The sequence below is a fragment of the Mastigoproctus giganteus genome, chromosome 1, assembly GCF_048544385.1.
Source record: "Mastigoproctus giganteus isolate SK-2022 chromosome 1, ASM4854438v1, whole genome shotgun sequence".
Taxonomy (NCBI): Eukaryota; Metazoa; Arthropoda; class Arachnida; order Uropygi; family Thelyphonidae; genus Mastigoproctus; species Mastigoproctus giganteus.
In genome coordinates this window covers 108,832,589-108,976,767 of record NC_143575.1, presented here as the reverse complement: position 1 = coordinate 108,976,767, position 144,179 = coordinate 108,832,589, and the positions used below count along the sequence as shown (strand labels likewise).

Here is a 144,179-nt window from a genome sequence, read left to right as displayed (position 1 = left end):
GAACAGAAAATATCCTCTCAATGGCACTCCTGTGGTAGAAAATCGCTTGTTGATGAGAGAGGTCAGAGGAGGATAGCTAGAATTGTGCAAGCAAACAGACGGGCCACAATATCGTTTGAATAAATTTAAACGAGTGGACAAATTATTAGTCGAGATTAGCAAACGAAGTAGCGTGTGTATTTGTGTTTTGCTGATTCTGTAGAAGCTTTACTTTTCTGCAATACTAATACTAAATAACATTTTAAATTTAATTCCAGGACCAGGGAACTCTAAACTCTGGATACAACCCGAACCTTTACTCTTTGCGCAGACCGATATTCTAGCGCAGTGGTTTTCGACCTTTTTTTTTTTAATAACAGCACCCCTAAGTAATTTATTTTGTGGCACCCGTACTCAATTTTCTGCCTCTTAGATCCGATTCTCTCTCTGTATATAATATTAAAAAAATATTCTATATGATAGTTATTGTAATAATATAAGTTATATAACTATAAACAAAATTACAATTCATAATACGAATTATATATACTTAAATAATAATTTTATTCTTTATATAGAGGTACTAAAAAAACATCAACTAGGAGTACCCCTTGCGAAAATTTAATAATTGGTAGCAGAGTTTTTCTCTAGCTGTTTTAATGAAATGTAGTGCGTGTTAGGTCGTGAGCTGGTAAGCCAGTACGCGTCGAATCCTTTCTCATTTCTGTAAAATAAAACTGTTTTTTCTTTTAAGGTAGGCAGCGCTAGCAGAGAAAATTGGCCCGCTCTGTAAAATAAAACTATTCAGATTTTTTACTATTCGGAATTTTTTTATTTTCCCACGTTTCTGCAAACCTAGGAAGAAATATCTTCAATCACCCCAGGGGCTCTCATCTGGCGAGTATGGGCTTGGCACATCCAGGGTCCTGAGCTGGATATCATCATTCTTCTCTTTCTTGGTGATTCCTCTCTCCTCCCTCTCAGGGTAACTTCTGGAATTTTTTTTTTTTTTTTTTGGCTGGTACAGCATAAGCCTCAGGCTTCCTTGCGCCATATGGCTAATAATAATAATAATAATTTGAGCCCAAATCACTTAGGCCTATCGTACACAATGGCTACAGCTAGTTGTACCCGCTGCGAAAATTTCGCAATTGGTAGCAGAGTTTTTCTCTAACTGTCCTAAAGAAATATAGTATCCATGTAGTATTAATATATGTGTAATGCATCCATGTAGTATCAATATATGTGTAAATGTATTCAGGATCTGTCTTTCAAAACGTTCCTGAATACATTTGCAGAAACACGAAAAGGCGTGTTTCTCCTTTGCCGCAAGGTACGTTCAACACCACCAGTCAGAGTAGCATTTTGACTGTGACATACTTCTAAATCCTTAAATTAGTTACCTTAAATAACCTCAAAACAAATAAACTGGAAGTTTATAACGATAACGATAAAATGATGAGTTCTGAACGAATTATACGTAACGAATGACAATAGATGTATGAGCTCGGTGCGCAACGTGGGGACATTTGGTGAGCTGTGATGGAATCCTAATGATTACTTATTTCTTTTAAGGTAGACAGCGATAGTAAGAGAATTTCACAATTAGTAGCAGAGTTTTATTATTATTATTTTTTTTTTTGGAACAAAAATCACGATTGTGCGAACGTGCAACTTGTTAATCAGAAAAGAGAAAAAATTATCAACTTAGACTACTGTTTGTTTAACAGTTAACGTCTTCCTGTGGCTCCATCTATGAAGTGAATGTTGAACTATTCTCGTTTGTAGTACAAATCAAATGGCCCGTTCCATAAAATAAAACTATTCAGAATTTTTAAATTTTAACAACTTTGTGCACACCTAGGAAGGAATATCTTCAAACGCCGTCCGTATTAAATATACAGATTATAGATCACCACAAATTTGAAAAGATACCGTACAGTGGATACCGTACACCTTTTTACAATGAAATAAATATATAAATTTAAAAAAAATAAGTTTAAGTAATAACTTTAAGTTATTACTTAAACTTGGGTTTAAGTAATAACTTAAACCCAAATTACGTGGCACCCTTAGATGCCATGGCACCCCGGTTGAAAACCACTGTTCTAGCGTATGGGAGATTTAATATGTTCAATCTAAGAATAAAGACATGTAAATAAAGAAACAAGTATAAAGTGTATAGAGATATTATACGTATACAGATTATGAACTAGGGTCACTGCATTTAAACCTACAATCTTGGGCACTTTTTCTAAAGCCAGCCACAGAGACTAAGAGAAAAAGCAGTGATATGTGGATCATCCATTTCTTAATAATTAATATGCAGTTATAACCAGTCTAAAGGCAGAGTCATTCTTTCTAGGGCTTGCTTGCTGTTGAGATGGAGTTTTGGCGAAGATCGGAAAGAAAATCTAGGACGGAAAAAGTTAGAAATGACGTGATAAGGAATAAAATTAACGTCCAATAAACCATCATTGATAAAACAGAGGAGAAAATATTGGAGAGGTTTGGCTGTGAAGAGAATGGAATATGACAGATTGCTCAGAGGAAACATGGAATGGATGCTCTGGAGAAGGAAAAAGAGAGGAAGACCAAGAAGGACGTGGATAGAGGGTTGAGAGCAGCTATGAATAGAGAAAGACTGGTGGCCGAAGATTGGGAAGATAGAAGAAAATGGAAAAAAAGAATAAAGGAATGACTTTTCGGCGTTAGGTTGAGGAGAACCGTTGTAATAACGGAATAAATCCTAAGAAGAAGAAGATTACAAGAAAAAACATACACTAAAAACTATTGAATAAAACAATTATAAGAAGGATAATTGTTTTATTCATAAGAATGAGCCGATAAAAATATATGGATGGATTATTTCAGTGATGCATTTGATATTACTATGAAGAAAACTGAAAACCAAATATCCAAACTACAGTTCATTCTGCGTAAAATTTAACAGAGTATATCAGAATATAATAATAATAGTTAACTGCGATAACTGGCCTACTTGCTAATGTCGAATTTAAAGAAAAATATAGGATTATTCTTAATGACCTAATAACAAATTAGAGATCTATTCCTGTTAATTTGCCTTCCCTGTAAGAGATATCGCAATTTTAGTAACCTGAAACCATAACCACTGATGTTGCTTTCAATCAATTCAATATTACAATCTTGAAAATGGATGGTTTTATTTATCGCTGATCGATAGCAAGTTACTCCCACCAGTGCACCTCGTAAAGTGAGGAGGTGAAGCGTTATTATTTTACTTCGGGTGGCGTTGCTACTATTTGACTTAGTTACTTCAAATAATTAAATACTGATCACGTAGAAGGAATTTAGAGAATTTAAAGCTAATAGCTATTTTAATGTGTTTATTTAATATATTAAATTATAGATTAAATTGTTTCCATTAAATTTAAATGGAAACAATTTAAATCAAGTAACCCAAATTATAGATCTAAGCATAACATTTTCACATAAATTTTAATTTTTATACGATGTCAACTATAACATTTATTATATTTTTATATATCAACAATTAATAACTTGCTAAAGGAACTATGGTCCTCTATTTCCAGTCAATAAAGTTACAGTTAAACAAGGCTGTTAATATTGTATTGAAAGCATACAGAAGAGTGGGATTTGTAAAGCGTTTGCAGCTTCATTAAATAATGTAATTTAAACCTTACCAGTAGTATACTAATTTACATAATTCTCTCAATTTTAGAATTCTCGTACCTGGGATAGAATCAAAATGCTATCACTCTCAAAAAAAAAAAAAAAAAAAAAAAAAAAAAATACGAGTAATAAAGTACGCGTTACAACAGGGCCGAATTTATACTTATAAAATCAATCTTTATTTCACACTGTCTTTTCTCCATTAGTTCCCCTCTTCAGTTGAAAGGGATTCAGTGACGAGTATTTACAGCAAGGCCGTACAAAAGGAGGAGCACTGAATGCCACTTACTCGGTCCGTGACATGGAAGGGGGACCCCAACCATTTCTTAAATGCTTATAACATAGTTTAACTGAAGAAAGAGGCCTCCTGATACCATTGCACGGTCCTGATGTACAGAGAAAACAGAAAGTAAAGAACACATCACCTTATAATTAGAACAAGTAGAACCGTTTTTTGTCTAAAAACAAAAGTTAAATACATGTATTAGATTATTCATTGTTTGATAATTCATTCTAAATTTAAGTTTCTCATCTTGGTTTAGGTGCATTATAATTGGTATTAGCCATATAGTGCAAGGAAGCCAGGGGATTTTTCTGCATCAGCAAATTAAAAAAATATATATATAAAACATTAAATAAAAATAATAATCAATAAATGTAACAAAAGAATCGTAATCAGTGATGAAAACTAGCATTTAGAAATATCAGCTGTAATGTTTCTTTAAGTATCTAAAAAGATTAGTTGTAATTACCTTAAATATTATCCTTAAATTAAACTCCAGGGGCTCACATTTGGTGAGTATGGGCTTGGCAAACCCAGGGTCCTGAGCTGGATATCATCATTCTTCTCTTTCTTGGTGATTCCTCTCTCTCTCTCTCAGGGTAACTCGGGAATTTTTTTTTTTTTTTTTTTTGGCTGGTGCAGCATAAGCCTCAGGCTTTCTTGTACCATATGGCTGATAATTATAATAATAATAGTAATAATAAATTCGTAAAGACAACAAAAGACTCCCACAACAAAGATAATTAAAATTTTAACAAATTTACGAAATGATAAAACTCCACAATAGACTTATTTAACCACTGGAAAGCTAATTTAAAAGTTAATACTACAGTAAAGTGGGGCCACAGTAAAAGGGAATGTCTAAACGGAACCTCCCAAAGATAAAATATACTTTGCACAGGCAGTGGCGTATCAAACGATTGTGGCAGTCCCTATCGTTAATTTTATCGGTTTTTATAAGAATGTCAGGGGCGTTTAGTGCTACATCGGTTCGCTACATGTCAGTGAGCACAGAAGTTTAATCCAACGAACTTGGAACGCGTGTAATGTGTAATTTAATGCTTTACACAACTTTATGAACAGCGTGGGTATCAACATTTTGCAACAAAAATATAGACAACTGATTAAGAACGAAGCACTGTGAAGGCTAGTGTAACTGACGATGGAGACAGCACGATAATTGCTGTGCGTTAAGTACAGTATACGATTATATGAGCTTAACTTCTGTTCCAGGAAAATTAATGGAGGCACTGGTTAAAGAAGCACTGCAGGATCATTTAGACAAGACTTCAGTTATAGCTCAGACACAGCATGGTTTTCTTAAGGGGAAGTCTTGCCTGACCAACTTGATTGGATACTATGATGCAGTCACAAAAGAACTGGATGCAGGGAATAACTTTGATATTATATACTTGGATCTTAGAAAGGCTTTTGATACTGTTGCACATGGAAGACTGCTACACAAATTGGAGCAGTGTGACATTGGAGGCAAATTGCTGCTATGGATAAAGGGGTGGTTGAGGGGGAGAAGACAGAGTGGTAATCAATGGACACTGCTCATCGTGGACTAATGTTATTAGTGGAGTCCCTCAGGGCTCAGTGTTGGGTCCATTATTGTTTTCTGTATTTATAAATGATATTGATGATGGTATATCAAGCTTAATGTCCAAGTTTGCAGATGATACAAAGGTTGGCAGGGTTGTCAAGGACACTACTGACACTATGCTGCTGCAACAGGATCTGGAAAGGTTGAGCAGATGGGCTGAGAGGTGGCAAATGAAGTTTAACATTGACAAATGTAAAGTACTACACATGGGAAACAGCAACCCCAGAGCAACGTATCAACTCTGTGGTACTACACTGACAGTGGTAGAGAATGAAAGGGACTTGGGGGTGATTGTGCAGGCAGATATGAAGTTCTCTGAGCAGTGCAGACGGGCTGCAAGAGTAGCTCATGGAGTATTGTCAATGATATACAGGAATTTTTCCAGCAGGGATAAGGAGGTGATTATTCCATTGTATAAGGCAATGGTCAGGCCACACCTAGAGTACTGTATACAGGTCTGGAGGCCTCATTTCAAGAAGAATGTAGAGCTGCTGGAACGAGTACAGAGAAGGGCAACAAGATTAGTGAATGGAACAAAGGGGTGCTCTTACGAAGAAAGGCTTAAGTTTTGCAAATTACAGTGTCTGGAGACTAGGCACCAGCGAGGTGATCTGATAGAGGTGTATAAAGTCTTGAATGGTTTAAGCATGCTCAATGCTGATGGGATTCTTCCTCTAGCTCAGAAAAATCACCTGAGGGCATAAATTCAAATTGAGGAAAGACAGATGTAGGATAGACGTGCGGAAATTTGCCTTTAGCCAGCGGGTGGTTGGTTGGTGGAACAGACTGCCATCCCTTGTGGTGGAGGTTGATAGCCTAAATAAGTTTAAGGCTCAGCTGGACAGGTATTTTGAACGAACAGAGGGGTGAAGTGGAAGTGGGTTTTTTTTTTTTTTTTTTTGGCTGATGCTGCATAAGCTTGCTTTCTTGCATCAAATGCCTCTACTAATGCTAATGCTAATATAAAAGAAAAAGAAAAAAGGGAGAGACTTCATGATGGAAAAGAATGCACTTAATGTTAAAGTTCGACATTTTTGTTTAATTAATAATTAGTTATTTATGGTAAAATATAAATTAAACGTTTTATCAAAAAGTACGGACTTAAAAATGGGCGTTTATAATTTAGAAATCTGTCGAGAGCTACAAGTTACAATCTTCTTATTTATCATTCACTTTCTTCAACAGTATTGGCACTACTAAAATTAGCAACGGTCAAACTGTAAGCTTCTAATTCGCACATCTTCTTTGTTTTCTCAACGTGACCGACAATTTTTCCGCTGTTCATATTTACTTTTAACAGATTCATGCACTGGCAGATCCAGATAGTTTTTCTATGTGGGAGGGATATATAACAATGATAAGCTATTGATTAGTAAATAAGCTCGAAGTGTTTGCTCTGATTTGCTCATGCTCTAGGGAATCACCCTGATCCCCCCCCCTGGTCCGCCACTGGGTTCACGAGCATGTTGTTGTTTCATTTTGTCAAGTTTTAATGTTCAGTTTTCTGCAGCCGTGTCCTTTTGATGAGATAACAGTTACGAGGGGACATAACTTTGACTTCACCACCTACCTGCTCGATAGGATTCATAGCAATGATACAAAGGGAAGGAAGACTTATACTTATACATTATGGCATTAGCCATTATAGAATCGATTTTTTGAAAAGTTAATATTTTTATTTAACAGAATTAAATCCGAAATTTCAACTTTTACGTTACGAGCATGCCAGCCTAGTCCTTTCCGACTTAACCGAGATTGAATCTTGCATTTTTATCATGACTGCGTTAGGATATTGTTAAATATTTTATGAAATGGTTGAGCGTATCATATTAGCGTGCTTCTTATTTATCCGAGTTACGTCCAAGTACAGCGTGAATGCTTCTCTTCTCGGCTGTTTAATAAGCTTTTTTATTTCTTCTCCGAATTGCGATTCCTACGCAATCTATTACTGCAATGTATCGATGTTCTTAGCCGAGTGCTTAAATGAGCCTGCACAACACGCAAAATCGGCCTGTGAACAGATGCTTCTACAATATAATGGAAATACGGTTATGAGCGTACGTTAATACCAATATTTATTTTTATATATTGAAACCGTGTGGATGACCGCAAATTTTTCTAATAAGAGATATTTATTGTGATTTTTTTTTCTCATGTAACCGAATATCCAGAGCCTGATTATGGATCAAATAGACCCCCGAGAATAATTAAATCTGAGGCCCCTTCCCCAGCTATATTTAAATTTGAGGCTCCTTTAATATATATATAAAATATTGCACATAACATATAAATACAAATACTACATATGTTTTTATATTATTATTATTATTAGCCATATGGTGCAAGGAAGCCTGAGGCTTATGCTGCACCAGCCAAAAAAAAAAAAAAATTCTGAATTACCCTAAGAGAGAGAGAGAGAAAGAGAGAAAGCAAGAGTCAGAAGTATGATATCCAGCTCAGGACCCTGAGCTGGATATCATACTTCTAAAAATTGTGAATAATAATTCCTTGATAAAAATGTAAAATAAGAGGTCAAAAATATTTTGTTTTTTGACTTGAAAAATAAAGTAATAATAAAAAAAAATTAATAGAAACTTTTAAACTTATTTATTGTACAATAAAAAGGTATAAGAATAAAATTTAAACACTTAACAAATTAAGTTTGCTTTTATATTACAGATTTTCTTGGTTTATTATTATTAGAAAATTTTATCACTACTTTAGAAAATATTTACACTGAAAATGAGGCCCCTCTTTGGGTGAGACCCCTGGCCATGGCCGATTTGGCTGTAGCGTTAACGCAGCCCTGCGAATATCCTTAAAAATTTCTATGCATACACCTATATGCTTAACTGAACATATTTAAATTAATCCTAAAAATATATGGTATTAATTTTTGGGGGGAGGATGGGAGAGAAGTTGATAAGGCTTTTACACACTAATACATACTCAGAACTATTCCTAGAGTTATATACAAACGGATAAATTTAAAAATGCGCTCTTTTATTGCAAAAGGTTTCTTATTACCAAAGTTAAGTTTGCTGCCTTTCTGGATATCTGCCTGCATGATCATGCAATCTCTTACTGAACAGTCGTATAAACACCTTGCCGATTTTGTCACCGGGCTGCTATTATCATTCTTTCGAAGAGCAAATCTTGATTTTTGTTTAACCTATTTCATGCCTCTAATCGTACTTCTTGAATTCTCTCAATAAATATTACTTTTGCACACTGATATAAAATATTTACATAATCTTCTTTTTTTTTTTTTTTTTTTTAATTATTCTCACGGGAATCCGTAAGGCAAACCTGCCTTACGGATCAGCAGTCTGCTATTTCCGGTGTCGATCAACACGAAATCAAATGCAGTTTACTGAGCACAGCGTACGTACTATAATATTTCAATCACATAAAGTATTACATTTTAAAAATATTATAAACCCCGTTGACTATAGACATTTTGATTATTAAAAGCCTCCGAAATTTAGAATAGAGAATGATTTTAAATTCTCTTTGAGCGTTATATCTAAAGACGTTCAACAGCTGTGTTCAGTTAATCAAATTGCAAAAAGTTCCTACCTTGTGATTTCCAGTATTTTTCAACTGTAAGAAATTCCTTACCCGTTGTCCTGTGAAAAAATATTGCTTTCTACATTACCGTGTTGAAAGAGTAAAGTTTCAGTGAAGATATTTGAATCAGAAAGGCGCTATATTTACTAAATACCACATTTCTTTTGACTTACAAAACGTTACTGAGAGCAGACGATCTGGGTTTCATTGTTTATAAGTACGTAGTTCAATTGCATAAAAATGCCAAATTTCCACAAAGGAAAACTAAATAATCACAAAATTGCATTTCGTAACAAGCATGCAAACTTAATAACATAAATTGTTAGCACACAAAGGTGAAGGCAACTATTAATTTCTCCTTTACTGATATTAAAATTATACTTTCTAACTTGTTTACATCCTGCTGTTGCTAATATATGCTTATTTGTTAGTACTAAACGTAAGAGCACTAGCGCCACAGCAGCCAAAATTTCAGGAACGTATTTAACACATATACAATGTTTTAAAATATCAAGTTTAACGTAAAAAATTGCATTGTGCGTATCGAAAGGAAATATTTTAATATATTATTCACATTTATTTTCTATCACATCTTTTTATATAATATATTATTCTTTTGCTAATATTAAATTAACTATATATTTAAATTTATGCTTAATTACAAAATTACACAATTTTTTATTCAGTGTTTGTTTTTTTCGGTAGACTATGTTGTAGAAATTTTATATTTCTACCACATAGCTGGACAAACATCATCTTAGACATTATCATAAACAACAACACATGCAGGATATTAAATTAAAATATGAAATAAAATTATTATAGCAAATATTTAAACCTACTATATTATAGGGAACACGCACGCACACATTGATGTATTTAAAATTAAATTCAGAACAGAATATGAAAGATTGTCTCCATCAAAACTATTTTAAGCACTAAATGACCTTATAATTTAGATCATTTTATTAATTTTTTATTAAAACCTCAAACATGAAAGGTATTAGAACCTATAGAACTAACCTATTAGAACCAATTAGTACCGTGCATAGGTTGAAGGTTGAGAAGACAGAACATACTTACTGACATCAGACTTGAATTTCTGGAGATTGTAATTTTCGGGAATTTCCTGAGAAGGAAACTTGTTCTAGAAAACAGAAGTTATACAGAAGAGATAAATGAGGAAGAGAAAAGGTTAATTCTGCGAGTTTTAAGTTAGGCAACGAATGGATGCTGACTGACTGCTGCATGGGTTGGAACTGATTTGGAACAGAATGGTGCAATTACAGATGCCAATTCAGAACAGGGATCCATGGAGGTGTATATAGAAAAGCATGCGGCAGAACCTGAACGTTTACAAGACAGAGGGCTGATCGATTTTTAAGAGATAAGTCATTAATTAACCGTACTGATTTTATTTTGAATGGAGTCTAGAAGCTTGAGAGAGGTTTTGGAAACATCACCTTAGATGCGGGAAAATATTCCATGGCAATGCGGATTTGAGATTTGTATAGAGAGAGCAGTTGTTCAGAAGAAAAGTAACACTGAGAGCAAGAAAAAAAAACCAGTTTTTTGGATTCAGAGGAAGAAATATTTATGATGTGCCAAGAGAGAGAGAAGTTAGGATAATTCCTAATAGAGATATGTGATTTTGTCTAGAAAGCTGTCATCGAAGATGGGCGTTTTGAGAAAAATAAGACAGACAGGATTTTACAGGTAATTCTTTTCACAGGTAATTCTCCCCATTGGAGAATTACCTGGAGATCAACATTTAAAGAATTGTTGAGGATATTTAAGAAGTTGAGGCTGTTTGTGCAGAAGAAGGCTTCTCAAATTGGAGGGTGGCATGTAGTGTGCTGTCATCAGCAAAATTGTTGATAGGATTTCTAGTGAAGTAAAGAAAGTTATTAATACACAAGAGGAAAAAATAGGAAAGAGAACTGCACCTTCTTTAACACCAGCAGAACTAAGCAGCAGATTGACATCCTTCCTAAAGTGAAGCCTCCAGACCTGTATACAGTACTCAAGATGTGGCCTAACCATGGCCTTATACAAAGGGATAATCACCTCCTTATCCCTGCCAGCCAAATTTTTGTATATCATTGACAAAATGTCATTGAGCTGTCCTGGCAGCATGTCTACACTGCTCAGAGAATTTCATGTCTGACTGCACAATTACCTCCAGGTCTTTTTCATTCTCCACTAGCCTGAGTGTATAACACAGTTGATAAATTACTCTAGAATTACTGCTACCAATGTGCAGTACTTTGCAATTTTCAATGTTAAACTTCAACTGCCATTTCTCAGCTCATCGACCTAATTTTCCTAGATCTTCTTGCTGTGTCTCACCCTGATGACTGTCGTTAACCACTCTACCAAGCTTTGTATCATCTGCTAACTTAGACAGTAAGCTCGGTATAGTTTCATCCATATCACTGATAAATACTGAAAACAAAAAGTGGACCAAGAACTGAACCCAGGGAAACTCCACTAATAGCATTAGTACATTAAGAGAAGTGCTCTTCTTGTGGATAAAGTGACCATATCCATAGCGGTAACTTGCCCCTAGTTACACATTGTTCAAGTTTGTACAGCAGTCTTTCATGTGCAACAGTATCAAAAGCCTTCTTGAAATCTAAGTATACGATATCAAAATTATTTTTTGCGCCCATTTCCTTGGCCACTGCATCATAGTAATCTATCAGATTGGTTAGACAAGACCGCCCTTTGAAAAATCCATGCAGTGATTGCAGTATAATTGAAGGTCTGTCCAAATGGTCCTGCATTACCGCTTTAACCAGTGATTCCATTATTTTCCTTGGAATGGATGTTAAGCTAACAGATCTGTGTAATTACTCATGTTGCATTTTTAATCGCCCTTTATGAATTGGGGATATATTCGCACTTCTCCAGTCCATAGGGACCTCCCCTGAAACCAAGGATGCTCTCATAATTATAGCTAAGGGTTTGCATACCTTTTTTGCTAACTCCGTCAATATAATTGAATAGATTTCATCCGTCCAGATACCTTTTTTTATGTCCGTCCTCTACAATTTCTCCTCCACTTTCCTTTCAGTCACAAAATCATTTAGCTCCTCGTTAGAGTTTGCTAAACTTTTAGCATCTCCTACCCTAAACAATTTCTCATGTGTGAAGCAAAATTTAATTTGTCAGCAACCTGAGCGGGATCATTAACAGTTACCCTACAAACATCAAGTTGCCCAATGTGATCCAACTCCTTCCTTCTACTGTTAATATAAGCACAGAAGTCTTTTGCTGTTTTTCTTTGCTTCTTTGCCAGAAACTTCTCATAATCTTCCTTAGCTTGCCTAACCTCCTTTGTGACTTGATTTCAGATTAATTTATATCTACCATAGGCTTCTTCACCTGATAATTATCACCTGAATTATCATCTGATAATTTATGTGCATCCCACACACGTTTCTTTCCTGCCACGTGTCTCAGCAGTTCATCTGACATCCATTTAGGTCTCAAACTTGAACAGTATTTCTTTGTTGGTATTATAATTATTATAATTAGCCATATGATGCAAGGAAGTCTGAGGCTTTTGTTGTCCATCCAAAAAAAAATTTGATTTACCCTGTGACCCAGAGAGAAAGAGAGAGAGAGAGAGAGAGAGAGAGAGAGAGAGAGAGAGAGAGAGAGAGAGAGAGAGACGTAGAGGGAAATCACCAAGAAAGAGAAGAATGATGATATCCAGCTCAGATGAAAAGCCTAGTTTGATTACTTCCCTGAATACTTTCATTTTGAATTTACTGTTGGCAACATCATCAGTTGGTCCCACAGCACACAATTTAAAAATTTTCTGAGACCTCTGTAGTCACCTTTATGAAAGCAAAAGCCTTTCCCTTTACTCTTAACAGTAGTTATGTCTTTTAATTAAATTCCACGTGAGTACACTGTGATCGCTGCCACTCAGTGGGGTCTTTTATCTGGAGATTCTTAATGCACGAAGAATCACTTTTGATAACCAGATCAAGAGTATTGCTTCCTCTTGTTGCCTCTCTAACATGCTGCTATAGAAACAGTCATCCAAGAAATCCCCACAAGTCTTGCTAGTGTGCGAGTGACCAAAATCCTCCATTATGAGACATTCTAATTTGCTGTCCCACTCCATTTTCCTGTATAGCTTTTTGGTGTACTCATCACAGTCATTAGGCCTATAGCACACTCCTACTCTCAGTTTTGTTTTTCCAGTGCTTATATCACACAAAACTGACTCAACATTTCACTCATCACCCAAGTCAACTGGATGCACTGCCTTAGATTTAATTTTCTCATTTACTAAGAGCATAGCCCCTACACCTCTCCTGTCCGTCCTATATTTTTACTCCCCATATTCAAATTCAGCATCACTTATGTCTGAGTGATACCATGTCTCCGCTTTTCTTAGAATGTCTGCGTTTGATGACTTAATCAAACGCAGACATTCTAATCCATCCAATTTATTTACAACGGTCCTAGCATTAGTGTACATGCAAGTATATATGCACATGTTCTTATTCTTAGTTACCCTAACACAGCCACGTATTTATTTGTTCCACGATGAGCCACAGCAGGGCCTGAAGTTCTAGACACCTTGCATTCCAGTCTGCTGCATGTAGCAATGCAAGAATTACTTTTATCTTTCCCTGCGGCTCTAGTTAAACTATTATTCAGTTTCCGGCATCCCCTCCCCCCATACTTCTCCTTCAACCCATGCACGGTACTAAGTACTATAGGCTTTGATACCTTTCGTGTTTGGGGTTGTCATAAAAAAAAAAAAAAAAAAAAGTTAAACTATTATTCGGTGTATCTCCCCAAGCCAGCAGTTTTCCGACCCACCTATAACTGCTTCTGCTTTGATAGCATCAGCAAATATTCTTGAATACCTTCTGTTCAAGTATATCCCATCCCTCTAAAAACAGTCTCTCCTGCACAGACCACACTGAGAAAAATTCTACCCCATGAGCGTTGCACATTCCCTCGAGGGCAGAATTGATTGACAAGGCTCTCAACATATACTTCCTCCTCTTGTCTCTGGGCAGAATGGCAGACACTTTCAAATTCAATCGTAACTCGCAACTTTTTTGCCAACATTGCCCTGTGCTTGTTAAGTCCTCTGAACTCTTACTCTTAATATCATTAGTGCCAACGTGTACAACAATATCACCTTTGTGGAGATATTAAAAGATAATATTTGCGCTACAACGTCATCTACTTTTGTCCCTTGCAGACGTACCCCGGTCCCAGTGACGGACTGGTCAGGGTGTCAGCTTGCCCGATGGCAAGTGGGCCCCCTTAAACATTACACAATATGTTAAAAATGTTAATGACCTTTTAGTAGCTTGAAAATATAATTAAGCAAAAATAAATGATAGCCTTATAGTTGTGGGTGGACCCCTTTGTCACCTGGCAACCAATATTTTTTGACCCAGTCTGCCACTGCCTGGTCCTATTCCACTTACCCTTCTTGCACGACTTATTTTCCATTTCCCTGACTTTCTACAACCACTTTAATAACAGCTTTTACAGAAATCTTCCTTCTTTGTTTATATTTAGTAATGACCTTACTGATTTCCAAACAAAAATCCATATAAAAATTTCATGCTTTTAAAATCAAAAGGACAAAATACAAAAACAGAAGGTCCAAATGAATCGAGAAATTTGTTATTTAAAAATAAATAAATACCACGATTCAATTGTCAAATGAATGTCATATTATTACATAAATAGCAAAAACAAAATTAGTATTATTATAATATTTAATAAAAATATCATTTGTAGTTATGAAAAATATATATAATGATAACCCGGTTTAATATAATACAATAAAATATACAATGGCAGAAGCTTTTTGTAAGACTGACGAGTCAGTCTTGAAAGCTTCTGCCATTGTATATTTTATTGTATTATATTAAACTGGGTTATCATTGTATATATTTTTCATAACCATGGATCCCAGTACACCAGGCCCATTCGTTATAAATCATTTGTAGTATTGTGTATGTGTGTATATAAATACGTTCATCATTTGGGATGTTACAATGTGGGATAGATTTGATATGTTTATTGTGTTTCACATGAAAACATTTCTCTAGAAATAATTCACTTTCAGACGGAATTATTATTTGGTTCGAGCGAAACTGAAGGGTCATATTAAGTTGTCATTTCGATTTCTGAGGATCGGATTAAATAAAGTGCCATTTCGAATTTTGACCGCAGTTTGGCAGGTGTATTTTAGAGAGTATTACTTGGCCGATAGCAGTTAACTAGTTCATTTTAAGGGCAATACCTGGCTGAGCGCAAATGGTAATAATCGCTACACTCACGTGCATCAAACAGAAATCTGGCAGGAAATTGCGACCCACACATTAGGCAGCAATGAATGGACATCGCTATATAAAAAGTGGCAACTCCGAATACAAGTTAAATTTTGGATGTATGGGGAAGGGCACCGTATGTCTAATACGGGAGAAGGGCATCAACAAAGAAAAGAGATAAAAAAAAAATCATATCATATCCGTTCAACTAATCTAAGAGCTTTCGCTGAGCTGCCACAATGCAAGTTTTCCTGTTCGGACTACTCATCAGCATCTCGCATCCACTGCAGGAGTCCAAATAGAGACCGCAACGCACAGCGCTTGTCTCCCTCCCCTCTACAGAAAAAATCTAACCCATATTCATTCAAATTGCTAGCTAGTTCACTTCTCACTTCAGTGTCTGTCACCTCCGATACAGCAGCGTCTATGAAAGTCAAAATTAAGTAAAGTCTAAAATATCCAACTTTGACTCATGTCCATCCTTGCAAGCTGTACTAAGCTCTCAAGTCCGTGCAACAAACCATCTCCCATCTCACGCAGCGCGGCATCACCCCATTCTCCACTACAGTTATCCGCTCTCAATTTAAACGAATGCCTCCTTGTGTATTGCTTCACGACTAAGTATAAAGATGCTCTCAGCGTTTAACTTACTCGAGATTTTTAAAAACCTCTACACTTTTACTCTTTTAAAAAACCCTACACCTCGATCAGGTCACCCCACAGGTGTCTCATTTTCGAAAAACTCAAATCTTGCGATAAAAATATTCCTTTATGCTCCTAACCAATCCTGCCACCCAACTTTGCATTCTCTCCAACAGGACCACATCTTTATTATACAGTAGCACAAATTAATTGGCATGCACACTTATAAGTAACACATAGAATACCAGATTAAATAATTAGCAATATGTCTAATGAATTACTTCAAGATGATACTGCTAAATAGCGAAGATAAGTAAAGATAAATTGCTGATACTTAAATATATCTCAGTATCTGAGGTAACTACGGATATTAAGCAGGAGAGTAATGTTCCTTCTCTCCCTACAAATATCGCTTACTTGGGAAAGTGGCACAACATATGACAAATTTCAGCGTTTGACTGGATGATTGTCAAGAACAAAATCCAGAAATTCGATTACACGCTGTAATCGTATGGATATAACCTCAAAGAAAGAAGAAAGAACCTGTACACCCTCACCGACCTGATGTACATGGATGACATCAAGCTCTACGCGACAACCGAGAAGCAACTCCAGCAACTACTCCGGATCACCGAAGAATTCAGCAAGGACATCAGGATGGAATTTGGTCTAGAAAAATGCAAGACCCACACACTGCACCAGAGAAAATTAGTTGACCGAAACTACCAGCTGCTGACTGGTAAAGAGATCGAAGCTATGACAGAAGGAGAGTCCTACAAATACCTAGGGATGATGCAGGCTGAGCAGTTGGAACACAAGGAAATCAAGAAATGCCTGACCGAAAAATATCATCAGCGACTCAGAAGCCTGCTGAAAGCAAAATTGAACGGAGGGAACACAGTTAAAGCCTTATGTAGCTCAAGTAATAACATACACATTCGGGGTTATAGATTGGACTAACACCGAGCTAGAAGATATCATGCGAAAGACAAGGACAATGATGACCAAGAGTCGCCAACACCACCCGAAGTCAGCAGTGGACAGAATAACAATACCTCGGAAAGAGGGAGGAAGGGGCCTGATAGACCTGACAGAACAACAGAAAACAGCGATAGTTAACCTGAAAGATTACTTCGAGAACAACACAGCACCACTCCACCAGGCCATACAAGACCAGGTAATCAACACCATAAACTATAGAAAATACATCTGAAAGGACCCCGAAATGTCAGATGACACATGTTGACGATGCCACCTGGCCTCAGAAAAGATCCAACACATCCGCGGGGTGCAAGGTGATCACCCAGACTGAGTACACTGATAGACACGACCAGGTAGCCAGGATAATACATCAAAAGCTTGCGAGGAAATACCAGTTGACCAAAGAAAGTGTACCATACTACAAGTGCGAACCCGAGGCAGTAATAGGGATGCGAACCCACAAGCCTGCTGGGACCGCGCCATAATAACGGATAAAACGACCCCGCACAACAGACCGGACATAACCCTTGTGGACAAGATGGAAAAGGCTACCTACTTGATTGACATAGCTGTGCCGAACACTAGCAATGTCCAGAAAACCCATGAGGAAAAAATTTAGGAATTGCACGAACCTGAGACATGAGATCAAGGAGATGTGGCTTATGCAAGAAGTATCAATCATCCCAATCAATCGTGTCAACAACCGTATGGTACCAAAGTCTCTACATAGCAGTCTAGCAGCAATAGGTCTCCCAGAGAACACCTACAAGGAACTCCAGAAAGTCGCAACACTGAACACCTGTAGGATAGTCAGAGATTTCCTCGACCGACAGTAACACCAGACATTACAACCACCCTGTGTACTTGGTAGCAGTACCCGTCACGGAGTGGAATCCCCGATTCAGGGAAAAATAATATAAGAGCAACAACAACAACAACAACAATAATAATAATAATAATACAATACAATTTTATCAAGAGAATTTGTTTACAATAAAAGAACTTGTTAAGAAAAGTAAATTTCTTGACAACAAGTTGTAATTCATCATTTACAACACACGATTTATAGAAATTAAATAAACACTGCAATATGGTCCAAGTAGATGATGCGCCTGCGTAGCCAGGTGGGCAGGAGCAGCAGTGCGTAGCACATGCTTCTTGATTAAACCGGCGTTCGAGCCCGTAACCACCGAATGCGAAAAGGTCAGGGAACGACGACCGCATATCCCCGAGCAATATGGCCTTAGTTGCTAATGTTCCTAAATAACAACAACAACAAAACCTGCGCAAACTTATGCAACAATAAAGTTCTCATTAGAAATTTTCAAGTATTGCCGTTTTGTAATATCAATAAAGACTATTTATTAATTTTAATATTAATTTTTTTTTTTTTTAGTTTTTATTTGGCACATGAAAATTGTTATGCTTTGTTTTAGGTTATTTTTGGCATGCATGTTGGAAAAGATTCGCCATCGCTGCTTTAGATACCGTTGTGCATCCTGCAGGGCAGTAGACTAGTGTTTGTGATACTCGTACAAGCAATTCTGATGTTGACTATCATACTGCGATCGGTCGGGAAGTCACTTTGGTCGGGAAGTCATTCGCTAAATTGCACACGCGCACACACTCCTACGGTCATACATAACACTGTCTCCGATGGAGTGATCGGTTCCACGGATATATGGTTGTACTTAATAACCTAGGCATTCAGCATACATAACTGATAACGCTGGAAACATTAGAAACAGGAAAAAAAAAAAAAAAAACATGGAAGTACACTTGAAGTAAAACTTGCTTAAAAAAAAGCTTTAAAATCTCTGCTTTATGATTATCATATAAACTGTAGAAGAAGAACTCTTTATTGTATACCTACGTAAAGCACATCGCTGTATACAACTCTCATTGCGGCTACAAACCAGGGAGTTTACACGAAAAGATGACAGTTCTTAAATTTCTGTTAGTCCAGCGCCCGATGAAAACTTTGCTTAACACCCTAGTAGGCAGCCTGAAAGAGAAGTCCAGGGAATGGACCCATTTTGCCCACATTTCATGTAATATGCGACTCTCCTATGAGCGTTCTTTTAATGCATGTTATGGTTACAATATTGTGAGCTAATATAATTTTTTTTGATCATCGTCTTTCCTTGCCACAGTTTGAGACATACTAATAGAAACAATTTATTTTTTATAGAAAACCTTGCTTTGCATAAACCTGCTTTCCAGAGTTCAGTCTACGAATTAAATAACGTGAAATATACAGCAGATAGAGCGGTAGATGGAAGTCGAAATGTGGATGGTTTTAAAGCTCCTTATTTTGCTCATACAAAAGATGGAGAAGAAGCGGATAAATTTCCCTGGTGGCAGGTAGATCTTGGAGATGACTATGTTGTCACAGGAGTTAAAATACTCAATCGAAGGAAGTGGGGTAAGTAGCAGTAGACATATAAATAAACAATAATGAATCAATCTCATCACTACGTTACTTTTATTTATCATACTCTTTCAAGTTTATCTTTATTGCAGTATATCACATATATTTAGGGTCTTAGTATCTCCTTCTTGTTGTGAGAAAACTTTCATGTGTGTCCCAGTAACTGCGATAGTAGTTGTACTAGTTGAAAAATAGCTGCTCTTAGGGCCGCTTTAGTCAAACAAGTCAAAGGTAGAGATCAGAAAAAGAGAGGCTGTTGTTATTGTTGGTTTTATTGTGCAACAGCACCATAACACTAAAAGTAATGGAGGATGGAGATATATGTATATGTGTACTCATGGATCAATTTGCGTGTTCTGCCCGATGAGAAACTCAAAATAACTCACACGGGAAATGCTAATTCCTCAGCCTGAGATCGGCTAATTAGATCTAGCCTCAATTGAAGAAGTCTTAAGAATTCCTAGTCTCCGACGGAATTCGACCTAAGTCTTTCCAAAGGAGGGAGAACTGATGAAACCAACATACTGTCATTGGTCCTCTAATGTATTATAATAAATGTCACACTAAGGCCACCCGGAATATTCAATCATCTGCTCAAGTATATTATGTTCGTGAATTGCGTGTATTCTCTGGTCTATTTGTCTGTTTGCTGGACGGAAAACCCAAGTTTCCATGAAGAAAAAACCTTGCTATCTATGCCTGAGACCGACTAACTCAGACACAGGGTGAAAAAAAAGCTCATTAAAGTTCCTCTGTCATTGATGGAATTCGAACCAGGGCCTTTTTCACCGGCGTGGGAAGGACGGTGACGATGCGACTGTGCTACCGTGCAGAGTGTCTTTTAAGGCAAGCAGCGTTTCCCAAACTGGGGTCCGCGAAATGTTCAGAAGGGCTATCAAGTAATAAGTGTTTATATACAGGGTGATTCACTACCAGTGCGACAACCTTGCAGGAGGTGTAGGGGGCACAAAGACGAATCGGAATCACATAGCATTGCAGGGTCCGAAATGCCTTCGTCATGCGGTAGAGGACGTTGAACACGAGGTCGCGTGAACAGTGATCCCGCTGGAAGTCAGCATTTGCGAACCGGTTCCCGAGGCAGTAGGATGGACGAGTATTCAAACGTTGAACTGGCCGACATGCACCTCGCGTATGGAGCTGCGGACTGTAACGGGCGCGCCGCTCTGCGCTTGTACCAGGAACGTTTCCCGCACAGGCGTGCTCCTCATCATATGATTTTCGCACGTGTGCACAGAAGGTTTCGTGAGACTGGTTGTTTCACGAGAGGTACCATGAATCGAGAGCGAACGACAAGGACGCCAGACGATGAAGAGAATGTCCTACGTCTTGCAGAAGGCAATCCGAGTACGAGTACTCGAGCGATAGGCCAACGATTGGGTATTTCCCAATCCACTGTATGGTGGATACTGTCAACAAACCAAATGAGTTCATACCATCTGCAACGCGTCCAATCATTGGAGCCTGCGGATTATCCACTCCGGAGCAATTTTGCTACTTGGTTTCTTCAACAGAAACGGTTCGCAAATGCTGACTTCCAGCGCGATCGCTGTTCAAGCGAACTCCCGTTCAACGTACTCTACCGCATGACGAATGCATTTCGGACCCTGCAATGCTATGTGATTCCGATTCGTCTTTGTGCTCCCTACACCTCCTGCAAGTTTGTCACACTGGTAGTGAATCACCCTGTATATATATATATATATATATATATATAGGGGATTAAAGTGGAACAGGTATTCTGTGTGTTATCAGGCACTCAGTCTAAAACACTGATGGATCCAATATCTTTCTATTTCAAAAGATTTAGGAGAAGTCCGGTTGGCCTGCCTCCCTAAAATCCACTCATGCACACCTTCTCGATGGTAAGCCCTGCTAAGTCACTTAGGTGGCAACGAACGTTTCGAGTGGTTCTCTTCAAGACGCCTGGTCAGCGTGAAGAGGAAAAGACCAAACCTTCCAGCACATGACAGCACGACGAAACAAAAGCCCTCAGTCCCCAGCAGCTTTCACTCCCCCATCTTACGGCAGCGAGAGGATCAGAGTGGAAGCAGAGGGTGCTAAGAATCTCTGGGTACAACCAGGCTGCCATGCACGGAAACTGAACTCTGTCTGTTACAACGTAAGATCACTCATCGGTGAAGACAGGATATTAGAGATGGAAAAGGAATTAGAAAATGTGAATTGGAATATCATCGGTTTGTCTGAAACAAGAAGAAATGAATCACTTATGAATTTATCAAGTGTAAATCTTCTGTACACTAATGGAAACAGTGAAAGGAGCGAAGGTGGAGTTGGTTTTCTGTCCATAAAGATGTAAAAACAACATTTTGAAATTCAAAAGTACATCACCAAGTGTGTCAAGACTGCTTCTCAGGATTTCTGAGAGGTACAAACTAAAAGTTATAAAGATTTATACACCAACATCGAGCCATGATGATGAAGAGGTTGAAAAAATGTACACCGAAATTGAGAGTTTTCTAGATGAGCAGAAAACCCACTATACTATCATTATGGGGACTTTAATGCTAAGGTTGGAAAGAGACAAAACAGCGCAGAAAGGGGGAACTATAGAAAATTTTGGAATTGGTGAAAGAAATGAGAGGTGAAAGACTTGTGGCATTTGCAGAATATCGGGGAATGTCAGTAATGAACACTTTTTTCAAGAAAAGAGTGAACAGAAAGTGGACACGAAATAGCCCAAATGGATTAACAACTAATGAAATCGACTTCATCCTCATTAACAGAAGATATATCGTGAATGATGTAACCGTCCTGAACAAGGTAAACGTTTTAAGTGATCACAGAATGGTAAGATGCACACTTAATATAGATGTAAGAAAAGAAAGTAAAAAACTGACTCGAGTAAATAATACGAAGGTCTTTGAGATAACAGAAGAGGAGAAAAAGCAATATGTACTGGAAATTAAGAACAAGTTTGAGCTTCTGTAGACTGCTCAGGACCAAGATATCTACAAGGAATATAACAATAACTTTCTGAAAGTGATAAAGCTAAAGAAACCTATAGGGAAAAAGAAATCCGAAGAAGAAAAAATTAGTCGAGAAAAACTTGTCTTGTTGAACCGAAGACGACAAATGAAGAGCAAGATAAACACTGCCAAGGAGAAAATTGAGTATACTGAGTTAATCAAAGCAATTAGAAAGAGACTCAGAGCTGACATGAGAAGATTTAACACAAGAAAAGTAGAACAAGCATTAAGGGAAAACAAAGGACTTAAATCAGCAGCCATGAGCAGTAATGCAGAAAGACAAATGATACTGAAACTGAAGAATAGCGATGGTGTACCTATAAATAGCAGAAAGAGAAGGCATAATTCAAATAGCAGAAGACTATACTATAGAGAATTATACAAGGAGCGAGGGAATGATGCTAGCAGTGGGGAAGATGGATTGCAAATTAGTAACGGATACGACATACCGATTGGAAATATTCAGGTAGACCGTAAAAATTGACAAAAGAGACTTTAGTTTGCTCAGATACTCAGAAGACTAGTATGAGGATTCTTTCAATCATCATGGATTATTTTTACAGAAAGGAGTTCAGGGGGCCATAGGAACTGATATTAATATAAAAATGATATGTAGGAAACTCCATGGCATTGAATTACGGGAGTGCTGCAGCATACAAACTAATTGCACGCGTTCCCTTACCTGACGCGCATTCCCTTGTAATTGGTCTCTGGAGTGTTGGAAATCTCTGTTATGAAGTGATGAATCAAGGTACACGATTTTCGGATCTGATAGCAATGTTTGGGCTCGCGAATGACCGGGGAACTTTATTTACCATTGTGTGGCGTCCCATCACTTAAATTTGGTGGCGATGCGATCATCACCTAGGGTTGTTTTCTGTGATTGGGCTTAAATCATTGATCGTCGTTCTGTTATTGTTTAAGGGTATCCGCGGTAGCACAGTGGCAGCGTTACACAGTGGTACCGTCCTCACCACACCTGGTGGAAAAGGCCCGGGTTCGAATCCCGTCGATGACGCGGGGAACTTTAATGGGTTTTTTTACTCCGTGGCTGAGTTAGTCGGTCTCAGGCGTAGATAGCAAAGTTTTTGTCCCCAGAATCTGGGGTTTTTTCGTCTAGCAAACAGACAAATCAACCAGAGAACACACGCAATTTACAGACACACAGCACGGCAGATGAATTTAATTATTTTGGGTGGCCAAAATATAATAGTTTGGTTTTTTTTTTTGTTTGTAGTAGGTTTTGGTTTTAGGTTTTAGGCACATCAACAACTTAAACCATATTGCGCCGTATATTATTATCTGTTAATTGCGTGTGTTCAGTCGTCGATTTGCCTGTTTGTTGGACAAAATAACCCGAGTTTCCGATAGAAAAACCAGGCAACCTTCGCCTGAGACCGACATACTCAACCACATTATGAAAAAAGCCCACAAAATTTCCTCACGTCATTGACTAGATTCGAAACCGGACTTTTTACCCCTGGTGCGAGATGGACGGTGCTTATACGCATCTATCAGGGAGGGCGGTACATTTGTATTGGTACATATTTTTTACAGTTCCGTGGGAAGGGCCATTTTCTGTTCCAGCATGACAATGACCATGTCATACTACGTAGCCTATGATCCGCTAGAGGGCTGCCTTACTAGTCGGACGTGCTGATCAACGCTAAAGAAAAATGTGCTTAAATATGCGTTGTAATTATAGTTATTGCCCCAAAAAGTGTTCTCACCTAAAGAAGTCAACTAGTGGACTTCCATGGTAAGACATTTTTCAATTTCAACTCGGAATTTAGCAGGCTATTTGGGTTTTCATCTATACCCTTTGTTTGAGAGACCGCAGTGGTCACCATGTGGCTGGCAGCAAGGATATAGAGAGGCGCCAATATAAAGCGGCGGCCACGTAAATACCCTGCATTTGACTGGGGAGGTGCCCCAACTTGTGCAAAACCCGAGCTGCAAGAGCATTTCATCATCTGTGCTGAATTGCCGTTACTGTGCTAGTGAAACCTGTATTTTATCTTCCCCCTCTGCAATAGGCATACCGTGGACAGAATGGATCTTAGCAAATATACATGTAGTGCAAAAACTGATATCACCACTGTTATCGACGCCAAGAAAAACCCCCAGAGAAAGTAACCCCGTTTTCCTAGGGCCACTTATATACTAGGCTGTTCCTCCCCTCCCCCCCCCGATACTGCCAGTGGGGCAGAGCTCAAATCTTCGCCTGCAGATCACACGGCAACAAATATACCCACGGACTAGTGGTTTATATCCTCCAACAGCTCTCAGAACCCTCAAACAAAATAACGCATCTAGAACTCACTAATCCGGATAACTTCGAAAATCCGAAATGGATACAAACATGGTGGGAGAACCACACGAAAAAGACTGTGACTCTGACTGTGAACAAGTTAACCCTGAATACCAATTCCATACTCAAGAAGTTAAACCGACACAATTGGCTAAAAGAAAAAATCAAAATCAAATAGTCTCTAATTCGGACAGAGCAACTAGAAGCCAAAGAAAACCAAAGGACGCTCATGATGATCCTGGCTCCCTACAACCAGGAAAACAAGTTGAAACCGACTCGTTGAAACCGAAGGATTCCCCTCTGGACCCTGCACTCCCAGAGGGATCCCCCTTGGATCAAGCACGCACTCTCAAGACAGCCCTAGAAGACCTATTTAGGGACCAGAGCAACAGAATCTCTGCAGGCCTCAGAGGCCAAATTGTTACTTTATAGAATAAAATGGAGTCCGTTTTATTCCAAACATACTTAGAATCTTAAATAGCCACAGTTAAACTGGAGGCTTATAAGAAAGGAGGAGCAAAAAATATGCCACAGCGCACTCCCTCCTATGCAGATGCGCTGAGGACACCGGCTCAGTGTGACCACACAGCCACCCAACAAGGACACCGGCTCAGTGTGACCACACAGACCACACAGCCAACCAATACAAGCCAAGGAGAAATCCACCACTCGGCCTTGTAGTGTTGAGACCCCTTAATAAAGAGGACAAACATTCTAGTGAAGGCATTAAGCAGGCAATAATTGATAAACTCTCCGATGACTTAAGGACCACGAAAATAAAATCGGTACGAAAGACAAGGAATCCAGGCGTGGTCATCGAAACAGAGACTACAGAGGAAATAAACGAAATAATAGCCAACCCCAAGATCGCAACCCTGGGGCTCAAAGCTGAACCCCCAAGAAGGAAGGGGCCCTCCATCCTTATATACGACCTAGATAAGGATATCAAACACGAGGAGGTCGCAAGAGAATTGTTTGATAGAAATCAGTCCAAACATTTGCCAGATCAAAATCTAAATGATCATGTGACACCCAAGCACACCATCAAGAACAAGTCTTCGAGCACAGTCAACTGGTCTGTAGAACTGAGCCCGGTAGCTTGGCAAATACTTATAAATCAGACTAGATTTATATACATTGGGGTGGCCACCGATTCCGCGAACATGTGGCTAACATCAAATGCTACAACTGCTGCAAGTTCGGACACACGTCGCATACATGCTCCCAGGCTGTGCGAACCTGCGGCCACTACGCTGGCAAGGGCCACAACTTCACCGACTGCCCAAATAAGAGCACAGACGCCGTTTGTGCTAACTGCAGAAGTCAGAAAATGGATGCCTCCCATTCCCTCAGAGACAGCATGTGTCCCATATACCAAAAATATAAGAGCTTGACCCAATCCAGAACAGATTATGGTACCACACCATAAACAATTCAACACTAAAATAATCAAATTCTTCCAGCTAAACGCTCATAGAATCAGGGCAGTGGCCGACCAGGTCAGGATGAAAGCCGACGACGAAAATATAGATACGCAGCCGCCAATCAAGTAAGGGGATACCCCCTACAATACAAGATCATACAGCCTGAAAATGAAATCCCCTGGGCCGCTATTGTGGTCAGAAACCCAGATATAACAGTTACCAGGATCACTCACCTCTGCATGGCCTGGGCAGTCTGTGCACATCTTATCTCAGCACTGGGAGCCTTCTACGTCGTAGCCCTTTATTGCCGCCCTGGAGAGGACATAACGATGGCTACAAGGTACCTAGAACATGTAACAAATATCCTCCCTGACCAGAAACTAATAATAGGAGCGGACGTGAACTGCAGGTCACCAGCTTGGTACAGCCACACCCCGGACAGACAGTGGACAAGGAATGGGCAGCGCCTGGAGTAATTCCTAGCAACATCAACGATAACAGTGCTAAACCAACCTAATCAACTACCGACTTACTGCAACCTACAATAGGAATCAACCATCGATGTCTCCCTAACCACTAGGAACATTAGCATTAGCATTAGCATTATTAGAGGCATTTAATGCAAGAAAGCAAGCTTATGCAGCATCAGCCAAAAAAAAAAAAAACACTTCCAAAGATAAAAGAAATACCTGTCCAGCTGAGCCTTGAACTTATTTAGGCTATCAACTTCCACGACAAGGGATGGAAGTCTGTTCCACCAACCAACCACCTGCTGGCTAAAAGCAAATTTCCGCACGTCTATCCTACATCTGTCTTTCCTCAATTTGAATTTATGCCCTCTCAGGTGATTATTCTGAGCAACATTGCTGGCAATATAACAGACTGGACGGTTCAGGATGCCTGGGAAACGTCCGACCACAGGGTCCTGACCTTCCAACTCAACAGAGACCATCAGAGACAATATCCTGAGAGAAAAATGCTGCAGAGATATGCGCTGAACACTGCAAACTGGAACCAATTCAGAGACACTCTAATAGCAGAAAAAGATACACAGCAAGCTGCAATTCAAACAAACCAAGACCCTGACAAACTCCAAAAAACAGTCACAGCGATCATTACTAAAGCAGCGAATGCTGCCATAAAACGAAGAAAACCTTCCTCAGGTGCTGTACCATGGTGGAGTCCGGAGCTCCAGAGGCTCCGAAGAGAAGTCCAGGACAAACGAAAAGCATTCCAGAGAGCCAGACGCTCCTGGCTTGCCCCTGAAGTGGATGCACTGCGGGAAATCTACAAGGAGGCCAGAAACCAGTACACCTCGCTCATATGCAGAAGTAAACACCTTTCGTGGGAAAATCTGGTTGCAACCACTGGCAACACTGTCCCCTGGGGCGTAGTCTACAAAGTAACCACTAATAAACTCCCCAGGGAAGAGGTAATTTCAACCACCATAACACCACAGGGAGATGCTACCAATTTTTTGGAGGCATCTGTTAACAATATTTTGGACGCAACCTTCCACCCTCATGTAGACCCACAGACACCCCAACAAATCAAGATGTGCACAGAGAATGACGACTACCGAACAGAAGACAGGGAACCGGATTTCACAATAGAGGAATTACAAGCGGCTGCGCACCTTATTAAAAGTAAGAAATGTCCGAGTCCGGACCTCTTGGAGCCGAAAATCATCAGGAAGTTGGTGGAGATAGCCCCCGATATGCTACTGAATCTCTTCAATCTGTCTCCAAACTGGGACCTATCCGAAGTACTGGAAAAAAGCAAATATTAAACTCATAATTAAAAACTCGACAAAACCACCAGACCAACCGACTTCCTATAGACCAATAGCCCTACTAACAGTCTGCAGTAAACTCTTGGAACGACTCCTGTTAACCAGAATACAGGCTCACTACCTACAGGCAAACCTAATGTCCCCAAACCAGTACGGCTTTAGATCGGGAACGTCGACTGTAGATGCCCTAAAGAACGTCCTTGCACGTGCATCTGCAAAAGAAAACAAATACTTCCTGGCAATCTCTATCGACTTTGCTGAGGCGTTCGACACCCTTTGGTGGCCGAGCATCCTGACCCGGCTCCGGGGGAGTGGGATGCCCGGCAACCTCTATCGAGTAATCCAAAGTTACCTCTCCAGTAGACTCATCATAGTGAATGCTCCATATAAAATACTCACCAGAAAAATCAACAGAGGCTGTCCACAAGGCTCCGTTTTAGGACCTACGTTATGGAACATCGTCTTGGATGAATTCCTAAATACTGATATTGGAGAGGCGTCTTCACAAGCCTTTGCAGACGACCTCATGCTGATGATAGAGGCAAACAGCAGAATCTAGCTGGAAAGAAAGGCAAATCATGCCCTTAAAATCCTACAAGAGTGGACCAATATCCACTTCCTTAGGATCACTGCAACCAAAATGTACTCTATTCTCCTCAAGGGTGCCCTAGATTACAGGAGACCCCCACAGGTTAAGATTAATGGTATCACTACGACTGTCCAAGGAACTTAGATACCTGGGAGTAATACTGGACCCCACTCTCTCCTTCCAGGCACACTTGAAATACATCTGTAAGAAGATACGGGGCTATACAGCCCTTGTTACCAGAGTCGCAAAAAGGGACTGGGGATTGAAAAAGAAGATCCTCAAGCTGTTTTACAAAGCCGCCTTCCTGCTGATAGCTACCTATACTTCCAGAGCATGGTACCCCAAAGTCACCATGGCTGTAAATCGCAGAATCCTCGACTCTATCCATAGAGCCATGTTGCTCGCTATAACCCGGGCCTACAGCACAGTTAGCACCCACGCGCTGCAGGTGCTGGCGGGAACCCTACCTTTACACCTCGAAGTAGCTAAATGTGGAGTATTATATGAACTGTCCAAGGGAAGAGCCTGCACCTTCGCCGGCTTCGACGCAGATCCTACCACAAACTGTTTGACTGAGAAAAAGAGACTTACAAATCACCTCATGCAAACCTGGCAAACTAGATGGGAGAATTCCCCAAAGGGAGAAGTCACCAAACGATTCTTCCCCAACGTTGGAAAACTCTATCCAATGGCTACAGCATGGTTCACGCCGGGACTCCACGCGACCTTCCTGCTAACAGGACATGGTGCCTTTAAGGCTAAACTTACAGCCCTGGGCATTACAGATGACCCTACTTGCTGCTGTGGAGAGCTTGGAGAGCTGGCACCACCTCATGCATGAATGCAAGCTTTATGATGACCTCCGCTGCCAGCTCATCACCCGGATCACCTTTTTGCCCAGAGATAGAGAACAACACCTCCTGGACGGGAGGCAGGAATATATTTCATTCTCAAAGTTCGCTGAAGCCTTGTACAGAAGAAGACGGGACCTGAATGCACACTAGCCACATAATGGCTAGAAGCCAAAATGTGCATAACACCAAAGATGACCTACCAAACAACCATGAAGATAGACAAAAAATCTGAATGAAGGACGAATAGCAGCTGTTCTGGCGGCCTGAGCCAAGCACTAGCCTGGCTCTCCTTTAATACCGCTTCCTGGCAGGAGGACGAGACGACCAGTAGCCTCGCCCCCCCTGCTACCCCATCTTTCCTTCTGGTGAGGCATGGGCATCCCTCACTGACCACCTGGGGGAATCTCTTCTGTGTCCCCCATACTTCTGCCTTTTCCCCCCAACCTTCTTCCTCCCCTCCCCCACTCTATCTACATACGACGCGAACACCCTACACACCAAATTTAATCTTACCCAAAAATAATCTTCACCCAGTGTCGGCCTAATTATCCTTCGCACTGCCCTACTCCATCCATATGAATGCATGCACACATGCTGTATGCAAACATCCAAAGTAATTACGATTGCATGGAAGCGTATATATTATGTATCACTGTTGTGTATATGTGCATATATGTGTATGTTCTTGTATGTGTATGTGTACATAAGGTTTTTTTTTTTTTTTTTAGTTCCTAGCCGCTGAAATCTCAGGAAATTACGCGGCAGGACCTGCCAGAGTAACTTAAGTCTACTGGGTTCCTGGTCTGCCTCCACGGGACGAAGGTGGGGCAACGCTGGGCTCCAGCAGGGTTCCAGCGACTAAATGACCAGATGAACAACGATACACGACATTAAACAGGTATAATACCCACACACTTTTAAGCCTCTGGCGTTCCCAGGAAACGGGTACACCCACAAAGAAAGCAACGCGGAGATGGGGGAAACCCCTGGTGCCGCATGACAACAATATACCTTACACCTTACGTAACCTATCTGCGCGGGTAACACGGTGGTATCGTCACCTTCCTTCCCGCACCGGGTGGAAAAGGCCCGGGTTCGAATCCCGTCGATGACGGAAGGAACATTAGTCGGCTTTTTACATCCCGTGGCTAAGTTAGTCGGTCTCAGGCGTAGATATAAAGAGTTTTTCTTACTCCAGAAACTGGGTTTTTTCGTCCAGCAAAACAGGTAAATCGACCAGAGAACACGCAATTTACAGATAAAAATACGGGTTAATGTATTAAATTACGGGTAACCTTAATATAATAATTTTAATAAAATAAAATACTGTACTATGTAGCCTAGGGATTTAATTTGAAGACATGAAGCTGCGAAAGCATTATTAGCCTGCACAGAGCTCTAATTTGAACCTTTGGTTGGACCAATAGTTCAGGTTGGGATGAACTGCAATATCGGATTCCGATAGAAACTGGGACTCAGATTGCGGCCAGCCCAACATGCTTGCAATCAGTACCTCAATTCACAGCTCCATTCAAGGTGGAATGTACCAAAGCACCACCAACGTTTATCACAAATTGGCTCATTGTCTACCAATGAGTATATAGTGTCTAATTAAGACCATAGGTGGGATAACATGTATTTCAATATTGTATCAATAAAAGGTCCTTTTGAAGCATTCCGGTGTATGGTTGCTTTTGGCAATAGTGCATATACATCCATACAAAAATTATTTGGGTACCATCATGTTTGTAAAATAAAAAATGCTTTAACGAACAAATTAATACGATGTAGGTTTACCTTTTCTTACAATGAGGACATCGGTTCAGCGTGCAGTCCTTTCTGCCCTCTCTAGTAGCATAGTTGGTAGAATCGCCATCCTACCAACACTGAGTGGAAAAAACCTCAGTTCGAATCCCCTCGACGACATGAGGAATTTTTATATATAACCTTTTTACAACGTGGCTGAGTTAGTACATTAGCCATATAGTGCAAGGAACCCACAGGCTTTTGCTGCATCGGCCAAAAAAAAAAAAAGATAAAAGAAATTATGCGCTTTCCTGCTCATGTACGATTTAACTACCCAGTTGATCCATGAATTTTTTTCAAACCGTCAGCCAGCCTCAACTATCTGTGAAGTCAACTTGTTCCAGCAATCAACAACTCACTGGCTAAAAGAAAACTTCCTACAATCTAATCTAAAGTTATTCCCCTGTAATTTGAATTTATAGCCCTTATGTCTGGAATTCTTTATAACAGTGAAAATTCTGCCTTCATTCAATCTGCTAATCCATCTCAGAGCCTTATAAATCTCAATCAGGTCACCTCTAAGGTTACTGGTTGCCAAGTTCTGTAGCCCACATAATTGGAGTCTCTCCTCGTACGGTCGCCCTTTTATCGATCTTGCCATGAGATGTTGCTCATCTTTAAGTTGGTCTCAGGTGAGAGTAACGTGGTTTTTTTTCCCCAGAAACTCGGATTTACCTTACACGAAACAGGCAAATCGACCACAGAATACAAGCAATTTACAGACATTTTATATACTATGCATTACTAAGTCGCTGATAAGTCCAATATAAAAACAATTCTTTCTAACGGTTCCTTGTAGCAGGCAACAATAATTTTTGTTTATTTCTCCATCATTGTAGTTCAGCTATAGAAGCGGAACGCATTGTTCGCCTCGGCATTGCAGTTCATCCGAAAGATAATCCTTACGATTTATGTTAAGAGTCCGGACCGGCCAGGGAGTTGTTGGACTTCGTTTCCTTTAACCCAGGTCTTTGCTCTGCTTGCTATACGGAATGAAGCATTATCATTCAGGAACATGGAGGGGACCCACTTCCATAGAACTGCCACAATGTGATCACCAAAGAATTGTCCTAGATGTCAGGATACAACTCAGAATTGATTGATGTTGGCACGAAAACCAACGATCTGAACTACGAACTACGAGAAGAAATCTTACACCTTGAACCCGTCATATCCCTGCCGAACTTCACTGTGGGAGCAATACACACAATCAATGACTTTCCCAATACATTCTGTACAACCACACTCGAATGACTGATCTGGACACGACACTGCATAACTAGACTCGTTGTTCCATCTTCTTTTCTATGGTCCAGGAATGATGTGCTGGGAAACTTTCCTAGAGACGTCAGGCACTTGTTGGTATGATGTGGGGCTTGCGGCCAGTAGTTCTGTCACGAAAATAATTGTTGAGCAGTTCCCTATGGACTGGGAATTGCACAATTCCCATATGAACATTTCTGTGGATGTCGAGAACGTCAACATAACGAGAGGTGTCCTTGTAAAAGGACATCTCTCATTTCTCTTTCATCACTTTCTCCAGGGTTCTACGATTTAGGTAAAAAAAAAACCCTCAGTGGGTTTTTTTTTACCTACTTACCTGTTTTCTCACACATCGCTGTCATGCTTCCGTCTTTTTACTATTGTTGGCTTTCTTATGGCTGTTGCACACAGTGCGAGCTACTGATATGGCGCCTAACCATTAAGCCTCTTTGAAACATCGCAGAATAAAAAAAATAAAAAAATGTTCTTGTTTATATTCCGGGACGACCACCAGGTCAGTGGAGGTTTACAATAAATCATTCAATACAAATGTTAATCGTATTTAGTAGTCACACGCAGGAACATATTTCTGCGACTTATTCTGCTTGTTTAAGATAACTCTTCTATTCCTTTAGCACTTTAAAACTTATTCCTGCTTTACATACATCTTGGTCACACCGTTCACTGCAATGAGAGAGGGTGTTCTATTACTGTACTTGATATTATATATATATTCTGTATAAACAATTTATTAGAAAGGCTTAAAAACTGATCTGATATTATCACACAGAAAAAATTAATTCAGTTCTTAATTTCCTGTACCCTTTATTGAGGTTGTCTCACTTTGCAGTTCATTATGCACAATATTATTTGCACTTAACAGCAACCATGTAGCACTTCAATTAATAATGCTTTTGTTTTTGTTTTTACGCAGCTCGACGATTGCATGATTTTGAAATTCGTGTAGGAAATACGTCATTAACGTTGGCACACAACAACGTACCCTTCAGAGAAGAACCTCGGTGTGCAGAACATATTGGTGGAGGAATTGGGGATGGACAAAGCATCTATCTTCCATGTCAACCGTGCCCTGTTAAAGGACGCTTCATTAGCGTACAGATTGTTAGACTGTGTGACGATTGCGATGAAAACCATGTGAACGTATTGTCTATAGCCGAAGTAGACGTTCATGGTTTTCAGATATAGAAGAATTAACTGTATTCAGATATAGAAGAATTAACTGTATTCAGATATAGAAGAATTAACTGTATTCAGATATAGAAGAATTAACTGTATTCAGATATAGAAGAATTAACTGTATTCAGATATAGAAGAATTAACTGCAATGCATAACATACGCGAAGGCAGATCAAAAAATATCAAGAAAGAAATACGGAATCCGAAAAGCTAAGATATTTCAAGCGAAACTAAAATATATTATAACCGTTCCAGCCTTGCTGGGTGCACTTCTCAAATTCCATTTTCAGAATAACCAAAAGCTCCTCTATTTTGTTTAATTGTCTCCACACTTTCAAATATTTTGCCTTTCAAGGTTTTTTCAAGTTTTGAGAACAGAAAAAGGTATAGAAAGCCATATCAGATGATATGGACGTTGTCTCTAAAATCAACCCTTTTTAAAGCTAAAATTTATTTTTTGTTTTTGTTCTTCTGTGAGCAGCACTGCAACGAACTTGGCTGTTATGCACCTCACTCCTAATTATTTAGTTAAAATTGTCTAACGTTTTTCAATGTTTTGTGTCATTTCTAACTAAATTGCAAATTACAGATAGCCATTCCTGCTTTCTGCTTGTTGAAAAGTATCCACAACAACTTTTGGGCTTTCAACAGACACCTGTCCCACTTGAAAAGGACAGAACCATTGAAAAATCTTGCACGGCTCATTGAGGCATCTTTTTACTCTTGGAGAATAAAATTAGACGTTTCACAAAAATACTGTGGCCGAAACGCTGAGCACGAACGACTGAAGTACTGAACTATAAACTTGCCTTAATGTACAGTAACATGTCAGTCGACGTTCATAGAAGCAAGGCCCTGTCCGTGCGATTTATCGGAATTATGCATTCGGTCTCGATACTTTTTGATCAGCTCTCATATATCACATGATATTTGAAATAAGTTTGTTAATTGGCATAACTTTAACTGTATTGGTTAACATAGCTGTAGACCAGCAGCACTATTTTAGATCATGTAGAAAGGAAATAATAGTTTTCATTAATAAACTCGTGTATTCATTTAAAAGCACAATGCATTTTTTTTTACAATCATAATAAAGCCAGAGGATAAATGTTTTACAATATGCAACACTCTTGATTTTTCTGAACAACGAAGAAAAAAGTCTGTGTAAATAATTCAAAAACACCTGAACATAGGCATAATCACAAATCACCAGAACAGCATAGGCATAATCACAAATCACCAGTAAACATCATTTGTTCAGTAATAGGAAGAATGCATATTTTGTGCAGATGGATTTTCAAATGAACTGTGAGGAAAAGAGAATCTGGTTCCCTACCCATAGATAGGGCCGATGAGAGGGAAGATACAGTATCAGGATCTGCAGTTCTTTAAGGAATCTGGCCAAGGCTTTAATATTACATTTCGGAAATTAAATTAATGATCAAGAGGTTAATAGTACATTTAAGTAATTAAATTAATTTTTAATAATCGGTAAACAATTGAACAAACTTAAAATAATAAAAATGTGTTTATTTTACTAATATTTTATCTTACATTTTCCGTCATGCAGTATGATTGATGTCTTTGAGGTTACGATGGTATGCTCGAGACGTGCGTAGAAAGAAGAGACGTTGGACCTGTGCAAGCCTGTTGATGATGGTCTTCTTGTCCACACGGAAATTTGGAATTTTAAGGAATCGGCTTGGAGATTTGGAATTTTAAGAGAAATTTATAATCTTGGTGTTAGGGGATCATTCCAAGTTCGTGTGGGATCTGGTCTCTCTCTTTCGACTTTTTCGTCAAGAGGAGGGGGTCTTCCAAGGGTCAGTTCTAAGTGTTACTGTTTTTGCTATCAAAGTGAATTCTATTACTGAACAACTTATTATTATTATTATCTGTTTATTTCTCTTTCGAGAGGAAAAAAAAAACTTCTTTTTTAAAAAAAAAAAAGAATTTAAGAAAAAAAAAAAAAAGAAAAAAAAAACTTCTTCCAACTGAACAGTGCCCTCATCGTTGATAACTTTCGCATCTTTTCAGTTATGCAACATGAGGATTATCGGAAAACAACTGCAGAACACCATTGATCACGTCAACTTGTGGGCAATGACTAATGGTTTCAGGTTCTCTTCTCAGAAAACCGTTTGCGTCCACTTTTGTCGAAAACGGAACCTTCACCCTGAACCAGAATTAAAGCTCGGACAAACATTCATTCCAGTAGCACCCGATACAAATTTCTTGGGACTTGTATTCGATAGTAAGTTGACATTCCTTCCACATATCCGTCAACTGAGGACCAAGTGCACAAGAGGACTGAACCTCCTTCATGTCATTTCATCTCTCATCTAATTGAGGAGCAGACCGACGATCTTTACTCCGCCTCAGTCGTCCAGGGCCGGCCTTAGGCTGATTGAACCCAATCGGGCCCCGCGCTTTTGTGGCCCCGTGCGTGGCATAAAATTTAAATTAAACGAAAAAAAGGAACAAAGAATAGTTTTTTTTTTAAAGTTAAAGAATTGATTTTAAAGCGTATTTAAATCGAACAGGGCTTCTGTGGAACCTGAAACAATGACTTTTTTTTTTTTACATACGTTTAGAAAATGTAAATACACGTTCACAGCCAAATTAAGTGATATTGAAAGGCATCGTAATAAAAACGAAGCATAAGAAAGCCGAAGAGTCCTTTAGTTTTCAGCATTAGAGAGTATTGCATTCAAGAAAATTGGTGATACAGAAGGTGAAAAGGCAGAAAGCAGCATGACATTTTTCATATCTGAGCATTAAGGGTAGTTGATCATTTGAGTGCCATTTGTGAATTTCGTTTTTCAGACAGCAGGGTAAGTAAGGACTTCAAACTGCGAAGAACAAAATGCACTTCAATAATATGCAATGCACCACACACATTTCGTGGATAATTTAAAACCTGATCTAGGAAATAGAAACTTCAGTTTAATTATCGATGAAAGTAACGACATTAGTGTTATAAAAATGTGGGGAATTGTAATAGGGTACTATTCGAATTTCAAAAATCGATTTTTGGTAACTTTTCTTGACATAATTGAACTCAATGAATGCATTGCAGAATTCTTATCGAGTGTGTTTTTATGTCATTCACTCAAACCAGTGGTGTTCCATGCTGTCGATGACTGTCTGCCATGAAACAGATTTTCTTATTGTTCTCACACTCACCTCATCAACAGGCTAAATATCAGAAGCTTTATAGTTTAATGAATGAATGATAGAGTACCTCATTTGATCACTGATAAAGCATAAAATGCGGTTATTTTATATATAAAGTTCGTTGTTCTACAACAAATCCAAGGTGTACTAGGTGGTAGATGACTCTCATCAACCGGTGCAACACCATCACTTTGCTTATTAGAGGCTTGAAGTGGTGGAACCCATGTTTAGTCTCTAGAGCTAAATTCCGGTCAACCCTTTCCTATCTCTTCCATCATGCAGTATGATTGATGACTTTTGAGTTTATGATGAACATCATGGCGAGATCCAATATTCCTTACATTTCTAGGGTACAGCTCTAAAACGGTGTTCGTAGGCCGGCCGCTAGTTAGTACACCGGACCGAATCTATTGGTAACTCGCTAGGAGGCTTCCGGATCAGCTAGTGTATAATCTTGCTACCTCTACTCTGCCAGATAGTGACTGGAGGGAGTCCGAGTATTGTGTATGTGGAGAGCATTGTCGAAGCCACGTTATGTCAAGGATCAGGGTATATTTTCACCATGTGCACGCCAGGTGGTAGATGATTTTCATCAACCAGTGAAATACCACCACTTTGCTTATTCGAGGCTTGAAGTGGTGAAACCCATGTTTAGTCTCTAAAGCAAAGTTTCCGGCATCCCCCCCCCCCATACTTCTCCTTCAACCCATGCACGGTACTAAGTACTATAGGTTTTGATACCTTTCGTGTTTGGGGTTTTCATAAAAAAAAAAAAAAAAAAAAAAGATATCCAAAAATTTCATTACTTCATACAGCATGTCCCACCCACTTTTTCTTACTATTGAATACACCATGAATTGTCAAACTAATAGAGCAAGTTTATCTGCGGAAATAAATATACGTGTCTCAATTCTAATCTTAACGATGTCCATTTCCACTTGCAGTCTGCCAAACACCATGTACTTTTTCTGACAGAATCTCATTATCGGTTGATTCAAATACTACTCATCTCAGATGCCCAAATTATTCGCTGTATGATTGCTTTCGCCTCAGAGGTGGTATTTGTGCATATGGCCGTTCTGATATTCCTTGTCTCTTTGATCTTCTCTGGCTTAAAATCTCTCTACCTCATTGTGTAAAATTCATTTGTTGTCTCTACCGTTCTCCCAACTCCACTAATCACTTGGAGCTTTTTGACTTCCTCTCTTTGCAACTTGACTTTGTCCAGTCCAACTTTCCTAGCAGCGAAGAAATTTTCCTTGGTGATTTTAATGTTCACAACTCCAGCTGGCTTCTGTTTTCTAGTCACACCGACCGAGCTGATCGAGATGCTGAGGCTTATGCAATTACTAATGAACTTACACTGATTGTTCATTTACCTACAAGAATATCGGACAATCCTAAACATACAGCCAAGACGCTTGATCTTTTTCTCACAAACAACCCTTCTAAGTACATGGTCGAAGGAGAGGTCCTTTAGGCACTTCAGATCACAACTTGGTGATTGTCTCTTCCCCAATGGAACCTTTATCTCATGGCTATTCCCAACCTCGTGTTGTTTGGCATTACAAGAATGCAAAATGGGATGACCCGCGAGACTTCTTTTCTTCTTTTCCTTGGTCGGGTTACTGTTTCAAAACTTCTGATGTCAACGTTTCTTCAGATCGTGTCTGTGAAATTATTCTTGCAGGAATGGAATCCTTTATCCCACACTCCACTTTAAAATCTCATCCTTCATTTAAACCTTGGTTTTCTAATAAATGTGCTAAGGCTGTTCAAGAGAATAATGTTGCATATCGTAATTGGCTTGTTTCTAATTCTTCAGTGTCATTTTCTGCCTACACCAAAGCTCGCAACAATTCTAATGCAGTTATTAATCAGTCCAAACTAGAGTTTTAACAGGCTAAGAGTAGAAAACTTGCTTCTTGCCCTAATGGTAGCCGAGCATTCTGGTCTCTTGCCAAAGCTATCGGCCGCCACTTTTGCCCATCTCTGCTCCCACCTCTGTCCAAACCAGATGGTTCTGTTGTCACTCCAGCCAAGGATAAAGCTGACCTGCTAGCATCCCATTTTTCTTCCAACTCATATATTAATGATCTTGGTAAAACACCTCCGACCATTCCCAACACGCTCTATTCAATGCTTCCTGTGGTCTTCTGTCAAAAGGATGTCAGTAGGATTTTGACGAATCTTGATGCCAATAAAGCTCCAGGTCCTGATGGTATTTCTCCACCTGTTCTCAAAACTGTGCTCCTGAACTTACTCCTATTCTTTGCCGCCTTTTTTCACTTTTTATTCCAAAGGTGTTTTTCCTTCTGCTTGGAAATTTGCTCATATCCAGCCAGTTCCTAAAAAGGGGGACAAATCCCTCCCATCCAATTATCGTTCCATTGCAATTACTTCTACTCTGTCTAAAGTAATGGAGAATTCAATTAACCGCCAACTCTTAAACTACCTAGAATCCTTCGGTCTGATCAACGATCGCCAGTATGGATTCCGTCAGTGTCGATCCACTGGTGATGTTCTGGCTTATGTTACCCATTTATGGACTAATTCAATGGAAAGGTTCGGTGAAACACAAGTAGTTCCTCTTGACATCTCAAAGGCTTTCGATCGTGTTCGGCATAAAGGTCTTCTAAACAAGCTTCCATCTTATGGTTTGCCAACTGTTTTTAGTAATTGGTTATCCAGTTTTCTCTCTGATCGCTCACTGAGGGTGATGGTAGATGGCTGTCTTCTAACTTTTCCACTAATGCCGGTGTCCCCCAAGGTTCAGTTCTTTCCCCCACTCTTTTCCTCTTGTATATTAATGACCTTCTACCATTGACTGGAAATCCTATTCATAGTTTTGCCGATGATAGCACATTTCATTCCACTTTCCATTTTGAGAAACCTTGCCCTGTTCAATCAGCTTCAACTTCTCGAAAATTTGCTACCAGTTCCTTAAATGCTGATCTTCAGGTAATTCTCCAGTGGGGCAAAGACAACTTAGTTGATTTCAACCCTTCTAAAACTCAGTCTTGTCTTATATCTCGCAAAAAGGATTCTTCTGCTCCTATGCTTATCTTTAGTGACACTCGGATTTCTAGGCAAAATCATATATCTCTTTTGGGAATTACCCTGACTTCTAATCTCTCTTGGCACAAGCACTTTACAAATATTCCTTCCTCTGCATCTAAAAAACTTGGTTTTCTCTTTCTCTCTCGGCGTTACTTTTCTTCCAAACAGCTGCTCACTCTGTATAAATCGCAAATCCGCCCTGCCATGGAATATTGTTCCCACATCTGGGGTGGTGCCCCCAAAACCTCTCTCAGGCTTCTTGATTCCATTCAGAAGAGGGCAGTTAGATTAATTGATGATTCATCTCTAATAGAGTCTCTCCACTCGCTGTCTCATAGACATACTGTTTCTGCTGCATGCCTGTTCTACAGATACTTCCATGGGCACTGTTCTTCTGAATTGGCTTCTATAATTCCCGCGCTCTCTTTCAAAACAGTCCGAACACGTGCCGCCACCAATCAACATCCATTTACTGTCCAACTTCAAACTCACAGAACCAACTTTTCATCTTCCTCGTTTATTCATTCAACTGCCGTTTTCTGGAACAACCTTCCTTCATACGTATTTTCTGAAAATTACAGTCTACAGAAGTTCAAGTCCAATGTCAACAAATATCTTCTTTCGTCTTCTCAACCTCCAACCCAAGCACGGTACTAAGTACTATGGGTTCTAATACCTCTCGTGTTTGGGGTTTACATAAAAAAAAAAATAAGTTGAAAACAAAACATATAAGAAAATTTTTACTAATCCGTCTGTTGCCTTATAGTTTCTTTTTAGAATGGAAAAAAAAAAAAAAATAAAAGCACACCAAGCGGCTACGCTAAAAGGAAGAGGAAAAGAGAGTCCACAGAAGCACTAGAAAAAGAATCTTTCTAGTGTGAATAAAATCGGCCAGGTATTGTGCTGCTCTTCTTCAGTATACACCCGATATCAGCCATCAGGAACAAATAGAGGGTTTAGTGTCAGACTACGTTAACAACAAAATCATTTTGTAGTAAACGTTTTTGTAATTAACCAAGAAAAAGTCATTCGACATTTTCTTGGTTTGTGCTTATAGCCCAAGCTAACTTGTAAATTACTATAAAAAGATATTTTTATGATATGATATGCATTGTTATTTGTACAAAGTTAAACTAAAGTTGTCTCAAAACAAAAATACAATTTTGTAGTTAACGTTGTCTGACACCAAACCCTCGAAATTTCCATGACAATTAGATACATTTCCGACGGAATGTTGCCCAATGCGCCAGTCGGTGTGTATGAACAGTTCATAAAATTTATCAATATAGAGAGCAGTACAGGAGAAAATTTGTACAATGTGCCGAAACAAGAACTCGAAATATTCGGATTAGACCTAGCTAATATCCGAGGTCATGGTTATAATACTGGAGTTAATATGAGAGGAAAAGTTTCAGGTGTTCGGGCTTCCTCTCGCTCATACCCATTTTCTATATGCCCTCTGCTTACGTCTAAAGGCGATTTTCATGCTCGGATGAAACCACCGCTGGGTTCTCTCGGTAAATCTGACTTGTTTAGATGCACCAATCATGGTCATATATCTCAACTGCTCAGTTAAGGATCGGATTGCCTCTTCAGTAGATAATGGAAACAAATTATTCCAGTTAATGGTGGAGAGGTGGTTGATGACTAACCATTTCAGGTTTCAAGAATTTTGTGGAAGATATCAGTTCAGGGAAGGTATCTGAATTATAATTTCTAATTTGAATTCCTGATGTGGATAGAGAAGGCTCAGGTGAGTAATTTGAAGAGAATGGGAAAGAGTTGGGTAGGTTATTGCAGTTGAGAAAGTTGTGGAAAACAAGCTTTACCTGCTCTCGTCGGCGGTATATGTCTCCTGAGGTCCAAAGAATTCAAGGTTAATGTTAAGTCTTACAGACTTTAGCATGTCTTGGCATTGGCATATTAAAGTCACTTCCCAAAATTGTTTATTGAAGATCAGTGGTTCTTCACTGTGATAACTCTTTCAAATACAGTTAACTCTTGCAAATAACTCTTTCAAATAAGTGCAATGCATTAGGTTCTGTACTCAATAAATTACCGAAATTGGTGAAATGTCATCGTTTTAATTACATCTCATCATGTGAATACCTTCACAACATCGAGTTTCCGTCGACTAGATAATGCTTAAGACTATTGTTACTTATTCTCAGTGCATACCTACCCAGCGGCTTTAGCCTTAAATTTTATTTTAGTCTGTTTCAAATACTTAAATTACAATTAGTTTACTGGATCGCCTTCGCTTCCACACCCTTTTTAGGAGTTAAACGTGTTTACAACTTGTAGTCTTCAGCAGAAAAACTGAATAATCGTGTCGTTTAACAAAATATTAAAGGTAAGGCAAATTAATCCTAACATTTGTTATCAGTGGCTGACTTAGCACAACGTAATTGATTTTTAAAGGTATAGTTAAAAAAAAATCTCAATAACACCGTACGGCTCTCTTCTTCAGCCTAATGTGGAAAAGGCCTGGGTAGGTAATTTGGAATTTAATCTCGGAAATATTGGATGGAGTAGGTTGCTTTAACTTTCTTATTTTCTAATCGTGAACGAGCTAGTCAGACTTGGGTGAAGACTGCATGGCTCGCCTGTCCCTAAACACAATATATTAATGCCCCGTGACTTTTATTAGTTAGCCGTGTTTTTTTTGTTTTTTTTTTTTTGCAGTTCACAATACGAAACTGTTATTGTTGGCATTTAAATTGGACAATGCTTTGAATTTTGCAGAATTTTCAAGATTTTCACGTAGTCCGTATTAGGTATGCTCAGTCTCATGGTCATAGCTCTCAACAAGCATTGCAAATCGCAATTGGGGGGGGGGGGGCGTTTTATCAACCATACCCTCCAGCAGTTCGTTTCAAAACTTGTGAGAAGCCGCAAGTGGATCCTTTTATTTTTATCTAGGGTAACTCAGAGGTCTGAATCTGCTTTGGGATATCTATTTGTAAATTATTGTTCATATTACCGTTCATACAGGGATTAAAACTGAATAAATAATAATGATGTGAAGCATCCTTGCGGGCACCTACAAAAATTTTAACCGAGTAAATCTGATTAGTCACTAAAGCATGCGTCACGAAAGTGACTACGTTATCTGCGGCCTGTGCTAGAGGCACATCCTACGCTCCCATCACTCGTATATGCCGAGCACTCGACGGGGGTGGTAGTGTGATTAGAGCGCGTGACGCATATTTTCGTGACCGGTACGATAGCTCGAATTCCAGTGAACCGATTTACAAAATTCAAACGCCATTCATTTGCATTTCATCGAACTGCATTAGGAAAACACGATAAAACAAATAATTTTCGAAAATAAAATTTGAGTGTTCAACGATGCGTTTTCGAGAGTATCGAGCAAGAATGAAAGCGACAAGATCTAAGAAAATAAAGACGAAGGTAGCTGTAAGTGTGCTACAACGAAAAAAAAGGCTATCGTGATTGCGTAAAAGACAAACAGAAAATCAAGAGTTGGATATAGTGCCTTCAACCAGCAATGCCGCTGCTTCATCTCACAATGATGTATCTGAAGTGACTATTAATTATGTACAACGGAACATTACCCGTGGAAAACTCCTGGCGAAGGTACTTTCACACATTGAGACTAATGCATTCATATGCTCAAATGCTCAAATTTCGTGCATCCCTGAGTATTTTACCTTTACTTGTATTCTAAGATGATATAATTTTATCAAATTGGAAAATAAAAAAAACAAACTATCAGCACTTTGCCATAATGCTAGATCTGCAGAACATGTCCGTCAATTAGAGTAATTCTTCACAGAAGAAAAGGATATGAAAATGCGCACTATAATAAGACGAACTATTAGCAGGATCGTGAACATCAAGATACCTCAGGAAGTCGAACGGTACAGAATGGTACCGTTCAATTTATAGCAATTTATAGTTCTATCCTTGCTTGCCGAGTTTTCCCCTGAAAACTGGAATAAGTACGCTGCAATTCCAATGCCGAAAATTACAAAGCCAACCCCATGGAGCACTATACGCCTATATCTACTGCATTTACCATGTTAAAGTACTGGAGAAAGCTCTACTGCCAAAGTTGTCGAATCAGATACTGGTCGGGCAGCCTCAACAAATTGATTATTCAATAACTACAAGATCAATAATTGCTAACCTCCTCACAGTTCAAGCCGCGATACTAAATGCTTTCCAAGCCGGAAAGGAAATTGCAATAATATATGCTGATTGCTGATATAAAAGCAGCCTTTGATAGTGTGGATGTACATGCCTTACTTCATCTGCTCCAACACGCCTTCCAAATAAAAGGAAATTTGCTGAAGTTCCTACTTCAGCAAATTTCCTCGGTCCATTTATTACAGATCCTAAAACGTCAACTCCATGCAGGATTGCCACAGGGTGGGGTCTTATCTGGACTCTTTACTGCCATGATGATCCCATTATGCACTTATGCAGACGATATTAAGATCCTAACACCCATCCAACAGTCCATGACCAATAGTGCGACCATTGTGTGACCAGATTAATCATAAGCTTCTAAACTTACTCGTGTACTTAAATAAATTTGTCTTGGCTCTAAATGCGCAGAATACTTAATCATGGTGTACTCGCTCAAAAAATCGCCTACGCTGATACTACCCGAAACTAAATGGCAAACCTATCCCAGTTGTTGAGACGCATAGAGATCTGGGAGTAACATTCGATACTAAACTTACGTTCAAGTCGCATATTGACCTGATTGTAAAGAAAATGAACTACTTACGTTGGGCAACAAAATAGCACCTCTTGCACGTGAAACAGACTACAATAACTGCACAATATTTAAGAACCACATTGTATTCGGTCATATTGTATGGCGCCGAATTGCTGGCGTCAGCCACCCCTACCCACATTAAGAGAATATATGCTAGTGAATTCTGGCTGCTGAAGTGAGCAAACCATAAGCACCATCTATCTCAACAATTAAGGACCACGCAGCTTTCTGAAAGCGTAACCTGCAGCGTTTACTAGGCATCATTGCCTGGAAACGATTAATAACCACAATCAAAATGATGACTCGCATGATATCTTCACCATGCTTCTGGCAGCTTTGTGTGTTTTCCGTTCCATTTATTTACACACACAATTTTATGAACATTCTCATGATATAAACAATTTATATACAAGATTATATACAGTTTTTTTAGACATTATCATCTATATATATATATATCCATTCTAAATAATGGTAATCAAGGTACTGTGTGTGTGTGTGTGTGTGTGTGTGTGTGTGTGTGTGTGTGTGTGTGTGTGTGTGTGTGTGTGTGTGTGTGTGTGTGTGTGTGTGTGTGTGTGTGTGTGTGTGTGTGTTTATGTGTGTGTTCTTATATCAGAGTGGCTCCTAGGCCTTACTTAGCCCATCTCCACCTTTGTACTCTGTTATGGTGCAGAAACTCTGCATAACGGGCCTGAAAAGGGTCAGCGTATGTGTGCAATATTAATGTGTGTGTGTGTTTTTTTTTTCCTCCTTGTGTCAGGCTATTATGCCACCAGGGTGCAGCCAACGTATGGGCAGCTGCCGCCTGGTGCCCATCCCTAGCACCAGGCCTGGGTCAACAGTCCTCCTGTACCGGTGTTATTACCACCGAAAATCTCGCACCGGCCAGAGGGAGTGCAATACTGGCGTTGTGAGTGTGTGTGTGTGTGTGTATACTGTGTCAGGGTGGTTCCCAGGCAAAAGCCCATCTCCACCTAAATAGTTTTACAACAGAAAATCTGTAAATTGGACCTGAAAAATAAAAAGATAGCTAAGAAATAAGAAGAGTAAAACCTAATTTTGAAAAGAAAAAGGAGGGAGAAAATTACATTAAGTTTTAATCTGCATTAATCTAGTGCATAATACATAGATTTTCGTATAGGAAAGAATGAAAGTATATATACGAGAGATATGTTTGTGAGTGTAGTATGTTGTTTATGTCAGGTCACTTTGCCATCAGAAAGCAGCTGGACTTTTCAACTACAATCTGATGCCCGTCCCCGGCACGAGGAGCCGGACCTGCTACTAGATTAAAAGCTGGAGCGCCAAAGCGCAATTCAACACTCAACAGAGAAAGTGCAATACTGTTGAGTGCCAGCTGTCCAGACTTGGGCCGCCCAAACCCAAGAACTGAACAAAAAAAAAAAAAAAAAAAAAAAACAACCACTAGAGTGGTACATGCCGAGGAACCCCAGACCCGACCAAAGGCTTCCAGGTCTGAAGTTCCCAAGCCCAGATGCAATCATTGAAGATTCTGGTTGTATACGGCCAGTTCAATGTCTGAAAAGTTTCTTATTATACATCTTCTGGAAAACACAGTATTTGCCAACACCTGTAAGGCCTGAAAGTTGTCCACTCCTTGCACCAATGTATGCACATTATCTTCATCAAAATTAGATATTTGTTCTTTCAAAAGATGCCTTTCTACTTTATAGTAAGGACAAGAAAATAATATGTGTTGCCAAGTCTCTATCGCTCCACAAGAACACCATGGATCTGGCTCCAATCCTCTAGAGTGCAATTTATCCCGGATCGAACCGTGTCCTGTCAGCAGAAAACTGGTATACATAGTGGGGCAAAACCACGACGACACTTGCTTAGAGATAGCAAAATCTGCCACTGGAATAATCTTTCTAGTTATCGCTCCCACCTCGGAAGAACTCCATCTGGCTCTCCATATTCCAACCAAACCAGTCCAAATACGAAGTTTCTCCTCCTTAACTGTAGCCGTCAGATTTAAAGACAACCCTAGATATTGGGCAGGGATACCCTTCCTCATCGCGTACATCATTCCTCGGTATACCACGTATAAATCCAGAGGTAACAAGCCAGCTATCACTTGTAGCGCAGCCGTAGACACAGTCCTTGGCGCATTCAAATAGGTCAGCATCATTGATCGCTGCAGCGACATTAACTTACGTTGAGTCCTGATCTTAAGCACAGCCTCCAGCCACACGCCAGCAGCATAGGCGATAACTGGTAGAAAGATCGTTTTGTAATACAAACTCATAGTTGTTTTGCTGAGTCCCCACTCTCGCCTAGAAATTCTTATAACTGAATATTATTATTATTATAACCGTTACTAATAATAATAATAATAATAATAATAATAATAATAATTAGTATTAGTATTAGTATTAGTATTAGTAACGGCCGCATGGTGGAAGAAAGCCTATGGCTTATGCTGCACCAGCCAAAAAAAAAAAAAAAATCCGAACAAAACAATGATAAAAACAAACAAAAAAATAAAATAAAATAAAATAAATAACTAAATAATAATAATTAAAAAAAAAAAAAAGGAAATTAAACCTATCATCCTATGCGCTTCCCTTACCCGAAAGTACTATCCAGATGACCTTTGAATTTCCCCAAACTGTCGGCCTCTACCACCCACGAAGGCAACTTATTCCAGTAATTTATAACTCGCTGGCTAAAATAAAACTTCCTGCAGTCCAATCTAAACATTTCCCCCCGTAACTTGAATTTATGTCCCCTAGTTCTAGCATCATTTATAATCTTGAAAATTTTGTCCTCATTCATTTTACTGATGCCTCTCAGAGCCTTAAACACCTCAATCAAATCTCCTCTAAGGTGTCTAGTTTCCAAACTCTGCAACCCACATATTCGAAGTCTTTCTTCATAAGGACGCCCTTTTTCCGATCTCACCAGGCGAGTTACCCTTCTTTGCACCCTTTCAAGAAGCTCGATGTCTTTCTTTAGGTGCGGTCTCCATTCTTGAACACAGTATTCCAAGTGTTGTCTAACATAAGCCTTATATAATGGGACTATCACGTCCCTATCTCTACTTGCAAAAGTTCGATAGATCATCGATAGGACACCATGGGCCTTCCTTGCAACCTGTTTACAATGCTCAGAGAATTTCATGTCTGACCGTATCGTAACACCCAAGTCTCTTTCGTCCAGTACTAGGTTATTATAATAATAATAATAATAATAATAATAATAATAATAATAATAATAATAATAATAATAATAAGTAAGCCTTGTATCCAGCAGCGTCAGCAGCGAATAGAGGCTCTTGATGTGGCTGGAGCGAGGTCTCGGTAAGACATAACATCAGCAGTATCGTCACCGTCCTCCCCACACCAGGTGGAAAAGGCCCGGGTTCAAATCCCGTCGATAACGCAAGGAACTTTAGTGGGCTTTTTCACTCTGTGGCTGAGTTATTCAGTCTCAGGCATAGATAGCAAGGTCCCCAGAATCTGGGATTTTTTCATCTAGCAAACAGGCAAATCGACCAGAGAACACATGCAATTTACAGACAAAATAAATATATGGGTAGGTGTAATCATTTGCAAGGAACCTAATATCATAATATCATAATTTTTACACAATGCAGTTGTCACCCCACAGAGGCCAGCCAAACTCAACGGCAGCTCTGTAATGGGTATTCTGTGAAGGTGAACCGTCCTACTCAGGACCAGAAGTTTTCAATTCCAGGAGGGAAAGAAACTCACCCCCCCTCTGAACAAATCATCTATGTAGGCCCACCCGCACTATTTGAGAACGTTACAAGACATCTCAGGGTAAGTTTGCGTTTCTTTCTGAAACTTTCCCCATTTCATGAGGGAATAAACGGCAGCGACGTCCTTCGGAGCGCTGTGCCTTCATAAGCCAGCAACTCTGGCAGAATTTTGACACCTCTTAGTTACATAAGAAAGTGGCACTCCTCTACCTCAGAGTGTGCCCGACAGGTGGCCTAGGTGTTAGACGTCTGTGATTTAGCTCTGGCTTTATAGTAATTTTTAAGTGTTTTTAAATGGCATATTGGTAAAATGTGTGCACCGCTATGTTCCTTAGATGATTAGCTACAGCCTTATCTTGCTTTATCTAGTGGAATATCTAACATCTCGATAATCCGGCCAGACCCGATTATCCACATCCAGCATGAGTGATGTAGAATTTGAAGACATTGCTGTTAACAAAAACCGGCAGCCCATGCCTTCCCCTTCCACACACAAGATGAAAACAAACCAGAATGAGGTAACAGAAGACACGAGGCTTTCTGCCTCTAAGAAAAGAAACCAGAAGTTCTCAGATCGGACAGACACACTAGGAGTACTAATGAGCCTAAGAAGGCTCATCTTAGGAAGCAGATAAAAGAGCACAACTTGAAGATATAGGAAATAGAGCACTTTCCCTAAAGAACTGGGCTAATGAGCACAACCTCCTCATCTGACGTATCTACATAAAAAGATCCGTAACTACACCTCACAGAGTCTCTCGCCGCAACTGGGGATTGAAGAAACGAAGAAACACATACTACAGAGCCATCTTCATACCAATAATCACATGTGCAGCAGTAATCTGATACACGAAGGCCATAACAGCAGTCAACTACAGAAAGCTTGAAACAATACAACGAGCAATGCTACTGACCATAACCAGGGCGTTGTGCACGGTCAGCACCCATGCCATTCAGGTGCTGGCCGGTGTGCTACCCCTGGACCTTGAGGTCATCAGATGCAGGTTGCTATCATTACTTATTTATTTATTTATTATTATTAGTTTTTTTTCTTCATACTTTTATTTTAAATTTTTTATTGTTTTATTTATTTTTTATTTTATATAATTTTACTTCACCTTCTTTTTATTTATTTATTTATTTTGGCTAAGGACATATCTAGTTGTGGCCCACCTCCTCGTGGTGTAGACGGGCACCGGGATCACTTTCCGGGAGATCGCCTGCCCGGTGGCAAAGAGGCAAGAAACAACTAAACAGCACATAATATACACAAATATAACACTACACGTTTCTGGCCGCCCTACAGAGTTTTTTATCATCACAGAGTAACATGGCGGAGATGAACTTATGTTCCTGGAGCCGCTGTACAGAAGATACTACACGTCTACATATCACCTGTCTGCGTGGCTAGCACAGTGGTATTGTCACCGTCCTCCCCACACCGGGTGGAAAAGGCCCGGGTTCGAATCCCGTCCATGACGCGAGAATTTTAATGGGTTTTTCACTCCGTGGCTGAGTTAGTCGGTCTCAGGCGTCGATAGTAAGTTTTTTCCCCCAGAAAAACTGGGATTTTTCGTCCAGCAAAACATGCAAATCGACTAGAGAACACACGCAATTTACAGTCATAATACATATATATGGGTATAGGTAAGAGATTACGGGTGGCCCTAAAATAATAATTTGTATTTGAATTCTACTTAAGATCAGGAGAATAGCTACCGTAGCTTACTTAGGTGATTACATTTATTTTAATTTATAATTTATTTTATTTTTGGTTGATATGTGACATGCATATTAAAATAAACGCATGATTTTTATTAATTATTATTTTTTATTTGTTTATTTATTTTACTTTTATAAATTATGTTCTCGTGGATTAACAAGGAAATAAAAACAATGTGATGTGTTTGTTGCTATGGTCTGTTTTGGTGCTGTTAAAATTGGCTAGGGGTGACGCTTTCGGAACGATGCCGCTATGTCATCACAACATCAGGCGGTTTCCAACATGGAGGCGTTACTGGAAGACTATGTTTCCACGGAGGATCTTAGGGTACGTTTTTTACACTTTTGTTCCTGCTGAATAAAATAAATATTCTCCGAATGTTAGTGACATTCTGGAATCTTTACCAAAGAAGAAGCGTCTTTTACTGTCCATTTTATAATTTGTAGCAGTATACTGTCAGATTTTTGCAGAATCTAGTTATGTTAGATACGAGTATATGAGCTGAAACATTTTTATCGCTGGGAATATTGAGTGCTTATTCGCATTTGTTGTGATGTCTTTCACAAAGATTGTTATCAGTCACCTTGCTAGGGTTGGCTACTATCTTCTAATCAGATTAAGATTTGTACTTGTTTTATTTTTTACCGATATTTAGGAAGTTTCAGGTTACAGTTTTAAGACAATACACAAACGCGAAAGTATTGTTTACTTTATTTCGTGTACAGCAAGTACCCAACTTTACTGAATTACACAGATACTTTTATTATTATTTTATTTAAACAGTTTAGGCACTCCAACTTCCACTGTCATCGGTTAGCATTGGATGTACATAGTTTGATTGTAATATTTTATAATGTATTATAATTATATTACTTAGTGCACTGCCAATTAAGGGTCAGTTTTGTATGACCTATCTGATTGTTAGGTTTTATTGGCGCATTAGCAACTAAGGCTACCTATCTGATTGGATACATGATGCAGTAACAAATGAATGGGATTAAAAAAAAAATAATAATTTTAATATCATATACTTGGATTTCAGGAAAGCTTTTGATATTGTTGCACATAAGATTGCTGTGCAATTTGGAGCTGTGTGGCAAAGGTCAAGTTACTGCTGTGGATAAGGGAATGGTTAAACGTGGCAAGACAGAGTGGTTATTAATGGACACTTTTCTTCATAGACTAATATTATTAGAGGAGTATCATAGGGTTCAGTGCTGGGCCCATTGTCATTTTCTGTTTTTATTATTCAATTTGATGAAGGTATATCAGGCATAAAGTCTAAGTTTGTAGATGATTCAAAGGTTAGCAGGGTCTTTAATGACACTAATCAAGGTGTCTTACTGCAACAAGATGTAGAAAAATTAGCCATCTAAAAAAAATTAGGAAAAAAGATAAGTGCAAAGTGCTATACAGCAGTACTTCTCTTAGTGCGGCTTCAAACAGCACGGGTTTCACTATTACATGGTTTTCAATTAAGTTTAAGTCAAAAATTTACTGTACATATTAAAACTCATTCAATAGCCTAGACAGGTACTATACATATATGCTGCATTGTCGTAGCCAGGTACTATGCATATATGCTGCGGTGCCAACTGTATTGTCTACGATGCACATGTGACAATATCTCCCTTCAGGCAGTCAGCTGTAACATGCAACAGTGTTCAGAGTATTCTTAATTTCATCCTGACGAGATGACATGATAGTTTTTCAAACTTTTCATTTCGAAATTTATTTTTTACCCCTTTAAATACTATCGAAAATATATCTGCATCTTGGATAGAAATCACTGCCAACAACATGCGTTCTGTTTGGCAGCATGTTTTGCCCCATTTGGTAAATAATGATTTCACTGGTCTTGAATCGCAAGTTCAGATAATTTCCGAAGACATTGTGAAGGTCGGAAAACACTTGGGATTCTAAACTTTGGACACTGCCAATGTACGTGACTGCATTGACTCACGTGTGGCTTAGATGATGCAACTCTCCTTGAAATTGACAAGCAAATTGCATATGCAGAAGAGGAAAACAATTCTGAAGTGGATAACACTGAAGTGCCACCAAAACAGTTTTCAACAGAACTGGATAAAGTTTTTTGGGGGGTTGAAATGGCCTGCGAGGCAATTACAAATGGAGATCCGAATGTTGAACGTAGCATCAAGATACGGCAAATTTTACAAGATGGGATTTGATGCTACAAAGACTTGTATGCCCGAGAAAAAGAAGAGAATGGTTTCACCAGACTTCATTATTGAAATACCTAAATAAACAACCGCTTTTTCAAAGCTTTTTTCCCCATCTCTCATGATGTTACCTTTACATTAATAAAAATTTTTCAAATTTTTTTAAAATTTCAAATCCTTTTAATTGGCTATCAAGTGCAAATTGTTTATAGATTTATTATAATTTGTTTATAGACTATTTCTCTGGTATGCATTCAATTAAAACCCATTATAATTATACCTCAATCAGCACAGTTTCACATAACACAGAATAGTTTCAGTACCAATTATCAGTGCTATGTGGGGTATTGCTGCATATGAGTAGCAGTCATACCAACTGAGTGATACTACACTCAATGTAGTGGAAAATAAAAATGACCTGGGGGTAATTGTGCAGGCAGGACAAAGAAAGGGTGGTTTTACCAAGAACGGCTTCAATTCTGCAAATTGCAGCATCTGTGAGGTGATCTGATTGAGGTGTTTAAGAGTTTAAATGAATTGAGCAAGCTCAGTGCTGATGGCATTCTTTCTCTTGATCAGACTACACACGAGTGGGCATAAATTAAAATATTGGAAGGATGGTTGCAAGACAGATGTACAGAGGTTTGCTTTCGGCCAGCAAGTGGTTGATTGTTGGAACAAATTTCCATCCATTGTTGTTGTGGAAGTGGATAAAACTATAAATGCAAGGAAGAACTAGGCAAATTACTGGAGGGATGAAGCAGGTGATGTGGGAAGGTTTTTTTTTTTTTTTTTTTATGTTGGCTGATTCATTATTCATTGATGGCTTGCTTGCTTGCAGCATATGCCACTACTTATACTAATACATATTGGTAGTGCACTGAGACATTTTAATATTCAATAAACTCATGAAGAGAGCAAATTAAGTTTGCTCTCTTAAGTATAAGATGTTATAGTTAACATCTTATACTGTGAATACCTTCATAGGTTGCTTTTCCTTGCACTTTTGAATAAGTAATGCATCACAAATACAGTCCAGTCACAATATTATGACCATCCCTAATGCAGACATCACACATGCCTAGCAAATCATACAGTGCAAGCATATAAGGCTTGATGTTTGGCATCCATGAACACGTTAACAGCCTCTGTCATGGGCAAAGCACGTGACCTATCAAACTTGGAAAAAGGCATGATCATCGGCTATCGGGCCAGGGGTGCCAGCATTTCTGAAACAGCTGACTTTGTGAAATGCTCACATGCTGCAGTTGTTTGTTTGGTTTTTTAGGAGCATTAGCAACTAAGGCCATATTGCTCCGGGAATATGCGGTGGTCATTCCCTGACCTTTCCGCATCCTCCATATTTGGTGGTGACGGGCTCGAACCCCGGTCTAATCAAGAAGCGTGTGCTACGCACTGTTGCTCCTTCCCACCTGGCTACGGAGGCACGACACATGCTGCAGTGGTGAAAGTATATCAAGACTGGACAGTTTTGACGACTCAATGTGCCAATTGTGGAGCCCCATGCGCCATTGATTCCGGAGGTGAACGTTGGCTTAAACGGTTGGTCAGAATCGATTGGTGTGCTACTGTTGCTCAACTGGCCATCGAAATGAATGTGGGTCCACCAGAAAGGTCTCCAGCATGACAGTGCAGCGAACCCTGTGGTGCTTTGGGCTCCGGAGCAGACGCTTGGTGACAACACCCATACCTTCTCCAACGAATCATGTTTTCTGCTCTACCGAGTGGATGGATGGTGGCGTATTAGGCATGATACCTCCGAGAACAGACACCTGGACACGATTGTTGGCAGAAGGCAGGCTGGTGGGGGGGCGGCGTTATGGTCTGGGGAATGTTTTCATGGCATGGCTTTGGTCCACTGATACCTCTGGAGGGCACCCTGAACACAAATGGTTACCTATCGATCGTCGCCGATCAGGTACACCCGTACATGTTGACGTGTTCCCTGGGGGCAATGGTATCCATCAGCAAGACAGTGCGCCATGCCATGTTGCCAGAATTGTCTGTTGGTGGTTTGAGTAGCACGACGACTTCAAGCTACTCCCTTGGCTACCTAATTCCCCTTATCTTAATCCAATTGAAAATCTGTGGGACCACCTTGATTGACACATCAGACAGATGGGTCCTCCACCAAGCAACCTACAGGGGTGCACTGCAGTCTGCATGATCACAGATACCCGTAGCAACCTTCTGCGGACTTAAAGACCCTCCCACAATGGGACTCTAAGTCCGCAGGCTGTGGTGCATGTTGCAAAAGGTGCATATTCTGGATGGTGGTCATAATAATGTGACTGGACCCTGTATATAAGACTAATTATTCTCAGTTTATTGTCACCACCAGAGAGCACTGTTTTTGGGAATGTTTTTCTCCATCTGTGGATAGGTATGCACTGTGAGTATAAGAGCAGGCCACCTATTGGCAAAATACTTTCACAGTATAGGAGATTCCAAAAGGTGTCTAAATTTAACATTATGCATAGTAATTCCTTAAAAAAAAAAGCCACAAATGAATCATGTTATTATAATATAGTATTATTTTGTAAGTGCTATTTTTCATTAGCTTTACTTGTGTTTTGAAATTATACAGTAAGTCAGAACATATACAGTAAGTTCGAAGTTACATAACTCTGGCTTATGCAAGACTTGCATAAGCCCAAGTTATGTGACTTCGGACTTATGTAAATTTTTTTGGTAAAATCTTAAAGATACTTTCTGTATGATTTTCTAAGACTGAAGTCGAATGAAGGAACAATTAGTATAAGTTTTTATTTTCGTTCTCATACACACTATGTTGGATAATAACCTGTGGCTTAACTAGAATCTAGGTAAATAACTAGAGTTAACATTTCATTTTCTGTTTTACAAATTCTGAAGAAATATTCAACGTGTTTGAGACAGGTGAACTACAGTCAGTTCTGCTATAACGTGCATTTTAGTAATGCGAATTTGCTCCAACGCGACTGATATATTAGGGAACAATTCAAGTGTAACGCAATTTTCATGTTGGCTCATGCGTGATTTCATCTGTGGGTAACACTAGGTGAACACAAAACCCAGCACCTACTTGAATGTAGCAACTTGCACAGCAGTATATAAAGTTTATGAAGTTTAAAAAATGTCAAATGTGCGAGAGCTTTATTTCCAATTTACTGTAGTCCTATTGGTCGGAGACACACTGTTGTCATTCGTTGTATTCACAAGATAACAGGTGATACTGTAGGCCGACTCACATTTTCAGGGGCTCACATTTTTCTGTTCGAACAGAAATTTCATGAGATAAGATAGCTTGAGCAGAGGAGCACATTTCTGAAAGTCACTACCATAAAACAATTTGCAGTTCCCGGTTTATTGCCCTTTTCTGTTAGTGCAATCTAATTATAAACATGTAGTAAACTCAATCTTATTTCATTTGCACTAATACCGATAGCTGGAAATCTGGATTTTTATGTTATTATGGTGAAATGTGTTCCCCTTTCCATGAAATCTTCAATCATGTAAAAATCTTAAATCAATTTTCAGAATCTTCTCTTCATTCCAAATTTTTAAGCTTCGTAAACTTTTTACTGCGTATCTCACTTGTGCAATTTGTGCGTTCCGGTTTCATCGTTATTGATTGCTTATCTTTTTTACTGTTTTAAATTTTATAATCCAAAAAAAAAAAAATCAGTTAACGGAAATATCTATTAGAATGTATATATTACAGGCTAAATTTACTGTAATATTTATTTATTTATTAGAAATTTAAGATGTTTAAACCTGTGTTAGCAATTTTATTGGGTTGGCTTCTAACTTTTTTTTAGTGTTTTACTTATCACACTGAACATTTTTTTTTTTTTTTTTTGAGTGCTCTGCCCCTTCCCTATTTTTCCCATAAGCAAGCCCTGTTGTTTTTAATGAGCAAAATACCATAACGCGGAGATTTTTAGGAACACATGTACCACGTTATAGCAGAACTGACTGTACGTCAAAGCACTTCAGAGAAACCCCCCACAACATTCAAGCCTCTTGGACCAATCAGATCCTTCATCTCTATATCCTTTCTTTCCTTTCTTTTTTGAATTGTAGAGCCAGTTCAATTTTCTCAAACGTAAACACTTTGGTTTTGATTCCCTTAGTAGCCCTAGCCCTTATAAAGCCTACACGGCATACAAAATACATATCAATTTTTACAGTACGATAACATCGCAATTTTTTCTTCCTTTTATGTTTTCTTTTCTCATGTGCCACTTCATTACTGTCCCCAGATAAAGTTTTTAATTGTTATGGTATATAATTATTTTTCTTTATTCTTCTGAGGATATTATGTGGTTTTTGTAATTTTGGCATATCAGGGATATAGTAGCAATATTTTATTAGTCATTCCTTAGTTACGTAAAACGTCCTGGAATGTATCCCTCACGTATATTGGGGACAGGCTGTATATCGAAATGTACGTGGCATTTAAGCGCTGGTCCAAGGTATGCGGAAACTATTGAAGCAAATTAGCCATGTAATTTGGATGACATTGTACTAACAAAGGATGAAGTGAAGAAATGTTTAGTTAATGTGATTTGATTAATTTTTTGTTCAACGTTGTGATGTACATACATTACATAACAGTTCAAATATAATCACGTCTTCCTTAAACTAATCGATATAACTTATGTATTATTTTATTTTAACCATATACTGTGTAATACTGGCATGCTCATCAGTCACACCAAGAAAAATATGTACTCATCTTTGAAATTTACATGCAATTAAAATATTCTGTTATTTAAATAATGGGTTGAACTTGACTTAAGATTGAGCTAATTCTTTGCTTATTTAAAAATAAAAATCAGCCATATTGGTCCACTTGATATTTCTGGTAACAGTATCAGTGATACTGAACTATACCATTTTATACTTAGTTAATTCCAAAGAAAATCTATTTTATCCATTTTATACTGTTTTATGTAATATGATTATGTAACAGGAGATCTGAGGATACACATAACAAGTACAGAGCAGTATTGAGAAAAAGACATGAGTTAGAGTTAAATTTGAAAAGCATTGGCAGTTCTGCCAAGACGTGATGGGAGGAGTACACAATGAGTCTTGTCAATCGGTTCGGCCCTGGAGAGATTGTGCAAGGCTTGTGGTGTAGAATTTTTCTCAGCATGGTTTATGCTTGTTAACAGGAGAGACTGCTTCTGTAGGGATGGGATACATTTAAATAGAAGGGGTGCAAGAATATTTCCTGATGCTACCAAGGCAGTGTTAGATGAGTTGAAAAACTGCTAGCCTGTGGGGTGGGGGGGGAACACAGACTAAGACTGATAACAATAATCACAGGCAGAAATCAAAGTGATTCTTGCACTACTTCTATTGGAACATGCAGCGGCCCGACAAGCAAGGTACTGGGGATTCCAAGGTCTTTTGTGGGTCATCATCAAACAATGAAATAATACATGGGGTGTGTTAGAGTGACTAAGAGGTGCATGTATACTAGCAAGTACGCTAATGCTAGGAAAGTATACCAATGCTAGGAGCATAATAAATAAATTTGATGAAATTGAAGTGCTGATAAAATCATCAGATGCAAACATTGTGGGAATATCAGAGATGTGGTGTCACTCAGGTGTAAGGAATGCAGAATTTGATTGTAGGCAGTACATTTGTACAGTGTATACAGAAAGGACAAACAGGACATCAGGAGTTAACATGAGTGGACAATGCCATGTTAGCATTAGCAGAGGCATATGATGCAAGAAAGCAAGCTTATACAGCACCAGTCAAAAAAAAAAAAAAAAACCTTCCCATTTTGCCCATCCATTTGCTCCAGATAGTCTAGTTCTGCCTTGAATTTATTTAAGCTGTCAACTTCTATAACGACAGATGGAAGTTTGTTCCAGCAATCATAGTTTGGCTAAAGGAAAACTTCCACACATCTATTCTACAACTGTCTTTCCTCAATTTGAATTTATGTTTCCTCGGGCGATTAATCTGGGCAAGAGGAAGAATCCCATCAGCATTGAGCATGCTCAAACCATTCAACACCTTATACGCTTCAATCATATCACCTCGAAAGTGGTGCCTAATCTAATCTATTAATTTTTCTCAATTAATTTGTTAATACATGCTATCATTTCCATAAAATTTCTCTCAATTAACAATCTCAACTCTCTCTACAGCTTCAAACACTAAACTAATTCAATTAGCATTAGCATTAGTAGAGGCATATGATGCAAGAAAGCAAGCTTATGCAGCATCAGCCAAAAAAAAAAAAAAATATCTAGAACAATAGAACAAGATCTAGAACATTGAGAAATGTAAGGCAAATGATGAAAGTATAGCATCAGCCAAAAAAAAAAAAAAAAATGCATCACCCCTCAATACCTTTCTAGAATTTGTCTAGTTCTCCATTGAACTTCTTCAATCCATCTACTTCCACAACAACAGATGGAAGCCTGTTCCAACAATCTACCGCCTGCTGGCTGAAGGCAAACTAATGTACATCTATCCTGCAATCATCCTTCCTCAACTTCAGTTATGTCTCTTCACGTGTATAATCTCAGAAAGTGGAAGAATACCATTAACATTCAGCTTACTCAATCCAGTCTTTAAACGGGATCCGGAAAAGTGGCCCCTCACATTCAGCTTACTCAATCCAGTCTTTAAACGGGATCCGGAAAAGTGGCCCCTCACATTTCGCTTCCCACATTTCGCCTCCTGTAGATATTGAGTAGGCTACAGAAATGTAAATGATACACCTAATTTTTTAATAATTCTAATTTATTTTGTTTTAATAGCATAAATGCACATTATTATTGTTTAAAACTCAAAGTTGTATGCAATGCCTCTAAGATAATCAATCACATTATGATTTTGAAAATCTTGGACTATTCTTTTTCTTTTGATTCTAGCAGAAATTGCAGTGTACTTCTTGTTTCTTTGATTGCCTGAATTACCGGCAATTAGTTGTGTAATTTCAAAATTGTGTAGCCCTTATTGTTTCTTTAAAGAATCAATGAATCAGTAAATATTTGGGAATAAAGTAGCACAAGTTTCCTGAAATCCTGTGCCACCCCTCCACGCCGTTGTTGGTACGTTGCTGATCATTCGGTGTTTGTGTGTAAACATTCCACGATTCAATGGCAAAAATGGGTAATTGCCGGCCTTTCCACTGTCTTCTTCCCCCTCCACGCTGTTGTTGGTATGTTGCTGATCATTCAGTGTTCGTGTGTAAACATTCCACAATTCGATGGCAAAAATGTGTAATTGCCGGCCTTTCACTGTCTTCTTCCAATATATGTATCTTCAGAGTAGTTTGCAATCACCATAGCTTCAATGGGGAAGTCATCAGTTTCAACTAAATCTTCAAATGCTTGAATAACGTTAGCAGGAGGAATAAATGCCAATGCCTGAATCATTCGGATCCAACGAGCAAATTCAGGTCTTGTTCGTATCGGGCTTTTAAACCTTCATTCTGTACCTTTCGCCAAACGCTTTGGGAAAGATGAAAAAAACAACCAGTATTTACAAACAGGAAATTCTTGTTGGAAGGCTTGCATGGCACTTTGTTCGAAATCTGTAATAAGTCGCTGGGGTTGGAGACCCAGCTGTAGATTTTTGACTTCTTGAAGCAACTTGACGTATGTGGCACGAGTTTTGTTTGGCAGAAGCGCATAGACCACTGGAATAACTGCATTGAATTGAACCACATGAATTGTATAAAGCTGCTGGAAATGCGTGGGTACTGTGCTAAAAGTTCCATCAGAAAACCACTCCTGGCTACGCACCAATAACTGAAGATTGTTACTAGTGGAAAAAATAAGCATGCGACACAGGAGCAGTTCGTCCTGAGAATCATACATCAAAAGCTGTTGTACATTGCCATCATGATGATTTTGTGGAATTACTAGGTCCTGGAGATTGTTCGGTAAAGCAGGAGTGCCATTGTTGCATCGAGCATGACGAATGGTTCGTTTAAGTGAATCCTTTTTAGGAAGTAATGCCGTGACATTGGCATGAGCCTCTGCAATTACCGATGCAACAATTTGCTGTGGCCATTCGTTCGTGGTTATTGCATGTTGCCGTATTTGACCAATCAATTGCAATGCTTCCGACCTTGCTGCTTGAGCTGCATGGTTATGTTTAGTTACGACTTTCACCACTGGGCCTTCCAAACTCTCTGTCCAAACACGCCCTTTGCAAGTGGAACGTTTTTAATATGCTGATATTGCACTGCCTGCGACACTCAGCTTGTTCACGCGATGCACCGCCGATAATGAGGCGGCGAAAACAGCAAACGCATGCTGTCCACTGCGCCAGGAAATGTGAGGAGAGCCAGATGCAGGAACTTTTATTTGAATTTAGACAAATCAGAACAAGATTCACTTGTTACTGAAAAGACTCCTATAAGATTAGTCACTGTTCCCTCCCCCCATGTCCGTCACTAACCACGTGACTTTCGCCCTCGTGGTCGAGTATGTATTCTTTCCATTGTGAAAAGATTAACAGTTCCAGTTAATCCTTTCACAATGGAAAGAGAACCCTGAAGACATACAAAAGGGGAGAAATTAGTTTAAAGGCTACGTGACAATTTGTACATGAATGTAATTTTGAAAATTTGTTCGGAAAAGTTAAGAGTTATCGGAAGTTCAGTTCGAGTAATCGAGAGAGTTTAACATTGAATTTCCACTAAAGGGAATGGGACTTCAATAAAAATTCAAATTATCGAGAATTGACTCTATTTACATTTTTGTAACTTACTCATTATCTACTGGGAGCGAAATGCAAGGGGCCACTTTTCCGTAAAGCACTTTAAACACCTCAATCAGATTTCTCTGCAGGTGCCTGTCTCAAGACATTGCAATTTTCAGAACTGAAACATTTCTAGGTAAGAGCACCCTTTTGTTCCCTTCACCAATCTAGTTTTCCTTCTCTGCACCATTCAGCAGATGTATATCATTTTTGAAGTGAGGCCTTTAGACCTGTATACAGCATTCAAGGTTGAGGCTTAACCATGGCCTTATACCACCTCTTTATCCCTGCTAGCAAAGTTTCTGTATATCATTGACAAAACTCCATGAGCTGCTCTGGCAACATGTCTGCACTGCTAAGAGAATTTCATACCTGGCAGTTTTACATTGACAAATGCAAGATACTGCACAGGTATCTTGCATTTGTCAATGTAAAACTTCAACTGCCATTTGTCAGCCCATCGACCCAATTTTTCTAGATCTTGTTGCATAGCTCATGTCATTAACCAACTTGCCAAACTTTGTTTCTGCAAACTTAGACATTAAAACTATATACCATAGTCAATATCATTGATAAATAATTAAAACAACAATGAATTCAGAACCCTGGAGAACTCCACTAATAGTATTAGTCCATGAAGAGCAGTTACAGTAAGTTATTACTGCTATGGATAAAGGGAACCAACCCTTTATCCATAGCAGTAACTTGCCTTTAATGCCAAATTGCTCCAGTTTGTACAGCAGTCTTTTATGTGCAACTGTATTAAAAGCCTTCCTGAAATCCAAGCATATGATGTCAAAATTATTTTTTGCATCCAGTTTCTTGGTCACTGCACTATAGTAACCTATCAGATTGGTTAGACAAGACCACTTTAACAAATCCATGCTGTGATTGCAGTATAATTACATGCCTGTCCAAATGATCCTGCATTATTTCCTTAACCAGTGGTTCCATTATTTTTCCTGGTATATATGTTAAGCTAACAGGTTGCCTTTTGATCCTCCTTTATGAATTGGGGATATATTTACACTTCTCCAGTCCATAGGGACCTCCCCTGAATCCAAGGATGCTCTTGTAATTATTGCTGAGGGTTTGCTTACCTCCATTGCTGCCTCTCTTAATATAATTGAACAGATTTCATCCACCCCAGATACCTTTTTATGTCTATCCTCAACAATTTCCCCACTTTCCTTTCAGTTCTCACAAAGTCATTTAGCTCCTTGTTAGTTTGATAAGATTCTAGTATCCCCTACCCTAAAGAATTCCTCATGTGAATGTAGATGCAAAATACCTATTCAATTTGCCTGCAACCTGAGCAGGGTCATCAGCGGTTAACCCATAAACATCGTGGCCCAGTGTGCTTCAACCCTTTCATTCTACTGTTAATATAAGCATAAAAGTCTGTGCATTCTTTGCCAGAGACTTCTCATAATCTTCCTTAGCTTGCTTAACCTCCTTTGTGACTTCATTACAAACTAATTTATATCTACCATTGGCTTCTACATCACCTAATAATTTATGTGCATCCCATGCACTTTTCTTCTCTGTCACGTAGTATCAGTAGTTCATCTGACATCCATTTAGGTCCAAGACTTGAGCAGTATTTTTTTGTTGGTATGAAGAGCCTAGTAGCTTCTTTGATTACTTCCCTGAATACTTCTCATTTAGAATTTGCTGTTGGTAACATCATCAGTTGATCCCACTGCACACGATTTAAAAACTGTCTGAAACCTCTATAGTCACCCTTACGAAAGCAAAAGCTTTCCCCTTTTTCATCCTTTCAAGCTTTCATCCTTGACAGTAATGTCTTTAATTAAATTTCACATTGGTATACTGCAATTGCTGCTACCCAGTGGGTCTTTTACCTGCAGATTCTAAATGCGAGGAATCACTTCTGATAACCAGATCGAGTATTGCTTCCGCTTGTTGCCTTTCTAACAGGTTGCTGTAGAAAACAGCTATCCAAGAAATTCACAAAAGTCTTGCACATGTGTGAGTGACCAATCCACAAATTTATTTCAATATCTGGAAAGTTAATATCCCCCATTGAGACATTCTGATTGGCTGACCCACTCTATTTCCCTGTGTAGCTGTTTGGTATACTCATCACAGTCATTAGGCCTATGACACTCCTACTCTCAATTTTGTTTTCCATGTCCTTATATCACACCAAACTGACTCCACATTGCAGTTGTCACCAAGTCAACCGAATGTACTGCCTTAGTTTTAATATTCTTCTTTACTAAGAGCATAACCCCTCCACCTCTCCTGTCCATTCTGTCCTTCCTGTATACATTGTACTCCCAAAATTCCAATTCAGTATTCCCTATATCTGTGACACAAAGTCTCTGATATCCCAGCAATATCTGCTTTTGATGTCTTGACCAGCACTTCATATTCATCAAATTTACTTACTCTTAGTTGCCCTAACACAGCCCATATATTTACTTGTTCCATGATGACTCCCAGCAGTTCTTGAAATTCCCAGCATATTGCTGTTCAGGCTTCTGCTTATTCCAACAGAAGCATTGCAAGAATCACTTTCACCTCTTCCTGCATCTATCTATTAGTCTGTGAATCCCCACCCCCAGACTAGCAGTTTTCTGACCTACCTAACACCACTTCAATAGCATCAGCAAATATTCTTACACCCTTTCTATTTAAGTGTATCCCATCCCTGTAGAAGCGGTCTCTCCTGTTAGCAAGTACACACCAGGCTGGAAAAAATTCTACCCCGTGAGTCTTGCACAATCAGGGCTGAACTGATTGACAAGGCTCTCGGTATATACTCCTTCCCATCACGTCTGGCAGAATTACAGACACTTTCAAAATCAGTCCTAACTTGCGACTTTTGTGTACAACAATATTACCTTTTGTGCCCTTAAAAGATAACTGCCCTGCAACGTCATCTACTTTTGCCTTAGCAGACATACCATGGTCCTATTCCACCTATCCTTGCACAACATATATCCCTTTCCCTGACAATAATTACCAACCATAACTAGCTCCTGTGAGACTAGCACATTCTGCTTTAAAGATTGCCAGTGTGTTGTCTGATGCACAAGAGTGAGCTCTAGTATTGAGTTCGGCAGCTAAGAGCTTGATGTGTCCCCCCATTTTAATTCCTCTGAGGGCATCTTCCCTACTCTTCCAACTCTCATAAACGCCCATCAGAACAGAGTTGGTGCCTAATTTCTTCAGACTCTGCACCTAGCACACACAAAGACATCCACCTTGGCTGGATCATATCCTGTTCCAGAAAGTCTGCACACATTTCACAAGTTGCACATTTTTTTAAACTGTAATGCTTTGGGGAATGCCCCCAAAGCATTACAGTTTAAAATTTAATTGATTAACAATAAAAATTAATTAATAAATTTAATTGATTAATTGAAAATTCCTACGCTAAGCCAATAGATTCCTAAATGTAGTGATATGTATTACGCTATACTGTAATGATCGCAATGTTAAATTAGTTATGATTAGTAAGTGAGTAACATATGAACTATGTAGTACTACACTGAGGGTATTTGAAAATGAAAAGGACCTAGGAGTAAGTGTGCAGTGAGAGGTGAAGATCTGAGCAGTACAGACAGGCTGCCAGTACAGCTCATAGGGTTTTGTTAATGATATTTAGGAATTTTGCTAGCAGAGATAACGAGATGATTATTCCATTGTATAAGGCACTGGTCAGGCTGCATCCTGAGTACTGCTGAAACAGGTATAGAGAAGGGGAACAAGGTGGGTGCTTTTACGAAAAAGGCTTCAGTTCTGCAAATTACAGCATACTGAGACTAGTCACATGCGGTGTGGTCTGATTGAGGTATTTAATTGTTTTAATGGCTTAAGCAAACTCAGTGCTGATGGGATTCTTCCTCTTGCTCAAACTATGCACAAAGGGGGTCAAAAATTAGAATTGAGGTTGGTTGATTGCAGAATTGATATGTGGAAGTTTGCCATCAGCCAACAGGTGTTGTGGTTGATTGCTCGAACAAACTGCCATCCGTTGTGGAAGTGGATAGTTTAAATAAATTCAAGGAAAAACTAGACAAACTATTGGAAGGGATGGATAGGTGAAATTGGATTTTTTTTGAATGATGCTGTATAAGCTTGCTTCCTTGCATTATTTGCCACTATTAATACTAATGCTCTAGCATACAAAAAAAATAGTTCAGTGATATAAATATTTAAATTTATAAATTTAGATGTGAACATCACATCTTTATGGACAACATTTATGGGCAATTAATTTTTTTTTTCCCAATTAATTGAGCATTACCATTAGTAGAGGCATATGATGATATAAGAAAGCAAGCTTATATAGCATCAGCCAAAATGCAAATTTCCGCACATCTATTCTACAATTGTACAGCAACCCTTTGTTCCACTCACCAATCTCGGTACTCGTTCCAGCAGCTGTATATCTTTCCTAAAATGAGACCTCCAGACCTGTATACAGTACTCAAGGTGTGGCCTGACCATTGCCTTAGAGCAAATGTTGCTATTATTGCATGATAGCAAAATTTCTGTATATCATTGACAAGACACAATGAGGTACTCTTGCAGCATGTCTGCACTGCTCAGTAAACTTCATATCTGACTACACAATTACCCCCAGATCCTTTTCATTCTCAACTACTCAGAGTGTAGTACTGCCCAGTTGTTACTCTGGGGTTCTTCTCTCCATATGCAGTACTTAACATTTATCAATGTTAAACTTCAGTTGCCACCTCTTAGCCCATCTGCTCAACTTCTCCAGATCCTGTTCCAGTAGTGTACTATCATTACTGTCATTAACAACCCTTTGTATCGTCTGCAAACTTAACACATTTACCCTGATATACCTTCATCAATACCATTGATAAATACCGAAAACAGCAATGGGCCGAACACGGAACCCTGGGGAACTCCACTAATAACGTTAGTCCACAAAGAGCAGTGTCCATTGATAACCACTCTGTCTTCTCCCGCTCAACCATCCTTTTATCTGTTGTAGCAACTTGCTGTTAATGCCATACTGTTCCAATTTGTTCAGTACAAATGTGCCACAGTATCAAAAGCTTTCCTAAAATCCAAGTATATGATATCAAAATTATTTTTTCCATCCAGTTCCTTTGTGACCACACCATAGTATCCAGTCAAATTTTTAGACAAGACTTCCCCTTAACAAACCCATGATGTGGAAGTGATGATCCTGCATCGCTTCCTTAACCAGTGACTTCATTATTTTCCCTGGAACAGAAGTTAGACTAACAGATATGTAATTACTCATATCACCCTCTGATCCTCTTTTTTTTTGACATCTCCAGTCCATGGAGACCTCTACTCAGTCCAAGGAAACTTTCATAATTATGGCTAAGGGTTTGCTTACTTCTTTTGCTGCTTCCTTTAATATAACTGGATAGATCTCATCTACTCCAGATGTCTTTCTTATGTTCAATTTCAACAGTTTTGCCTCCGCTTTGCTCTCAGTTATTACAAAATCATTTAGCACCTGGCCGGAGTTTGGTAAGCTTCTTGCGTCCACTTCCCTTCAGACTTCCTCATGTGTGAATGTAGCTGCAAAATACTCAGAGTATCAGCTAGCTCAGCAGGTTCATCAACAATCGAACCGTCAATGTCAAGTGGACCAATGTGATTCATCCCTTTCTTCTAGAGTTTACATAAGTAAAGAAGTCTTTACTGTTTTTCTTTGCATTGTTTGCCAAGGATTTCTCGTAATCTGCCTTTGCTTGCCTAACATCCTTTGTGACTTGATTACAGACTATCTTATATATACCAAAAATAGGCATCTGTGTCTTCTGATAATTTGTATGCATTCCATGCAGTTTTCTTCTCTGCCACGAGTCTCATTAGGTCATCTGACATCCATTTAGGCCTAAACTTTGAACAGTATTTCTTAGTTGGTATGAAAAACTTAGTAGCGTCCAAGATTAATTCCTTGAATGCTTCCCATTTAGAATTTGCTGTTGGTAACACATCAGTTGGTCCTACTGTATAGAATTTATAAAATCTCTGAGATCACTGTTGTCACCCTTACGAATTTTATTTTATATCCCTCACTATGTAAAAGTGATATGAATCTACTTATCAGTGACTTTCTCTTTGACCTTGGGACAGAATGCAGCATTTTTAAAAGTGGATGACTGTCAGGTTTGCCCTCTATAGTGTAATATGAAAAGTGTCTCTGTTGGAAATCAACACGGAAAACTGTTGAAGCATAGTGTTTGGCAGAATGTTATGATTGTATATTCAGAATTTGAAATGCCCAAGGAGTAAATAAATTTCCTTGGTAATAAAACTACTACATTATTTTATTAATTATTTTACGTACAGTAGAATAATAACCATTTCATGTGACATATTGGTATGAGATCTATGTTCCCAATACTGGGATTCTAGTAGATGAACCAAAATTGTTAATAAAATTGATTTTATAGCAATAACTGGCATTGCCAGAAAATTGTTTTTCATATTAAAGCTGAAATGAAAACTGGCAATGCCTTTTCTACACCTGGGTTCTGTTGATAATTAGCAGTTTGTGGTACAAAAAGTTCGTGATATCTTCAGGTATAATGAAATTATGACAAATACAATTTTGTCAATCATTCATTAATACTGTCACAATTCAGTGATGATAACATTAACATTCACATATATTTGAATGAGTGTATCCATTATGCCATTCAGAATGATAAAGAACAACTCCTTTAATATTCACCTAAAAATAAATGATGGTTGAAAAGTATGTCTGGAAATCATAGCTAAAAGAAGCCACTTTTGTGCTGAGCACTAAGTCAGAACAAACCTCAAAATTTTATTGAAAGTTTATTCTTGGTACATGAAGTTAAAAACACAAAAATCTGTACCACGCTATAAACAAAAATGAATCATTGATGTTAATAGCCTAGAGTTCAAACAGTGTGCTGATATAGAGCAGTTGTCAATTTCATGTCTTTACTTTTGCAGAACTTGTTTACAAACCATTAAGTATGCATCATGGTACATCACTCGGTTGCCATTTGATGCTTATATGCATTGACAATGGTGAATGTGTTATCATTACATTTTAGTATTGTTTTTGATCCCCCCCCCCCTTTTTTTTTTTTTAATTTTGTTTTGATCAACAATTACAAACGATACACTAGGATGGGAGCAGAACAGATTAATACATTATGCCAGTTGTGTTAGGAGACACTGTGCCTTTCTCAGTGGTGTAAACTTAGGTTGAAACAGAGTATAGTGGTGCACTGTGGCCAGCGGGTGATGTGTGGGTATCAGCAGAGACATTGTTAGGAAAAGGGATTAGTGTTGCTGATTTCCAATTGGAGTTATTGGGCAGCAGTGTTATTGCTCACCAATGTCTTGGCATGCTGTTTACTCTTTTTCCATGTGTAATTGTCAAATGTGTTTATGTTTTCATCTTTAATTTTCAAAATGCATAATGTAACATTATGCATTTTGAAAATTACAAAAAATGTTTGAAAATTAAGTTCTGCGGCGTTAAAGAACCCTAGGAATATGATGGCGAAATTTGAAGATACAGGATTTCTATTAAATTTCCTATAAGCAAACAAGAATAAAAATACACTGCTATCAATATCATTGAGGGGTTATGCACATCGCCAAATGAAATGGCCGATGCTCCTAGCAGCAATAGTGCTTGGCCTGTAGGGTGACATTTGCATAGTCAAAATGCTAAAGTGCTAAAGAAATGCTTCATTGTTCTTCGTACAAGCTGCATCGTTTGCATCAGCATTTTGGTGATCTGGAAACTTAACTGTTTTTGCACAAAACTTTCCAGTGCAAATAAGTGTGAATGTAAGACCTTAAAATATTCTGTGATATGATGAATCTCACTTCAACTTGAATAGAGCTGTAAATGCCTGCATTTTTAAAATTTAGGCAATAGACAGTTTGTTTAATTCATTAGTGCTTTTGCCCAAAATTGACTATGCTTTGGTTTGAGATTTGAATTTCATTGGTTCAACTTTTTTGAGTAGGTTGATGCAAGTGAGTCTGCAGCAGCATGAATACCACAGGTGAGTGCTGTCAAGTGTTTGTATGATAAGGTCATTACAACAATCTGGATGTGATGATGCACATATTATTTATATATTAGTGTTCAGGTTATTACAAAGAGTGTAAAGGATTTATTATATGCCTACGGATTGGGTAGTAGAGAATGAAAAGAACCGGGGGTAATTGTGCAGTCAGATATATAGTTTTTTCAGCAGTGCGGACAGGCTACAAGAGTCTTGTCAATATACAAAAATTTTGCTAGCAGGAATAAGGAGGTGATTGTCCCCTTGTATAAAGCAATGGTCAGGTCACACCTTGAGTAGTGCATACAGGTCTGGAGGCCTCATTTTAGGAAGGATGTAGAGCTGCTGGAATGAGTACAGAGAAGGGCAGCAAGGTTGGTGAGCGGAACAAAAGGTTGCTGTTACCAAAAAAAAATTTAAAATTGCAGCGTCTGGATACTAGGCACCTGCAAGGTGATCTAATTGAGGTGTATAAGGCCTTGATAGTTGGGACAAACTTCCATTTGTTGTAGTAGAGGTCGAAAACTTAAATAAGTTCAAGGCAGAACTAGACAAGCAACAAGCATTTAGAGTGTATGGATGGGTGAAATGGGAAGGGGGTTTTTTTTTTTTTTTTTTACATATGATGCAAGAAAGCAAGCTATATAAGCTTATTTTCTTGCATGTATGTCTCTGCTAATGGTAATACTAATTGTTCCCCAGTTTGAACTGCAAATTTTGCTTGTGGAGTTACATGAAGGACCAGGACTACCATGCTTATTCCTTGCAGCCCTGAAGAGAAACATCATGCAATGTTTTGCTGATATATTGTTTATAGCTATTGTCCTTTGCTTCCAGCATATTGTTCAGCTGTACTCTGAATTTGAGCAGTAACTTTCTTTGTTTCCCTGGTAGTAAATTTTATTTTGTGAAGACCCTTTTTTCATATTTACGAGTTGCCATGACCTCCACGCACTACCTCGAATAAGTAACGCTTCACCACAGGAGAAGACTATTTTTACTTATTCTCAGTGGATACCATCGCCAATACGGCACTGTTTTGGAGCTTATTGGCTCCTCATCAGTGGGTAGGTAGGTACTCTGGTGTTGCAATGATGACAACCCAGTTGCAAAGTATAAATCCACTGATGAGGAGCCAATAAGCTCTGAAACGGTGCCGTATGGGTGATGGTATCCACTGAGAATAAGCAACAATAGTCTTCTCCTATGGTGAAGCGTTACTTATTCGAGGTAGTGCAATATCATGGCAACTCGTGAAGGTATTCATAATATGAGATATACTTAATAATGTAAATGCACTAACTTGTACATTAGTTAAACTACTGTTTATGTAACCTGAGGCTTCAGCCCCAAACTATACCGTAATCTAAATTACTCCACACCATCACACATCTCTCATATTGTGCATTTATACTTCACAACTGGGTTGTCATCATTGCAACACCAGGGTACCTGCCCACCTACTGATGAGGAGCCAATAAGCTCTGAAACAGTGCCGTATGGGCGATGGTATCCACTGAGAATAAGTAAAAATAGTCTTCTCCTGTGGTGAAGCGTTACTTATTCGAGGTAGTGCATGGAGGTCATGGCAACTCGTAAAGGTATTCACAATATGAGATATACTTAATGATGCAAATGCACTAACTTGTGCATTAGTTAAACTATTTATGTAACCTGAGGCTTCATCCCTAAACTATAGCGTAATTTGAATAGGTCGTAAGGCAACCACAGAATTGAATGGTTGCATATGTAATGTGAATTCATCATAAGGCTTGACAGTTATTTATTATTTTATTTTTTTATTTATTTATTTTTTTAAATTAAAAAAAAATAACTACTTGGTAGTTATTTAAAGATGAAACTATATACAGTAAACCCCCGCTGTTCACCGGGGGTTACGTTCCTGAGAAATGCCGCAAATACCGAAAATGCGAATACTGTATTGAGTTATGGCTCCCATAGTGATAAAGGGGTTCCGTTCCAAAGTATGAAATATATAAGAAAAACTAGTCTAAAATTTTGTCTATGTATGTATTATATGGATCTTCATAATATGACTATGTTACATAGACAGTACATAGTGAAATGCAAGCATATGGCATTGAAATGAAAATAAGAAACAATTTAATATTAAATGTAATATTTATTAGAAATTTCAAACAAATCTTTCAAACCAGCACCTTTGCTAACTAAAAAACTTATCCCGCCAGTGCTATCACCAGTTTCGCTAAAGTGTTGATAAAGGAGTTTTGCCTTTTCACGAATAATGAGTGAACTTAACAGAATTTTATTTTGAGTTCGGTCTTCTATCCACACATTTAAAGCTTTTCCATTTTTTCTAATTTAACATCACGAGTTACAGAGCAAAATTTTTGAAGCAATTAGCACGTTTTCATGGACACTATGGCGGATTTTTTCTTCATTTCTTGATTGATCGTACCGTTGACTCATTGATTTTATAATGTTTTGCCACTGAGAAGACACTTTCACCATTAGAAATTTTGTCTAATAACTCAGTTTTATTCGCCAAGTCATCACCTTCTTTGATCTTTTCACATTCACATTTCCCTTATTATTTGTAGCCATATTTTTGTACGGGTTAGAAAGAACTTGTCCAAATAAAGTCACTTTCTTCCGTTAACACACTCGAAAAAGTCTGTTTTACAGTGCAAAATGGTAATTTATCAATTTTGTAAGCATATCAATTTATAAATTGATAAATTTATTAAATTTTAAAAGCATATAAATTAAAAACAAACGACGAAACCTTCCATGGCAAGCGCATAACACATATCGAACAAGGATTAGCGAGAAACATCCACGCTTGCGATTTTGTCACCCCTCTCCCCCCACCCACTGAGCGCTGTTTTGACCGGGAAAGATAATTTTAGCCACGCCCATGTTTTTTTATGGCGGAAAATGTTCAAGGTGCTTTAAAATTCACATTTTTTTAGGTTTCATTTTATGTTAAATCAGCGACCACGAAACCGCGAATAGCAGCAGTTTACTGTATTTTAATATTACTGTGAAGATAAGCACCAAGATAATTTTAATGCCCCCTGGATTTGTCTTGTCCTGGTTTAGCATATAAAATAGAGAATTTTTTTTGCAAAAAGCAACTGAATAGTGTACATAAAAGTATGTGCTGAGTTGCACATTGTTTTATGTTAATATGCACTGAATGTACTAAATGATGATCATCTGGATTCTTTTCTTTTCTTTTCTTTTTTTTAATCTGGTAACTTTTTTTCTAACTTTTAACTTCCAAATTCACAGAACTTTCGTGAAGATAGTGAAATATGAGAATTATATAAACAAGATAAATTACAATCAAATTCTACATAATTTTTGATACATATAGAAAATTGGCCACTACCAATTAATGTGTATATATGTGGACCATTGAGATAAACAACTGGTTAAAATTATAATTAAATGTGTGCCTTTCAAATTATTTTGCATTTAATTTCAGTCATATTTTCCAGAAATTTGAGCAGAGCTACAATGAACAAATAAAGAAAGGAACTATAACATCTAAAGCTCAATTTGAGTATGCTTGGTGTCTGATCCGCAGTAAATACTCAGCAGATATTAAAAGAGGAGTTGTTCTATTAGAAGGTATGGTTTATTATAATAAAAAAATTTACTGTTTTCAAAGAAGAGAGAGTGTGAAAAAGTAAAGATCATAATTTAATTGAATTTAGCTATAATTTCACTAGAGTGAAATTAACAAAATTACAACTTATGTTATTTTAATTTACATTATTTTAACGTCTCCTCCAGAGGATGTTATCCACTTAGCTACAGGAACATTGAAATAATGAAATAGCTAAGGAGACGTCATAGATCTGGAATCTCTTTGTACTACTTGTTGCCAGCAAAGATTGCTGTCATTGTTGGTGTTCTGTTGGATTTTTGTGATTAAAAATATATAGAATTTTCATTGTGTCCTTTATACATGTGTTGGTTATTGTCAGGGAGACAGGTAATATATTGTGTAAAAAGGATAAGTGGAATAGGACTAGGGCATGTCTGCAGAGGCAAAAGTTGATGATGTTGTAGAACAGATATCACCTTTGAAGGGCACAAAGGGTGATGTTGTATAGATTGGCACTGATGACATTAAGAGTAGGCAATCTGTAGATTTACTTAACAAGTACAGGTCAATACTGAAAAAAAGTCGTGAGTTAAGGTTAAATTTGAAAGTGTCTGCAATTCTGCAGAGGCACAATAGGAGGAGTATATGATGAGAGCCTTGTCAATCAGTTCGGCCCTGGAGGGATTGTGCAAGGCTCATGGGGGTAGAATTTTTTTCAGTGTGGTCTGTGCTTCTTAACAGGAGAGACTCCTTCTGCAGGGATTGCTTATTCTTGAGACTTAGTCCTGTGTGATTTCTTCCCGTTTCCACATCTGAAGAAAGTTCTGAAAGGCAAGTGTTGTGCATCTGGCACAACGGAAGCACTTCTCAGTCTTTCAAAAAATAGCTTGCAAGAAGCATTTAATGCGTGGATATGATGGTGGCAAAAGTGCATAGTGGAAAATGAAAAAGAACTTTGGGTAATTATCATTAGCATTAGTAGCGGCGTATGATGCCAGAAAGCAAGCTTATGCAGCATCAGCCGAAAAAAAAAAAAAAACATTCCCATTTCTCCCCTCCGTTCGTTCGAAATACCTATCCAGCTGAGCCTTAAATTTATTTAGGCTATCAACTTCCACTACAAGGGATGGAAGTCTGTTCCACCAACCAACTACCCGCTGGCTAAAGGCAAATTTCTGCACATCTATCCTACATCTGTCTTTCCTCAATTTGAATTTATGCCCTCTCAAATGATTATTCTGAGCAAGAGGAAGAATTCCATCAGCATTGAGCATGCTCAAACCGTTCAAAGCTTTATACACCTCTATCAGATCACCTCACCAGTGCCTAGTCTCCAGACACTGTAATTTGCAAAACTTAAGCCTTTCTTCGTAAGAGCAACCCTTGGTTCCATTCACTAATCTTGTTGCCCTTCTCTGTACTTGTTCCAGCAGCTCTACATCCTTCTTGAAATGAAGCCTCCAGACCTGTATAGCGTACTCAAAGTGTGGCCTGACCATTGCCTTATACAAGGGAATAATCACCTCCTTATCCCTGCTGGAAAAATTCCTGTATATCATTGACAAGACACCATAAGCTTCTCTTGCAGCTCGTCTGCACTGCTCAGAAAACTTCATATCTACCTGCACAATTACCCCCAGGTCCTTTTCATTCTCTACCACTGTCAGTGTAGTACCACAGAGTTGATATGTTGCTCTGGGGTTACTGTTTCCCATATGTAGTACTTTACATTTGTCAATGTTAAACTTCATTTGCAACCTCTCAGCCCATCTGCTCAACCTTTCCAGATCCTGTTGCAGCAGCATACTGTCAGTAGTGTCATTAACAACCCTGCCAACCTTTGTTTTGTCTGCAAACTTGGACATTAAGCTTGATATACCATCATCAGTATCATTTATAAATACAGAAAACAACAATGGACCCAACACTGAACCCAGAGGGACTCCACTAATAACATTAGTCCACGATGAGCAGTGTCCATTGATTACCACTCTCTGTCTTCTCCTCCTCAACCATCCCTTTATCCATAGTAGCAATTTGCCTTCAATGCCACACTGCTCCAATTTGTGCAGCAGTTTTCCATGTGCAACAGTATCAAAAGCCTTTCTAAGATCCAAATATATAATATCAAAGTTATTCCCTGCATCCAGTTCTTTTGTGACTGCATCATAGTATCCAATCAAATTGGTCAGACAAGACTTTCTCTTAACAAAACCATGCTGTGTCCGAGCTATAACTGAAGTCTTGTCTAGATGATCCTGCAGTGCTTCTTTAACCAATGCCTCCATTAACAGAAGTTAAACTCACAGGTCTATAATTACTTGTGTCAGCCTTTGATCCTCCTTTGTGAATCGGGGTCACATTTGCACATCTCCAGTCTATGGGTACTTCCCCTGAGTCTAAAGAAGCTCTCATAATTATGGCTAAGGGTTTGCTTACTTCCTTTGCTGCCTCCTTTAATATAACTGGATAGATCCCATCCACTCCGGGTGCCTTTTTTGTTTATCTTCAACAATTTCTTCTCCACTTTCCTCTCAGTTATTACAAAATCATCTAGCTCACTGCCAGAGTTTACTTCACCTCTGGCATTCCCTTTCCTGAATAACTCCTCATGTGTGAATGTAGATGCAAAATACCGTATTTTCTGGCTTATAAGACATGTTTTTTTTTTTTCTTTTGCGAAGAAATGCTCGGAAGATCACCCTGCATCTTAAATGGTCAATGTCAGATTAGGCCTAAAGACTACCAGCAATGCATTTTCGTTAATGCAGTGCCGGTAAACTGAGTTCTGAAAACTTCCCTTTGAAATTCACACTAATTTTGCTTAAGATTTATCTGTTGAAATATATTTTTAACAATTATCAGTGGTTACAATCTATGGCAACAATACATACCAGTAATCTTTTTTTTGTGGAAAATTTGTTGAAATCTGCGTGATATGAATCTCACAATCAGACTTAAGTAAAAACTTGTTTCATTTTCCCATGTGTTTGCTTCCTCTATAATATGATATCACGCTTTTATGTTATGGCGGGCTAATTAGACTGGATCGGGAATTTTTCAATTCCAACCGTCTTTTACAAAGAGAAAGTGACACCCGTATTTGTCTTAGGGTGAGTAAGAATTTCTGTTACATTACTTCTGTCAGCTTTTTTCAGAAACAAACATTTCATTATTGGTTGAACATTTACCCAAACGTATACCATTATTTTGAGAAAAATATATTACTGTATTTGATTTTATTATTATTATTTTCTTTATCAATAATTTTTTTATAAATTTCAGGACACCATGTTATGATGGAGTTGTTGAGAAGGCATTGCTACACAATTGCCTTTAAATTACAAGTAATAGAATTTGCAAAGCAATATGGGAACCGTGCTGCTGAAAGACATTTTGGACCACTTCCTACTGAGAAAATGGTACGTGCCTGGTGAAAGCAAGAGGAGCAACTTCGACAAGCAATAAAGTCAAAACACAACCTTCGCAAGCAAAAAGCTAGATGGGAGGAACTGGAGAATGAGATGAAGACGTGGGTTACAGATCAGAGGAGCCAAGGTATTGTGGTAATGACTAAAAATATCATTTCTGAAGCTAAATTGAGGGCAGCTGCAAGAGGGCATGATGACTTTACAGGTGCTATAGATTTATGAAGAGACACGGATTAGCGATGCGAACAAGAACAAAAATAGCACAGAAAATGCCTGAGGAGTACGAAAACAAAATTATTGATTTTCACCAATATATTATCAAAGTCAGAAAAGAAAATTACTTTGAACTTAGTCAAATTTCAAATGTGGATGAAGTTCCATTGACATTTGAAGACTAAAAAGACTAATAAGACAGTTGATTTTAAGGGTGCTAAATTTGCGACCATTAAAACTTCCAGCAATGAGAAATCCCATTTTACAGCAGTGCTGGCATTGTGCTAATGGTACCAAGTTACCACCATTACTAATATTTAAAAGAAAAACAATGCCGAAAGAAAGCATTCCAGCAGGAGTTTTTATTCAAGTTCACCCCAAAGGATGGATGAATGAGCATGGCGTGAGGTTTTGGCTGGAAAAGGTGTGGTCACGCCGTCCTGGTGGACTTTGCAAGAAGCCGTCGCTTCTTGTGTGGGATCAGTTCTGGTCTCACCTAACTAATTGTACTAAGATAAGATTAAAAAGTTTAAACACGCAAATGGCTGTAATTCCTGGAGGGTTAAAGGGTCAGTTGCAACCGCTGGATGTATCAATAAATAAGCCTTTCAAGGACTACATGCGTGAAGAATGGAATAAATGGATGATGCTCCCACAGCATGAACTAACATAAACAGGGCGCATCAAAAGACCTACCATTGTACAGGTTTGCCAGTGAGTCAAAAATGCTTGGAATGAAATTAAAATGGAGACAATAGTACGATCGTTTAAGAAGTGTGGCATAACCAATGCTCTTGACGGCACGGAAGACGACCTTTTGTATGAGGAAACAGATTCATCTGACTCAGAGATCGCTCATAACATGGACAACAGTGACATTGAATATCTTGAATATTATATGATGATTTCAGTAACAGCTTTTTAGGGTTTAAGGATAAATGAAAATGTCAGACTTTTCATAATCTTTAGAACAAATAAATATTTTTTAAAATTTCTTGTGTTTTATGAATTGAATAAAAACTCCATGTTGTAAGTCCGTTTAATAAAAAAAATAAATGTAACTCCATTTAATTTATTTTTAATACCTACCCTGATTACATCCCATATCATGCCATGTCACCATATTTGTTTACATCAGTCGGTAAAAGATCGCTTTTTAGTTTCACCGTAAACAGTATCAAAGGATAATAGAAGGGTTATTATTTTTTCCAAAATATGTGGCCAAAACTAGGGTGCGTCTTGTATGCCCTTGCGTCTTATAAGCCGGAAAATACAGTACTCATTTAGTTTGTTAGCCACCTGAGCGGGATCATCAACAGTTGAACCATCAATATCCAGTGGACCAATATGATTCATCCCTTTCCTTCTAGAGTTTACATAGGTAAAGAATTATTTTCTGTTTTTCTTTGCATCCTTTGCCAAACATTTCTCATAATCTGCCTTTGCCTGCCTAATCTCCTTTGTGACTTGGTTACAGACCAGCTTATATCTATCATAGGCTTCCATGTCACCCATTAATTTATATGTATCCCATGCATTTTTCTTCTCTGCCATATGTCTCATTAGTTCATCTGACATCCATTTAGGCCTAAACCTTGAACAATATTTCTTAGTTGTTATGTAAAGCCCAGTAGCTTCCAAGATGAATTCTTTGAATGCTTCCCATTTTGAATTTTCTGTTGGTAACATCATCAGTTGGTCCCACTGTATAGAATTTAAATACTGTCTCAGACCATCGTAGTTGCCTTTACGAAAGCAAAAACCCTTCCCTTTATCCCTGATAGTAGTTACCTCTTTGAGTAAATCCCACTTCAGTACACTGTGATCACTGCCATCTTGTGGTTCCTTTATCTGCAGATTCTTAATACATGAAGAATCACTACTGATAATCAGATCAAGAGTATTACTCCCTCTAGTTACCTCCCGAACATGCTGATGTAGAAAACAATCATCCCATAAATCCACAAAAGCCTTGCTAGTGTGTGAATGACCAACCCACAAATTCCAGTCAATATCTGGGAAATTAAAATCCCCCATTATAAGACTCTGATTTACTGGCCCACTCTATTTCCCTGTACAGTTTCTTATTATTCTCATCAGAGTCATTAGGCCAGTGGTTTTCAACCTTTTTATAATTGCGGCACCCCTACTCAATTTTCTGCCCGTTAGATCCGATTTTCTCTCTCTCTCTCTCTCTCTCTCTGTGTGTGTGGTGCATTATAGCCAAAGTAGCTTATACACCATGAAACCCCCATAACAACAACAACAATCTTTGTGTGTGTGTATATATACAGTAAACCCCCGCTATTTGCGGGGGTTACGTTCCTGAGAAATGTCGCGAATACTGAATTATGGCTCCCATAGAAATAAAGGGGTTACGTTCCAAAGTATGAAATATATAAGATAAACTAGTCTAAAATTTTGTCTATGTATGTATTATATGTACCTTCATAATATGACTATGTACATAGACAGTACATAATGAAATGCAAGCATATGGCATCGAAATGAAAATAAGAAACAATTTAATATTAAATGTAATATTTATTAGAAATTTCAAACAAATCTTTCAAACCAGCGCCTTTGCTAGCAAAAAAACTTATCCTGCCAGTGCTGTCACCAGTTTCGCTAAAGTTTTGATAAAGGAGTTTTGCCTTTACACGAATGATTAGTGAACTTAACGGAATTTTATTTTGAGTTCGGTCTTCTATCCACAGATTTAAAGCTTTTTCCATTTTTTTCTAATTTAACATCACGAGTTACAGAGCAAATTTTTGAAGCAATTAGCGCGTTTTCACGGACCGTACGGCGGATTTTTTCTTCCGATTTTTTCATTGATCTTACCGTTGACTCATTGATTTTATAATATTTTGCCACTGAGGAGACACTTTCACCATTAGAAATTTTATCTAATAACTCAATTTTATTCGCTAATGTCATCACCTTTGATATTTTTACATTTCTCTTGTTATCCGTAGCCATATTTTTGTAGGGGTTAGAAAGAACTTGTCCACAATAAAGTCACTTTCTTCCGTTAACACACTCGAAAAAGTCTGTTTTACACTGCAAAACAGTAGATTTATCATTTTTGTAAGCATATCAATTTATAAATTGATAAATTTATTCAATTTATAAGCATAGAAATTAAAAGCAAACGACGAAACCTTCCATGACAAGTGCATAACACATACTGAACAAGGATTAGCGAGAAACATCCACGCTCGCGATTTTGTCACTCCTCTCCCCCCAACCACTGAGCGCTGTTTTGACCGGAAAAGATAATTTTAGCCACGCTCATGTTTTTTTTTATGGCGGAAAATATTCACGGGGCTTTAAAATTCACTTTTTTTTTTTTTTTTTTTTTTTAGGTTTCATTTTATATTAAATCGGCGATCGCGAAACCGCGAATAGCGGGGGGGTTTACTGTATATGATATTTATTACGATAATATAATTATAAAAATTACATTTCCTAATACAAATTATATATATACAGTATATAATTTTATTCTTTATATAGAGGTACTAAGTAAACATCAATTATAGATCACCACAAAATTAAAAAATAATAATAAGTTTAAGTAACTTAAACACAAATTATGTGGCACCCCAGGAATGTTGTTGCAGCACCCTAAGGTGCAGCCCGGTTGAAAACCACGGCATTAGGCCCATAGCACACTCCTACTCTCAATTTTGATCTTCCAGTACTTATGTCACACCAAACTGACTCAACACTGCACTCTCCAGCGATGTCGACTGGCTTCACTTCCTTCGATTTTGTGTTTCTTAACTAATAGCATAACCCCTCCTTCCTTCCTATCCTGTCTATCCTTCCTGTACACATTGTACTCCCCAAATTCCAGTCCTGCATTCCTCATATCTGTGTGACACCACGTCTCTGATATCCCAACAATATCTGCCTTTGATGTTTTGAGCAATACCTCAAATTCATCACATTTATTTACCAGACTCCTAGCATTGGTGTACATGCAAGTATACATGCACCTGTTCTTATTCTTAGCTACCCTAACACAACCCATGTGTTTACTTGTGCCGCAATGACTCCCAGCACCCTGCATCCTGCTTTCCAGGCTGCTGCTCATTCCAATAGAAGCAGTGCAAGAATCACTTTCACCTCTGCCAATGGCTACTATTAATCTATTAGTCCTTATATCCCCTAAGCTAGCAGTTTTCCGATCCACCTAACACTGCCTCGATAGCATCAACAAATATTCTTGCACTCTTTCTATTTAAGTGTATCCCATCCCTGTAGAAGCAGTCTCTCCTGTTAACAAGTACAGACCAGGCTGAAAAAAATTCTATCCCTTGAGCCTTGCACATTCTTTCCATGGCCGAATCATGCAGTTTGATATGAAGTTCTCTGAACAGTTGAGACAGGCTGCCAGAACTTATGAGGTTTTGTCGATGTGCAGAAACTTTGCTAGGAGTGACTGGAAATGATTATTCTCTTGTATAAGGCCATGGTTAGGCAGCATCATGAGTACTGTATACAGGCCTGGAGTCCTCACTTTAGGAAAGTTGTATATCTGCTGGAATGGGTGCAGAGAAGGGCAACCAGATTGGTGAAGGCAAGAAAGGGGTACTCTTACCAAGAAAGACTTCAGTTCTGCAAATTGAAGCATCAAGAGACTAAATCAGATTGAAGTGTTTAAAGCCTTGAATGGATTGACTAAGTGAAATGTTGATGGCATTCTTCCACTTTGAGATTACACACAAGAGAGACTATAAATTGAAGTGGAAGAAGTATGGTAGCAGGATAGATGTGTGGAACTTTGCCTTCAGTCAGCAGGTGGTTGATTGTTGGAAGAAAATTTGACCTCTTGTTGTGGAAGTGGGTAGTTTGAATAAATTCAAGGAAGAACTAGACAAATTCTTTGAGAGTATATGGATGGGTGAAGTGTGTAGGGGGTTTTTTTTGACTGATACTTTATTAGCCTGCTTTCTTTCATCATTTGCCATTACTAATACTATCACATACATACTGTGCGTGTATGTGTGTGGAATTGAGTGATATGAGCAAAAAAATGTGGTAGGAGGTCAGGGAAGAATAGCTGTGCAGATGAGGTTAGGCAAATCCTATGATGTGCCAAGAAGGAAAAAATGTTTTCTTATATATTGAATAATAGTTAGCAGAGACAGACAGTGTTTATAAAGAAGAGGTCATTACTTGAAAGACTGTGAAGAAAGAGTAGAAGAATGCACTTGAGAACCTTTGTAAATATCCCTAAATTGTAAATAAGTTTACATGCCCATTATATAGAAATGTGTTGCAGTGCATAAATTTGGATGAAACCAATTACCAGTGAGAAACTAGTTAAAAGAAATAGGTGAATGTGAGAAAATTATATATTGGGAAAAATTTATCAGCCATGAGTTGTTTTACTGGAAAATTGTCATCTTTTTACAGAGTTCTTTAGGTTGGGGTGGAGGGGGTAGGAATTGCATGGTGCAAGGTCATGTGAATAAGGAGGATCTTGTAAGACAGTTATAGGCTGTTTTGAAATGTATTCAGAAATTATTGTTGCACAAAGAGCAGGAGCATTTTCATAGAGTAAAATCTAAGTTTTTTTTTTTTTTTTTTCCATTATTTTATCCGTAGATGTCTCTTCCTTCTGATAGCACTTTGCAAGCACTTAATGATATTGAGTATAGTCTTATTAATATTATGAATATGTGCCAATATGACCTGGTATGCATTCCTAATGAATTATGTCTTCATATGTGATATCAAAAAAATAATGGTGGCAAAACTTTTACCTTTAGACATAGCACTTTGAATGCTTTTTGTTACTAAGTAACATGGAAGATTCCCATTCAGAAGAGTATTGTTTTGTCTGCAGTTGATAAAGATGACACCACATTTCATCTCCTGTTACTAATTTTAAAAATTCTTGATCATGGCCAAATTTCAAACTGTTGTTTTTAAAATTCAGCTTTGGTTTTCATCTAATCTGCTGGTTTTTATTACTTCTTTATTCCCAAGTAAAAACTTGAACAAATATTTTGCATAAATTTTTCATTTTTAATGTCAGATATGTTATTGTTATTTGGTTTTTAGGAGCATTAGCAACTAATGCCATATTGCTCTGGGATGTGCGGTGGTCATTCCCTGACCTTTCCGCATCCTCCGTATTTGGTGGTGACGGGCTCTAACCCCGGTCTAATCAAGAAGCGTGTGCTATGCACTGCTGCTCCTTCCCACCTGGCTACGGAGGCGCCTTAATGTCAGATATAATGGCTTGGCAACTACCATATGTGATATGCTAACTTCAGAAGCTGCTTTTAGTTCTAAATTTTGATGGTCAGTCCAGATAATACTTGTAATTATGGTTGTAAAGGTTGATTTGATGATGTGCTGCAAAATCTCCGCATTGTGCTGAGCATTATTACATCCACTTTTTAAATGCTTGTATTTTAAGTAGCATTCAGTTATCCTACCCCCTGATAAAACTTTTTCACCCTATGCTTTAATGATCATTTATATAGTCCCTGAGGCTGATTTCTTTAAGAAAAAGCAAAATTTTATATATCTTTGTTTCTTGAAAGTAACATTATAAAAAAAAAACAACAGTAAGAAATTATCAACCGATAAAAATAAATGTATGTGCAGTCAAAAATCACCTAATTTTAAAATTTTAGACATTTCTAGGTCACAAATAAAATAAGATTTTGTTATTCACTATGCAGATCTTAACAAAATTCATTCCCAGAAAAATTTGAACCTGTCTTGTCTCTGATAAACATGAGATAAATAATAAAAACATATAATACAGTATATGATGTTGATGATTTTTTTTTTTTTTTTTTTTTTTCCATGTTTCAGATTTATTTCAGCATGGAGATGAAGAAGCAAGAAGAGACTATTTATTTTATCTTGCAGTTGGCAACACAAAACTTAAGGTGGGAAAATATTTTGCAAACTTTACCTGTGATGCAAGAGTTATTTGTAGTCGAAGATTACTGTTGTTGAATGGGGAGGGGGCAGAATTGAAGACCAGAAAGAATAACTAAATTATTATGTTCAAATAACTATTGTGTTGCTTATGATTATAACCATCCATTATCTGTAAATTCACTTTTGTATAAATCATTAGCAGATTTTAAGGGTCTTTTTTCCCCCTTAGATTAATGGGTGATTTACAATTTATCTAGTGTAATAATCAACTAATTTGTAAACAGGTATTATAGATCTTAAAATTTCTTTGTTTCTTGCAGGATTGGGGCTTGATTTTGATTAAAAATCCTGAAAATTCTTGGTCCTTGAGACTTGCCACAGACATTCTCTCAGGTATGAAAATCTAGGGCTTTGATACCTGCAAGTCTAAAATGCTGATGAAGCTGATATTCAGGTGACACTTGAATCAGGCGGACTGACTTTTAGTGAAATCTTCAGTTCTACAGCAAATAAATTCTCTCCTTGCACCTTTACTGTCTTGAGACTTAACTCTGGGTATAACTTCAGTTCAAGTTATTAAATACTGCACCTATTATACTGGTGGTGACCACACCACACAGAGGAATGCTACTCCTATATGTTGCCAGGGGATGCCAGATGACTCATCAACCAGTGCAATACTGCCAGTTCTCTGATTGGAAGCTTGAAGTAGTGAAGACCATATTTAGTTTCTAGAATAAAGCTCTGGCAACCCCCATCTCTTTCACTTCCATTATGAATGACATCTTTTGAGTTTATGATGGGGCATCATGACTAGATCCAGTCTTTCTTACATTTCAAGTGTACAGCTCTAAAGCTGCTAGCTAGTCCACCAGAACGAACCTATTGTAACTTCCTAAGAGGCATCCTGATCGGCTAGTGTATAATCTCTACCAGATAGTGATGGGAGATGAGGTCTGAGTAGTGTGTATTGGGGCATTGTTGAGGTCAAGTTATGTCAAGGAGTAGGGTATATTCTTGCTGTGTGTACATCATGTTCAAAAATTTCATTACTTCAAACAACATTCCCTCCACCTTTACTACCAAAAACATCACGAATAATTAAACTAAGAGAACAAACACCTGCAAAAATATCTAAACCTCCAAACACTTCCTCGTTCGTTTCACAAATATACGTGGTCTCAATTCCAATCTAGGTGATGTCTATATATACTTAGTTTGCCAATTAATTGTTTGCCCTACTTAATTTTTCTGAGAGAATCCCAATTATTGGTTGGCTCAACCACTGCTCACTTTAGTTGTCCCAATTATTCCTTGGTAATATTCCTTGGTGATTGTGAGGTTCACAACTCCAGCTAGTCAAAGATGTGCTGAGCCTTTTACAACCTTACACAGATTGTTCATTTACCTACCAGAATACCAGACAATCCACACAGCCAACACTCCTGATCTTTTTCTCACAAAAAAGTAGGTGGTCAAGATGAATGGTCCTCTAGGTATCTCAGATCATAACTTGGTAATGATCTCTTCTCCATTAGCGGCTTTATCTAATGGCCATTCTCAACCTCTTGTTTGGCCTTACAAGAATGCAAAATGACATGATATACAAAATTTGTGGTCTTTTTCTTGGTTGGATTACTGTTTTAAATCTTGTAATGTCAGTGTTTTCTCAGATCATGTGAGTGAAATTCTTTTAGGGATAACATCTTTTATTCCATGCTCTACCTTAAAATCTCGTCCATTATCTAAACCTTGGTTTTCCAATAAATGTGCTGAAGCTGTTCGAGATAAAAATATTGCATATTACAACTGCCATACATTAAAATCTCCAGATTCGTTTTCTGCCTACACCAAAACTTGCAACAATTGTAAAACAGTTATTGATCTGCCCAAACTAGATTTTCAGTGCTATGGGTAGAAACCTTGCTTCTTGTCAAAATGGTAATCGAGCATTCTGGTCTCTTGCCAGAGCTATTGGCCACAACTTTTACCCATCTGTACTCCCATCTCATCAAAACCTGATGAGTTGGGAGTACAGATGCTCTATTGCCATCTCTGCTAAAGATAAAAATGACTTACTAGTATCCTACTTGTAACTCTTGTATTGACCATCTTGATAAAGCACCTTGTACCATTCCCAGTGCACTCCATTCAGTGCCTTCTGTGGTCTTTCCATCAAAAGGATGTCAGACGAATTTTGAACAGACAACCTTGATGCCAAGAAAGCTGCGGGCCCCCCGATGGTATTTCTCCACTTGTTCTCAAAACCTGTGCTCCTGAGCTTATTCCAATCTGTGTCACCTTTTTACACTTTCTTATTCCACTTAGAAATTTGCTCATATCCAGCCAGTTCCTAAAAAGGGTGACAAAGCCTTTCCATCCTATTATAGTCCCATTGCGTTCACTTCTACTCTTTCAAAAGTAATGGAGAAATCCATTAACTACCAACTCCTAAGCTATTTTAAAGCCTGCCATCTGATCAGTGATCTCCATTATGTATTCCGTCAGTGTTGAACAACTGGTGATATACTGGCTTATGTTACCCCTTTGTGGAAAAATTTGCTGAAACTCGTGCAGTTGCTCTTGGCATTTCAAAGGCGTTTGATCAGGATTGGCATAAAGGTATTTTAAATAAACATCCATCCTGTGATTTGCATACTGTTTTTTGTAATTGGGTATCCAGTTTTCTCTCTGACAGCTCACTGCAGGTGATGATAGATGGCTCTCTGTCTTCAAACATCTCCAATAATGCTGGTGTTCAGTTCTTTCTCCCTCTTTTCCTCTTGTATATTAATGATTTTTTTCTGGAAATCCTATCCATAGTTTTGCTGTTGATAGCACACTGCATTCCACCTTCCAGTTTGAAAAACCTTGCCCTGCACAAACAGCTTCAACTTCTCAAATATCCACTACCAATTCCTTCAATCATGCAACACAGCAGCAAACCCTAAGGCAGAATGCACTGGTCCCAAAGGAACTAATAGTTGTTGGTGACTCTATTGTCAGGGAAACGGGGAACATGCTTTGTAAAAAGGATAGGTGGAACAGGATCAGAGTATGTCTGCCAGGAGCAAAGGTTGATGATGTTGTAGAGCGGATATCATCTTTTAAGGGCACAAAAGGTGATATAGTTGTACACGTTGGCACTAATGATATTAAGAGTAGGAGACCGGCAGAATTACTTAACAAGTACAGGTCACTGTTAAAAAAAAAAAAAAAGCCGTGAATTAGGGTTGAATTTGAAAGTGCCTGAAATTCTGCCCAGACACGATAGGAGGGAGTATATGACAAGAGCCTTGTCGATCAATTCAGCCCTGAGAGATTGTGCAGGGCTCAAGGGGTAGAATTTTTCTCAGCCTGGTCTGTGCTTGTTAATAAGAGACTGCTTCTACAGGGATGGGATACACTTAAATAGAAAGGGTACTAGAATATTTGCTGATGCTATCGAGGCAGAGTTAGGTGGGTCGGAAAACTGCTAACTTGGGGGCTACACGGTCTAATAGATGAACAGTAGCCGCTGGCAGAGGTGAAAGTCATTCTTGCACTGCTTCTATTGAAATGAACAGCAGCATGGAAAGCAACGCAATGGGGATTTCCAGGTCTGCTGGGAGTCATAGTGGAACAAGTAAATACATGGGCTGTGTTAGGGTAACTAAGAATAGAAACACGTACATGTATACTTGCATGTACACCAATGCTAGAAGTCTAGTTAATAAATTTGATGAGCTTGAAGTGCTAGTCAAGGTATCAAAGGTAGATATTGTTGGGAGATCAGAGACGTGGTGTCACACAGACATAAGCAGTGCAGAATTTGAATTTGGGGAGTAGAATGTGTACAGGAAGGGAGGAGAGGTTATGCTGTTAGTTAAAGAACACAGAATCTAAGGAAGTGCATCCAGTTGATGTTGGTGGACAATGCAATGTTGAGTCTGTTTGGTGTGACATAAGCACTGGGAAAGGAAAAACGAAAGTAGGCGTGTGTTATAGGCCTAATGAATCTGATGAGTATAATGAACAGTTGTGCAGAGAAATAGAGTGGGCCAGTAAATCAGAGTGTCTTATAATGGGGGATTTTAATTTCCCAGAGATTGGTTGAATTTGGGGGTTGGTCGCTCACACACTAGCAAGGCTTTTGTGGATTTATTGGATGATTGTTTTCTACAGCAGCATGTTCGGGAGGCAACTAGAGGGAGTAATACTCTTGATCTGATTATCAGTAGTGATTCTTCATGCATTAAGAATCTGCAGATAAAGGGAAGGGTTTTTGCTTTCATAAAGGTGACTACTGTGGTCTGAAACAGCATTTAAATTCTATACAGTGAGACCAGCTGATGATGTTGCCAACAGCATATTCAAAATGGGAAGCATTCAAAGAATTAATCTTGGAAGATACTAGGCTTTTCATACCAACTAAGAAATATTGTTCAAGATTTAGGCCTAAATGATGAACCAATTAGACATGTGGCAGAGAAGAAAAATGCATGGGATACGAGGCCTCCGTAGCCGAGTGATCAGGAGCGGGAATGCAGTAGCACACATTCCTTGAGTAGACCAGGGTTCAAACCCCCTGACTGCTAAATACAGTCAATCTGCCAACCCGCACTGGACCAGCGTGACAGATTATGGTCCATTTACCTCAACATGAATTGTTGAGGAGGCTTCCATCCTGCAATGGGTTGATAATGGCTGCAGTTTATTTATTATTTTTTTTTTTTTTACTTATAAATTAACAGGTGACATGGAAGTGTATGGCAGATTACGAGAAATCTTTGGCAAAGGATGCAAAGAAAAACAGCAAAGAGTTCTTTACTTATGTAAATTCTAGAAGGTAGGGTATGAATCAGATTAGCCCACTGGATATCGATGGTTCAACAGTTGATAATCCTGCTCAGGTAGCTAACAAACTAAATGAATATTTTGCATCTACATTCACACATGAGGAGTTATTCAGGGAGAGAAATGCCAGAGGATGTATTAAAATCTGGCAGTAAGCTAGATAATCTTGTAATAACTGAGAGTAAAGTGGAGGAGAAATTGTTGAAGATAAACATAAGAAGGGCACCTGAGGTGGATGGAATCTATCCAGTTATATTAAAGGAGGCAGCAAAGGAAGTAAGCAGGCCCTTAGCCATAATTATGAGAGCTTCCTTGGACTCGGAGAGCTCCCTGAGTCCAAGGAAGGAATTTGAACATCTCCAGTTTGCCCATGGACTGGCGATGTACAAATGTGACCCCAGTCCACAAAGTAGGATCAAAGGGAGACACAGGTAATTACACACCTGTTAGTTTAACTTCTGTTCCAGGGAAATTAATGGAGGCACTGGTTAAAGAAGCATTGCAGGATCATCTAGACAAAACTTCAGTTATAGCTCGGACACAGCATGGGTTTGTTAAGGGGAGGTCTTGTCTGACCAATTTGATTGGATACTATGATGTAGTCACAATGGAACTGGATGCAAAGAATAATTTTGATATCATATATTTGGATCTTAGAAAGGCATTTGATACTGTTGCACATGGAAGACTGCTGCACAAATTGGAGCAGTGTGGCATTTGAGGCAAATTGCTGCTATGGATAAAGGGATGATTGAGTGGCAGAAGACAAAGAGTGGTAATCAATGGACACTACTCTTGGTGGAGCATTGTTATCATTATTATTATAATGATGGTATATCAGGCTTAATGTCCAAGTTTGCGGACGATATGAAGGTCGGCAGGGTTCTTAATGACAGTACACTGCTGCAACAGGATCTATAAAAGTTGAGCAGATGTGCTGAGAGGTGGCACTTGAAGTTTTACATTGACAAATGTAAAGTACTGCATATGGGAAGCAGTAACCCCAGAGTAATGTATCAACTATGTGGTACTACACTGACAGTGGTAGAGAGTGAAAAGGATCTGGGGGCATTTGTGCAGGCAGATATGAAGTTTTCTGAGCAGTGCTAATGATCTGCAAGAGTAGCTCATGGTGTCTTGTCACTGATATACAGCAATTTTTCTTGCAGGGATAAGGAGGTGATTATCCCCTTGTATAAGGGGATAATCACCTCCTGCAATGGTTAGGCAACACCTTGAGTACTGTATACAAGTCTGGATGCCTCATTTTAAGAAGGATGTAGTGCTGTTGGAAAGAGTAGAGAGAAGGGCAACAAGATTAGTGAATTGAACAAAGGGTTGCCCTTATGTAGAAAGGCTTAAGTTTTGCAAATTAAAGTGTCTGGAGACTAGTCACCTTCAGGGTGCTCTGATTGAGGTGTATAAATCCTTGATTGGTTTGAGCAATGCTCAATGCTTGATTCTTTCTCATGCTCAGAATAATTGCCTGAGAGGGCATAAATTCAAATTGAGGACAGACAGTTGTAGGATGGATGTGCAGAAGTTTGCCTTTAGCCAGTCAGTGGTTGATTGCTGGAACAAACTTCCATCTGTCTTTGTAGAAGTTGATAGCTTAAATAGATTCAAGGCAAGAACTAGACAAACATTTGAAGCGAGTGGATGGGTGAAATAAGGGGTTTTTTTTTTTTTTTTTTTTTTTTTGGCTGATGCTATATAAGTTTGCTTTCTTGTATCATGTGCCTATACTAATCTCCATTCTAATTCTCCATTGGGTCGGAGATAACTTGTTAATTTCAATTTTCCAAAAATTTAGTCACGTCTTATATCTCCCAAAAAGGATTCTTCTGCTCCTTTGCTTGTCTTCAATGACACTCAGAGTTTTTCTAGACAAGATCACATATTTCTATTAAGGATTACCCTGACTTGTAATCTCTCTTGTGCTTAGTCACATCACACATGTTGCTACATCTAAAAAACTGAGTGGAGTTTTCATAAGAAAAAAATAATAATAATTATTATAGAATTCCTAACTAGTTATTTTTGATTACTGAAAACCAGTAACTGTTGTATTTATTACACTTCATTACTAATTAATAATAGGTGATAGAATTTGCAAAAATAGCAAAAAGGCTACTGTGGAGCAGTCTTTTGCCAAATTATTTTTTTTCTCTTAATGTATGTATACTGTGATACTATATATAATTACTATACATATGTAATTTACAAAATAATCTTATTGAACTGTATAATCAATACAAAATGTAGCATCTTCAGTTTCTTGTTTAATACTGTGGTACATATTATGAATTAGATTATACTATATTGTATTAGTACAGTTACATTAAATGTTAAAATTTTTCCTTGTTTTGCTGCTAATTTTATGAAAAATCAATATAACAACTATTTCCCTTACTTCTATGGGAAGGATTGTGATGGGGGTTGCTGTAAAGAACTTTAACTGTAATTGACCTAATTTGACTGGTATTTTTTAGATATAACTGTCAACTTTCTGATTCCAAATTAAAAGAAAGTTTCATCTTTAAATATAGATCACTCATATTCTAAATTTTAATTTTAATATTTTATATAGGAATATAATAAAGCCTCACAGTATATCAAAGCTTTTCTGAATGTTGAGCCAGAGAACCGGCAAGCACAACAGTTACATAATTATATTAAGGATCGTATGAAAAAAGGTAATTATTAGATGATTGATTTAATTATATATCTGAATTAGTTGACTAGATGTGACATATAACCTCCGCGACTCTTTGTCATTACTGCAGGGTTGATGGATTTTTATTATTGTAATTTCTCTCTTGCATTATTAGTTCCTTTTAGGGAAAATATCAAATGATACCATTATAATTCTAATGCAGTGAAAAAATACTGAAAACAAAATTTCCTACTGGTTAATTATCCAACTTAAGTGGTCCTTTGTTATCACATTACTCCTGCAATTTAAGAAAAGTTTCCTGGTGTTTCACTGCTGATAAGTAATCTAAACTGCCTTTTTAATGGAAATTTCAAAATTTACTTGAAATTTGCTCTATATCAAAATTTTTTATAAATTTTTTTATATACAGTGGATTTCAGTTATTTGGGCCACCGGTTAATCGGGGCAGCCATTTATTTGGAGCAAATCTTAAAAAACAGAAACCAGTCGAGAAAATAGCCAGGGTTTACTTCGCTTAATTGGGACAAAATGCCGTTTAATCGAGTCAGGAGACCGCAACACTGGAAATTACCCTACGATTGTCTCCGACGGTACCACATGGTTCGGTCGAAATTCTGGAGGTCACAACCATAAAACAAAAACAATTAGCAGTCACCTGTTTATTGGGCTTTTCTGTTAGTGAAATCTATCATAAATGGACAGTAAAATGATCTTACTGAATTTGCAATAATACCGACAGATGGAATTCTGTGGGTTATTATGGCAAAATGTGTTTACACTTCCATGAAATCTTCAATCATATAAAAAAATAAATTTTCAGATCCTTCATTCCTATTTTTAAAGCTTTGTAACTCGTTACTCCGTTCTCACTTGCGCGTATCGCGTTACTTGCAATTTGTGTGTGCTGTGTTCTTTGTTATTGATTACTTACCTTTTTACTGTTTTAAATTTTAACCCCCACCCACAAATGTCAGTGAACAGAAATGTCAACTAGTTCGTATGTACATATTATAGTACGTATTAATTATTTCGATTATCACGTATATTCTTCCGATTTTCATGTATCATTTAATTTTTTAATTGGTAAGGTAATAAAGGGTAAATTTGTGCTTAATATATCTTTACTTTTATAGCCTGTGGATAATATTCCTCATATTTTCTCTAATTAGAATCACTGTTTAATAGAATTAAAATTCAATTCACAAACGTGATCACAATGATCGGCGCTTACTACACATCTTATAGTGAACAGTACTTTACTATGGTGAGTTCGTCGTAACGTGATTTGATTGTACAGTAAACTAATTGTAAAGGGGGGTACATTGTATTTTTAACTATTTACGTGAAACTTCGGATAATTGGGGCAGCCGCTTAATCAGGCCAAAATGCACTAGTCCCGATGTGTCTCGAATATCTGGAATGGACTGTTTAAATATAGAAAAACAAAAATATCAAAAGCTACATCAAGCATGAATGGCCACAAACTGGATTTCTTTGTTAAAGTTGCACATTTTTCAGTTCCTAAGGCAGCTGGTTTCAGTGGTTGTTCCTGTTTTCAGCAGTAGTTGGTGATCATACTGACATTCCATCTCCCTTGGCATCTCTTTTATATCCTGATGGAATCTTTGCCCTTGCTCTTCACCTAAACTATTTAAATTTTCTGGGAAATAGTTGAGAATGAAAGTTCAAGAAGTGTACCTATTAGTAATTCCCATATGGCGCAAGGAAGCCTAATCCTTATGCTGCATCAGCCAAAAAAAAAAAAATAGAAAGAAAGAAAATAATGAAATTAAATAAAATAAAATAAAAGAGACTACCTTTTTTTTTTTTTTTCTTTTCTTTGCTGGTACAGCATTAACCTTAGTCTTCCTTGCACCATATTGGCATTACTAATACTAATTGGTACATTTATTGAACCCTCATTCTCAACTATTTCCTAGAAAATTTAGTTAGTTTGGGTGAAAAGCAAGGGCAAAGATTCCATCAGGATATAGAAGAAATGGAAAAGAGATCCCAAGGCAGATGGCATGTCAGAATGATTGCCAACTACTGCTAGTTTGTTGAACATCTCCAGCATGTCACTCATAATCTGCTTGTTTATTATGCCCCACAGAATTGCATACTACATTTTTAAAGAAAGTCCAAGCATCTCTTTCAGTTTAGTTCTTGGATTCTTCAAATAGTCTAGTAGCAGCTTAGGATTTAAGATCCAACAAAAATTCCTGCATTTTTTTTTTTTTTTTTTTACATGTAAGTGACGGGAATTTAGTGCAGACCTGCATGAATTAATTTCCTTCTTTACTCAGAGCTTCGAAGAATTTTTCATTAAACTTGCTTTATGTGCAGGGGAGATAACAGTGCTTTGTTTCGATATAGAAGGGGCTTGTCTTAGTGGCTCCACTTTTTTTTTTTTTTTTTTTATGTAAACCCCAAACACGAGAGGTACTAGAACCTATAGTACTTAGTACCGTGCTTGGGTTGGAGATTGAGAAGACGAAAAAAGGTATTTGTTGACATTGGACTTGAACTTCTGTAGACTGTAATTTTCAGGAAATTAGCATTAGTAGAGGCATATGATGCAAGAAAGCAAGCTTATGCAGCATCAGCCAAAAAAAAAAAAAAAAAAAAAGACCCACTTCCACTTTACCCTTCGTTCATTTGAAATACCTGTCCAGCTGAGCCTTAAATTTATTTAGGCTATCAACTTCCATGACAAGAGATGGAAGTCTGTTCCACCAACCAACTACCCGCTGGCTAAAGGCAAATTTCCGCACGTCTATCCTACATCTGTCTTTCCTCAAATTGAATTTATGCCCTCTCAGGTCATTATTCTGAGCAAGAGGAAGAATCCCATCAGCATTGAGCATTCTCAAACCATTCAAGGCTTTATACACCTCTATCAGATCACCTCGCTGGTGCCTAGTCTCCAGACACTGTAATTTGCAAAACTTAAGCCTTTCTTCATAAGAGTACCCCTTTGTTCCATTCACTAATCTTTGCCCTTCTCTGTACTCGTTCCAGCAGCTCTACATCCTTCTTGAAATGAGGCCTTCAGACCTGTATACAGTACTCAAGGTGTGGCCTGACCAATGCCTTATACAAGGGAATAATCACCTCCTTATCCCTTCTAGAAAAATTCCTGTATATCATTGACAAGACACCATGAACTACTCTTGCAGCCCGTCTGCACTGCTCAGAGAACTTCATATCTGCCTGTGCAATTACCTCCACGTCCTTTTCATTCTCTACCACTGTCAATGTAGTACCACAGAGTTGATACGTTGCTTTGGGATTGCTGTTTATCATATGTAGTACTTTACATTTGTCAATGTTAAACTTCATTTGCCGCCTCTCAGCCCATCTGCTCAACCTTTCCAGATCCTGTTGCAGCAGCATAGTGTCAGTAGTGTCCTTGACAACCCTGCCAACCTTTGTGTCGTCTGCAAACTTGGACATTAAGCTTGATATACCATCATCAATATCATTTATAAATACTGAAAGCAATAATGGACCCTGAGGGACTCCACTATTAACATTAGTCCACGATGAGCAGTGTCCATTGATTACCACTCTGTCTTCTCCCCCTCAACCACTCCTTTATCCATAGCAGCAATTTGCCTCCAGTGCCACACTGCTCCAATTTGTGCAGCAGTCTTCCATGTGCAACAGTATCAAAAGCTTTTCTAAGATCCACGTATATAATATCAAAGTTATTCCCTGCATCCAGTTCTTTTGTGACTGCATCATAGTATCCAATCAAATTCGTCAGACAAGACTTCCCCTTAACAAAACCATGCTGTGTCCGAGCTAAAACTGAAGTCTTGTCTAGATGATCCTACAGTGCTTCTTTAACCAGTGCCTCCATTAATTTTCCTGGAACAGAAGTTAAACTCACAGCTCTATAATTGCTTGTGTCAGCCTTTGATCCTCCTTTGTGAATTGGGGTCACATTTGCACATCTCCAGTCTATGGGTACTTCCCCTGAGTCTAAAGAAGCTCTCATAATTATGGCTAAGGGTTTGCATACTTCTTTGCTGCCTCCTTTAATATAACTGGATAGATCCCATCCACCCCAGGTGCTTTTCTTGTGATTATCTTCAACAATTTCTCCCCTACTTTACTCTCAGTTATTACAAGATTCTCTAGCTTACTGCCAGAGTTGAATACACCTCACTGAATAACTCCTCATGTGTGAATGTCGATGCAAAATATTCATTTAGTTTGTTAGCTACCTGAGCAGGATCATCAACAGTTGACCCATCGATATCAAGTGGACCAATCTGATTCATCCCCTTCCTTCTACAGTTTACGTAAGTAAAAAACTCTTTGCTGTTTTTCTTTCCATCCCTTGCCAAATATTTCTCTTAATCTGCCTTTGCCTGCCTTACCTCCTCTGTAACTTGGTTACAGATCAACTTGTATCTATCATAGGCTTCTATGTCACGTGTTAATTTATATGTATCCCATGCATTTTTCTTCTCTGTCATATGTCTCATTAGTTCATCTGACATCCATTTAGGCCTAAACCTTGAACAATATTTCTTAGTTGTTATGTAAAGCCCAGTAGCTTCCAAGATGAATTCTTTGAATGCTTCCCATTTTGAATTTGCTGTTGGTAACATCTTCAGTTGGTCCAACTGTATAGAATTTAAATACTGTCTCAGACCATCGTAGTCGCCTTTACGAAAGCACTAACCCTACCCTTTACCCCTGATGGTAGTTACCTCTTTGAGTAAGTCCCACTTCAGCACACTGTGATCATTGCCTCCTAGTGGTTCCTTTATCTGCAGATTCTTAATGCATGAAGAATCACTACTGATAATCAAATCAAGAATATTACTCCCTCTAGTTGCCTCCCAAACATGCTGATGTAGAAAACAATCATCCAATAAATCCACCAAAGCCTTGCTAGTGTGTGAGTGACCAACCCACAAATTCCAGTCAATATCTGGGAAATTAAAATCCCCCATTATAAGACTCTCTGATGTACTGGCCCACTCTATTTCCCTGTACAGTTTCTTATTATACTCATCAGAGTCATTAGGCCTATAGCACACTTCTACTCTCAATTTTGATCTCCCAATACTTATGTCACACCAAACTGATTCGACACTGCACTGTCCACCGATGTCGACTGGCTTCACTTCCTTGGATTTTATGTGTTTCTTAACTAATAGCATAACCCCCTCCTCCCTTCCTATCCTGTCTATCCTTTCTGTAGACGTTGTACTCCCCAAATTCCAGTTCTGCATTTCTTATATCTGTGTGACACCACATCTCTGATTTCCCAACAATATCTGCCTTTGATGCTTTGAGCAATACCTCAAATTCATAAAATTTATTTACCAAACTCCTAGCATTGGTGTACACGCAAGTATACATCACCTGTTTCTATTCTTAGCTACCCTAACACAACCCATATGCTTACTTGTACCGCAATGACTCCCAGCAGTCTCTGAAACATCCTGCATCTTGTTTTCCCAGGCTTCTGCTCATTCCAACAGAAGCAGTGCAAGAATCACTTTCACCTCTGCCAGTGGCTACTGTTAATCTATTAGTCCTTATATCCTCCCAAGCTAGCAGTTTTCTGACCCACCTAACACTGCCTCGATAGCATCAGCAAATATCACCCATTCTATTTAAGTCTATCTCATCCCTGTAGAAGCAGTCTCTCCTGTTAACAAGTACAGTCCAGGCTGAAGAAAATTCTAACCCTTGAGCCTTGCACAATCTTTTCAGGGCCAAATTGATCGACAAGGCTCTCATCATATACTGCCTTCTATCGTGTCTGGGCAGAATTGCAGACACTTTCTCTTTTTTTTTCTTTTTTATTTTAGTATTTGGTGACGCATCGGCTTCTGTGGCCATAATGCTCCTCCCAAGTTTTTTTTTTTTTGCAGTACTTTGATCCAAGCCCGAGGCGGGATTCGAACCCGTGACCTTTGGGTTGCCAGGTACAAACTTTACCCACCCGGCTAGCCCGGTCGGCTACAGAGCAGACACTTTCAAAGTCAACCCTAATTCACGGCTTTTTTTCAAGAGTGACCTGTACTTGTTAAGCTATTCTGCCGGTCTCTTACTGTTGATATCATTAGTGCCAACGTGTACAACTATATCACCTTTTGTGCCCTTATCCGCTCTACAACGTCATCAACCTTTGCCCCTGGCAGACATACCCTGGTCCTGTTCCACCTATCCTTTTTACAAAGCATGTTCCCCGTTTCCCTGACAATAGAGGCACCAACAACTACTAGTTCCTGTGGGATCAGCGCATTCTGCCTTGGGGGTTGCCGCTGTGTTGCATGATGAACAAGTGCAATCTCTGTTGTTGATGTGGGCAGCTGAGAGCTTGATGGGCCCCTCAATTTAGTTCCTTCGAGGGCATCCACCCTGTCCTTCAAGCTCTCATATAGGCCCATAGCAACGCTGAGTTGTTGCCTGATTTCGTTACACTCCTTGCGTAAGAAAGAAATACGTATGAAGGAAAGTTGTTCCAAAAAACGGCAGTTGAATGAATAAACAAGGAAGATGAAAAGTTGGTTCTGTGAGTTTGAAGTTGGGCAGTAAATGGATGTTGACTGGTGGCGGCACGTGTTCAGACTGTTTTGAAAGAGAGAGTGGGAATTATAAAAGCTAATTCAGAAGAACAGTGCCCATGGAAATATCTGTTGAAGAGGCATGCAGCAGAAACAGTACGTCTACGAGACAGCAAGCGCAGAAACTCTGTTAGAGAAGGGTCATTAATTAAGAGTCATCTGTCCTCTTCTGAATAGAATCAAGAAGCCTGAGAGATGTTTTGGGGGCAGCACCCCAGAAGTGGGAACAGTATTCCACAGTAGAGTGGATTTGCGATTTGTACAGAGTGAACAGCTGTTTGGAAGAAAAGTAACTCCGAGAGCAAAAGAGAAAACCAAGTTTTTTTTTATGCAGAGGAAGCAATATTTGTAATGTGCTTGTGCCAAGAGAAATTAGAAGTCAGGGTAATCCCCAAGAGAGATACATCATTTTGCCTAGAAATCGGAGTGTCACTAAAGATAAGCATAGGAGCAGAAGAATCCTTTTTGCGAGATATAAGACAAGACTGAGTTTTAGAAGGATTGAAATCAACTAAGTTGTCTTTGCTCCACTGGAGAATTGCCTGGTGATCGGCATTTACGGAATTAGTAGCATATTTTCGAAAAGTTGAAGCTGATTGAGCAAAACAAGGTTTCTCCAAATGGAAAGTGGAATACAATGTGCTATCATCAGCAAAACAATGGATAGGATTTCCAGTCAATGGAAGAAGGTCATTAATATGGGTGCGAGGTTAGCCTGTGCAGACATTGCTCCTTAAAGCTCTTCAAACAGAGAAGTTTTTCCTGATTTATTTTCTGCTTTATTAGTTTAAATTGTCATATTAACTTATTTTCTAGAGTAGCTTTATATTCCTAGTTACGATACTTAGTTTAAAGTTTAAATTAGACAGAGATTTCGTAGATATTACTTAGTATCGGTAACGGTATCAAATCCACGTGTCACAAATTGAACGAGAGGTCTTTTAACCAAATTTAGTCGATTTATTAACCAATTGTTATATCAAATTATCTTCTATAAGTAGATTATAGATCTAGTCAGGATCCTTAGTTTATTCTAAATTGAGATAGCGAGATTTCGAAGCTAATCAATACTTACGAGTCCGTAGAAATACCGTTCGTGAATTCCCGCCATTTTTACACGATAGCATAAGCTTAGTGTAGTATACTGCATAATATAATAATGTCAATTAATCAGTAAATCTATTAATCTTGATAAACTTTATTGTCAGTTAAATTGTATTTTTAACTCTATATATATATAACGACTTAATCGTAACAAATAAGTAATACATAACTATAGTGGTACACGTGATACGGAAGTTGTATAAAGGGAACACTAGATACCGAAAAAAAAAAAAAAAAAAAAAATATATATATATATATATATAACATAACTGTTTTGGGATATAACTTAAGGATTTAATTTTTGTTTTAAATTTTATTGAATTAAATTGGAATCATGACTCTGACCAGAGCAGCAAAGCAAAAGGCTCAAGCTAATGGGAGTGCTGTGGTTCAGGGGAGAACTGAGGGGGGCAGTTGCCAGTCTATTAAAATGCACTGTTTGCTTGATGTTTGCGGAGCAGTCGGGTACGGGACATGATACTGCCAAGGGGGATGTCTTTGTGTGTGCACGATGTAAGGAGTGCAAGGAAATCAGGCGACAACTCAGCGTTGTTATGGGCCTTTATGAGACCTTGAAGGACAGGGTGGATGCCCTCGAAGGAAATAAATTGAGGGGCCCACCAAGCTCTCAGCTGCCCACATCAACGCCAGAGCTTGCACTTGGTCATCAGGCAACACAGGGGCAGCCCCCTAGGCAGAATGCGCTGGTCCCACAGGAACTAGTAGTTGTTGGTGACTCTATTGTCAGGGAAACGGGGAACATGCTTTGTAAAAAGGATAGGTGGAATAGGACCAGGGTATGTCTGCCAGGGGCAAAGGTTGATGACGTTGTAGAGCGGATATCATCTTTTAAGGGCACAAAAGGTGATATAGTTGTACAAGTTGGCACTAATGATATTAAGAGTAGGAGACCGGCGGAATTACTTAGCAAGTACAGGTCACTGTTGAAAAAAAGCCGTGAATTAGGGTTGAACTTGAAAGTGTCTGCAATTCTGCCCAGACACGATAGGAGGGAGTATATGATGAGAGCCTTGTCGATCAATTCGGCCCTGGAGGGATTGTGCAAGGCTCAAGGGGTAGAATTTTTTTCAGCCTGGACTGTACTTGTTAACAGGAGAGATTTCTTCTACAGGGATGGGATACACTTAAATAGAAAGGGTGCAAGAATTTTTGCTGATGCTGTCGAGGCAGTGTTAGGTGGGTCGGAAAACTGCTAGTTGGGGGGGATACAAGGACTAATAGATTAACAGTAGCCACTGGCAGAGGTGGAAGTGATTCTTGCACTGCTTCTATTCAAATGAGCAGAAGTCTGAAAAACAAGATGCAGGATATTTCAGAGACTGCTGGTAGTCATTGCGTTACAAGTAAACACATGGGTTGTGTTAGGGTAGCTAAGAATAGAAACAGGTGCATGTATACCTGCGTGTACACCAATGCTAGGAGTTTGGTAAATAAATTTGATGAATTTGAGGTATTGGTCAAAACATCAAAGGCAGATATTGTTGGGATATCAGAGACATGGTGTCACACAGATATAAGTAATGCGGAACTGGAATTTGGGGAATACAATGTATATAGAAAGGATAGACAGGACAGGAGGGGAGGAGGGGTTATGCTATTAATTAAGAAACACATAAAGTCAAAGGAAGTGAAGCCAGTTGACATCGCTGGACAGGGCAGTGTCGAGTCAGTTTGGTGTGACATAAGCATAGGGAAATCAAAATTGAGAGTAGGAGTGTGCTATAGGCCTAATGACTCTGATGAGTATAATAAGGAACTGTACAGGAAAATAGAGTGGGCCAGTAAATCAGAGAGTCTTATAATGGGGGATTTTAATTTCCCAGATATTGACTGGAATTTGTGGGTTGGTCACTCGCACACTAGCAAGGCTTTTGTGGATTTATTGGATGATTGTTTTCTACATCAGCATGTTCGTGAGGCAACAAGAGGGAGCAATACTCTTGATCTGATTATCAGTAGTGATTCTTCATGCATTAAGAACCTGCAGATAAATGAACCACTAGGTGGCAGTGATCACAGTGTGTTGAAGTGGGATTTACTCAAGGAGGTAACTACCATCAGAGGTAAAGGGAAGGGTTTTTGTTTTCGTAAAGGCGACTATGATGGTCTGAGACAGTATTTAAATTCTATACAGTGGGACCAGCTGATGATGTTACCAACAGCAAACTCAAAATGGGAAGCATTCAAGGAACTAATCTTGGTGGCTACCAGGCTTTACATACCAACTAAGAAATATTGTTCAAGGTTTAGGCCTAAATGGTTGTCAGATGGACTAATGAGACATGTGGCAGAGAAGAAAAATGCATGGGATACATACAAATTAATGGGTGACATGGAAGCCTATGATAGATATAAGTTGGTCTGTAACCAAGTCACAAAGGAGATTAGGCAGGCAAAGGCAGACTACGAAAAATCCTTGGCAAAGGATGCAAAGAAAAACAGAAAGGAGTTCTTTACATACTTGAACTCGAGAAGGAAAGGGATGAATCAGATTGGTCCACTGGATATTGATGGTTCAACAGTTGAGGATCCTGCTCAGGTGGCTAACAATCTAAACGAGTATTTTGCATCTACATTCACGCATGAGGAGTTATTCAGGAAGGAGAATGATGTAGGTAAAGTAAACATTGGCAGTGAGCTGGATGATTTTGTAATAACTGAGAGGAAAGTGGAGGAGAGATTGTTGAGGATAAACATAAAAAAGGCACCTGGGGTGGATGGGATCTATCCAGTTATATTAAAGGAGGCAGCAAAGGAAGTATGCAAACCCCTAGCCATAATTATGAGAGCTTCTTTGGACTCAGGGGAGGTACCCATAGACTGGAGATGTGCAAATGTAACCCCAATTCACAAAGGAGGATCAAAGGCTGACACAAGTAATTATAGACCTGTTAGTTTATCTTCTGTTCCAGGTAAATTAATGGAGGCACTGGTTAAAGAAGCACTGCAGGATCATCTAGACAAGAATTCCGTTATAGCTCAGACGCAGCATGGTTTTGTTAAGGGCAGGTCTTGCCTGACCAATTTGATTGGATACTATGATGTAGTCACAAAAGAACTGGATGCAGGGAATAACTTTGATATTATATATTTGGATCTTAGAAAGGCTTTTGATACTGTTGCACATGGAAGACTGCTGCACAAATTGGAGCAGTGTGGCATTGGAGGCAAATTGCTGCTATGGATAAGGGGATGGTTGAGTGGCAGAAGACAGAGAGTGGTAATCAATGGACACTGCTCAACGTGGACTAATGTTATTAGTGGAGTTCCTCAAGGTTCAGTGTTGGGTCCATTGTTGTTTTCGGTGTTTATGAATGATATTGATGATGGGATATCAAGTTTAATGTCTAAGTTTGCAGATGATACAAAGGTTGGCAGGGTCGTTAAGGACACTGCTGACGCTATGCTGCTGCAACAGGATCTGGAAAGGTTGAACAGATGGGCTGAGAGGTGGCAAATGAAGTTTAACATTGACAAATGTAAAGTACTACATATGGGTAACAGTAACCCCAGAGCAATGTATCAACTCTGCGGTACTACACTGACAGTAGTGGAGAATGAAAAGGACCTGGGGGTAATTGTGCAGGCAGATATGAAGTTCTCTGAGCAGTGCAGACGAGCTGCAAGAGTAGCTCATGGTGTCTTGTCAATGATAAAGAGGAATTTTTCTAGCAGGGATAAGGAGGTGATTATTCCCTTGTATAAGGCAATGGTTAGGCCACATCTTGAGTACTGTATACAGGTCTGGAGGCCTCATTTCAAGAAGGATGTAGAGCTGCTGGAACGGGTACAGAGAAGGGCAACAAGATTAGTAAATGGAACAAAGGGTTGCTCTTACGAAGAAAGGCTTAAGTTTTGCAAATTACAGAGTCTGGAGACTAGGCACCGGCGAGGTGATCTGATAGAGGTGTATAAGGCTTTGAATGGTTTGAGCATGCTCAATGCCAATGGGATTCTTCATCTTTCTCAGAATAATCACCTCAGAGGGCATAAATTCAAATTGAGGAAGGACGGATGTCGGATTGATGTGCGGAAATTTGCCTTTGGCCAGCGGGTGGTTGGTTGGTGGAACCGACTTCCATCACTTGTTGTTGAAGTTGATAGCCTAAACAAATTTAAAGCTCAACTGGACAGGTATTTCGAACGAACGGAGGGGTGAAATGGGAGAGGGTTTTTTTTTTTTTTTTTTTTTTTGGCTGATGCTGAATAAGCTTGCTTTCTTGCATCATATGCCTCTACTAATGCTAATGCTAATATACAAGAGGAAAAGAGTGGGGGAAAGAATTGAACCCTTGGGGGACACCGACATTAGTGGAGAAGTTAGAAGACAGAGAGCCATCTACCATCACCCTAAGTGAGCGATCAGAGAGAAAACTGGATAACCTATTACAAGAAAACAGTTGGTAAACCATAAGATGAAACCTTGTTTAGAAGACCTTTATGCCAAACACGATCGGAAGCCTTTGAGATGTCAAGAGCAACTGCTTCTGTTTCACTGAACTTTTCCATTGAATTAGTCCATAAATGGGTAACATAAGCCAAAATATCACCATTGGATTGACATTGATGGAATCCATACTGGCAATCGTTGATCAGAAGGAAGGTTTCTAGGTAGTTTAAGAATTGGCGGTTAATTGATTTCTCCATTACTTTAGAAAGAGTAGAAGTAATTGGATGGGAGGGATTTGTCACCCTTTTTAGGAACTGGATAGATATGAGCAAACTTCCAAGCAGAAGGAAAAACACCTTTGGAATAAGAAAGTGATAAAAGACAGCAAAAAACAGGAGTAAGTTCAGGAGCACAGGTTTGAGAACAAGTGGAGAAATACCAGGAGTTTTCTTAGCATCAAGATTCGTCAAAATCCTTTTGACGAAAGACCACAGGAAGCATTGAATGGAGCATGGTGGGAGGTGTTTTACCAAGATCATTAATACATGAGTTGGAAGAAAAATGGGATGCTAGCAGGTCAGCTTTATCCTTGGCTGAAGTGACAACAGAACCATCTGAGTTTGGACAGAGGTAGGAGCAGAGATGGGCAAAAGTTGCGGCCAATAGCTTTGGCCAAAGACCAGAATGCTTGGCTACCATTAGGGCAAGAAGCAAGTTTTCTACTTTTAGCCTGTTCAAACTCTAGTTTGGACTGATTAATAACTGCTTTACAATTGTTGCGAGCTTTGGTGTAGGCAGAAAATGAAACTGAAGAATTAGAAACAAGCCAATTACGCTATATGCAACGTTCTTCTCCTGAACAGCCTTAGCACATTTATTGGAAAGCCAAGGTTTAGATAAAGAACGAGATTTTAAAGTGGAGTGCGGAATAAAGGATTCTATTCCTACAAGAATAATTTCACTGACACAATCTGAGCAAACGTTGACATCAGAAGTTTTGAAACAGTAATCCGACCAAAGAAAAGAAATCTTGCAGGTCATCCCATTTTGCATTCTTGTAATACCAAATAATACAAGGTTGGGAATAGCCATGAGATAAAGGCTCCATTGGAAAAGAGACAATCAAAAAGTTGTGATCTGAGGTGCCTAAAGGACCTCTCACTTTGACTGTGTACTTAGAAGGGTTGTTTGTGAGAAAAAGATCAAGCATGTTTGCTGTATGGTTAGGATTGTCTGGTATTCTTGTAAGTAAATGCTGTGCAAGGTCAGTAATTGCAAAAGCCTCAGCATCTCAACCAGCTGGGGGTCGGTATGACTAGAAAACGGAAGCCAGCTGGAGTTGTGAACATTAAAATCACCAAGGAAAATTACCTCACTGTTAGTCAAGTTGCAAAGAGAGGAAGTCAAATAGCTCCAAGTGATTAATGGAGTTGGGAGAACGGTAGAAGCAACAGATGAATTTGGCACGATGAGGTAGAGAGATTTTAAGCCAGAGAAGATCGAAAAGAGGAGATTCCAAATTGCCAAGTCTCTGACAGGGAATATCAGACAAGACATATACACAAGTACCACCTTTGTCGGGAAAGGAATCATACAGCGAATAATTTGGGCAACTGAGATGAGCAGTAGTTGAATCAACCGATAACTGAGATTCTGTCAGAAAAAGTACATGGGGTATGGCAGACGGCAAGTGGAAATGGACATCGTTGAGATTAGAATTTAGACCACGTATATTTGTGAAATGAATTAGGAAGTGCTTGGGAGGTTTAGATCTTTTCCCAGATAAGCTTGCATGGTGTATTCAATAGTAAGAAAAGTGGGTGGGAAATGCTGTATGAAGTAATGAAATTTTTGGATATGGCGTACACATGGCAAGAATATACCCAGATCCTTGACATAACATGGCCTCGACAATGCCCCCCGCATACACACTACTCGGACTCCCTCCAGTCACTATCTGGCGGAGTAGAAGTAGCAGGATTATACACTAGCTGATCCGGAAGCCTCGTAGAGAGTTACCAATAGGTTCGGTCCAGTGTACTAACTAGTGGCCGGCCTGCAAACACCATTTTAGAGCTGTACCTTCGAAATGTAAGGAAAATTGGATCTTGCTGTGACATCCATCATATCCTCAAAAGTCATCAGTCATACTGCATGATGGAAGAGATGGGGAAGGGTTGACCGGAACTTAGCTCAGGAGACTACCACTTGGGTTCCACCACTTCAAGCCTCCAATAAGCAAAGTGGTGGTATTTTACCAGCTGATGAGAGTCATCTACCACCTAGTATTGCCTGATAACACAGAGGCAGCATTCCTCCATGTGGTGTGGGTGCCACACCTCGACCCCTGCTTACATTGGTTCATATCTGGATGGTCACCCACGCGTACTTGTGCATGGAGGTTATACCCAGGATTACTAAAAGTCCCACCATTGTGAAGGTGCAAGCAGAGGATTTGGCTGTCACAGACCGTCTGGACTTCACTGAAATTGGGGGTCTACGTGACTTGAATGTCACCCGAATATCAGTTCCATCAGCGTTTTAGACTCCCAGGTAGCCAGTACAGCTTGTCTGGCATATCTGAGAGAATGTCTGTGACATCCTCAAGGACCAAGGACTTTCCTTTCCCAATGTACATTCTTGCTCCTTGACTATTCCACTCACACAGAAAATTAGGCATTTTTGTATAACCAAGTTGTTGACCAGATAGCAGACCATTAACTTTAAAATCTCCACATGCTAGCCAACTGGTATGTAGCAATTTAAGTGTGCTAAATGGACTACAGTACTGAATGAGTACTTGTTTACATTACGAAGGAGAACTCCTTTGAGGATTTGCTTTAATGAGTCAATAAATAGCCTCCACTCTGTTGGTTAGTAAAAAATTCCAAAAAAGTTTGTAAAAGCTATCTTTGGAAAAAATTGTGGAACCAATTCTTTTCATGATGTCTGTATCATGAAAAGACTCTTCCTGAGATCAGCAGATTCTTGGATTTCAGTCTTTACCCCAAAAGCTCTACAGATCCTTTGGGTAGATTTAAATCTCTCACGAGATCATATTGTTCACTTTGTGTAAACAACTGTGATCTAGAATTGTGAATTTCTTTATCACAATAGTTTTTATCATCCTTTAGATCACAAATGTCAGACAGTATCTGATGGCATATGTACAAGGACAACTGGTGTGCGTGATACTGGCAGTTCAGGTTCATGAGCAGAATTGGATTTACACATAAGCTAAACAAGCTACAGCTTAGGGCCTCACTCCATCTTAAAAAAATCCTTTTTTTTTTTTAATATTGTTACAGGTAAGAGAGAAGGGCCTCATACATGTTACAGCTTAGGGACACAACAAGTTTAAATCCGTCTGTGAGGTACTAGCCTTACGGCTTAAGTAATGTTCTTGGGATACACAATGCTCTGCTTGTTCTTCATGTTATAATCTGCTACATTATGAAACAAAGGTAGCAGTCATTAATATGATTGAGATTCCTCCACATGTATGGCTTTCTTTTTACAACATTTCCATAATCACAAAGCCCTCCACACATGTAGGCACACTTTATTGGGCGCCCAACTTTTTTATTGGTCACTTAACTTAATTCCAAAATATGTAGCATGTACATTTTTCACAAATGATGTTATATCTTGCCTTTGTTTCAACACAACATAGTTACTGCAAATATCACAAAATATATTTGGATTGCTTACATAACCATGAGTTGCCATTGTCAGAGACAAAATATGAAAATCACGTTAGAAGCAGATACTAGGTAGCATGAGTGCACCAGAAAACAACTTAATGCAGACGAAATACTTCACTGGTTTATATAGCTACTTGACTTGCAAGTCTTGACATGTATAAGCACATCTACACCTGATAGTCGTGAAGGAAGTAGTACACATATTGCATATTAGCATTACAAGAAAGCAAGCTTATGCAGCATCAGTCAAAAAATAAAAAAATAAAAAACCTCCCATTTCACCCCTCCATCATTCCAAATGCCTGTTCAGCTCAGCCTTAAATTTATTTAGGCTATCAACTTCCACAACAAAAGATGGAAGTATGTTCCACCAATCAACTACATGCTGGCTAAAGGCAAATTTCCACACATCTGTTCTACAACTTCTTTCCTCAATTTGAATCTGTGCCCCATCAGGTTCTTAATCTGAGTAAGAGGAAGAATCCCATCAGCATTCAGCTTGCTCAACCCATTCGAGGCCTTATACACCTCAATCAGATCACCTCACACGTGCCTACTCTCCAGGCACTGCAATTTACGGAACTTAAGCTCTTTCTTCGTAAGAGCACCCCTTTGTTCCCCTCACCAGTCTTGTTGCCCTTCTTTGTACTCGTTCTAGCAACTCTACATCTTTTCTAAAATGAGTCTTCCAGACCTGTACAGAGTACTCTAGGTGTGGCCTGACCATTGCCTTGTATAATAGGATAATCACATCCCTGCTTCTGCCCCTGCTAGCAAAATTCCTGTGTATCATTGACAAGACTCCAAGACCTGCCCTGGCGGACTGTCTGTACTGCTCAGCGAACTTCATATTTGACTGCACATTTATCCCCAGGTCTTTTTCACTGTCCACTTCCCTGAGTGTAGTACCACACAGTTACCAACTGTGTGGTACTACATTTCTCTTCGGTTATTACTACCCATATACAGTACTTTGCATTTGTCAATGTTAAACTTCAGTTGCCACTTCTCAGCCTATTTGCCCAACTTATCTAGATCCAGTTGGAGTAGCATACTGTCTTTACTGCCGTTAACAACCCTGCCAACCTATGTATCATCTGCAAACTTGGACCTCAATATCATTGATAAATATACAAAACAACAATGGGCCCAACACTTACCCTGGGTAACTCCACTAATAACATTTGTCCACGAAGAGCAGTGTCCATTGATTACCACTCTGTCGTCTCCCACTCAACCATCCCTTTATCCATTGTAGCAACTTACCCTTAATACCAAACCTCTCCAATTTATACAGCAGTCTTCCATGTGCAGCAGTATCAAAAGTTTTCCTGAAATCCAAGTATATGATATCAAAATTATTTTTGGCATTCAGTTCCTTTGTGATCACATCATAGTATCCAATCAAATTGATCAGAAAAGACCTCCCTTTAACAAACCCATGCTGTGTCTTAACTATTACTGCAGTCTTGTCTAGATGATCCTGCAATGCTTCTTTAACCAGTGATTCCATTATTTTCCCCGGAACACAAGTTAAATTAACAGGTCTATAGTTACTTATGCCACCTTTTGAACCCCCTTTGTGAATTGGTGATACCTTTGCACACCTCCAGTCCATGGGGCCTCCCCTGAGTCCAAGGAACTATTCATAATTATAGCTAAGGGTTTGATTACTCATATTATGGCTAAGGGTTTGATTACTTCCTTTGCTGCCTCCTTTAATATAACTGGATAGATCCCATCCCCCCCAGGTGCCTTTTTTATGTTTATCTTCAACAATTTCTCCTTCACTTTGCTCTCAGTTATTACAAAATCACTTAGCTCCTTATTAGAGTTTAATAAAATTCTGCCACTCCCCTCGTTGAATGATTCCTCATGTGTGAATGTAGATGCAAAATACTCATTCAGTTTATCTGCTACCTGAGCATGATCATCAATAGTCAACCCGTCTATGTTAAGTGGTCATATCTGATTCATCCCTTTCCTTCTGGAGTTTACATAAGTAAAGAACTCTTTGCTGTTTTTCTTTGCATCCTTTGCCAAGGATTTCTCGTAATCTGCCTTTATCTGCCTAACTTTCTGTGTCACCTGATACTTTATATGCATCCCATACATTTTTCTTCTCTGCAACGAGCCTCATTAGTTCATTTGGCATCCATTTAGGCCTAAACCTTGAACAGTATTTCTTAGTTTGAATGTAAAGCCTTGTAGCCTCCAAAATTAAGTCCCTGAAGGTTTCCCATTTAGAATTCAACGTTGGTAACATCATCAGTTGATCCCACTGTACAGAATTTAAAAACTGTCTGAGACCCCCGTAGTCACCTTTACGAAAGCAATAGCCCTTCCCTTTAGCCTTGATGTTAGTTACATTTTTAAGTAATTCCCACATCAGTACATGTGATCACTGTCATCCAGTGCTTCCTTTATCTGCAAATTCTTAATGCATGAATAATCACTGCTGATAATCAGATCAAGAGTATTATTCCCTCTGGTTGCCTCTCGACATGTTGAAGTAGAAAACAGTCATCCAATAAATCCACAAAATCCTGCTAGTGTGCAAGTGACCAAGCCCCAAGTTCCAGTCAATATCTGGAGTGTTAAAATCCCCCATTATAAGATTCTAATTTACTGGCTCACTATTTCTCTGCACAATTGCTCATCATACTCATCAGATTCATTAGGCCTCTAACACACACCTACTCTCATTTTTCCTTTCCTAGTGCTTATGTCACACCAAACAGGCTCAACATTGCATTGTCTACCAACATCAATTGGATGCACTTCCTTAGATTTTGTGTTTATTAACAGCATAACCCCTCCTCCCTTCCTGTCCTGTCTGTCCTTATTGTACTCCCCAAATTCCAATTCTGCACTGCTTGTGCAGAATATGTCTGTGCAACACTACATCTGTGATATCCCAATCTTTGATGTCTTGACTAGCACTTCAAGCTCATCATATTTATTAACTATACTCCTGGCATTGGTGTACATGAAGTATACATGCACCTGTTTCTACTCTTAGTTACTCTAACATAGCCCATATATTTATTTGTTCCACTATGACTCCCAGCAATCCTGAAATCTCCATTGCCTTACTTTCCAGGCTGCTGCTCATTCTAATAGAAGCAGTGCAAGAATCACTTTTGCCTCTGCCTGCAGCCACTGTTAAACTTTTAGTCTCTGTATCCCCCAAGCTAGCAGTTTTCTGACCCACCTAACACTGCCTCGATAGCATCAGCAAATATTCTTGCACCCCTTCTATTTAAGTGTACCCCATCCGTGTAGAAGCAGTCTCTCCTGTCAACAAATGCAAACCAGACTGAAAAAAATTCTACCCCTTGAGCTTTGCACAATCTCTCCAGGTTTGAATTGATTAACAATTGATTAACATCGTATACTCCCTCCTGTCATGTCTGGGCAGAATTACAGACACTTCCACATTCAACCCTAACTCACGACTTCCTTTCAACATTGACCTGTACTTATTGAGTAAATCTGCAGATCTCTTATCTTTAATGTCATTAGTTCCAGTGTGTACAACAATATCACCTTTTGGCCTTGGTAGACATACCCTTGTCCTGTTACACCTATTCTTCTTGCATAGTATATTCCCCATCTCCCTGACAGTAGAGTTACCAACAATAACTACTTTCTTTGGAACCAGCACATTCTGCCTTGTTGATTGCTTCTGTGTTGCCTGATGCACAGGAGTGAGCTCTGCCATTGAGCTGGGCAGCTGAAAGCTTGATGGGCCCCCTCATATTAATTTCTTCGACAGATTTACCCTATATATCCTACATGGAATGTGTATCTAAGAAAAAAAATTCTTGCTGTTTGTAAAAAAGCTGTACATGATAGGTTAAAAAGGTTGCATTTTTAGAATTAGCACTAAAATTACATATAGAAACACCATGAATTTTAGTAACATCAGGTGTCCATAACTATGGAGACCTGATGTTATTGAACGTTTTAAGCATAACATTAATTATTCTGCATATTTTATCGCACAGCCGTACTTTGACGAACTGCATACTTACTATTATCTTTGATGTGTTAACTATTCTTATGAAAGTGGTAGTGCCGTTAACATTAGCTTTAGCAATTAGCATAGTCTGTAAAATAAATCTTAAATGCACCCTGCTAATCGCGGAATATTGTTCCTATCTTCAATATTGCACTGTAAAACTCAACTCAGTTTGTGTTATGCTTCCTGTCACTATTATAATTTTAATATGATTGATAAGGTAATTTTGAGTTTGATTTGCAAAATTTATCCTGGGGAGGTATCCATGGACTGGAGATGTGCAAGTGTGACCCCAATCCACAAAGGAGGATCAAAGGGAAACACAGGTAATTACAGACCTGTTAGTTTAACTTCTGTTCCACGGAAATTAATGGAGGCACTGGTTAAAGAAGCATTGCAGGATCATCTAGACAAGACTTCAATTATAACTTGGATGCAGCATGGGTTTGCTAAGGGGAAGTCTTGTCTGACTAATTTGATTTGATGCAAAGAATAACTTTGATATCATATATTTGGATCTTAGAAAAGCCTTTGATACTGTTGCACATGGAAGACGGCTGCACAAATTGGAGCAGTGTGGCATTGGAGGCAAATTGCTGCTATGGATAAAGGGATGGTTGAGTGGGAGAAGACAGAGAGTGGTAATCAATGGACACTGCTCTTCGTGGAATAATGTTATTAGTGGAGTCCCTCAGGGTTCAGTGTTGGGTCCATTGTTGTTTTCATTTATTTATAAATGATATTGATGATGGTATATCAAGCTTAATGTCCAAGTTTGCAGACAATACAAATGTTGGCAGGGTTGTTAATGACACTAATGACAGCACACTGCTGCAACAGGATCTAGAAAAGTTGAGCAGATAGGCTGAGAGGTGGCAAATGAAGTTTAACATTGACAAATGTAAAGTACTACATATGGGAAGCAGTAATCCCAGAGTAACGTATCAATTCTGTGGTACCACACTGACGGGGTAGAGAATGAAAAGGACCTGGGGGTAATTGACCAGGCAGATGTGAAGTTTTCTGAGCAGTGCAGACTGTCTGCAAGAGTAGCCCGTGGTGTCTTGTCAATGATATACAGGAATTTTTCTAGCAGGGATAAAGAGGTGATTATTGCCTTGTATAAGGCAATGGTCAGACCACACCTTGAGTACTGTATACAGGTCTGGAGGCCTCATTTTAAGAAGGATATAGAGCTGTTGGAACGAGTACTGAGAAGGGCAACAAGATTAGTGAATGGAACAAAGGGTTGCTCTTATGAAAAAAGGCTTACGTTTTGCAAATTACAGTGTCTCGAGACTAGGCACCTGCAAGGTGATCTGATTGAGGTGTATAAGGCCTTGAATGGTGATGCTATATAAGCTTATACCTTGCTTTCTTACATTACATGCCTCTATTACTGTTACTGTTTGGGGATTCAGCATTAAGCCTATTCATTTTTGGATTCGTAATTATATCTTTCCTTTCCTTTTTTGTAGATCCATGGAAACAACAATGTGGCCTTCACCAGAAAGTGATCAGACCCGCAGTTTGCTCCTCTTTGGACTCAAACATCTTTAACCTGGATTGTGCTTCGCTGCTTAAAAGTTACATAGTCTATCATCGATTTAAGTTTCCTTGTTTCTTGTGGCCATGTATACTTATGTATCTCTTGGTGTTGAAAAAAAGTATTGCCAGTCTTCAGTTTGAGCTGTTCACACAATTCAATTAACCTCTCTCCATTGTTGTTCTTTGCATTTGCTCCAAATCTTCTTACAACTTTACTATCTTCGGCCTGTCCAACTCTTGAGTTCAGTTCTCCCATCAAAAAAGATTTCTCTAGTGCTTGAGTATGCCTTCCATTACTTCACTCAGTTCTTTGCAAAACCTGTAGAGGTGTCATTGGTAGGTGCATAAACTCCAACAGTCGTGATTCCTCTTCCAGATATCTTGAATTCCACAGTTAAAATTTGTTCATTAAAAAGATCCCACTTTGCCATCAATTTTCCGATTCGTTTGTCTGTGAGTATGGAAACTCCTGCCTTGGCTCTCCTGTGTCTATCAACCACTCCACAGATGGACATACTCTTCAATCATTTTCTCACCCTTTTCTTTCTTTGTTTCCAACAAAACAATCACATCCATTCCTAATTCATTTGATTCCGATAATATTTGAATTTGGCTCGTATTTAAACCCTGTGCATTCCAGCATCCAATATTTAAAATACGTTTTCCTTTTCAAGTTTGATTCTAAGTTTTCTGTCCAACTTTTTCTGTTAGGTCTTTTATCATTGTTGAGTGTTTAAGATGAATTGGGAGCTAGCCCATCACATCAACCCCCAACCTGGAGGGTCAGGGTACCTCTCTTAATCTGGCTCCTTGTTATAGATCTAATTTTTTATTGTAAAAAATTATATTTTTTATTCATATTTAACTTGAGAAAAAATAGAATATGAGCTGGCTAATTTAAAATTTTTACTAAATTGTTTAAGAATGACATGGAATAACTAAGAATAGAATGAAATAATATTTAAAGGAATGTTTATTTCTTTGTTCTCTTTCATTCTTTTAGAAGGACTATTAGGAATGGCAATTGTAGGAGGAGGAGCTTTAGTGTTAGGTGGTCTTGTGGGACTAGGAATTGCATTATCCAAAAAGAAATAACGTTAATGGTAAGGCTTATTGTTATATTTTAGGTTGTTGGTTTTTTTTTTTTTTTTATTTGTTTGGTTAGTTGATGTTTTGGCAAGATATTTTCTAAATGACTTTTTGAACACTACACTAAAATCTCACTTGCTTCCAATAATCATGATTGAAAGCAGATGTTCATGTCAAAATATTTGCATAACTTATGCATATAGCAGGCTATTTATCATAATTCTTAACAGCTAACTGCAGGCATTGCTTTAGCAAATGGTCAGAGATCTAGTTTATATTGAATTAGATCAGCGGTTCCCAACCGGTGGTTTGCAAACCCCCGTTGGTTCGTGAAAGCGTTCCAGGAGGTTCACACAAAAAATTCTGTAATGGTGTCTGCTTAGATTTACATAGGTATATTTTCGTAAACTACAAAATAGTTTAATATTAATTTATGCAGTTTGGTTCAAAATTTTATATTTAGTTGTGGTTTGGGTCACGTGCCCTTACATAGCGAACATGCGCGACAGAATGTTAGTGAGGGTTGCGAATGTGCCAGTATGTATTACACCGTTCGGCTGTGGTAAAAGTGTTATAAAAAATTATTAACTAATAATAAACAAAGTTAAAATGAAATTAAATATAAAGTAAAGAATTGCCAATGAAAGAAACTACATCTCCCACACATTCTTAAAATATATTGTGTTAAATAAATGTTTTCCATGCTTTTTTTTTTTTTTTTTTTTTTTTTTCATTCTCAAAGGCCATTGTTATGTATAGGTACTTAATAATAATTTTATATTAGCATTAGTAGAGGCATATGATACAAGAAAGCAAGCTTATGTGTGCCTCCGTAGCCAGGTGGGAAGGAGCAGCAGTGCGTAGCACACGCTTCTTGATTAGACCGGGGTTCGAGCCCTTCACCACCAAATACGGAGGATGCGGAAAGGTCAGGGAATGACCACCGCATATCCCGGAGCAATATGGCCTTAGTTGCTAATGCTCCTAAAAACCAAATAACAACAACAACAGCAAGCTTATGCAGCATCAGCCAAAAAAAAAAAAAAAAAAACCCACTTCCACTTCACCCCTCCGTTCGTTCAAAATACCTGTCCAGCTGCGCCTTAAATTTATTTAGGCTATCAACTTCCATGACAAGGGATGGAAGTCTGTTCCACCAACCAACGACCCGCTGGCTAAAGGCAAATTTCTGCACGTCTATCCTACATCTGTCTTTCCTCAAATTGAATTTATGCCCTCTCAGGTGATTATTCTGAGCAAGAGGAAGAATCCCATCAGCATTGAGCATGCTCAAACCATTCAAGGCTTTATACACCTCTATCAGATCACCTCGCTGGTGCCTGGTCTCCAGACACTGTAATTTGCAAAACTTAAGCCTTTCTTCGTAAGAGTACCCCTTTGTTCCATTCACTAATCTTGTTGCCCTTCTCTGTACTCGTTCCAGTAGCTCTATATCCTTCTTGAAATGAGGTCTCCAGACCTGTATACAGTACTCAAGGTGTGGCCTGACCATTGCCTTATACAAGGGAATAATCACCTCCTTATCCCTGCTAGAAAAATTCCTGAATATCATTGACAAGACACCATGAGCTACTCTTGCAGCCCATCTGCACTGCTCAGAGAACTTCATATCTGCCTGCACAATTACCCCCAGGTCCTTTTCATTCTCTACCACTGTCAGTGTAGTACCACAGAGTTGATACGTTGCTGTGAGGTTGCTCTTTCCCATATGTAGTACTTTACATTTGTCAATGTTAAACTTCATTTGCCACCTCTCAGCCCATCTGCTCAACCTTTCCAGATCCTGTTGCAGCAGCATAGTGTCAGTAGTGTTCTTGACAACCCTGCCAACCTTTTTATTGTCTGCAAACTTGGACATTAAGCTTGATATACCATCATCAATATCATTTATAAATACAGAAAACAATAATGGACCCAACACTGAACCCTGAGGGACTCCAGTAATAACATTAGTCCACGATGAGCAGTGTCCATTGATTACCACCCTCTGTCTTCTCCCCCTCAACCACCCCTTTATCTATAGCAGCAATTTGCCTCCAATACCACACTGCTCCAATTTGTGCAGCAGTCTTCCATGTGCAACAGTATCAAAAGCCTTTCTAAGATCCAAGTATATAATATCAAAGTTATTCCCTGCATCCAGTTCTTTTGTGACTGCATCATAGTATCCAATCAAATTGGTCAGGCAAGACTTCCCCTTAACAAAACTATGCTGTGTCCGAGCTATAACTGAAGCCTTGTCTAGATGCTCCTGCAGTGCTTCTTTAACCAGTGCCTCCATTAATTTTCCTGGAACAGAAGTTAAACTCACAGGTCTATAATTACTTGTGTCGGCCTTTGATCCTCCTTTGTGAATTGGGGTCACATTTGGGTACCTCCCCTGAGTCCAAACAAGCTCTCATAATTATGGCTAAGGGTTTGCTTACTTCCTTTGCTGCCTCCTTTAATATAACTAGATAGATCCCATTCACCCCAGGTGCCTTTCTTGTGATTATCTTCAACAATGTCTCCTCCACTTTACTGTCAGTTATTACAAGATTCTCTAGCTTACTTCCAGAGTTGAATACACCTCTGGCATTCCCCTCCCTGAATAACTCCTCATGTGTGAATGTCGATGCAAAATATTCATTTAGTTTGTTAGCTACCTGAGCAGGATCATCAACAGTTGACCCATCAATATCAAGTGGACCAAACTGATTCGTCCCCTTCCTTCTAGAGTTTACATAAGTAAAGAACTCTTTGCTGTTTTTCTTTGCATCCCTTGCCAAAGATTTCTCGTAATCTGCCTTTGCCTGCCTAACCTCCTTTGTAACGTGGTTACAGATCAACTTGTATCTATCATAGGCTTTTGTGTCATGTGTTAATTTATATGTATCCCATGCATTTTTCTTCTCTGTCATATATCTCATTAGTTCATCTGACATCCATTTAGGCCTAAACCTTGAACAATATTTCTTATTGGTATGTAAAGCCTGGTAGCTTCCAAGATAAGTTCTTTGAATGGTTCCCATTTTGAATTTGCTGTTGGTAACATCTTCAGTTGGTTCCACTGTATAGAATTTAAATACTGTCTCAGACCATCGTAGCCACCTTTACGAAAGCAATAACCCTTCCCTTTACCCCTGATGGTAGTTACCTCTTTGAGTAAGTCCCACTTCAGCACACTGTGATCACTGCCACCTAGTGGTTCCTTTATCTGCAGATTCTTAATGCATGAAGAATTATTACTGATAATCAAATCAAGAGTATTACTCCCTCTAGTTGCCTCCCAAACATGCTGATGTAGAAAACAATCATCCAATAAATCCACCAAAGCCTTGCTAGTGTGTGAGTGACCAACCCACAAATTCCAGTCAATATCTGGGAAATTAAAATCTCCCATTATAAGACTCTCTGGTGTACTGGCCCACTTGATTTCCCTGTACAGTTTCTTATTATACTCATCAGAGTCATTAGGCCTATAGCACACTCCTACTCTCGATTTTGATCTCCCAATGCTTATGTCACACCAAACTGACTCGACACTGCACTGTCCACCGATGTCGACTGGCTTCACTTCCTTGGATTTTATGTGTTTCTTAACTAATAGCATAACCCCTCCTCCCTTCCTATCCTGTCTATCATTTCTGTAGACATTGTACTCCCCAAATTCCAGTTCTGCATTCCTTATATCTGTGTGACACCACATCTCTGATATCCCAACAATATCCACCTTTGATGCTTTGAGCAATACCTCAAATTCATCAAATTTATTTACCAAACTCCTAGCATTGTACACGCAAGTATACATGCACCTGTTTCTATTCTTAGCTACCATAACACAACCCATGTGTTTACTTGTACCGCAATGACTCCCAGCAGTCTCTGAAATATCCTGCATCTTGTTTTTCAGGCTTCTGCTCATTCCAATAGAAGCAGTGCAAGAATCACTTTCACCTCTGCCAGTGGCTACTGTTAATCTATTACTCTTTGTATCCCCCCAAGCTAGCAGTTTTCCGACCCACCTAACACTGCCTCGATATCATCAGCAAATATTCTTGCACCCTTTCTATTTAAGTGTATCCCATCCCTATATCAATTATGCAATATCGCTTATAAAAATGTAGTACTGGAAATATTTTATTATAAAAATTCAGAACTATTATACCATTTCAGAGAATATAGGCTTAGTGGTTTACAATAAAAATATCATGTTGAAAGGGGTCCGTGAGTCAAAAAAGGTTGGGAACTGCTGAATCAGATTAAATTTTATTTTATTTCTGAGTGTTAAGAGCATAATGTTTTGCATGACATTCAAGTGCCATTGCTCTATGCTTTCACTACTCTATTCTATATTAATTTCTCAAATTTTGGCTTCTCTTTTTGCAAATTTAGATAATTTAACTTTAATATAACATTGTTGTGTATTTTTGGATTATTGAAATTGACTAAATTATGAAACAAGGTAAACAATAGACCTGCCTCTTACAGTCATGACATTCCACATGATAAACTGCTATGCTTTGTAACTTTCTTCTGCATGAATTCCTTGATTGACATTTTCTCCATATCCAAATTTAGGTAGCCTAACCTTAATGTACTGATAACATTTTTCATGATTAGTTTAGGGAAATTGACTAAATTATAAACAGGGATTAAAGAAATTTTATTTCAAAATAGCATATTGTACTTTCTTAGGGGTTCACATTTCATTACATTCCAACAACAACAGTTGACTAAACAGTTCTTTTAAAGGTACAGAAAACTTTTCAGTATTATCCGTATAATAGGTCATTAGCCTGACAATCTCACTGTGTCATATTTTTATTTCACCGTTTTTATTAATCATGAGGGGGGAATTCACAGACTAATAGATTAACTGTAGCCGCGGGCAGAGGTGGAACTGATTCTTGCGCTGCTTCCATTGGGGTGAGTAGCAGCGCAGAAAGCAAGTTGCTGGGGATTTCAGAAAATGCTGGGAGTCATGAAACAAGTAAATAAATGGGCTGCGTTAGCGTAACTAAGAGCAAGAACAAGTGCATGTATACTTGCATGTACACCAATGCTAGGAGTATAGTAAATAGATTTGATGAATTTGAAGTGCTGGTCAAGACATCAAAGGCAGATATTGTCATGATATCAGAGTTGTGGTGTCACACAGATATAAGGAATGCAGAATTGGAATTTGGGGAATACAATGTGTACAGAAAGGATAGACTGCATAGGAAGGGTTATACTGTTAGTTAAGAAACACATAAAATCTTAGGAAGTGCATCCATTTGACATAGATGGACAGTGCAGTGTTGAATCAGTTTGATGTGACATAAACACTGGGAAAGCAAAATTGATAGTAGGAGTGTGTTATGGGCCTAATGACTGATGAGTACAATGAACAGTTATACAGAGAAATAGAGTGAGCCAGTAAATCAGAGTGTAAATCAGTGACTAGGCATCTGTGAGATGGTCTGATGGAGGTGTATAATGCCTTGAATGGTTTGAGCAAGCTCAATGCTGATGGGTTACTTCCACTTGCTCAGATTAAGAACCTGAGGGGGCATAGATTCAAATTGAGGAAAGACAGTTGTAGAATAGATGTGTGGAAGTTTGCCTTTAGCTAGTGATAGTTGATTGCTGGTACAGACCTCCATCTGTTGTTGTGGAATTGTTGAAGTTGATAGCTTAAATAAATTTAAGGCTGAACTAGAGAAACATTTGGAGTGACCGGGTGGGTGAAATGGGAAGGTTTTTTTTTTTTTTTTTTGCTGATGCTATATAAGCTTGCTTTCTTGCATCATATGCCTCTGCTAATGCTAAAGCATAACAGAGTTGTGTTGAAATAATAACTCAATTCTTTACTAAAAGTCATATAGTTGAATTGTCAGTTGGCTACTAGTGCTAAAGTCCATTGGGAAAGATTTTCCTCAAAAAAAAAAAAAAAAAATTATTTTGCTTTAACTCTTCCTGACTTTGCAGCAAAATTGTGCCACTGGATATTTAATTTATCATGACTCCATTTAAATTGTTTCATGGAATCCCAGAATTTGAAGCATCAAGTTAAGATGGTGGAACTTATTTCCAAAGTACCTCTTTAGCTTCGGTATGAAAAAAAATTATACAAATAAATGTTAAGAATTCAATTCCATTCTTCCAGGAGGTTATCATTTGACAAGATGCTCCTGGAAGAATGTTCCAAGTGATATTGAATTCGTAAAGTTTAATATGACAATTATGCTAATAAAATTTTAGGGCAGAACGCCTGTTAAAAAATTTTATTTATACCCTAATATATAATCTTTATAAAAATACTATAAATAAATAATCTACAAGAAAATAATATAAATAATAATTTTTAAAAGATTCTGGCCACCCTTCATCTTCAAAAATAAACAGTTCAATTGCTCCTTTTTGTGATCTGATCAGGAGTGACTGGCATTTAACTATCCATGAAGTTACTAATGAAACTGGTATTTCTTTTTGGGATATATCAGTCAATTTAAACACAAGATTTGGGAGTGTAGCAAGTTTCAGACCAGTTTGTGCCTTGCATCTTCACTAGTAAGCACAGAATGGCAAGTTTTTGCATGTCAGATTTTCATGAATGTACTGTTTCTGACCCGTGTTATCGGTTTGAATAACTTCACTGTTGGTCAGAAACAGTACATGCATCATTCATTATTGGTGTTGAATCGTAGATGTATAGCTATAACCCAGAAACAAATGCTTATCATATTTTCCAATTCACAGGGCATTGTTGATTATGAATTTGTCTTGCATGGTCAAACAGCAAACCATAAATACACAAAACACTTCTAGGGTGATTGTAGGATGCCTTTCCAAGAAAAAAAGTCAGAAAAGTGGGCTTCAGGGAATTGATGATTTTCATGACAATGCCAGTGCACACTTACTGCTTTCCATTCAAAAATTTCTTGTGAAGCATTCTATTACTGTGATACTCCCCCAAGCATAAAGTTCCCCTGAACTGTTCACAGATTTGCAGCAATTGAGGAATTCATTGGCGCCTCTGTAGCCAGGTGTGAAGGAGCAGCAGTGCATAGCACACGCTTCTTGATTAGACCGGGGTTCAAGCCCGTCACCACCAAATACGGAGGATGGGGATAGGTCAGGGAATGACCACCGCATATTCCTGGAGCAATATGGCCTTAGTTGCTAATGCCATATTGCTCCAAAAACCAAATAACGAACGAACAAACAAGGAATTCATTCAGAAAGCAACACAAGTACTATTAGCAGTTGCAAAAAAGAAGCCATCAGGAAAGCTTCATGCTTCCAGAATTTGCAGTAGCATTGGAATTGATGTTTATGTCCAAGAGACTATTTTAAAGGAGATCCATCCAAATAGCTGGAGACGCCTCTGTAGCCAGGTGGGAAGGAGCAGCAGCAGTGCGTAGCACACACTTCTTGATTAGACTGGGGTTCGAGCCCGTCGCCGCCAAATACAGAGGATGAGGAAAGCTCAGGGAATGACCACCGCATATCCCTTAGCAATATGGCCTTAGTTGCTAATACTCCTAAAAACCAAATAACAAACAATCCAAATAGCTGGTAAGTTTCATCATTTCCCCAATATTAGCTCACTTCCCTAACTTTTTTGATAACACCTTGTATATTTTCAATACCAGCATTTAACATAACTTCACGATTGCAACTTTAATAACAGAAATTTTCAGTTTCACCAGGAATAAATAATGCATTACATAATTTTTCTTTCTCTTTCATGCCAGCTACTAACAATCCTTGTTTTATCTTAATGGTCACATCAACAGATATAACTTGAGATATTGGGCCAGAGAACAGTCAGGATGAATCTGAATAACTGTGTGCAGAGATAAGGGACAGGTAGCTAGCTAGTAGGACCCAACTCTTTCAACAATACAGTGGCAAGCAAAACATATCTTAGTATGTTGCAGAAATCCTTGTGCCTTTCCTTGATCATATTACATTATCATACTGAATGGCTGCATTCATTATGATAATGTATTCCTTCATTAAGACAGTGCAATACCACATTTAACGTTCAGTGGTTGCGTGACAAAGTTTATTAATAAATGGATGGAAGATTGGGGATGATCAGATGGCTGCTTTATTTCTGATAACACCATTTCTTCTTCTTCTTTTGGAAACATTTTGAATATGTTGTGTATATCAAGACCAGCCATGAATTATTGCAGAACTGTAGCAAAAAATCATACCTGAATGTGCAAAAATCAGTGAAGAGATGTTATCAAGGGTTCAAGTGTCATCTGTCTCCTTGGAATCAGGGAATGTTTAGAAGTAAATGTTGAAATATTTGAAAATCAGCTGTAATTTAGCATATCAACATGAACTGATACCTAAACATTATTCATCAAGTTATATTTCAATTTTAGCATGCAACTTTTTTTATATTTATATCTGTTCATCAGTATGAATATAAATATAGAGACAACATGTATTTAAATATCCATAAATAACTTTATGTAGGGACCATCACTAAGACTTATGAAAAAGAAAACACTAAACAACATAACAAATACAGCAAATTAATGTTGCAGTTAGGGTTGAACTTGGCAAGTTTCAGATTCTGCTCTTATACAAAGCCACTCATTATTCAAAATAAAAATGAAAACATAATTAAGAGAAGGGAAAGCAACATTCACCTTCAGAGGTACAAACATGTGGCCTGCCCAAGATGTTGTATGTTCACACCAAAGAATGAGCATTGCTTTTATAAATAAAAACTGGTAACTCAGAAGCACTGTCTTCAAAGGTACATTACTGCTTATGAACTCCAAAAAGGATCATATTTCAGCCATTAACTGCTATCCATCCAAAATGTCAGTGAATGTCCCTGTATATGATCTGAATCAGAAAGAAATAACAAGCTTCACTCAAAATTATAAAGTATATCATGGCCACCACCATCTGTAGCAGACATAACAGACAAAATATAAATTTAAATGTTGACCCCATTCAATCAGCAGGTCTAAACCAAATGTAGATATGCAAATTGATATTGAACTAAATCATAATAAGCAGACCATGTTTATTGCTGACAAATCTTTCTAAAACCTGCTGAAATTTAAAAAAAAAAAAAAAAAAAAAATTCTTTTTCTCTCTCTCTCTTCTGGTTTACATTCAAATCTTTTGGTACCCCCATTTCACTGAACTTGCTATGCTCAATGTCATGGGTCATCCATTCCTAGGTTTATCTCTTCAGTGACTCCAACTCCTTTTGAATTTAGCAACCCAGTTCTTTGTGACACTGTACAATGGACAACCGTCATGTGATGCATCCATTATATATTATATTTCCATCCATATATCTAGGAAACATGAATATATACTTCCTAGGATGTATTTTTTTTTTAAAACCACATGAGATTTCCATGTATTATAAAATCTGCCCAAAGGTAACACATTTATTTTATGTAGTTGTGATTTTTCAATTTAAAGTCAAGGAAAACATGATGCGATCAGACATTTACAGCAAAATAAGCATAAGAGAGTGTTCTGTTTTGTGAAATTGTTTTATTGGACATGACTTTTATAAAAAGCCAAAAAATAATAATATTTAAGGTATTACTGCAAAAATTGTTACATGCAGGTAAATGTTTGTAATTTAATATTATACCACTAAGAATATAAACTGAAAGTACTTGCATTATAGTTAAATGTAGAGTTTACTTTTCTATATGAATGTGGTGTTGTGTAATGCTAAATTTCATTTAACACCCTTCAGTAAGATGCCAAAAAAATAGGATGTAGTTTTTTTAAAAGACATGAGATTTCCATGTATTATAAAATCTGCCAGAGGTAACATTTATTTTATGTAGTTGTGATTTTTCAATTTCAAGTCAAATGAAACATGATGTAATCAGACATTTACAGAAAAATAAGCATAAGAACAATGTACAGTGCATAGCAATAAATGCCTAGATAGAAGTAGTATTTAAAACTGAAGATAATAGTGTCATATGTGCTGAAAGTTTATTTACATCATTTATCATAAATCATTACAGAGAAATTAATTATTATAGAACATAAACTTCAAGGGATATGTCAGGATAGTAAGCAGTACCAAAACAGTAAGCCTTCTAACATTACTGTGTCTACAGTAATGTTAGAAATGTTATCAATAAAATGGTGAATTAGAACTTCTGCTTAGGACAACACTGACATAATAGGTCTAAGAGCCACTTGATTTCGTCCAGAACTAGAGAAAGATGAGTTTCACTGTGGCATATATAATATATTAGGAATATACTACACCTGATTGTTACCCACAAACCAGGTGACATCATGTGGCTGACAGCACAGGAAAGTTTAGTGGAGGGTGAACATGGAGTCCTAAGCTGGACAATGAGGTGAGAGATGTTGCAGTTGTTAAAAGCAAAGGCATGTGTTTTAATTGTAATAAAGGAGACTCACAGTCTAAGGTGCTAGCTGGCCTCTATCAATTGGACAATAGCATGGGGGATATAAATACATTAGACTTGTGAAATATCTTTAAAGATGTAGTCAAAGAAGTCACAAAGGTGTGTGTGTGCGTGCGCGTGCCATTAAAGTGTAGCACGAGGAGAATCCTTTGGTGGTTGAATAATGAAGCAATTTGAGATTGAGCAGAAAAACATGGCTTGGAAAAGTTAGAGTAAGCGAAAGTATTGAAACATATAACAGTTGATTTGTAATAGTGCCACAGAAAATATTTGGCTAGCATTGGCTGATCATGCAAATTTGAGAAATTTCTGGCTAATATTGATACTAATAATATTCTTCTGAAATTTTCTAATCATGCAGATGCTTTATTCAGAAATTTCCCAATAGCAAAATAACAAAAAAAAAGTGTATGTGGGAAAAACAAACAGCATCCATTAGTAAAATTAAACACAGAGAGAAAGAAGAGGTAACAATGGTTTTGAGAACTGTGCCATTTTTTTATTGCTAACAGATGGCAGTAATCAAAATGGTTCCATGGTATATCCCATTGTGGTGACATTTAAGAAAGAAAAGCAGCGTGTCTTGCTCTCAGTTGCTAGTGTTGGGAGGTGATTCTGTGGAATACAATATAGGACACCCAACTCATCTGACGACTACTGAAATCATGCAGGATTTCTTTGAGAAAAATAATGATCCTGTTGCATTAGACTTTAAAAACTAGATTATCAAAGGTATTTTAAAAGGAAGTTGAGCACTTGATGGTAATTGGCCATCCTTGTCATCTGATTAATTTTTGTGCTTAAAAAAGGCATGCATGTCTTCTCTGAAAGTGGATGAATATTTAGTGGACATTTACTGCTATCTAGAAAGAAGTATGCTGACTGTCTTTGGGAAAATTACTAGACTTGTAGAACATTGTCGACCTCCAGTAAGTCTATTTAAAGAAGAGGTTAGAAGTAGTGAGAAGTCATTTGGTAACGTTTCAAAGATACCAAATTGAAAAATGCAACAGGCAGTCACTAGTAGTTGGAACTGACTCACGTCCAAATTCAATTTGTGATCCAAAAGAACCTCTGAAAAAAAGACAGTGAGCTCCTCAAGGGAAAGAACCTCTGGTATGAGCTATCCTAAACAATCCAGGTAAGCCAATAACTCTAGACAGTTTATCCTTATGTATGGAAAATCAATGATATTCCTCTCTTCTCTTGCTTGGATAAAACATTTTGTGTTCCTTTTAAATTTTTTGCCATTTAATAAGTCATAGTTCAACCATCACCAGAAGGAATGGGGTTTGTGAAGCAGAAAAAGAGTGAATGCAGATATTTAATTCACTGTTTTGTAATAATACAGTAGTACAGTAAACCCCCGCTATTCGCGGGGGTTACGTTCCTCAGAAATGCTGCGAATACCGAAAACGCGAATACTGAGTTATGGCTCCCATAGTAATAAAGGGGTTCCGTTCCAAAGTATGAAATATATAAGAAAAACTAGTCTAAAATTTTGTCTATGTATGTATTATATGTACCTTCATAATATGACTATGCACATAGTGAAATGCAAGCATATGGCATCCAAATGAAAATAAGGAACAATTTAATATTAAATGTAATATTTATTAGAAATTTCGAACAAATCTTTCAAACCAGCGCCTTTGTAGAAAAAAAAAAAAAAAAAAACTTATCCCGCCAGTGCTATCACCAGTTTCGCTAAAGTGTTGATAAAGGAGTTTTGCCTTTTCACGAATGATGAGTGAACTTAACGGAATTTTATTTTTTGAGTTCGGTCTTCTATCCACAGATTTAAAGCCTTTACCATTTTTTCTAATTTAACCTCACGAGTTACAGAGCAAATTTTTGAAGCAACTAGCGCGTTTTCACGGACACTACGGCGGATTTTTTGATTGATCGTACCGTTGACTCATTGATTTTATAATGTTTTGCCACTGAGGAGACACTTTCACCTTTAGAAATTTTGTCTATTAACTCAATTTTATTCGCTAATGTCATCACCTTCTTTGATATTTTCACATTTCTCTTGTTATTCGTAGCCATATTTTTGTACGGGTTAGAAAGAACTTGTCCACAATAAAGTCACTTTCGTCTGTTAACACACTCGAAAAAGTCTGTTTTACACTGCAAAACGGTAGATTTATCACTTTTATAAGCATATCAATTTATAAATTGATAAATTTATTCAATTTATAAGCATATAAATTAAAAGCAAACGACAAAAACTTCCATTGCAAGCGCATAACACATACTGAACAAGGATTAGCGAAAAACATCCACGTTGGCGATTTTGTCACCCCCTCTCCCCCCACCCACTGAGCGCTGTTTTGACCGGGAAAGATAATTTTAGCCACGCCTATGTTTTTTTATGGCGGATAATATTCACGGCGCTTTAAAATTCACATTTTTTTAGGTTTCATGTTATATTAAATCAGCAATCGCGAATACGCGAAACCGCGAATACAGATACCGCGAATAGCGAGGGTTTACTGTATTAACAAAAATATGAGCTAAACAATACAAAATGGTTTGCAGTGATAACCTAATCAGATGCTATACCAAGGAAGTCTGCTTCTAAAATACTATGTTCAGTGGCACACCTGAATTCATTCTTGTGGCATCATAACTATATAAAATATTGTAAAAGTGAAGTTAAGAAATTAACAAAACATCAGAACCAACAATCTTTGTTTAATGCAGAAAACTAGCATACATCAGTATTATCAGTAAGACCCTCTGACTGGCTCAGGTGCAAGCTGTTAGGTGACTTGGTGATAAGTTAAAAAGATAACTGATATCCTACTGAGGAACATCCTTCCAAGCATGGGTTAACTGTTCCTGTAAAACTGCTATTGTTTGGCTGGTTGGGAGCATGGTCGTGAATTGCTGTCTTGTGTCCTAGATGTACTCAGTAAGTGACCAAATGAGGGTACCTAGCAGGTCAAGTAATCGTCACAGCATTTCGGGGAAACATCTGGCAGCATTAGTGAGATGGGGCAAAACAGTGTTACCATTGAACTTAGGGGTTGTGTAAGTGTTGGACAAATATCAAAAGAACAGGTTTGAAATTATCTCGAATTATTGAAGACCTTTGAAATTATCTTGAAGAAATTTCAGTGGTGATTGGCTATCATAAGAGATGGTACCATCTGATTCCCAGTGTTCATTTGTGTACCTTTGTCTACAGTTGTGTTTGGAGAGCAATGACTTATTATTAAAGATAGTCCACCACCATTTTTCACCCCAGTTGACTGCTCTGTATCACTGAAATCATTGTACATGAAATGGTATGTTGACACAATGCATAACGTAAATGCAATCTAGTTGTCTCCCAGTTGCCTACTGATGGTGCTTGTTGATATTTAATGACCCAAATATGAATTAACATCTCTAATCCTTTTCAGAAAGGCAAATCTGCCAGCTGCAGCTTGTGGCCAAACTGTTCAATTCTCTTGCTTTTCTGCATGTTCCAGAATGTGGACAATTGATTGTGAGCATTTCCTGCTATCCAGTAGTGCCAGCATCAACCACTTGCCTTAGGATTGTGTCCAACATGAACAGTAATTTGCCAGGTGGATCTTCTTGGAGCCAGAATATGTGATCCTGTTTAAACTTATTCGTTTGGGTGTACATTTCTCATACATGTAGTCCATTTTAAAATAAATAAATTAATTAATCTTTATTGTACATAAAGGCATGATACAATACAATGTACCCATCACAGCATGGTGCCAGGGGTTTCACATGGATAAATATAATAAGACAGTAAGAATATATAATAACAAAATAATAATAACAACAACAACAACAACAACAATGATTATAACAAAACATTGAAATTGAATCAATAAAGTCATATCCAGGAACATATACCATATGAACCACTTCTCCATACATCTACATTAGAAGAATTCGTGATTCATAGAATAGTGACACAGATCGAGTTTCTTCAGAGTTCAGAAACATTTTAAAGTTCAAATTCATCCCCCTACTGGGTGAGGAGCAGATCACATGCTTTTAACATCCTTCTCCTGTACTGCTTGTTGCAGGCAAACCGGTTCAGATCAATGTCTGGCAATTGTATAATCGTTAACATTTGTGTGAGAAAAAATCTTTCAGTCATGTGCAGTCTCAAATGGGTCGAACACAACTGTGACTTTGCTCTCGATGCAGGAGGAGGAACTCTCCAGCAGATCACATCCCAGGTGTTGGAGTGAAGATCTTTCCCATGAGCATTTTCACAGTGAAGGTTAGGTATCTCTGTTCCATCTTCACTGGCAATTGTTTCAGACCAAGAGCCATGGCCATCGCTATAATTTGCTGCTGTGGAAGTAACTGAGACTTCCATGTGGTCCATTTAAGTAACCAAAACTTGGCTAAATATAGTGCTTTAGCATAGTTTTGATTGCAGAAGCCCAAATTTCTGCTCCATAGAGGATGCGTTGAAAGATTAGTCTGGATGGACCTCTTGGTAGTGCCTGGATTTATGGTGTACAGAAGATGCCGTTTCGCCATCCAGTGATTTCGGCTCATTTGAAGGCACAGATGTTCAAGTGGTAGTTGAAGCAAAACTTTGTGTCGAAGATCACCCAGAGGTCATGATGTTTTGCTACACTTTTGATGAGTTTCCCGTCATGCATAGAATGAATGACTGTCGGATCGGGCTTTGATGAAAAGACCATGCAAGCAGACTTGTCTGGATTAATCTTCAGCCCAAAGAATACATGCAGTTTGAGCTAGTTTCCTAATTGTATAAGGCTGCTGTTAATTGCATATTCTATATCTTGCACGTTATCCGAAGGCTATTATAGTTAACATCTTTAAATTGATATCATGTCGGTCCTATTGTTTACTAGAGGGGCAATGATAGCAGTAAACAGGAGGCCTGATAAAACACCCCCTTGCGGTACTCCTGTATTGAGTTTCTTTGATAGCTCTGGCCACCCACAGTTAGCGTAATAATCCTATTGGTTAGTAGTGACATCAGGAACTTGAGCAATTCGCCTTCAATATTATGAAGGATTAGAGATGTTTTAGGAGTGCTGAAATGCTGACACTGTCAAAAGCCACTTCCAAATTCAGATAGGTTACCAGTAACTACTTCAGATCTTTCTTCGAATGCAGTGATGATATGATTGATTGTTGTTTGGAGGTTACCGATCATTGATCTCTCAGGCAGTGCATAATGTATCTGAGAAGGTTTCTGAGGTAGAATATGACTAGTCAGTGCTGTGAGCATTGTCTTTGCTAGCAGTTTGAGGAGGCATGAGGACTGAGCAATTGGTCTTAAGTGCTTGGGTGTAGTGATCTTTGGTAGCTGCCTTATAATGTAGAGGTTCCACACAGATGGGAAGAATTCTCCACACAATGACATTGAATTTAAGAGTAGTGGAATTATAATGAACAGGCTCAAACACTTAATCATTTTGTGGGATTTTGTCTGCACCCATAGAGTTGTTGATTGCAGTAGTTGTTGCTTTGTGATTGCTGTCTTAAATAGCATGTCCCTTTGTACTCAGTCATCAGGGATACGAAGCACTGCATCAGGATCTAGGCCATTTCCGTCAAACCTCGTGATAAAGTTCATCCACACCTCGGGATCAATCTGGTCTGGAAACTCATTACAGTACCGAGAATGGGCATAATTCCTTTTGCAGGTGTGACGTCCATATGCTGTTTAAATGCCCTTGATTTAAGGCAATTAAAGTGTGCCCTAGCTCTAGAGTATGTTCCTCTATCTCACTAGGCCTGACTTTTTGACTCTTGTGGAGCAATTGTTTCAGTTTAAAGCTCTCATTGAGTGCAGGTGTCCACCAGCCTCTAGACCGTTCTGGGATGGTAAATTTCCTAGAGGCTGCATAATTAGAGATTGAGGCAATCCAGCATGTCAAGAGTTTGAAGCCCAGTTCTGCATCGCAAGTCTTCAATACTGTCCAAGAGATGGCTGTTGCAGTAGCGAAACATTTATCTGTCTGGCTCCTTTGGTCTCATAATTCACTTGGTGTGCACTTTCCGGTCAACATTGAAGTCTAGTGCTGGCAGGTGAGGGAGGATCACTTGGTATGTGATCAGAGTCAAAAGCTTTTTCTGAAATGTCATCAATGGTACATGGATTCGAGGTGAATGCAAGATCCAACAAAAAGTTCTCCCCTCTCGTGGGGAAGTAAATGATTTGGTGATAGCCTTGAAACTGCTTAGCATTCTTGCATGGAGATTACAGCTGGGGGTGGGGGGAATAAAGTCTCTGCAAATCGAGTGAACAGCTGATGGGTGGAAGCCAGTTGGTTACTTTGTCGATGGTTTCAGCATCTGGTCCTGGTGGAATATAAATTACTGCAATATCAATGCAGGTGCTATTGGATACGCAGGTTATTAAGAGGCCTTCAAAGCAGGCAGAACTGCTGCAAACATGACTTTCCACCTTTACTTGAGGGGTCTTACAGAAAAGTGCCACTCTGCACCCCTCCAGTTAACCCTGGAATGTATCATGGTGGTGTAGCCTGCAGCAGTGGAGCATGTGAAAGTCTCCTCCCCTTCTTCCAGCCATGTTTCCGTGAGGCAAATTACATCATCGCTCCATGACAGTAGTAGCTGTTCCAGCGTTTCTGGCTTATTACGTATACTACACACCTTTTGATAAAATAACTTCAAGATAGTAAGCCATGGAATTTTTTTTCTGTACCACCTGTCTAGCTGGATGGTTGCATGCCATTCGTGAGTGCCTGCCTCTGTAACGAGAACAGGGATTAGTGACCTATGATTGTTATTCCTTATTTGGTCGCACTTAGTCGCAGCAGGTTGTTGGTTCATTCGTGTGGGTGCAATGCTTGATTGGTTAACTTACTGAGTCAACTGGTTGACTTAGTGTCTCTGCAGGCTGACCATTTGGCCAAACAGGATTATCATACTGCCTAATCAGTATTCCGACAGGCCAACTGGAGGGCTGTTTCAGAAATGCAAACTGGCTTCCATCACAGTCTATCTTGAATGAGGTGTACGTCGACCTCCTTGATGAAAATTGATGTACAGCGACCACTAGGTTAAGTCCTCAATTATAGTTGCCACCTCTTCAGATGTGCTAGGTGCAAGCAATGATACAAATAAACTCTTGTGCCTGTGCATTCAACCATACAAGTCTGTTGTACTCACCACTTGTAATTTAGACTGAGAAGCTGTTCCAGACACAATTCCTTCGCTGTTCATTCCTGCTGAATTGTCTAGATGATTGTGTTTCTGGAGAGGTGCTGATGTGTTACATGTGGGATTTCCCATAGCTATAGTGCCCTCTGACACGCAACACTCACTCAGAAAACCAAGTAGGCGGCCCACATCGGAATACACGCATACGCTTGCATCTACAGGTTTGGGGAGGCTGCAGGGGCTAGTAGTAGACATTTCACTTGTGTGACTTTACTGTGTGTGTCGTTGGAGAGGACCAACTTCTCACGATTATCATGTACTGCGGGGTGACATGGCACATTATTATTGGTCATTTCATTTTTGTCGCAATTATTTTTTTGGATCCGCCAGGGCATGGTTGCAGTGCTTGATAGGAGTTTTTCTAGTAATGCCTCAGGGTGTTCTTTAAAGATCAAGATTAGATGCTCGCGGATGATTGGTAGGAGGTTGCCGATTTGAGTACTGAGTATCATTTGGGTATTCATTCCCAGTGTTCCATATTCTCCTGCAGTACTCACTGCTGTCACAGCCAAATTGGTTTTATGAGTTGGCTGCTTGTACATTTATCCCGCAATATTACCGGGCTGGCTTCAGTCTCAGTCAGTCTGGGTGACTTCCTTACTTGTGGTTTGCGACTTTCAATGGTAGCTTTCCTACAATACATACATCCCAACGAGCTCTCTTAATAGAGGAAAGGTGTTCTAAATCTGCCACTCCACTGCAATACTGGCAGATTGCAGTGGAGTGCAATCTGCCAGGATTGCAGTGGAGTGGCAGTGCAATCCTGGCAGATTCCTTCTACATTCAGCAGTGCAGGTCAGTGCCATAGATATATTCTTCTTGCATTCGTCAGATGACCGTAACCGGAATCCATCACGTTTAAAGATGATACACGTATTCCTAAAGTGAAATTCTGCTGTAGATGTATCAGGACAGGCAGGGTTAAAACGATTTTATACAGAGAAACACGCTGGATTTTTCCATTATCAGGCAAAGTGTTTAGAGTGCAAATGCATTTAGATACTTTCGGCTAATTCAGCAGGAGTAACCTCTTTCTGTAATGGGGTCACACTGATTAAAGAGTTTATAGCAGATGAATTACGCTATCGTAACATGAGCTTAGTATAGCATTCCCTTACGGCACAGGGATTAGCGAGTTGGCATTTGATCCTATTAACATTTAATTCTATTAACCTTGACTACAGCCCACTATTTGCGAACAGTGGCCATTTGAATGCACTTATAGAGAAAATATTATTACCTGTTGGACAGCTGATCATGAAATAGCATCATTCAGTAGCTCTTGATGAGAAGTCTCCCAGAACCACGTAGTCATTGGAATCAAAAAATTAAATACTGATTTTCTGCTTACAAACGGGAGCACTTCCAGACACGGCCACACACACTGTCAAAGGCCAAAACCTCCCTTCCAGAAGTCCTTCCAACAACTGATTCACCAATATTTTCTTCTTCTGCAACTGATAATAGCATACGTCACACTGATCACTACAGTGTCTCTGTATCCTGCTTACTTTTGCTAACCAACTTACAATTGTTTGATCATTTTCATATGCCATCATGATGTTTTGATATACAAATTTTCATGAAGTTCCATTAATTCTTGTAGAATGCCCTTTTTTCTGACAGCTGTTTGTTTTCTTTCCTTAATTTATGGAACATAAGTTATTAGTGTTAGTGTAAAGATAGGTGTCCCTTAGAAAAATTTTAGATTGTCTACTTGTAACTTTTTTATATATACAATCAAACTCTGTTATAATAACCTCGGAAATAACAAAAACTCAGGTATAAATCTGTTAAGAAAATTCCCATGTAAATTTTACCATTTTAAATTGGTTACATCATAATTTCAGAATTGTATACCTCTATCATAGAGTCAAATTTTCCAGGGAACCTGACCAGCAAAATACATTTTGGAATGTGTAAAAGATTCATTCCATGTCTGTTGGTGTTGTATTTCAAATAGTAATCTACTGTTTAATATGTGTCAGATACTATATTCTTATTATTTATTTTTTTTTATATAGTGACCTCATATGCAAAAGTATTAGTATAGTGTACAAAGCTGAGATCATTTGGTAACTATGCTTGGTTTCTTACAGTAACATATGTAACTCACCATCATCAGCTGGTGAATTAAGGTAGGATATTCATTATGAAAAAAAAAGTATGCGTGGACTTTTTTATGTTACTAATTTTGCAAAATCATCATATAGTACCTTATTAACCAATCAGTAATGCCACTTCGTTTTGGCAGCTTTCTCGAGATGTTAACAATTTGTCTTTGTTCTCATATTCTTTTCTCACCTTGTGAACTGAATCCCTTGTGATACTAGTTAATTTGATAACATTGTGAATTCCCCCTCCCAATCAGAATAGAGTTCTTATTTGTCATAAATATTCACCACAGTTTTTCTTCACTTTATTACAGAATTGTTGCTGCTTTTTTTTTTCTTTTTTTTTTTTTTTTTTTTTCCCCCTCAGTAAAATTTAGATGTCATTACACTGTAATTTCTCTTCTGAAGTACACAAAATATTCTTGGTAGAAATATGGAACAAAGAAGTTAACGATTTTAACTTGCTTGGTTATAATGTCAAAATCTCTTCAATGACTCCATAACCGAGTTTGACTGTATTACCTTTATATAATATTTCTTTACCTTTTTTCTTTACTATGAACTTTTAATAAAATTTTATGTCATTGTGTTTATTTTATATCCCTACAGGATGAAGGCTCCTGTTACACTTTCTACATTATTTTGTAGAATAAATTTTTCTATACCACAGTTTTCCTTTTGGTATATTGTTTCCCCATTCATATTTTGTAAGTTCTGTAAAGGTTCTTAAAATGTACACTAATGTGTATATATGTAATTGATATTTATCTCATCACTGTGTTTGTGATAAAAGAACTTAAAGCATTAAAAGATATACAAACACATAAGATGTGTTTTTGCCATGTTTCTGGTAAAAGAATTTGAAGCATTAAAAGATGTACATTTTTTAGCTTCCATTCTGAACATAGAACTGTATAAAACTACCATGATATGTATTAATAAAATGCCATATTGGAGTAAAAATAAAATCTGCATGTATATTTAAAGATAAAAAAAATTTTTATGAAATATCTTGTTCCCTTTTGTTCTTAAAAAACTGAAGTCCAGAAAAACAAATTTGTGATTAATAGATGATAGTTTTATATATGATTGCAGACTCCAGAGTGTGAATGCTGTTTGTTATACACTATTCCTTATATGCCCCTCTTCCCACCATTATCCATATGGAATGAGAAGAGAACATTTTTGAAAAATATCATTAAGTTAAAAACTAAAACTTTTGTGCCGTTTAAGTTAAAGAAATGCCAGTTACATTCAGTTTAGGTTTCTGAAGAAGCAAATTGCTGTAGACATGTGAAAAAAATTAAATAGTAATGCAGTAGCTTGCCTTAGGCAACTTACCGGCATAATCAGTCCTTGAAATTGTAGTGATTTATTTTGTTTTTCTGCTATTGATGAAAATAGTAAATATAACAAAATGCTACAATTAAATGTAGAACCATTCGGTTTCATCAAAACTTTAATGATAAATTTTGTCATTAGTTTTTTGTTGTTTTTTTTTTTTTGTCACCAAAAAAAAATATATATATATCATGCATGCAAATCGAAATATGTAAATTAAAAATATGTTAGTGGAATGACAAAGCCAGGTAAGAAGGAAATAATAAAAGAGAAAACTAGTACCCTAACTACAGCAGCTAGCAACTTAGTTTGGGAAAGGGAACTACATCGACACTGAGGGTGTTTTAGAAGGAATATGTTCCTAGAATAATTTAAAAGAAAAGCTAATTAACATATATTTATCAATGCTCCTTTATATTGCTGTAGATTTAATTTCGTATTTTATATTGCTTTAATTTCGGTAGATCACGACAAATTTGAAATAGATTAGTCAAAATCTAAATGTTATTATTATTATGCGTCCCACGGCATACGCTTATTAAAATCCGTTGAACCACATAACTACTCTTGTTGCCGCGCAGCCGCTAGGCTTGTCGACTGAAAATTCATGCAGTTACATTGTGGAGAGCATAGTGTACATGTTGAATTCTTATTTAGCTTACTTAATATTAATAAATTTAAAAATGCAATTCAAAAAAATGCAAACTATTTTTTGATGGTTAATTCATCAAAGATGCATTTTTACAAATAACAGAGTCTCTTTTTGAAAATGTTAAGAACAAAAATGAAATTAAAAGTGCCCTTCAAGGTCTGCAATTATCTCGAAATACTGTGATGCAACACAACGAAAAAATGAGTAAAAATGTGAGCAAACAATTGCGTGCTCATATTGCTAATTGTGTGTACTTTTCTTTACAACTGGATGAATCTACAGACATCAGTGATGCAGCTCAAAATTGCTGTTTTTGTTAGTATGGTTTTCGATGATTCTGCCACTAGAGAAGAACTGCTGGGTATGGTTTCGTTAAAAGAAAGAACTAGAGGTCTTGATATATTTAACACATTCGAAAATCTTATTGAAAAAATTAAGTTACCACTATTTAAGCTTGTATCAATAACATCAGATGGAGCTAAAGCAGTGACAGGGCATCTTAACGGATTCATCACATTGTGCCAAAAGGATGATGAATTCCCAGATTTTTTTAGTTACCACTGTATCATCCACCAACAAGTGTTAGCCAGAAAAAGATTAAATACTAAAAGTGAAAATTCGCGCAGTTACATTGTGGAGAGCATAGTGTATGCGTCGAATTCTTATTTAGCATACTTAATATTAAGAACTTAATTATGGACACAGCTTTCAAAATCGTGAATTCTATCAGAGGACAATCAAAGGAAAAGGAGACTTTTCAAAATGCAACTTGATGAAAATGAACCAGATCTTATATTACACACAGATGTGAGGTAACTAAATCGGAGTAAGTTTCTACAGAGATTTAGAAATTTGCTGAATGAAATTAAAAAATTGTTGATCAAAGGGGAGATGATTATCAGTAGCTACAAGATGCAGAATGGTTGTGTGATCTGGCTTTTTTGGCAGATTTTACCAGTAAATTAAGTGATTTGAAATTACAAGGAAAAAATAAAAATGTGAGTGACATGATTAGTAGTATTTCTGCATATAAATATCAATTTTTGGCAATGCCTAAGGATCTAAAAGAAAAAAAAAATTGATCATTTTGCAAATATATCTTGTTTTTGAATAGTGAGAAATGTTTCTGAAATTGAGAAAGTTGTGGATGATTTTGATTTTGAAACCACATTCAGTGATTTTAAAACAATTGAAGATATGTTCAATATATTTCTTATCCATTTAATGTTGACTTAGATACGAAACAAATGCAGAAAAAAATCGCTGAGATTTTTCACATGGAGAAAATATTACTTGAAAATGAAATTACAGGCATACCTCGAATAACGAATAGGATGCGTTCCACGAAATTACTTCGTTAAGCGAAACTTCGTTTTCAGAGGTAAAAATACTATGGCCAGAATAGGGATACGTTCCTACGTAAAGAAAATGAAAAGCTTTTTTTCGAACAAAGAAACGTTTTATTAAATAAACAGTCAACTTACATACAAAGTGAAATCACATTTTAAAATATGAGGTTAAAGTTGATTGTTTATGCTTTTTTCCTCTTTCATTTAACAATTGCCTATACGGAGTTATTGCATTTAACACTGATCGCTTAACTATAACACTTCTTCCTAAGTCAGGATCATTTTCACTAAAAAAATTTAAAACGTTTTCAATATCATTTAAGCACCTTTTTAAATCTTTGGTTGTTAACACTTTTTCGGCAGGTACTTCTTTAACTTCGCCTTCACTATCTTTGTCTTCGTTGCTAACAAAGCTTTCTAAATCTTCCACTGAAAAACCATCATCTTCTGCATTCAATAAATTTCTAACATCCTCTTCATCGACATTTTCGAAACCTATTTGATTGAGCCATCTGGATAACTTCATTTCTAATTCTTGGATGTTATTTTCTTCTTCTAGTACAACTTCTGGCCATATTTTGCGCCAAATTCCATTTAAGCATTTCTTAGTGACTTCTTTCCAAGAACTATCAATGCTTTCTATTGCGTTTTTAATGGTGTAGTTTTTCCAAAAAGTTTTAACTGTCATTTCCTCTTTATCCTCTAGTTCAGTTAAATTGCTTAAAGTTCGACGCAGATAATAAGCTTTAAATGATGCTATTACTCCCTGATCCAATGGTTGAATCAGGGAAGTTGTTTGCTGGAAGAAACACAACTTTGACAGGAATGCATGTGTCCAACGTGTTAAGATCAGTAGGATGTCCCGGAGCATTGTCTAACAACAAAAGAGCTTTTTCTTCAAATTTGTTTTTTTGACAATACCGTTTTACTCCAGGACAAAAGTGGTTAACAAACCAATCAGTAAATAACTCCTTGGTAACCCACGCTTTTCTATTTGCTTTCCATATTACAGGTAAATTCATTTTTATGTTACCTTTTAACGCCCTCGGATTTTCTGAATGGTAAACTAATAACAATTTTAATTTATAATCGCCAGAGGCATTTGATCCAAAGAGTAACGTTAAACGGTCTTTGGCTGCTTTGAACCCAGCAGCTGATTTTTCTTCAATAGAAATGAAGCTTTTTGTTGGTAGCCGTTTCCAGAACAAACCGCTTTCGTCAACATTGAACACCAAATTTGGTGGAAAATTTTCACGTTTAATTATTTCCTTTAGTTTTTCTGGAAACTTATTTGCAGCTTCAACATCTGCACTTGCAGCTTCTCCTGTTAATTTTACACTATGAATCCTGGCCCGTTTTTTAAATTTCTCGAACCAACCACGAGAAGCTCCAAAGGTTTCCGTAATTTCTTCAGTTTGTTTAGATTTCAGGTGATTAAACAAAAATGGAATATTTTTTTATGTTAAATGGGGCTTGAAATTGCGGACTTCGTTATATCGAGGCTTCGTTATCAGAGGTAACGTTAACCGAGGTATGCCTGTATTACATTGCAAAATGATATCTTCCTAAAACCAGATCATCAGAAAAAGACTTGGAAATGTTTCCCAAGAAAAGTACCCAATGTAAATAAATGTAATGAACTTTTAAATTCCTGTTTTGGTTCTACATATCTATGTGAATTGGCCATTTATGAGAGCTTGAAGGACAGGGTGGATGCCCTCGAAGGAACCAAATTGAGGGGCCCATCAAGCTCTCACTGCCCACATCAACGCCAGAGCTTGCACTTGGACATCACGTGACACAGAGGCAACCCCCAAGGCAGAATGCGCTGGTCCTGAAGGAACTAGTAGTTGTTGGTGACTCTATTGTCAGGGAAACGGTGAACATGCTTTGTAAAAAAGATAGGTGGAACAGGACCAGGGTATGTCTGCCAGGGGCAAAGGTTGATGACGTAGAGCGAATATCATCTTTTAAGGGCACAAAAGGTGATATAGTTGTACACGTTGGCACTAATGATATTAAGAGTAGGAGACCGGCAGAATTACTTAACAAGTACAGGTCACTGTTGAACGAAAGCCGAGAATTAGGGTTGAATTTGAAAGTGTCTGCAATTCTGCCCAGACACGATAGGAGGGAGTATATGATGAGAGCCTTGTCGATCAATTCGGCCCTGGAAAGATTGTGCAAGGCTCAAGGGGTAGAATTTTTTTCAGCCTGGACTGTACTTCTTAACAGGAGAGATTGTTTCTACAGGGATGGGATTCACTTAAATAGAAAGGGTGCAAGAATATTTGCTGATGCTATCGAGGCAGTGTTAGGTGGGTCGGAAAACTGCTAGCTTGGGGGGAGACAAAGACCAATAGATTGACAGTAGCCACTGGCAGAGGTGAAAGAGATTCTTGCACTGCTTCTATTAGAATGAGCAGAAGCCTGAAAAACAAGATGCATGGTATTTCAGAGACCTGGGAGCCATTGCGGTACAAGTGAACACATGGGTTGTGTTAGGGTAGCTAAGAATAGAAACAGGTGCAGGTATACTTGCGTGTACACCAATGCTAGGAGTTTAGTAAATAAATTTGATGAATTTGAAGTATTGCTCAAAACATCAAAGGCAGATATTGTTGGGATATCAGAGACGTGGTGTCACACAGATATAAGGGATGCAGAACTGCAATTTGGGGAGTACAACGTTTACAGAAAGGATAGACAGGACAGGAGGGGAGGGGTTATGCTATTAGTTAAGAAACACATAAAAACCAAGGAAGTGAAGCCAGTCGACATCGCTGGACAGTGCAGTGTTGAGTCAGTTTGGTGTGACATAAGCATTGGGAGATCAAAATTGAGAGTAGGAGTGTGCTATAGGCCTAATGACTCTGATGAGTATAATAAGGAACTGTACAGGGAAATAGAGTGGGCCAGTAAATCAGAGAGTCTTATAATGGGAGATTTTAACTTCCCAGATATTGACTGGAATTTGGGGGCTGGTTACTCACACACTAGCAGGGCTTTTGTGGATTTATTGGATGGTTGTTTTCTACATCAGCATGTTCGGGAGGCAACAAGAGGGAGTAATACTCTTGATTTGATTATCAGCAGTGATTCTTCATGCATTAAGAATCTGCAGATAAATGAACCACTAGGTGGCAGTGATCACAGTGTGCTGAAGTGGGATTTACTCAAAGAGGTAACTACCATCAGGGGTAAAGGGAAGGGTTATTGCTTCCGTAAAGGCGACTACGATGGACTGAGACAGTATTTAAATTCTATACAGTGGGACCAACTGATGATGTTACCAACAGCAAATTCAAAATGGGAAGCATTCAAAGAACTTATCTTGGAAGCTACTAGGCTTTACATACCAACTAAGAAATATTGTTCAAGGTTTAGGCCAAAATGGATGTCAGATGAACTAATGAGGCATATGGCAGAGAAGAAAAATGCATGGGATACTTACAAATTAACACATGACACAGAAGCCTATGATAGATACAAGTTGATATGCAACCAAGTTACAAAGGAGGTTAGGCAGGCGAAGGCAGATTACGAGAAATCTTTGGCAAGGGAAGCAAAGAAAAACAGCAAAGAGTTCTTTACTTATGTAAACTCTAGAAGGAAGGGGATGAATCAGATTGGTCCACTTGATATTGATGGGTCAACTGTTGATGATCCTGCTCAGGTAGCTAACAAACTAAATGAATATTTTGCATTGACATTCACACATGAGGAGTTATTCAGCAAGGGGAATGCCAGAGGTGTATTCAACTCTAGCAGTAAGCTACAGAATCTTGAAATAACTGGGAGTAAAGTGGAGGAGAAACTGTTGAAGATAAACACAAGAAAGGCACCCGGGGTGGATGGGATCTATCGAGTTATATTAAAGGAGGCAGCAAAGGCAGTAAACAAACCCCTAGCCATAATTATGAGAGCTTCTTTGGACTCAGGGGAGGTACCCATAGACTGGAAATTTGCAAATGTGACCCCAATTCACAAAGGAGGATCAAAGGCTGACACAAGTAACTATAGACCTGTGAGCTTAACTTCTGTTCCAGGAAAATTAATGGAGGCACTGGTTAAAGAAGCACTGCAGGATCATTTAGACAAGACTTCAGTTATAGCTCGGACACAGCATGATTTTGTTAAGGGGAAGTCTTGCCTGACCAACTTGATTGGATACTATGATGCAGTCACAAAAGAACTGGATGCAGGGAATAACTTTGATATTATATACTTGGATCTTAGAAAGGCTTTTGATACTGTTGCACATGGAAGACTGCTAAACAAATTGGAGCAGTGTGGCATTGGAGGCAAGTTGCTGCTATGGATAAAGGGGTGGTTGAGGGGGAGAAGACAGAGAGTGGTAATTAATGGACACTGCTCATCGTGGACTAATGTTATTAGTGGAGTCCCTCAGGGCTCAGTGTTGGGTCCATTATTGTTTTCTGTATTTATAAATGATATTGATGATGGTATATCAAGCTTAATGTCCAAGTTTGCAGATGATACAAAGGTTGGCAGGCTTGTCAAGGACACTACTGACACTATGCTGCTGCAACAGGATCTGGAAAGGTTGAGCAGATGGGCTGAGAGGTGGCAAATGAAGTTTAACATTGACAAATGTAAAGTACTACACATGGGAAACAGCAACCCCAGAGCAACGTATCAACTCTGTGGTACTACACTGACAGTGGTAGAGAATGAAAGGGACTTGGGGGTGGTTGTGCAGGCAGATATGAAGTTCTCTGAGCAGTGCAGACGGGCCGCAAGAGTAGCTCATGGAGTATTGTCAATGATATACAGGAATTTTTCCAGCAGGGATAAGGAGGTGATTATTCCATTGTATAAGGCAATGGTCAGGCCACACCTAGAGTACTGTATACAGGTCTGGAGGCCTCATTTCAAGAAGGATGTAGAGCTGCTGGAACGAGTACAGAGAAGGGCAACAAGATTAGTGAATGGAACAAAGGGGTGCTCTTACGAAGAAAGGCTTAAGTTTTGCAAATTACAGTGTCTGGAGACTAGGCACCAGCGAGGTGATCTGATAGAGGTGTATAAAGCCTTGAATGGTTTAAGCATGCTCAATGCTGATGGGATTCTTCCTCTAGCTCAGAAAAATCACCTGAGAGGGCATAAATTCAAATTGAGGAAATACAGATGTAGGATAGACGTGCGGAAATTTGCCTTTATCCAGCGGGTGGTTGGTTGGTGGAACAGACTCCCATCCCTTGTGGTGGAGGTTGATAGCCTAAATAAGTTTAAGGCTCAGCTGGACAGGTATTTTGAACGAACAGAGGGGTGAAGTGGAAGTGGGTTTTTTTTTTTTTTTTGGCTGATGCTGCATAAGCTTGCTTTCTTGCATCAAATGCCTCTACTAATGCTAATGCTAATTTCGTATTTGAAACAAACAAAGACCAAGACTCGCTCTACTCTTACGGACTTGCAGAAGATTCTTTACGGTTGGCCTTATCACAGTAATCCCCGATTTTGAAAGGTTGCAGATGACATGAAGACATAAACTTCACATAAATTAAAAATTTAAATACGTATGAATTTAAAATAAGAATTCTGAGTTGTATTTAATTTTAAAATTTATAAACAACATTTTTCAATATGTGTTGATTAACTTTTTTTTAACCGTGTGCGATGAAACTCTTGAGATGGTAGATCATGACACATTTTGAAGGAAAAAGTAGGTCGCATCACAAATTAAGTTGGCCACCCCTGCTGTGGAGGAAGTGAAACCCATAGCACTGTGACAATACTTCGAAGTGAAGGCATATAAAACAGCCTGAATAGTGAGCCCCATTTTTTCTTTAATATTCATTTCGGTTAAAAAATTATTTTTCAGCACATGTACTCATACATATACAGTAAAACCACCAATAATGGATGCTCTAAATAGCATACATCTCATAATGTCCAAATATTACTTCTCCAACTATAATGCTAAAAATTACCCCAGTTAATTTGCATTCTAGATAACACCCATGGGCAGAGGCTTGTGTTGAGCTAAGGATTAAAATCTTATTAATGACAGTGGAGATGATTTAATAATCTCTAACTAAGGCTATTGTCACTCACTGTATTCATTTGAATATTGTGAATTCAGGTGCAAAATGACCACATAGAACATGGTTAAGAACACAAAAAAATAAAATTGAAATTTTAGTGTCATGAGAAAGAAAAAACCTTAAGTAATCATCAGTTAGTTGAAAAGTAAGTTAATTAACAATTATTATATAGTACAGTGGATATTTTTGGTTTTAACTTCAAAATTAAAATAACTAATGCTATGTATTTGCTGTATTGAAATATGAAGTTAGGAGAACTGTCTTGTTCTTTCATATAATTTTGTGGCTAACAGAATTTAAACTGCATAATAAATGCATTGGTTTTAATACTCGCAGCAGAACAGACTTCGCATTAATGACAAGTTACTACGGTACTGCAATACTGCAAGCAAATAGCTTCACCAGAAGTCTTCCTGTTATTTCAAAGATTGGCCTGCTTCAAAACGTATTGATTCCTTACCAAATAGTATTGGTGACAGAAACACAGAAGTCGCACTATTTTTAACCTTAATCACCCTGATGTCATATGGAGAGCCAATATTAAAGTATGGGTGGCAGCTTCCATCAGATAACTTTGTTAGGCCGACCAGCCTAGCCAGGTGGGTAGCAAGTGCCTGCCTAGCAACCCAAAGGTTGTGGGTTCGAAAAGGCAAACTGCCGCACATCTATCCTACATCTGTCTTTCCTCAATTTGAATTTATGCCCTCTCAGGTGATTATTCTGAGCAAGAGGAAGAATCAGCATTGAGCATGCTCAAACTATTCAAGGCTTTATACACTCAATCAGATCACCTCGCAGGTGCCTAGTCTCCAAGCACTGTAATCTGCAAAACTTAAGCCTTTCTTCGTAAGAGCAACCCTTTGTTCCATTCACTAATCTTGTTGCCCTTCTCTGTACTCGTTCCAACCGCTCTACATTCTTCTTAAAATGAGGCCTCCAGATCTGTATACAGTACTCAAGGTGTGGCCTGACCGTTGCCTTATACAAGGGGATAATCACCTCCTTATCCCTGCTAGAAAAATTCCTGTATATCATTGACAAGACACCACAAGCTACTCTTGCAACCCATCTGCACTGCTCAGAAAACTTCATATCTGCCTGGTCAATTACCCCCAGGTCCTTTTCATTCTCTACCACAGTCAGCGTAGTACCACAGAGTTGATACGTTGCTCTAGGGTTACTGTTTCCCGTATGTAGTACTTTACATTTCTCAATGTTAAACTTCATTTGCCACCTCTCAGCCCATCTTAACTTTTCTAGATCCTGTTGCAGCAGCATATTGTTATTAGTGTCCTTAACAACCCTGCCAACATTTGCATCACCTGCAAACTTGAACATTAACCTGATATACCATCATCAATATCATTTATAAATACAGAAAACAACAATGGAGCCAACACTAAACCCTGAGGGACTCCACTAATAACATTAGTGCACGATGAGCATTGTCCATGATTACCACTCTCTGCCTTCTCCCACTCAACCATCCCTTTATCCATAGCAGCAATTTGCCTCCAATGCCACACTGCTCCAATTTGTTCAGCAGTCTTCCATGTGCAACAGTATCAAAAGCCTTTCTAAGATCCAAATATATTATCTGAGTTATTCCCTTCATCCAATTCCTTTGTGACCACATCATAGTATCCAATCAAATTGGTCAGGCAAGACTTTCCCTTAACAAAACTATGCTATGTCC

The 144,179-nt window shown here is 38.4% G+C and overlaps 2 protein-coding genes across 5 annotated transcripts in view; both read left to right on the top strand.

Moving 5' to 3' along the window:
- Window positions 1-33,743, top strand: part of LOC150091093 (uncharacterized) — a 73,945-nt gene extending 40,202 nt beyond the window's left edge. Inside the window, exons 6-7 of the mRNA XM_090383016.1 lie at window positions 19,251-19,484; window positions 33,472-33,743. Of these exons, the coding sequence (XP_090239142.1) occupies window positions 19,251-19,484; window positions 33,472-33,743 (506 nt within the window). The remainder of the gene's footprint in view (window positions 1-19,250; window positions 19,485-33,471) is intronic.
- Window positions 33,744-50,401: 16,658 nt separating this feature from the next.
- Window positions 50,402-133,996, top strand: Fis1 (Mitochondrial fission 1 protein). Of its 4 annotated transcripts, none has more exons than XM_090381789.1 (6): window positions 50,402-50,519; window positions 72,654-72,786; window positions 83,254-83,330; window positions 90,752-90,857; window positions 113,229-113,328; window positions 133,683-133,992. In XM_090381789.1, the coding sequence occupies exons 1-5, from the start codon at window positions 50,445-50,447 to the stop codon at window positions 113,318-113,320; spliced, it is 483 nt and encodes a 160-aa protein (XP_090237915.1). In that variant the 5' UTR covers window positions 50,402-50,444; the 3' UTR covers window positions 113,321-113,328; window positions 133,683-133,992. The 4 variants fall into 4 exon arrangements, with proteins under 4 accessions (XP_090237915.1, XP_090237888.1, XP_090237896.1 ...); XM_090381762.1 differs by having other exon boundaries at window positions 50,409-50,519; window positions 72,641-72,786; window positions 133,683-133,996; XM_090381770.1 differs by lacking the exon at window positions 133,683-133,992 and adding an exon at window positions 132,984-133,300 and having other exon boundaries at window positions 50,409-50,519; window positions 72,641-72,786.
- Window positions 133,997-144,179: the final 10,183 nt, after the last annotated feature.

Bases quoted from the DNA above. Each gene is read 5' to 3' on its own strand.
- Fis1 (XM_090381762.1), top strand. From the start codon at position 50,437: ATGCCGCTATGTCATCACAACATCAGGCGGTTTCCAACATGGAGGCGT. The intron at 72,787-83,253 runs GTATGGTTTATT...TCCATGTTTCAG, and splicing joins AGGAGTTGTTCTATTAGAAG to ATTTATTTCAGCATGGAGAT. The intron at 83,331-90,751 runs GTGGGAAAATAT...TATTTTATATAG, and splicing joins TTGGCAACACAAAACTTAAG to GAATATAATAAAGCCTCACA.